The 132,289-nt window shown below is 41.6% G+C and overlaps 12 protein-coding genes across 18 annotated transcripts in view; 6 read left to right on the forward strand and 6 right to left on the reverse strand.

Moving 5' to 3' along the window:
- The first annotated feature begins 8,995 nt into the window (after positions 1 to 8,995).
- arl13a (ADP-ribosylation factor-like 13A) lies at positions 8,996 to 14,125 on the forward strand. The gene is made up of 10 exons (XM_015948113.3): positions 8,996 to 9,151; positions 10,117 to 10,224; positions 10,424 to 10,494; positions 10,573 to 10,825; positions 10,937 to 11,042; positions 12,447 to 12,652; positions 12,737 to 12,845; positions 13,112 to 13,373; positions 13,453 to 13,569; positions 13,662 to 14,125. The coding sequence occupies exons 1-10, from the start codon at positions 9,132 to 9,134 to the stop codon at positions 13,721 to 13,723; spliced, it is 1,314 nt and encodes a 437-aa protein (XP_015803599.3). The 5' UTR covers positions 8,996 to 9,131; the 3' UTR covers positions 13,724 to 14,125.
- A 2,695-nt stretch (positions 14,126 to 16,820) lies between these two features.
- Positions 16,821 to 17,832, forward strand: ndufa1 (NADH:ubiquinone oxidoreductase subunit A1). The gene is made up of 3 exons (XM_015948101.3): positions 16,821 to 17,046; positions 17,136 to 17,225; positions 17,683 to 17,832. Exons 1-3 carry the CDS (start codon positions 16,945 to 16,947, stop codon positions 17,701 to 17,703), a joined length of 213 nt encoding a protein of 70 aa, XP_015803587.1. The 5' UTR covers positions 16,821 to 16,944; the 3' UTR covers positions 17,704 to 17,832.
- A 2,689-nt stretch (positions 17,833 to 20,521) lies between these two features.
- On the reverse strand, positions 20,522 to 23,168 carry nkap (NFKB activating protein). Its single transcript, XM_015948088.3, has 8 exons — positions 22,648 to 23,168; positions 22,200 to 22,280; positions 22,029 to 22,093; positions 21,854 to 21,949; positions 21,715 to 21,757; positions 21,437 to 21,634; positions 21,170 to 21,319; positions 20,522 to 21,009 (listed from the first exon to the last, which is right to left on the reverse strand). Exons 1-8 carry the CDS (start codon positions 23,052 to 23,054, stop codon positions 20,835 to 20,837), a joined length of 1,215 nt encoding a protein of 404 aa, XP_015803574.1. The 5' UTR covers positions 23,055 to 23,168; the 3' UTR covers positions 20,522 to 20,834.
- A 778-nt stretch (positions 23,169 to 23,946) lies between these two features.
- zbtb33 (zinc finger and BTB domain containing 33) lies at positions 23,947 to 28,112 on the forward strand. The gene is made up of 2 exons (XM_015948079.3): positions 23,947 to 24,066; positions 25,722 to 28,112. Exon 2 carries the CDS (start codon positions 25,724 to 25,726, stop codon positions 27,542 to 27,544), a length of 1,821 nt encoding a protein of 606 aa, XP_015803565.1. The 5' UTR covers positions 23,947 to 24,066; positions 25,722 to 25,723; the 3' UTR covers positions 27,545 to 28,112.
- A 2,118-nt stretch (positions 28,113 to 30,230) lies between these two features.
- Positions 30,231 to 43,115, reverse strand: tmem255a (transmembrane protein 255A). Of its 4 annotated transcripts, none has more exons than XM_015948047.3 (10): positions 42,285 to 43,115; positions 40,733 to 40,875; positions 40,250 to 40,312; positions 36,810 to 36,899; positions 35,479 to 35,544; positions 35,255 to 35,340; positions 35,030 to 35,101; positions 34,544 to 34,706; positions 32,922 to 33,068; positions 30,231 to 31,664 (listed from the first exon to the last, which is right to left on the reverse strand). In XM_015948047.3, exons 1-10 carry the CDS (start codon positions 42,340 to 42,342, stop codon positions 31,521 to 31,523), a joined length of 1,032 nt encoding a protein of 343 aa, XP_015803533.1. In that variant the 5' UTR covers positions 42,343 to 43,115; the 3' UTR covers positions 30,231 to 31,520. The 4 variants fall into 4 exon arrangements, with proteins under 4 accessions (XP_015803533.1, XP_070406945.1, XP_015803556.1 ...); XM_070550844.1 differs by having other exon boundaries at positions 34,544 to 34,711; positions 35,029 to 35,101; XM_015948070.3 differs by lacking the exon at positions 35,030 to 35,101.
- A 4,361-nt stretch (positions 43,116 to 47,476) lies between these two features.
- atp1b4 (ATPase Na+/K+ transporting subunit beta 4) lies at positions 47,477 to 52,692 on the forward strand. The gene is made up of 9 exons (XM_015948028.3): positions 47,477 to 47,653; positions 47,825 to 47,881; positions 48,420 to 48,636; positions 50,012 to 50,140; positions 50,246 to 50,350; positions 50,677 to 50,876; positions 51,633 to 51,689; positions 51,793 to 51,885; positions 51,969 to 52,692. Exons 2-9 carry the CDS (start codon positions 47,828 to 47,830, stop codon positions 52,128 to 52,130), a joined length of 1,017 nt encoding a protein of 338 aa, XP_015803514.1. The 5' UTR covers positions 47,477 to 47,653; positions 47,825 to 47,827; the 3' UTR covers positions 52,131 to 52,692.
- Positions 52,693 to 55,897: 3,205 nt separating this feature from the next.
- lamp2 (lysosomal-associated membrane protein 2) lies at positions 55,898 to 66,913 on the reverse strand. 3 transcript variants are annotated; one of them, XM_015947983.3, is made up of 9 exons: positions 66,664 to 66,913; positions 64,264 to 64,376; positions 62,488 to 62,698; positions 62,252 to 62,413; positions 61,868 to 62,172; positions 61,664 to 61,783; positions 60,308 to 60,362; positions 60,051 to 60,218; positions 55,898 to 56,676 (listed from the first exon to the last, which is right to left on the reverse strand). In XM_015947983.3, the coding sequence occupies exons 1-9, from the start codon at positions 66,707 to 66,709 to the stop codon at positions 56,534 to 56,536; spliced, it is 1,323 nt and encodes a 440-aa protein (XP_015803469.3). In that variant the 5' UTR covers positions 66,710 to 66,913; the 3' UTR covers positions 55,898 to 56,533. The 3 variants fall into 3 exon arrangements, with proteins under 3 accessions (XP_015803469.3, XP_015803462.3, XP_015803478.3); XM_015947976.3 differs by lacking the exon at positions 55,898 to 56,676 and adding an exon at positions 56,963 to 57,406; XM_015947992.3 differs by lacking the exon at positions 55,898 to 56,676 and adding an exon at positions 59,420 to 59,878.
- Positions 66,914 to 67,549: 636 nt separating this feature from the next.
- On the reverse strand, positions 67,550 to 105,518 carry cul4b (cullin 4B). Its single transcript, XM_015947964.3, has 20 exons — positions 104,870 to 105,518; positions 103,318 to 103,433; positions 103,131 to 103,234; positions 102,980 to 103,049; positions 100,637 to 100,710; positions 100,398 to 100,560; positions 100,110 to 100,199; positions 97,015 to 97,097; positions 96,878 to 96,945; positions 96,653 to 96,771; positions 95,765 to 95,957; positions 95,575 to 95,679; positions 95,379 to 95,489; positions 95,188 to 95,273; positions 74,963 to 75,070; positions 74,682 to 74,795; positions 74,493 to 74,598; positions 74,212 to 74,384; positions 73,975 to 74,127; positions 67,550 to 68,097 (listed from the first exon to the last, which is right to left on the reverse strand). Exons 1-20 carry the CDS (start codon positions 105,321 to 105,323, stop codon positions 68,002 to 68,004), a joined length of 2,586 nt encoding a protein of 861 aa, XP_015803450.3. The 5' UTR covers positions 105,324 to 105,518; the 3' UTR covers positions 67,550 to 68,001.
- LOC129162887 (interaptin-like) lies at positions 85,651 to 88,944 on the reverse strand. The gene has a single exon (XM_054739175.2). It carries the CDS (start codon positions 88,710 to 88,712, stop codon positions 85,860 to 85,862), a length of 2,853 nt encoding a protein of 950 aa, XP_054595150.2. The 5' UTR covers positions 88,713 to 88,944; the 3' UTR covers positions 85,651 to 85,859.
- An 851-nt stretch (positions 105,519 to 106,369) lies between the features above and the next one.
- mcts1 (MCTS1 re-initiation and release factor) lies at positions 106,370 to 110,330 on the forward strand. Its single transcript, XM_015948015.3, has 6 exons — positions 106,370 to 106,557; positions 108,172 to 108,324; positions 108,418 to 108,515; positions 108,593 to 108,726; positions 109,919 to 109,986; positions 110,081 to 110,330. The coding sequence occupies exons 1-6, from the start codon at positions 106,547 to 106,549 to the stop codon at positions 110,160 to 110,162; spliced, it is 546 nt and encodes a 181-aa protein (XP_015803501.1). The 5' UTR covers positions 106,370 to 106,546; the 3' UTR covers positions 110,163 to 110,330.
- Positions 110,331 to 112,423: 2,093 nt separating this feature from the next.
- c1galt1c1 (C1GALT1-specific chaperone 1) lies at positions 112,424 to 116,408 on the reverse strand. The gene is made up of 2 exons (XM_015948003.3): positions 116,279 to 116,408; positions 112,424 to 114,140 (listed from the first exon to the last, which is right to left on the reverse strand). Exon 2 carries the CDS (start codon positions 114,123 to 114,125, stop codon positions 113,172 to 113,174), a length of 954 nt encoding a protein of 317 aa, XP_015803489.3. The 5' UTR covers positions 114,126 to 114,140; positions 116,279 to 116,408; the 3' UTR covers positions 112,424 to 113,171.
- A 14,959-nt stretch (positions 116,409 to 131,367) lies between these two features.
- The window catches only part of urp1 (urotensin-related peptide 1), a 1,936-nt gene continuing 1,014 nt past the window's right edge, over positions 131,368 to 132,289 (forward strand). For both annotated transcript variants that reach the window (XM_054739184.2, XM_054739183.2), the window contains exons 1-3: positions 131,368 to 131,683; positions 131,762 to 131,890; positions 131,987 to 132,027. In XM_054739184.2, the coding sequence (XP_054595159.1) occupies positions 131,581 to 131,683; positions 131,762 to 131,890; positions 131,987 to 132,027 (273 nt within the window). In that variant the 5' untranslated portion in view covers positions 131,368 to 131,580. The remainder of the gene's footprint in view (positions 131,684 to 131,761; positions 131,891 to 131,986; positions 132,028 to 132,289) is intronic.

Below are 132,289 nucleotides of genomic sequence, written 5' to 3' on the forward strand. Positions count from 1 at the left end.
ACACTGCCCTGAAAGATGCTACTAAATGTTAATTTACTGTAGAAGATTTGCCTCTTTAGTTCACTAGTTATTTATATTCTGCCCATTTTTCTAAATACAACATCATGTAAAATATAGACTTATTGTTATAGACGTTAGACATATAAACGTGAACTGAAGTCCTATGAAATTTAGCATTAGGAATTGGGACCCATCCTTCACAGTTCAAGTATAGTCTATGGATATGGTGCCATCTAGTGGTTGGTGTATTCTATTGTAATAAATACTATACATCATACTATGTATAATACTATTATGTGTAGGGGTGAATATTGTTGCTTTTAAGCTTAATATATTACCTATACTTATGACCAATAAGCTGTGATATTCTATATAAATATAGAATATCAACCTGCTTGGTCTTAGGATGTTTAATCATAAGATTCTAGGATTCTTTGCTTTTTCAGGGATCAAACACACTTTGTCTCAATTCAGACGGAGTCAGGTTTATAAAAGAGAAGAAATTTATTTTCTGAACAAATAAAAAAATAAAAATGACTGATTTAAGTTCATTTTATGTTTCGTTTTATCTACTAATCTCTGATTCCTACTGTGGTACATTCACATATAGGTTTAATTATTAACAATACTGATTTACATTCTAATGTTTCTTCTTTATATTATTACTTCTTTGAAAGATATATTCATATATATACATTTTTGCATTATTTTGCTTACATCTGATTCCTTTATGACATATCTATCATGACCTCCATTATTTTAATTTTACCAGTTATGGGCTACAGATTATTTTGCCCTTCTCTTTTGATAACATTTTTGCTCAGAAGCGTTAATTTTCCCTTACATATATTATAGGGTTTTGTTAATTTTCTTCTTTTTGCAACACTTTTCCAGTACACATAGTTTACTGCATCCATTTCTTTCACCTGGACTCTGTTCACATTATCTGCTTTCTGTCAGGGTGCGCTGGTGAGTGGAGCGGAGGTGAGGATCCAAATGCAGGGGAGAAAGCAGGCAGGCAGACAAACTGGACAACTGAAAGGGTTTTAATGATTCACGCACGCAGGACATGGAAACAGTGAAGCAACAAGAGACAAAGGACTGGAGGGGTTTAAATACAGGAGGGCTGGGAGCTTGGGTGATTGGGAAACAAGAGGCAGGTGGGAGCAATCAACAGGGACACAGGCTGAACCAAATGGAGAGACAGGACAGGGTGTGACAGTACCCCCCCCCCCTCAAAGGGCGGCTTCCAGAAGCCCACAGGAACACAGAACAGGGCCGGAGGAGGGGGACCCGGATGGAGGGCCGAGAAGAACAGAGGGCCCGATGATCAGGAGGCAGGGACCAGCAGAGTCTGGGGGCCTGCACCCAGGGCAGAGGAGGCAATGACGACGACGGGCTCTTGGGGGCCTGCGCCTGGGGCAGAGGAGGAGGCGACAACGGGCTCTTGGGGGCCTGCGCCTGGGGCAGAGGAGGAGGCGACGACGGGCTCTTGGGGGCCTGCGCCTGGGGCAGAGGAGGAGGCGACGACGGGCTCCTGGGGGCCGGCGTCTATGGCAGAGGAGCTCTGTAGACTGGGCCGGGGACAGAGTCTCTGCAGGCTGGGCCGGGGACAGAGTCTCTGCAGGCTGGGCCGGGGACAAAGTCCCTTGGACGGGCTGGACCGGAGACTCGTAGAAGAGCTGGACCGGATACGGTATGACCTCCAGAACCACCGTTGGCACTGGAGACGGTGGAGACGTCGGACTAGAGGGAGCGCCGACCTCTGGACAGGATAGAGCGTCGACCTCTGGACAGGATAGAGCGTCGACCTCTGGACAGGAGAGAGCGTCGACCTCTGGACAGGAGAGAGCGTCGACCTCTGGACAGGAGAGAGCGTCGACCTCTGGACTGGAGAGAGCATCCTCAGACGAGGCAACTTCAGACAAGCCGACTTCGGAGGAGGAGGTGACGTTATCGGACGAGCCGACTTCAGAGGCGACGTCGTCAGACGAGGCGACGTCGTCAGACGAGCCGACTTCAGACGAGCCGACTTCAGAGGCGACGTCGTCAGACGAGCCGACTTCAAACGAGCCGACTTGGGAGGCGACGTCGTCAGACGAGCCGACTTCAGACGAGCCGACTTGGGAGGCGACGTCGTCAGACGAGCCGACTTCAGACGAGCCGACTTGGGAGGCGACGTCGTCAGACGAGCCGACTTCAGACGAGCCGACTTGGGAGGCGACGTCGTCAGACGAGCCGACTTCAGACGAGCCGACTTGGGAGCCGACGTCAGACGAGCCGACTTGGGAGGCCGACTTGGGAGCCGACGTCGTCAGACGAGCCGACCCGGGAGGCGACGCCGTCAGACGAGCCGACTTGGGAGGCGACGTCGTCAGACGAGCAGACTCGGGAGGCGACGTCGTCAGACGAGCAGACTCGGGAGGCGACGTCGTCAGACGAGCAGACTCGGGAGGCGACGCCGTCAGACGAGCAGACTCGGGAGGCGACGCCGTCAGACGAGCAGACTCGGGAGGCGACGCCGTCAGACGAGCAGACTCGGGAGGCGACGTCGTCAGACGAGCAGACTCGGGAGGCGACGTCGTCAGACGAGCAGACTCGGGAGGCGACGTCGTCAGACGAGCCAACTTCAGGATTGGAGGCGACGTCGTCAGACGAGCCAACTTCAGGATTGGAGGCGACATCATCAGACGAGCCAACTTCAGGATTGGAGGCGACATCATCTGGACAGGCACGGGCGTCGACTTCTGGACAGGCACGGGCGTCGACTTCTGGACAGGAACGGGCGTCGACTTCTGGACAGGAACGGGCGTCGACTTCTGGACAGGAACGGGCGTCGACTTCTGGAAAGGAACGGGCGTCGACTTCAGGACAGGAACGAGCGTCAACTTCAGGACAGGAACGAGCGTCGACTTCAGGACAGGAACGAGCGTCGACTTCAGGACAGGAACGAGCGTCGACTTCAGGACAGGAACGAGCGTCGACTTCCATCGACTTCAGGTCCGGGGGCGTCGGCTTCGGGTCCGGAGGCGTTGACTTCTGGTCCGGAACCAGAACCATCTGCTTCGGGGTCAGAACCGTCTGCTTCTGGGCCGGAACCGTCTGCTTCGACGCCCGAACCTTCGGCTTCTGGGCCGGAACCGGAACCGTCTGCTTCGGGGCCCGAACCTTCTGCTTTTGGGCCGGGACCGCCTGCTTCCGGACCGGTATCATCAGTTTCTGGGCTGGAGGCAGAGCTGCTGCAGGAGGAGCTGCCTGGCCAGGCTGGACCAGATGCAGTGCGACCTCCGGGACCACCGCTGGAACTGGATGCGGAGCGTCCACCGGGGCCACTGCTGGAGCTGGTTGCGACAGAGCAGGTGGTGCTGAGAACTGTGAAAGCAGGGAGGACAGACCGTCCAGCTGACGCTCCTTAAGGCTGAGGGTCCAATGGAGCTGGGCCAGCTTAGCCCGGAGATCGGCGAGCTCCGCTGGGTGAACACCGGGCTCGCTCGTCTGGTCCTGAGATGAGGAGGATAGAGCGTCCAGGCGGGATTCCTGGAAGCTGATGAGCTGGCGGAACCGGCCAAGCTCCGCCTGGAGACTGACGAGCTCAGTCAGCTGGGCTGCGGCCAATGCTCCTCCCTCAGCAGATGACGGAGGCGCCGATTGGGTCGGAGGTCTGGCCGGGGGCTTGTCCAAACTGCTGCGCAGAGCAGGGGCAGCAGCGGGCACACAACTCCATCCCGGTACACAGGACTGCGGGGCAGCCCGGCGTCTCTCCCCACGCCGTGGACCAACGCCGGGGGAGCACACAGCCAGACGGGTGCCCACGTAACTGGAGTGATCCGAACGCGTCTCGCGATCCGGTCTCTCGTCAGGCGCTGGGAGGGTGGAGAGGAAGGCCGAGGGTGCACGCTGACGCCGTCGTCCGCGGCGAGGCGGAGCTGGAGCTGGAGCTGGAGAAGCCGGGTGGTGGCTTGGAGCGAGCCACTGGAGCAGGTACTCCCTCGGGAGAATCTCCCCGCTGGGTCCTTCAACTGGGGGTTGCTTCATTCTGTCAGGGTGCGCTGGTGAGTGGAGCGGAGGTGAGGATCCAAATGCAGGGGAGAAAGCAGGCAGGCAGACAAACTGGACAACTGAAAGGGTTTTAATGATTCACGCACGCAGGACATGGAAACAATGAAGCAACAAGAGACAAAGGACTGGAGGGGTTTAAATACAGGAGGGCTGGGAGCTTGGGTGATTGGGAAACAAGAGGCAGGTGGGAGCAATCAACAGGGACACAGGCTGAACCAAATGGAGAGACAGGACAGGGTGTGACACTTTCACATATCACAAACAGGTACATATAGTGCTAGGTTTCTTTTTGTTTGTTGTTTTACATCAGATTCAATCTATGTGTGTCTACATTCAAGTGCCCTCTGTGTGTGCTCTGCTACTCTCCTGAGTTTCGCCAGTGGTCCTCGCTCCCTGGGAGGACCTCTCTGCTTCATCGCCTGACTCTGCTTCCTGCTGCTTGTGGTTCCGGTTCGTTTGGGTCTGAACGTTCTTTGGTTCCTGCCATGGCTGCTGGAGTTTTGTAGTTCACCTGGGATTGGGTCTGGTCCCTGCTCGTCTGCTTACTGCCTAAAGATTATGCTATGTGGAATTATTATTGCCTGTTTGGAATTATTACTTTGAGTTTGGGAGTACCATTGACTATTCTCCGGTGTGGGGGTTTGCTTTTCCCCGCCTGATGCCTCTGCCTGGGAACTAACCTTTCCTTTCTCGACTGAGTCCTTAGGGCCTCTGGACTTATTCAACGGCTCATGGTTTCTGCCAGGACCCCGTGTCCTTGAAAAGGGGGGTTATGTAGCCTCCGGAAATGGTCTGTTTTTCAATCTACAGGTCACCCCTTCAGTATCGGGTCATTTGGAGGCATAAGTCTTAACTGGTGCTTTAATCTGCAAGAAGATACTGTTGCCTCGCCAAGGTCTTTCCAAGCTCACTCTTATCTAAGACTGGTTTTTATTCACAGCACATGAGGATGAACTTTCAAAATTAAATCATATAATGAACAAGACGAGTAAATAATCATATGGTTGAATGAACAATAATGATTGAAGGATAATAACAATGTTTTAATTAATCTGTGCTTAAATGACTGTGGATGAATATTATGATGTTATGATCAGTAATTTTTGATTTATCAAGTGAATCACTATCTCTGACAGCTCACACACTCAGACACGTAACGATGACAAGGTTAAGTTAATATCCTGACACATTGCTTTCTGTTCCACCAATCAGAACTCCTGTATCTGACGCGAGGTGTGTTTCTGAGGTTTGTTGGTAAAAACCCTTCTACATGTCAAATTCTAATTTGTTAGAAAATCAAAATATGCCGTTCACAGAAACAGAGCTCACTTCATGGTGAGTCAGTTCCAGTTCCAGTTCTAGTTCTAGTTCTAGTTCTTGTGAGTTCTTGAGAAAGTTCTGGACCGGCCATCCAGTGCAAACCTCTTTAACCCAGAGCATCTTTTGACAAGCTGTCAAAAGCCTGTTGCAAGCTACAGCTGACCGCAAATGGTTCCTTCAGAACAAAGCTGAACCAACTTTAACTACTTAAGAGTTATTCCTAAGACACAAATAACAACTGTTGTGACCTGAAGACAACTCGAGACCGGGAAAGTCGGCACTGCAGTTACTTCTACGGACTTCGGTACCTCTGGGGTCCTCGGACCTCAACATTCCGGATCTGCCACGGGGGTCTTTGATCAGGGTACATAGACTCGACAGATTGCGTCTCATGTATTTTTGATAAGAACCAACTTTGTTAGTTTAAGGCAGACCAAATTCACTCCCACTCAGAACTAAGTTTCTCCAGATACGAAGGTTCTGATAACCTCACATTCATACATCATCACACCTCACATTCCATCCACTTAAATTCATTCATCACATAAGGTGTCCGAGTTGTCATGTTTTAATTGTTAAAAAATAAATTTCTTGCTCAAAGTGTCTTACAATCCCTGAATAAACAAAGAATTCTAAATCTTCTGGTTAAACATTCAAGACCAATCAGACTGGATTTCCATATTTATATGGAAATTCACATCACACTGGTCAAAGTGTAGGGTAGTATATTAAGCTTTAAAAGCACCCAAATACATACAATAATTACCCCGTTACATATTTGTGGAGGTTACATATGCAATACAGTGTATTGAGATACTTCTTTATTAATACAGCATTAAGCTACTGCTCATTAAGATGCATAAAGTTGTGTGAGAATGTTTTCTTTTTCTTATAGGATTTAATGACTGTTGCAGAATTTGAGTGAATTCTTTGCAGTGTTTTTGTTAGGTTGATGTCGAGTTTTGGGAAGGCTGTTTAAAGAGTACAACACAATTAAGATAAGTTTATTTATGCAATGTCAATTTAAAACAAAATTAATTTCAATGATTTATAGAAAAAGTAATCAAGTTCAATTCCAATTAATGCAATTCAGTTAAAAAACAACTAATTCTAATCCTTTCAGATTCAAAGCCAATTATAGACAGTCAAAGTTAACCAAATTCATTCATATACTAGGGAAGACTATAATTCAGTCCCTTGTTCAGGAAAGCGAGTCAACAGCGAACTGGAAAAACATCCTTTCAGCAGGAAGGAACCTCCAGCATAACCAATATCAGGATGGACGGCCATCTGCATTGACTGGCTGTAGGTTGAGAGGACCGGAAAGACACAGATACAGAAGCATCAAGCCAAGAATACCAGCTATGGGAAACAAAAACAGAATAAAGCATGTGCACATCTGTTTTTACAGTCATTAGTGTGTTGAAATGTCAAAATAAGTAAAGGGGACATATTATTACTTTTTTTTATTCAGTTATAATAATTCTATGGTCGATACAAAACATGTTTATGAAGTTCTTGCACAAAATTCCTCTCACATAAGGCATCCTCTGACTGGCTGCTATAAGCTGAGAAGCTCTGATATTCAGCAAGACATTTAGGAGCTCTCATCAAAGGTGCAAAATGTAAGAATAAAGTAAGACTGAAATCTTTAGGTCAAATTTGGTTACTGAAGTCCATTTTTATAAACAAAACATCACTCTCTCACTCCCGTTCCATGAGTTTCACGGTGCCAGAAAATACTAAATAACAAGCAAAGACGAGATAGGCTAGGTAGGCTAGAAAAGTCCATAGTAATCCCATGCGATCTGTTTTCAATTGGGCTCTGGTTCCAAATGTAGGCTGCACAAAAAATGAGCATAGTTGCAAATTTTGTGTTGACTCACAACCCTGTTACGCTCTCCAGCGCCCAGTGAGGCATCTACTGTACATTATCATGTCTGTTTCCAGCATTAGAAGAATTTTTCATCTCGCTGTTAGCTTGTTGTTGTAGTCCTGAACGATACATTCAAGAAAGGAAAATGCCACGATTGACTCATTATTCACTTCACACATACATTTGCCAGTAATATTGAGTTTTTGGTCATTGAAAAACAAAGTAGAGATATTTTTAGAGGAGACTAATTGCTTCTAATTTTGTATTAGCATTGTTAGCTCAATGCTAGCCTTTAGCCTTCTTTACCCAATACCTGCATTCTTAGGGGTACAAGTAAGCTGTTTTTACAGGACCATAGCGTTTGCAAAACGGGATTTGCCACAGCTCCAGGGGAGGATTTTGGCATTTATAGTAGCAAAGCTGAAGCTAGAATAAACTGCCATCAGGCACCTCTCAAATCAAGACGAGATAAAGGGAGGTCGCTGGGCGGCCCCCCGCATGTGACGTACAGGGTCGCGCATTCAGCGTCAGACGGAAGACACGTCAAACTGATGAAATTTCTTTTTCAGGACCTTTAGCTTTGATGTGACCTGCTTTTTGTCCTGCTTGACGCCCCGCTCAGCCAGTGTTTTCACCACTCTGTCGAACAGCTGGCTGTCTCTCACCATCCCCGTAAAAAGGCGACTAATCTGTTCGTCCGCTCGCATGGCCAAAAGCTCCATGGTCTCCGCGTCCGTCCAGTTTCCCATGTTGTAGGTGGTTGAAAGATACTAGTGAGAGAGGCCATGTTTATCTGTGTTTATATCCCTTCCGGCCAGCACTCGGCGCGCAGTATACGTCACTAACGCAACCACCCTCTTTTGCAAAGGGATTAGCTGGGCTGACACGCATTTAGCCGCCAGAGGCGAGGGGCTCATGCGGTAATATTACTATGAGGCTAAGCGCATCAGAATCGAGTTTTATCACCTATCCCCTTTGCTCCTTGCCGCATTTACGAGACCCACAAATTCAGATTTTTCACTCTAATGACGCGATGGTCTGTCTTATAAAAGAGGCAGAAATAATAACATCTGGATCACTCCTGTTACTGGCTTTGGCTCTTCAAAGTATTCTGGAGCTTTTTGCCCATTGGTGTTGAATTACAAATGCTGGTGCTGCAGCGTAAATTTGGTGCAGACTTGGCAACCCTGTGGATTCACAGATTGTAAACAGTAACTGCGTCCCTCTTTAGCTTTTTTGAAAGGAGAAAAACTGACAACCCCCTGGCCGGCTGAGAAAGAAATCTGTTTCAATGTAACCTTTCTTCTGACATGATTGAGACATTAGACTGTTTAGTGATTATTTCATTGTAAAATTTTGTAAAATTTACACCTTTAATAATGATCTATATGGCTGTGTTGATCTCTTTGAGCTGTTGTGTATGATGTTGACCCCAAGTAGATAAGAAAAAAATCAACGTAATCTAATTTAATTACATTGTATTTGAGAAGGTAAATAGGTCAGATAGATGGATATCTACATAAAATCCCTTCACACTCATTAGATACATTGTAGTGCGACACTACGCGACTTGTGTCATGCCATCTGCTCTAAATCCTCATGTCACTTTCTGACTTCACCAAGAAAAGCAGATCATAGTTCGTCACACATCACTCCACCAGACACATTTAGCTCTCCAGGAAAGATTTACGAGAAGGCCCGTGCCACCCAATGGAGCAGTCGACTCAGAGAAGCCTAGGATTGGTCAACATGCCGGCACAGTATTTCCCAGGTTGCACCTCCCACATGAGGTGACCAACGGCTTAGTGTGAGCCTGATTAGTAGTTTCAGCAGGTGGGGACAAGATGTTAGTAGGGATGAGCACCCAAACAAATGAATGGACATAAACATACTTCTGTGAGTATTTTTCAGCATATTGTTGAATATTCATATTTACTTTGTAATTTAATAGCTTTGGCTGAGGTTGGTGCCACTAGGTACAAAACCTTTGGATTCACTGACTCATTGTATTCCACCACCTGTGTGTTTTGCTTGTTGACATGTTGTCCTGCATTGTTTTGTTAAAAAAGTACTAGAATAATATTTCAATGACAACTGAGTAGTTGGTGATATGTTTACATTAAAAACACGTTTTAATAGTTCTTCATAAGTTTCTTACCCTAAATAGCTTAAACACTTTCACACAATTGTGTGCCTAATAAAAAAAAAAATATAATGCGCTCTATTGAAATGTTTTGTTGCTAACATTTAAGGTGTGCATTTATTAAGCAAGGACCACATTAGAATATTTAATATATAAATATATATATATTATTATATATATGTTATATTAAATATTTAAGTTGAAAAAAACATTTTTTAATTAGAGACTATAGTTTTTCAAGACAGAATTCCCTCAAAATTACAAGTACTATGTACAAAAACAAAGTACAAATACAAAATATTAGAGTTAAACAATTGATTTGGACTTTATTGCTCTATATATTTGCTGTTTATATTAACCTTGTTTACATTTGAGGATTCCTTTGTTGTCCTTAACAAATATGGGTCAGCTTGTTGACATTTTGAAAATGGGCCATTCTAACTGGCTTCAGGAGATTACAGTGCCTAACAGATGTACTGGGCAAAACACTCTTAGATCTGCCAGTGTTTAATTTAGACCACGACCTGGCTGTCTCAGGCAAACCTTCTGCTCAGCCCAGACACACTCCCCATTGTTCTCATCTGTCCCTAAAGCCCACAGGAAACAGGCCCAAAGTATCTTTACATTGAACACGGTCGTAAATCTGGATTTCTCAACCTGCAGACCTTTAACATGTGTAACTGTATAACTCATGTTGAGTTTTACCATCTGGCTGCAGGTACCGTTCCCAGAGAAGATGGTGGCCACTGTGCTCACCTCAAGCAAGCATGTTCAACCTGATGAGCAACTGCTGCAGTTGGGTCTCCAAAATACAAGAGCCAATCAGGTACAGAACACACGTTTCATGAGAAAAATAAAGAATTACATTTGACATCTTCCATTTTCCAATTACAATCTACCTACTTAAACTTTGGTAAGAGCAGCAACAGTAAAATATGCTCAACATTTCCCCAGGCATTGTTCACTGTTGACTACAAACAACGCTGTTATTTAAAAATATATCTTAATATATAACTCGTCTGCAGGAAAGTGACCATTCTTGTGGTTGGACTTGACAAAGCAGGAAAAACCTCCTCCATCAGAGGGATGTTGAGAGGTAATAAGTCATTTCAGCAAGAATTTACATTTTTAGAGCAGATAAACAACAACTAACACACCTGTTTCTCTGCATAAGTCACCAACAGTGTAGACACTGGGCCCACCCACAGCTGCATCAGAAATGAGCTGAGGGTTGAGAACTACCTGGTCACACTGCTGGATGCTGGAGGATCCCCAGAGTCGAGGGGAACCTGGAGGGAGCTCTACGCAGAAGCTCATGGTATAATCTTTGTGGTGGACTCCTGTGACAGGCAGAGGATGAAGGAGGCCAGGGAGGTTCTGGCAGACCTGCTGAAGCAGCCGAGGGTGGCAGGAAAACCCATACTAGTGTAATCATACTCTGCTTTTAACCTGGATTTTACATGTAATCCAACACTGTGTTCTGTGGTAGTTGAAGGGTCAAAACAGATTAAGAACAAAGTTGTATTATTTGGTTTCAGGTTGGCAAACAAACAGGATAAGATGAACGCATTGGTGGGGAGTGAAATGATAGAGATTCTGTCTTTAGAGAAGCTGGTTAATCAGAGCCGCTCTCTGTGCCATATTGTGAGTATACTGTAAAACAAAACAATAAATAAATTAAAGGGGACATGCATAATTCACCATTTGTATCCTATTGCCTTTATAAACACTTCAAATTGAAGTAAAAACCTGTTAATCCAATTTCTGCCAGTGTTTGGTTTTAGTAGTTATATGCCTAAAACAAGCTGTTTAAAAAAGTCCCCTTTTGTGATGTCACAAACAGGGAAGGTAGAATAGAAACTCCTTTTACATTCAAGAGAAAGCTGCTGCTGGAGGAGCAACCACTCTACTCTGAGCCCCTCCAAGATTCTTAGCTCATAGCAGCCTGGGCGGAGGATGGGTGGGCGTGGCCAGTTTCAGATTGTTTTCTATCATCTATCTATCTATCTATCTATCTATCTATCTATCTATCTATCTATCTATCTATCTATCTATCTATCATCTATCTATCTATCTATCTATCTATCTATCTATCTATCTATCTATCTATCTATCTATCTATCTATCTATCATATCATCTATCTATCTATCTATCTATCTATCTATCTATCTATCTATCTATCTATCTATCTATCTATCTATCTATCATCTATCTATCTATCTATCTATCATATCATCTATCTATCTATCTATCTATCTATCTATCTATCTATCTATCTATCTATCTATCTATCTATCTATCTATCTATCTATCTATCTATCTATCTATCTACATAAAGGGAAATTGCAGTTTAGGCTTGCATTTTGCACCCCCTGAAATCTGTTTTAATTCAATGTCATAAAAATGAAACAGAAAATCTCCTCCTCGCTGTGCATTCATGTTTTAACACCTTAATCTTACAGCTGAAATGTCTCCTTGGCCTTTATTAGTTTCTACAGGAGCGGTTTATCACTAAATCAAACAAATCAGCTGTGTTCATGATCTAAAACATGCAGGAATCACTTCTCTGAGCAATTCAGAAAACTCCCGATGCTGACTCTTGTTTGACTCCTATTGTGATAGGATGTTCTTTTATTTTTTATTTTTTGGTAGCTTCATCAGATAAATGTTTTCTTTGTTTTTTTTCTGAAGCCCCACCATGATGAACACGTTACAGTAAATGCTAACCAGCTATACAGTAGCTTGTCTGTTCTGAGGTATAAACATGGATTTCCGTAAACCGTAACTTTGAGAGACTTCAAGCCAGAGAGGCTGAAGATGAAAACGGGGTATTCTGCTCACAGGGGCGGAGAGGGCTGAGAGTTTTCATTGAGACTTTAAAGGATCGTTTTAGCACATATTGGCTCAAGAAAATTATTTTTAAAACATGAAAAAGTTGCATAGTATGGCTTTGAGAAAATGGTAACAGTATGTCCCCTTTAAAGTAATGGGGTAAATACATGCATATGGCCAGCAAACATAGTGACCTTTTTTGCTTCTTTTCTTAGGAACCATGTTCAGCCTTAATGGACCTGCGACGCTGGTCAGACAGAAAGACTTTGCGAGGCCTTCGCTGGTTACTGCGTGCTGTTTGTCTGGATTACCCAGAGCTCTGTGCTCGGGTGGCCCAGGACAGCAGGAGGCCTCTGGAGTCGAGAAAACGGGAAAAGAAAGGAAAATCTGGGAAAATACATAGAAAAACAAAAGTTGAACGGTAATCAAAGCTTTGAGAGGAGTCAAGGCTCAAAGTTACATTATCTGTGTTTAATATTTTTGGCAAATCTTGTCTTGATTTCAGAACACGATCCAGCAAGTCAGATCTGCGTCAGGTCCATCGGCCCAGAGAGAACGAGAAAAGGGCCAGCGGTGAAGGAAAACTGCAGCCCATTAGGAACATCCTGCAAAGGGTTAGAAAATAGCATTTTATGTTATGTTTCCAATAATACTTTGACTTTTCACTCATAAATTAATAAAATTCTTGCTTTTTAGACTTATTTAGACACTTGTTTGAATTTTGCCTTGTCATTTTTATTTTGTTACTTGGGATTGAATGTGCCAATTTAAACTTCCAGCTACACAAATGTGTAAAATTTACAGCGTTGGTTTGAATGAATGCAGTCTTTTCTTTACACAAAGTCGGCTGTGAGACAGACTGAATGTGTTATTTCCCCAGGAGAACACACTGGAAAAGAAGCTAAGGACAAAGAAGAAGAAGAAACCAGTTAAGCTCAACAGTGACGAACAAGATGAAGAGTCTCAGGAACAGGAAGAAGATGGTGAAAACAATGAAGGTGAACAGGACAACTCTCACAGAGACAAAGCCAGCAGTGCTCTGATCCCTCCGAAAAAAGGCAAACAGAAATGCAAAACAAAGGTGAAAGAAGAGTCACTGGGCGCTGCTGAATCACTGGAAAACAATGAGGCGCGTCTGAAAGGTTGGCATTTTCTATCATTCAGCCTCAGTTTTGTATTATTTTGGCTTTAAAAACAGCTAATATCTGACTTTATTTCTAGCTAAAGGAGAAAGACGGAAAAAAAAGAAAGTTGTGAAAGTTAAAAGAAAAAACAAAATCAACACAGAGGGAACACCTGGAGCCTACTCTCGGCCTGTGGATCTGTCTTCCACCTTTGGTGAGCCCAATAGACTTTTTTCTTCCTACCAGTTAGGACAACAATAACAAAACCACAACTTTGATTTAAACATATCATTTTTCTATTTATAGACCTCTACCAAAAGGCAATTCTGGCTCTGAAGGAGCGTCAGGACCAGGGACAGAGACAGTGAACCCTGAAGAAGTATTGTCTGTTAAAGAAACAGCTGTTTTACATTTTTAAAAGTCACACCAACTTACTACCTTATTCCTGAGCCTTTGAGGACAAACCGCAGTGTGCTGTGAAGGAAGGGTTTGATCACATTCTAACAATAACACAACAATGTTAAATATAAACATGGCCAAAATATTGACATTTTGTAGACATTTCTGAAGTTTGAAATTATTATTTTTTAAATTGTATACTTTATTACGATTCTCTGAGAACTGTTCAGTTGTGAGCTGCACTCTCGGAAAAGAATGCCATTTTGACTTTTGACAAAACTTTAGAAAAATTTGATCTGTGATTTGATAAGTGTAAATAATAAACAGGATTTGTGATTTGGTGGGTGTAAATAATAAACATTTTGTCAATACCCTTGCATGGTCTTTCTTTTGTGTGTTTTTTCCCCTGTATTCTCATTACATCAGCTGCAGCGGCTGGACTCAGGAAGTAGATGATCTCAAACGTTAAAGTTTAAGTTAAAATCCCACTAGTTGTCACACTGGTGTGTGACATTTGTTTTCCAGAATTGACCCATCCTCTGCGAGAGCGGTGAGCAGCAGACACAGCCATGCTAGAGAACCATTTGGTGGTTTAACCCCCCAATCAAACATTTGGAGGCATGTCAGAATATGTGGTGCTCTAGAACTGGTTTGGGAATCTGATAATAAATGTGCCGCGACCACTTTGCCAGGAGATTTTTCAGCTTTGTGGCCTCTTTCACTTTTACTCAGCCAGGGGGTATACTCTGGACCTTGGTTTTTACCCTGGGTTTTAATATTGACAGTATTTGTTCCGAGGATGTTTATATTTCAGATAATCAATGCATTTTCTTCAACTTGTCATTTTCTGCATTCTCATCTCCTGCTCACCGTTTCTCATCTGTCTGAGTGTTCCTTCTCTGTGGCCATCTCCAAGTTTCGGTCCTCCCTCATCCATGGTGTCCCACAAGGTTATGTGCTGGGGCCTCTACTGTTCTTCCTCTATCTGCGTTCTCTTCAGCACAACCTAAGCTCTTTTAAAGGAACTGGCTAGGAACATTCTACAGCTGAATGAAGAAAAGACTGAGATCCTCATCTGTGCCCCAGGCAAGCTGGTTCTCAAAGTCAGAAGCCCTTTTTTAAGGCACATCATGTCGGCAAATCAGCAAAATACTGCTGCCACAGTGTATCTTATGAACGCGCCGTGGCGGAATGCTGTTGGTGGAATTTTGTGGCTTTCGTGCTTGGTAGTAATATTATCAAACTGCCAAGCTTGCCAACCATTTTACACAATGCAACAGAGAGAGGTTTCATGATCACGTGGGGAGTTAGTGCTAAGCTCCGGCCAGCAACAACTATATTGAAAATGAAAGTAAACACGGGCAGTAGATTTTGCTGTTGTAAACAGAACCAGTTGAGATGATATACTGGAGTGATGCAGAGCTCCGTTAGAGCTGGAGGTCAAATCACCAGAGGCTGCACAGGGACTGTGGAGGACACACACCTTTATGAGTGGCTTGTCAAAAAACCTTATTGAGTGCGGCCTTGATTGCAATGAAAAGCAAGTTATGTCCAAGTTAAACGAACATCCATGGCAGTGCAGGGACCGCCTCCCATACCCCTTTATACTGTCATTGCATAATCTTTTATGAAAAGGACACAATTGTGCAACGATACTATCCCCGTCTGACCACTTATAAAATGACCTAAGGCTCCCAGATGATGCTGCGTTGTTTGTGGCAAATTGGCGCCATTTTTTTTCTAAAGAGGCTAGAGACTCTCTTGGTCAGCTTGCTTCCCACACCAAACCCTCTGTCAGGAATCTTGTTGTGACCTCTGACCCAGCTCTCACCCTAGATTCTCATGTCAGTTTTCTTGTTCGCCCGTCCTTCTTCCATCTCAGGAATGTTGCCAAGCTGAATCCAATTCTGTCCCGCCCTGAACTTATGATTGTTATCCGCACTTTATCTCCTCACGCTTAGACCACTGCAACTTGTCTGAGCAAAACCTCCCTTAAAGTGAGGGTCAAGGCAGGGGTGGAGACGCATTTCATCCACACTTACAGCATTCTGGAGGATTTCCTGTAAAACGTGATCATTAGATGAAAAGGGGAGGAGGGCATTTTTTTCAAGAAGGCCAGCGGCTCCAAGCTCTAATGTGTCATATCAGCAGGTGAGTGGCTGAGCCAGGTGGAGGTGTGGCTGCTTCACCTGGAGACCAGTGCAGTGCAGCCACGTAGTAATTAGCTGACGTCACGTTTTTCATCTTAGCCTATAGCCACAGCTGGTTCTAAATAAATGTAGAGCAGAGTTTTAACCTGAAGATGGGAGATAGAATTACGGTTTTGGGCTGAAATATTAAATTTAAAGTAAAATGCAATTAACTGCCAAACTAATGATTACACATGTGTACAGCACAATTAGACGCTCATCTATACAGGTTATCAGCAAAAAAAAAAAAAAAAAAAAAGTTAATTTAGGTGTTACTTGCTCTTTAACCGTCTACAGATGGTTCAGAATGTCTGTGCTCGGCACTGAAAAAACATTTTTAAACTGTTATTTCTGATCATAATCGGCCACTCTGAGTTTTTCTTACAGGCTGAACATGAAAATAGTCTCCTACACCTACCTCTTGCATTAGCTTCTGATAGAAAATAGATGGTGAAACTCTTGATTTTGAAAAACCTGACAGATCTACCTCACGCACATTCATGGACTCACGCATCTTCACTCATGACGAAGATGGCTGTTGTTAGTTTAGCATCCAGGAAACAGCAGAGAACATCTTGGCTGGTAATAGCTAACCATTAGCCTTAGCAACCCCACCACACAGCTGAACTTCTCCAGTCTTGAGTTATTTTGTGGAGATAAAACATCAATGTTGCATAACAGAGTCAGTGGTTGAGTTGTGCTGCTGTTATCCAATCCGAGGCGAGATGTCCAAATATCTGGAAACAGGACTATAACTCCTGCCATGTTAAGCTGTCCTCTGATGTGGCTTTCAGCTAGTTCCTGAAACAGGTGAATCTGAGCTTTAGTTTGAGTGCTTTTATTATGAAAAGCTTAAACAGGAAGCTTTTCTGCGCGTACCGGAAGTAGGGTCATGAGGACGGGTGACATTTTGCTAAGTCCTTTAGCAAAATAAACGCCTGCCGGGGGTTTTCGGGCTCCTTAGTTGTTCTTTTAGCGCGTTTCAGTAACAAGTAGTCAACATGTGGTATGAAATTCTCCCCGGCCTGAGCCTTATGGCCGTGTGTTTGATGATTCCCGGGTTCGCCACCAATTACATTCACAAGTTCACCCATGGAGGAAAGGTGAGCGCCACACTGCCTCGCTCTAGGAAGCCTAACGTGTTTGTTTCTGTTTAAAACTGTATTATAAAACATGCCTGTGTCCTCTATAGGAGAAAAGAGTCGCTCGGGTACCATGGCAGTGGTATTTGATGGAAAGGGACAAGAGGGTATCAGGAACGGGTCGCTACTTCGACTCCAAGGTGAATCTCCGGTTTCTTGTTAGTTAAATAGAATAAAAACATGAAGCTTTGGCGATTAAAACATTAACGTTATTTCCTCTGTCACCTCCCCTGCTATGCATGATCATTGTTTTTTCATTTTCAATCAATTTAAATGATTTTCAAGTTATCCCTAAACCACACACACACACACACACACACACACACGGTCCCACATATTATAACTAAAGACCAACACATTCACATTCACTATCCACGTGTTATAGACAGGAGAATAAAGGCTTTACAATCACTGGAGGAGATAACATGGATCTATGAAAATACTAAACACTTCATGTATAAAAAAGCTAAAAAATAATCCTAACATTTATTTATTTTTACTGTATTTTACATGATTTTATGATTTTCATAAACAGCCGTTCCATTTGCAGCCGTCTTCTAAACAAAAACTGAATCTACCTACTTATCTTCTCACCAGGGACTGGAGAACATCAAATGATGATGAGGATCACAACAACCCTGAAGATCACAAAGTTTATGCTTGTAAATTTAAATAGATATATACCATTGCTTTGTTAGCTTTTGTTTTTTCCCTCCAAGTCTGATTAATTAAACTTTTCCATACACATGAAAAGTGTTTTTATTGAGTAGTAGAAGCAACAAATCCGGGAGGGTTTTTAAAGAAATGCTTGACTTTTATTTCCCACCGTGTATGTTAGATGAAAGTTTTTATATTTTTTTTGTGAAGATTAGCTTATTTAATTTTCTTGCTGGATATTTTAAAAGCACTTGTCATCCATTGGCCAACATGCAGCTGGTTTAAGAAGCATTATTCTACTTCTGTAGCGTACCAAATGGCCAAGTATTTCCCCCAAAATTACCAGAAGTTAACTTTAAACTTACAGCCCAAACTTCTTCATACAGGCCAATCTGACACCATGGCACCTGTGAACGTCACGAGTCCTCAAGGCTGCAGGACTTCTTATCTATCCTCTTTGAATAAAGCTAACCTTCCCTGGCTCATACATCAGCTTACTAATTCGTCTTCTATAATCAGATTTTATTGAATGAACAATTTGTTTGAATCCAAAGTGTTTTAATAATGTGTTCAATACTTTACAATAATGAATGATGGGTTAAAATGAGTATTTTTCCTATAATGATTCCTTTCATACCTTAAATTACACTAACCCACTGTGCAAAGACCTAGTTTGGACGTCCTACAGACGTGGTTTGGACTGACGGACTCAATATAGACATGATCTGCACATCCATGCAACATTGACTGTTTGCAGGGAATACATTCAGTTTAAATACCAAAGTCTTTGTCCACAGTGGACCAAATGCACCTGTTTTTACTCTTGTAGTTTTGCTCATTTGTGGAAGTCAGACAGAAGGTCTCAGTTGTCTGGTTTCTGTAACAGTTCATCAAAAACGATGATGGAGGATTAGGGTTTACTGGTGAGGTCACACCAGTGAAGTTGTTCCACACTGAACTCGTTGAACATCAACAGAACTTGCTTTGTGTGCTGAAGCAGTCATGTTGGAATAGAAAAGGGCCTTCTCTAAGGCAGGGTTCATACATCTATACTAAAATCTAATTTAGGCATTTTAAAGCTTTCAAGATGTCCCAGCACCAGTGACGATATGCATGTTTAAACAGCACGTGATTGCTCAGAACAATTAAGCTTTTTTGCCTAAATAAAATTTATTGTGCTACAAATGATTTGTTTTAAGGACTTAATTAAAAAGTTGGAAGAGCCAGGTTAATTGTACAATATGTAAGAATTTTAGGGTGACGTAATGTCAAAACAGTCTGACTCAGTGTTGTTGGAAAGAAGGTCACATTGAAACAGCTGGGGGGTTGTAAGTTTTTCTCCTTAAAAAAAAGCTAAAGAGGGATGTTTTCAGTTCACCGTTTACACTTTGTAAGCCTGCAAAGTTTACAGAGGCTGCACCGGAAAAACTGCAGCATTCTGTAAACAGGAGTGACCCAAAAGTTTTTTCTCGTACCCCTAAGAAGCCATGACATCTTTTGGTTTTTACTTTTATTGGGTGAAGCAGGCTAGAGGCTAATGTTGAGCTAACAGTGCTAACAGTAAATTAGAAGAGGATATTTTATATAGCGCCCCTTAAGATAAAAATCACCTGGTGCTTCACAAAAACAATAAAATTTAGTATAAAAAATGTATTAAAAATATGTTTAAAAGGAGAAAACAAAAAATGTAAGGATAGGTAGAGAGAAATTAATAGAAAAGAGGGGAATCAATGGATCCTGGGAAAGGCAGTATAAGAACAGAAAAAGGAGAGGGTTAGAAGCAAATAGTGGACTTTAAAATTATCTCAAGCTATTTTTTCAACTACCAACAACTCAATATTACAGTTAAATGTTGTTATCAGCAGTGGTGCGGTGGTTAGAGCCTTGCAGCAAGAAGGTCCTGGGTTCGCTTCCCGGCCTGGGATCTTTCTGAATGGAGTTTGCATGTTCTCTCCGGGTACTCCGGCTTCCTCCCACAGTCCAAAAACATGACTGTTAGGTTGATTGGTCTGTCTAAATTGTCCTTAGGTGTGAGTGTGTGTGTGTGATTGTTTGTCCTGTGTGTCTCTGCCCTGCGATGGACTGGCACTCTGTCCAGGGTGTACCCCGCCTGATTGCCCGTTGACCGCTGGAGATAGGCACCAGTCCCCCCGTGACCTTACATGGACAAGCGGGTTCAGACAATGGATGGATGGATGGATGTACTTATCAGCTTACTAATTCGTCTTCTAGAATCTTTTGGCCCCGAGCTGAAAAAGGCAGCCATAAAACTCACAGGAGTGAGAGTCACACACTCTGTTTAGAAAATGAGCTACAGAAACCAAATTTGACCACAGGATCATTCTTACATACCTTTAAAGTGTCGCCATAACGTTGAAACCAGCATTGACCAGAACATTTTGGGACGGTGAAGCGTTGGAGTTAAGGAGTCAGGCCCAAACCCTAAGAAGGGCACCAAACCATGAACCCTCCACCAAACCAACTATACCTAACAAAAGGGAAACTTTACAAACCGCCTTGTAGCAAAGGTGGAAACTAAAACATCCTGATGCTTGATATCACTTAGCTCTTTCATGATGTCCATTTTGGGCAACAAATGATTGAAAACAGAGTGCTGTGGCTCGGGGCTTCAAAGCAATTAAAAACACAATTTTAAAGATTTTTCCTAACTTATAGTTTGAGCTTTTCTATAAAATTAAAATATTATAAAGTTCATTTTGTTAGATCTTTGAACAAACTAGGAAGTTAATAAAAATGTTAATAGGCAGAAATGGTGACATTTCCAAATTATTATGATCTTTTATTTTTTTCCTTGTGGTTTTACAGAAAATATGAACTTAAGGTAATGGATGCTTCCTGATTCCAGTCAGAAATGTGAAGAGGAAAAACATATGTGGACAATTAATTAGCTCTGCTGTATTAGGGAATATTTACAAGGAATAAAGAATAAACAGGGAGGAAAATCCATGAACATTTTAGACATTATTTTACAATCAACAAATTAAATTGTATACATCAGGAAGGTTTAATGCCTCTTAAAACTAAAACACCAGCCGGGAAGTCACTAGACAAGAAAAGAGCCTTTGAACCTTTCACTTTTCTTCTTTGCCTTTGGTTTTTCTGTACACCATCTCTCTGAAGCTTGACAAGATCTTGCTTTCCCTCTTTCTCCTTTCTTCCTGGTTGAACGATGCCAGAGCTCTCTTTTCATCCGCGCTGTAGATCTGGTTTTCCTTTCTCAGACGCACAGCCTCCATACGGCGATGTCTGCCGGGCGACAACAAACCAGCTATCAAAATTATACCCGAAAATAGACTTTACACACGCTAACGATAAAAACCTGCTTTTTTAAAGGACAGCTGTAAGGACAAGATTTTAAACTGAAAAGAGATTAGTCTAAGTTTACAGAATGGCAAACAATTCATACCTGCTGCCGCTCATTACATAACCAGATTTCTCAAAATCGGCAATCTCATCGCTGGTGAGGCCAATTTCTCCTCTTCTCGGGATACGTTTGCCTGCTTTCACGTACTCTGCCATGGCGGCGCCTTCACCCGGCAGCAAGGCATGACCAAAACTAAAGGAAAATAAGAAGACTTCCATTAAAAATGCAAAACACTTGCAGGCCTCTTGTTTTTTTTTAAATAAACAAGAGTTGCCAGGTTTTTATTTTGAAAATCCCTCAGAAACTCACTCCAGTGGTCTCTCATCCTGAGACGTGTGAGTGAGCGGAGCTTCAGGACCAACGATTTGTTCATCCATGCAGGTTTTCTCCACCCACATCAAGCCAGAAGGATCGTCCTCCTCCTTTTCTTCGTCAGACTCTTCGCTGCTCGAGTCACTAGACTCTTTCCGATTTTTCTTCATCTTCTTCTTCTTAGACCTCTTAGACCTTTATGAGAAATGTTTTGTTTAGCCTCCCCCCACAAAGACAACCTACATGTGTGGTAAAACTAGCCATTAGTTGCTTACTTTTTGCCTTTCTTCTTCTTTTTCTTCTTTTTTACTTCTTCTTCTGTTAGGTAAAAAAATAATCCAGATTACAAAATAAGAAACAAACAGAATACTAATGAGATTTCTTCCAATACGTGCAATTATTCATAGCTGTTACCATCTGAATCCGATTCCAGCTCACTGTCCTCCGAGTGCTTCTTGGTCTTTCTTTTCTTGGACTTCTTTTTCTTCTTCTTTTTCTTTTTCTTTTCCTCTGATGAGCACCAAAATGATTTCAAATGCAGACAGACCTGTTTTTACACCACTGACGATTTCCACATGTTGAGGTTTACCTTCAGAACTTGACTCAGAACTGCTGTTTTTGCCATCTTCTTCAACTGGTGTGAATTCATCAGAGCTAAGGGGGAGAAGCAAGATTACATTTTTTTAAAGGAAGAAAAAATAAATGCCGACCCCGAAACAAACCTGAAATGGCTTCCTGTGATGGGGAATTCTGGACTTACTCTGGTTCTTTTACTCTTGGCGAGTATCCCCAAACTTCAGGACAGCCAAGTTCACCGATCCTCTCCCTCTCCTGCAGACGCCTGGAGCACAAAGGAAGACAGGTCGGTCTGCTGCTGGTCCAAAACATTTACAGCTTCTATCTATTTATGCAGTTCTGCATTTGAAATATATGAAGCATTGTTAAAACCAAACAAAAAACTACAATGTTGTCTAAAGAAGGAAATGGTTTAAAATAACTAAAAACAGACAGCTTTCATGTTTTTCGGCTAAAAATTTAGGAATCTGAACTTGACATTTATTGTAAACAAATTGTAAGTCGCTTTGGATAAGAGCGTCTGCCAGATAAATAAACATAAACATTTATCACATCTTACTTTCATTTTTTTTAAAAGGATCTCGGGTACATCTGACTGAGATCATTTAAGTGTTGAACTTTAATAATGCTACCTGGCTATAAAAGCCTCTTGTCTCTGCCTTTGGACATCATCTCTCTGCTGCTGGTAATAATAATCATCCTTAAAACTGCCATGTTTTCCAGAGGTTTCCCGCTCCCAGTGGTTCTGGTTGTTGCTGTGGATGTGACGCTCCCGGGACCTGGAGCGGCTTCGACGGGGACTTCCAATGCGAATTCGTCTGATGTTTTTGGCCTCTCTGAAGCGACGCTCCCGTTCCTCGCGCTCCCTCTCTCGGTTGCGTCGTTTCGGGAGTTTGGGCCCAAAGCTATACGGGGACAGGCTCCGTTCACGGCTGTCTCCGCTCCGGTTTCGGCTACGAGAACGCGCCCGGAGTCTCCGGGCTCGAGGACTACGGGGTTCTCCGCCACCGTCGGAGCTTGACCCATCCGACAGAGGCATCCTCACTTACTAATTAAAACGTAGTAAAACAGACCTCGCTTTGCTGCTTTCAGTACGCCAGCAATAACAGGAAGTGCTTTTGGGTCCGTCCCTGAAAAAAGCACCACTATCCTCACAAACAAAGCAAAGAATTGTTCCGCTATTTCGTAGCTCAAACGGAGCTCAAATTACAGCTTCACAGCATAATACCCATAACACAAACACATTTATGATCATAAAATTTTATTTCAAAACACAAAATTATTTCAATTGAACAGGTTGTTTTTAGTTGTTTATTTGCCCAATCAAGTTGTTAGTATGTTTTATTTTAAAAGGATCACTACTGAGTGATTTTAAGGACGTTTCTACTCACAGTCTAGTTGTATCCATCCACGTACTGTGCTTTATTCTAAGCTAAAGCAAAAGGAGTACAGTTGGGCCAGGAGAACGACTGGGCTGGGTAAAAATGTGTTTTCCCTACTTATCTAACTCTGGGAAATATGTCACAGACAACATTTCAGTTTTGGGTGGAATCTTCATTTAAAACACTTACTGAACTTTGATATTGTGAAAGCTTTCAGAAATACTGTTTTACCAAGAATCAAAATACATCAGTTATTATTATATAATTTTTTACACTCTATTTTGTCACAAAGAGACTGTCCTCTAAAGCTATATTTATTTCTCACAAACTGCAAATATTATTGTGTATGTTAAATCGTTGCTTCAAACGATTAAATAAGTAGATTTTATGTTTAAATTCGAAATGTTTCTTTACGCGGGTAAAATTGGGTAGTACCCATAGACTGTACATATACAGTATGTATATGTACATACTGTGTTTGTACACAGTATGTACATATACATACTCTTTCTACACTCACGGGTAGTACTAAACGTAATGTGGTACTTCCGGTGGTGCAGCAAGGAAATTCCGGTGTTGTGCCGAAAAAAAATAACACCCTCAGAAATTAACTTGCTGGTAGACGCGCATTTATTGGGCTTAGTGGTGGCTCACATTTCACGATTACAGGTAAATCATATATATAGTATCTGTTGTTTATATATTATATACGTTTTAGTCAGAGAGCCTTTCAATAACACGGTTCTTGTGTTTGATGCAGACATGCTAATATGATGCTAACGGCAGGCCGCGCTTCCTCATTAGAACGAGAAACCAGCATCACCTTTGTTAGCAGGCTAACAACAGCGGCTGTATTCCATGTTAGTGATGAATTATTAAGGAATAATATATTTATTTCTAGTTGCTTAGCCCTTCGGTAATGGTCTGAAAGCTTCAGTTTAAACTTCTAAACTCACGTTAATGACATTAAGTTACAAAACCTCACCCAAAGTAACATTTAACAACTGTTAGCCGTGTCAAAGAGATTGTGCTTGTAGGCTGACAAACACAGTGTCAAGCAGATTCATTTTTAACATAACATCGACTTTTTAATTTTTGTTAACTAAATAATTTGACTGACAAAATGGTGTCTTTCTTAATAGTTTATTTGTAGGTTATAAGCTAGTAAATTCCTTTGGTAATATAATGCTTTAAACTGAGCTGTAATCAGAGGCGTTTTGAAGTAAAATTAGGAAAATGTTAAATATTTGACAAATCTTCATATTGTTATTAAACGTTTAATTGCCACGTTTGTGTTTTAGTTTTAGATTTCAAACTATTCTTTCTGGGAGGATTCATCATTTAGCATCATGTTTCAGACTATATGATTTTAATGTATTTTTAAATCACTATACTTGTTTTTATATGTGTTTCAAAACTTTGTAGCATCTGTTCAGAGAGATGATCGTTCATTCATTAAGTCACTTATTTTCCACATTATTCTTGAATTGTTGTTTATTGCGATGTTGTTTGAGAAATAATTATTCTGTCATAAAGCCTAGTTCATGTTTGGAAATATTTCAAAAGCATCAGTTTTCTTCATTTGTGTCTTCATTGATCATATCAGCATTTATATTGTTGTTTGGTCTCCATTAGAAACACAGAAGCATCTGGACTAGAAATAGATTCAAAAATGCTAAATTTTACAAAGAATCAGAAAAGTGTCAGGTTAACCTTACATTTATAACCTTTGCAGATAGCAGTGGTAGAAGACGTACTTGATAAAAGTAGAGATAAATGGTTAAACATTACTTAATTAAATGTGTACGTATCCAAGAAATGTATGACTTAAGTGTTAAAGTATGAATTTTCAAAAGTACTTGAAAGTAAAATGTAGCAGTATATAACTAACATTTAAACATGCGCAATGTATTTAGACGTGTGCTGTACAGTAATATTACCTTTGGGACTGCAGTCTGGCGTGGACAAGGGCGCGCACTTCCGGTCGCCATTGGACCGGGGGCAGGGTGGGGGTCGGACAAAACACAAATGAAAGTACTTTTACTTTTTAGTAAATGTAATGGAGTAGAAAGTACAGATAATCGCTTTAAAATGTAGTGGAGTAAAAGTGTGCCTCAAGAAAATTAAATAAAGCACAGAGATACAGAAAAGTTTGATTTAAGTTTAGTAAGTACTTGTACTTTGTTACATTGCATCACTAGCAGATAGGAGAGTTGTTTTTGATCTGCTGCTGTGGAACCGACAGCTAAGATAAGCATGATTTTGTAAAACTGCCATAACTGTCTGTAAGTCTCATTGATTCTGATTCATTTGTCTTTCTGTAGCAATGCCGAGTTTAAAACTGATATCTGCGACCGACACCCAGTACTCAGCGGGTATACTGAAGTCCCTGAATAATCAGCGAGCTCATGGGTTGTTTTGTGATGTCACCATCATCATCCAGGACAAGAAATTCAGAGCTCATAAAACAATCCTGTCTGCTTCTAGCACATACTTTCACCAACTCTTCACCGTTGCCGGACAGGTGATCGAGCTGAACTTTATCAGGCCGGAAATCTTTGAGCAGATTCTCAACTACATTTACAGCTCCAAGGTTGTCCGCATTCGTTCAGACATGCTTGAGGAGCTCATAAATGCTGGACAGATTCTGGGAGTCAAGTTCATTGCAAACTTGGGTTTGCCATTGTCACAGGTCAAAGGCCTTCCTGGTGTGTCTAAAGAGACGGAACACAAAAGCGACACAACCCCAGAGAGCATGCCGATCATCACGGAATCCTTCTCCATTTCTGCAGAAGAATTTAACCAGACAAACAAACCTGCGGGAGTTGAGGAGGACTCAGACAATGACGTCGTGTTTGTCTCATGCACAGATGCTCAAATTAGAGCAGCCGGTGAAAGGTCTGCAGTCATCGATTTGGACAAAGACGATTCAGATAGCTCCGGATCAAAGCAAAATTTGGAGTCAAATAATAATAAAGGCACTTGTGAACATGTAGTAAAAGCCACGCCCCCTCAGAAAACACACGCTGCTAAGCCTCCCTTTACCCTGAACAGCCCCCTCCGCAGTCCTGACAGCAGCTCCAGCCTTCCTATGTCCCCTGCCAGAGTTCCTCCAGAAAGCATTTCCTCAGCTCCAACGAAATCCAACGACCTCCCCTCTGAGAGCAACAACGTGATGGGAGTCCAGAAGAAGCACATTGCCACTTCGATCCAGCAAGGGGATTTTAAGATAAAGCTTTTAGATGTTTCTGAAATTGCAGCCCTTCGATCTAACACGGGCGTGCCACACACAGAAGCTAAAAAGACCGTGACCCTCAATACTCCTACGGAAATGGATTCGATTTCATCAGACTGCAAAGTTTATGCCAACATTGGAGAAAATACTTTTGATATTGTCTCGGCCAAAGAAGATCCTGGAGAGGGAGGCTCTAAAGCCGGTAAAGGAAAGAGAGCCTTAATGGCAACGCCCTTGAAAGCCTTTGATAAAAAACCTTTGTCACAAAGTCATGGCCCTAACAGGAAGAGGTCCAAAACAGAGATCGATGATCACTACGAGGTTGTCATGGACGGGAAGACTTTCTATGTTTGCGCTGTGTGTAAGCGCCCCTACGTGTGTGTCACTAGTCTTCGTCGCCACTTTAACACACACTCGTGGGAAAAGAAGTACCCCTGCCGCTTCTGTGACAAGGTCTTTGCTATGGCTGAATACAGAACTAAACATGAGGTCCACCACACAGGAGAGAGGAGGTACCAGTGCTTGCTGTGCAATGAAATGTTTCAGAACTACCAGATAATCTCCAGTCACTGCAAGCAAGTCCACAACCAGGATCCCAGCGGGAGGAAGGACAAAGATGACGCTAACAACAGCTTATACCGTCTGCTGCCATTTAAAATGGGGCAGGTGAAGAACTCATGGGTTACCGATGAGGTTCCCGTCATATCTGAGGTTGGCAGCATGCATCATGTAAACGCGTCTGGAGACGATGTCCACTCTTTTAACCAAAGAGGGATGCTGAACTGGGACGAGATCTTCACCGAGCCCGAGGCTCCCATGGTGCCAGATGCCAGCCCCCAGCCAGGGTCCACGGTGAGCTCGCCTCCTCAGGGAGCCTCAGAGTTTGAGTATATCACACCAGAGACCTACTGAGGGACAATCACCGCTCCTCATTACACGTGCCTTTTGGCTTTCAGTTTCCTTATGAATCCTCAGTTTCATCCCAGCGATCCAAATCCACTTCAATCTATAAAAACCCAATGCTTCTTCCAAGAGTACAATCTTTTAAAGTAGAGGATTTTGTTTTTAATCAAGTTTTTATTCAAACTTTATTATTATGAAGTTGCAGTTTGTGAATCTGGAACTAAAAAGTTCTACTCTTATTGTAAAATAATGACTTTCTAGCAGTGCACTTAAAAATGCAAACACACTTGTTGCGTCAGCATCTAAAGGGTTAATGCATGGTTGGGTTTGCTTTTGATTAGTGAAAATAGTATTAAACTTTTGTAGCAATAGAGACTTAGTCATTATGCATTCAAGACTCTAGTCGGGTTTATGTGTTGGTAGCAAAACTACACAGACTTCACTGGAGCCAGTTGCCCAGCGCAGCATGATATAATCTGAAATCAGGATGTAATCATGTTTAAAATGGTTGTTTATTTATTGTTTGTGAGTTCATTCCCAACTCTATGTAGAATAAATTGAACACAGATAACATGAACAGGTGAAGTTTCTTTAAGATGTTCGTCTCACCGAGCTAACACTTATGACCTTTTTGGGTCCTTTGTGCTCACATTCAGGAATAGCTCAGATTATGTGATAAAGAATCACAGCAGCACCATGAAATGTGACTTTTGAACCAGATGATGGTTTAGCTCATGTACAGTGGGGCAAAAAAGTATTTAGTCAGCCACCGGTTGTGCAAGTTCTCCCACTTAAAATGGTGACAGAGGTCAGTAATTTACATCATAGGTACACTTCAACTGTGAGAGACACAATGTGAAAAAAAATCCATGAATTCACATGGCAGGATTTTTAAAGAATCTATTTGTAAATCAGGGTGGAAAATAAGTATTTGGTCACTTCAAACAAGGAAAATCTCTGGCTCTCACAGACCTGTAACGTCTTCTCTAAGAAGCTTTTCTGTCCTCCACTCATTACTTGTATTAATGGCACCTGTTTGAACTCATTATCTGTATAAAAGACACCTGTCCACAGCCTCAAACAGTCAGATTCCAAACTCCACTATGGCCAAGACCAAAGAGCTTTTGAAGGACACCAGGAAAAGAATTGTAGACCTGCACCAGACTGGGAAGAGTGAATCTACAATAGGCAAGCAGCTTGGTGTGAAAAAATCAACTGTGGGAGCAATTATCAGAAAATGGAAGACATACAAGACCACTGATAATCTCCCTCGATCTGGGGCTCCACGCAAGATCTCATCCCGTGGGGTCAAAATGATCATGAGAACGGTGAGCAAGAATCCCAGAACCACACTGGGGGACCTGGTGAATGACCTGCAGAGAGCTGGGACCACAGTAACAAAGGTCACCATCAGTAACACACTACAACGGCAGGAAATCAAATCCTGCAGTACCAGACGTGTTCCGCTGCTGAAGCCAGTGCATGTCCAGGCCCGTCTGAAGTTTGCAAGAGAGCACATGGATGATACAGCAGAGGATTGGGAGAATGTCATGTGGTCAGATGAAACCAAAGTAGAACTTTTTGGTATAAACTCAACTCGTCGTGTTTGGAGGAAGAAGAATACTGAGTTGCATCCCAAGAACACCATACCTACTGTGAAGCATGGGGGTGGGAACATCATGCTTTGGGGCTGTTTTTCTGCTAAGGGGACAGGACGACTGATCCGTGTTAAGGACAGAATGAATGGGGCCATGTATCGTGAGATTCTGAGCCAAAACCTCCTTCCATCAGTGAGAGCTTTGAAGATGAAACGTGGCTGGGTCTTCCAACACGACAATGATCCCAAACACACCGCCCGGGCAACAAAGGAGTGGCTCCGTAAGAAGCATTTGAAAGTCCTGGAGTGGCCTAGCCAGTCTCCAGACCTCAACCCCATAGAAAATCTGTGGAGGGAGTTGAAAGTCCGTGTTGCTCGGCGACAGCCCCAAAACATCACTGCTCTCGAGAAGATCTGCATGGAGGAATGGGCCAAAATACCAGCTACTGTGTGTGCAACCTGGTAAAGACCTATAGTAATCGTGTGACCTCTGTTATTGCCAACAAAGGTTATGTTACAAAGTATTGAGTTGAATTTTTGTTATTGACCAAATACTTATTTTCCACCCTTATTTACAAATAAATTATTTAAAAATCCTGCCATGTGAATTCATGGATTTTTTTCACATTCTGTCTCTCACAGTTGAAGTGTACCTATGATGTAAATTACTGACCTCTGTCATCATTTTAAGTGGGAGAACTTGCATAATCGGTGGCTGACTAAATACTTTTTTGCCCCACTGTAACTTCAGAAGGTTTTTGAGCAGGAAGAAGCAAACAGACCAGTTAGTAAATGGAAACAAGGTTACCCGTTTTTGTAAAATATTTTTTTTTCCTTTGTGTTGATTAAATACAAACCAACTAGATGTAAGCTGAACATGTAGTGTATAAATGTGAATATTATTAACTCAGGATAATTAGTCCATAAACATAGTGTTTAGGTTGGAAACGGGCTGAGGATGGTTTTGGTTACGGGATTATTTTTTACACCATGTTGGAATCTAGAGATTGAATAGTGTAAACCAATATAACACTTTCACTGAGTTTGTGTCAAATTACCAAATTAAATTTTGTTTTTTTCAATAAATTGATAAACCAACACGTGACACTCATTTATTTGGTGTGTTTCAGCATTAAACCAAATCAAAGTCCATTTATTTTTCATAAATGCCAGCAAATAAATTATCGTAGCATTTGAACACATCTCCTACCATTACATAAACACTTATTTTATTTACTCATGAAGGCAATAAAACTTCCATTTGCATGAATTCAGTGGGACTAAAGCACCGAAGGCTCTTCTAGCCTTGAACATGTCCATCCTTTTTGGTCCAGTTAACTTTATCTGGGTGTGTACTTTCCGTTTTCTCAAAGGTTCCCCTAAACACTCTGACTTACCAGTCCTTATTGAAAAAGTCTGAACACACTAAATGTAAGGCAGAGCCCTCTGATTTACTGCACGGAACACAAACCAGGCAGCTGTGCGTCATGACTCATTTAAAAGGTTAGCTTAACTCTTTTCCACCTGAAACCATAATATTTGGTTCAAAGTCGCGGGACCATCAGACGGGGTGGTTTCATTCCCTAAACACAATCACGGTAAAACCAGAGAACTGGTTCTGGGCTAACATCCCAGAAAACAGGCTTCAACAACACGATGACGGAGGTGCTGAAATGAAAAGGTGCTTGTTCCTGTCAGAGATGACACATTTCAGCTCTTAGAAGCAATACTGACAACATGGGTGTTGCCGTGGAAACAGTTTAAAACTCTTCAGGAACTTCTGTAGGTACAAAAGTTTGTTTCTCCTGACCAGCTATGCCCACCTTAGAATAAACGAATATTAATGATCTAGTTTTGTTTTCCACTTGGGCCTAACTATAACATACTGCTGCACAGATGCGGAGAGCTACAAGTACAGCTAGTGTCCCTTTAATCATGTTCTGCAGCACTAATCTGCTAAAGAAATGACTGGTTAGGCAAAGCTTTAACTTTATATAAGTTGTTCTGCGTATTCAGAGAGGAAATTCTGTTCCACTTGTAGCTTGAAACGTTTCCCGGTTCCATGAAATGTAACGAATGAGCTGCAGGAGAGTTTCCGTACAGAGTTAAGTCTAAGTGAATGAGTGATGCATTAAGGCAGATTCATGTGTAAACAATCCTGATGCTGAGCAGGTTGTCTCTCCACAGGTGTATGTGAGTGGTGCCCAGGAAGCCCTCGCTCCCTGAATCGGACTGCTTTAGCCACACTCCTCTTCCTCAGTTACTTTTCTTCAGCATCCCTCTGTATGGTTGTGAAGAAAAGCCCACAGAGGCTGAGGGAACCTCTCCCTCAGTGACATCCAGCACCTGATAACGTCCCAGGTGTTGTCCTCGTCTCTCTTAGCCGTCTTATGGGCTGTATGGTGGGGGTTTTTCATCCGGGTGGTCATGAGGAGGAGAGTAGCGAGGGGGAATCATGGTGGGCCATAAGTGGCTGGCTCCAGACTGGGAGTCATCCGAGAGACCCGAAGAATCTGGGAACATGTAAGAGCCCTGCAGGAAAAAAACCACAGGATGCAAAATGTTTAAAGCATTTAGCTTTCATGTAAACCAGTCGTAAAATAATGAATTCATATTTATAAGGGAATCCATTTGGTGGCCTAAGAATTTAGTCTTTGTTTTTTGCAGATGATGTGGTCCTGTTGGCTTCATCAGAACGTGATCTCTGGCTCTCATTGGAGCAGTTTGTAGCCGAGTGTGAAGCAGCTGGGATGAGAATCAGCTCCTCTAAATCTGAGACCATGGTCTTGATTCGGAAAAGGGTAGAAGGCCTTCTCCGGGTCAGGGATGAGGTCCTGCCCCAAGTGGAGGAGTTTAAGTATCTCTGGGTCTTGTTCACGAGTGAGGGTAAGCTGGAGCGTGTGATCGACAGGCGGACTGGTGCTGCGTCTGCAGTGATGCGGCCGCTGAATTGATTTGTCGTGGTGAAGAGAGAGCTGAGCCAGAAGGAAAAGCTCTGGATTTACCGGTCGATGTACATTACTACCCTCACCTATGGTCATGAGCTTTGGGTAGTGACCGAAAGAACGAGATCGTGGATACAAGCGGCCAAAATGAGTTTTCTCTGTAGGGATAGGGTGAGAAGCTCGGTCATCCGGGAGGAGCTCAGAGTAGACCCGCTGTCCCTATACATCTAGAAGAGCCAGAGGTGGCACTGGCATCTGGTTAGGATGCCTCCTGGCTGCCTCCCTGGAGAGGTTTTCCAGGCACATCCAATGGGGATAAAAGGTCCTAAAGGAAGACCCAGGACACTATGTCTCACAGCTAGCCAGAGAACACCTTGGGATTCCCCTGGGGGAGCTGGTCTGAGTGGCTGGGCAGAGGAAAGTCTGTGCCTCCCTGCTTAGGCTACTGCCACTGCGAACCGACCCTGTATAAGTGGATGAAAATGGATGGATGTTTATAATAACTTTTCTATGAAACTGTTTATTTTGGATTATATGGTTCATGGATGTGGACGACTGACATTAAGACAATCGCCTCCCTGGTGAGGTTTTTTCTGGCACATCCAACCGGGAGGAGCCCCAAAGGGAGACCCAGGACACACTGGAGGAACTATGTTGCTCGTCTGGCCAGAACATCTGGCCAGGGAAAACTTTGGGATTCCCCTTGAGGAGTGGGCCCAAATGACTAGGGAGAGAGGGAAGTGTGGGCCTCGCTGCTGTCTCCGCGACCTGAGCCCATATAGATTGGCAAAATTGGTTGGACAGTTTATTATACTGTCTGAGTTATTTCTGAGTGTTTTTGTACCTGCAGGTCATATGCAGTGTAAGGTGGCAGGCAGGGGGCAGCATTGTGGTAGGAGTTGAGCGAAGTGGTGGGTGGAGGAAGCATCGAGTGGACTGGAGCAGCCATGGCCTCTGGTTCAGATGTGTTCTCTGATGCAGGAGAGGGCGTCTGCAGAACAAACACATTCTTAGGCACCCGGGTGTGGAGAAATTACACAAAGCAAAATCACATTTCAATTAATTGTCTCTTTGGATAATTTTCCACAATACAAATCATTTACATTCAAAGCAATGCTGATTCCTGTAGGTACATGTGTACAAAGTCCGTTTTGTAGGGTTTTAGTCACGTCCGATTAACCGATTAAACCAAATGTGCTAATGATCAGCATTTCTCAGCAGGTTGTAAAAACTTACAAATTCAACAGAAACAAGTGTGTAGGATGTGGGGAGCAGCTGGTCTGTGATGCCAAGGAGAGGTAGAAGATGGCTTTTAGGAGCAATAAGTTACAAGCACAACTACAACAGCAAGATCTCTCTCAGAGCTGCGTTTCAAGATGTGCTTTCTTTTTGGAAGCAGCACAAAGAGACAGACTCTAGTTGGACAAGGACACTCGTGGTCTGGCAATAAGGGGTCTTTAAGGAAGAAATGTGGCCAAAAAGCCAAACACCAAATGTGCAAACAAGTCCAAGTGACTCAATTTAGGATGAAAACAAAAACTAAGGTGCACAAAAATTACAGCAGGTGCTCTTAAGTCACTTGATTCCAATTTAAATTCTTTGGCTGAAGCAGAAGACAATTTGGTTACAGCACACTAAACTGCATGGACAAAGTTCCTTGCAAGTTTGTGGCAGAATTCCTGCAAATGTAGTTTGGGGAATATTGTCAGGGTCATCCTCAGTGCTGAAAAACTCAAGCAAAAAGCTTTTCCATCAGGAAGTAACGTCAGGGAGGCATCTGATCTGTCCCAAATGTATTCTGCAGCAAGACAACGATCCAAAACATCTCATCGTTGTCAATAAAATCCATCTTCAGCATAATAAACGAGAGAAGTTGTGAAGGAAATGGTAAAGCCAACAAAACTGGGCTGCATGGTGGCGCAGTGGTTATCACTGTTGCCTCGCAGCACGAAGGTTGCAGGTTCGAAACTCGGCTTGGCTGCGGCCTTTCTGCGTGGAGTTGCGTGTTCTCCCCATGCATGTGTGGGTTTCCTCCGCGTACTCCGGTTTCCCCCACATATCACAACATGCCCTATAGGTTATGAATTGTAAGTCGCTTTGGATAAAAGCGTCTGCCAAATAAATAAACATAAACATAAAACATTCTGATACCAACATCATCCGGTCTGTTTGGGATAAAACAAAGTAAAGGATCCGAGCCAGAAACATCTGCAGATCAGTGATTAGTTCAACAACAACTGACCTGCTGGAGAAGCACTACCACAAAATACTGTGTTGATTTGTTGTAGTTTTTATAATTAAAAGTAAGAATTTATATGTGTACACGCATTCTTACTTTACAAAATTTTGCACAACACTAAGTCTGGATTATGGAAATTAGGGATTTAAAATTTACTTCATACAGAAGTACCATGTCACTTAGTGGGGGACTACTTTCTACTGGTAGTGATTCTTAAGTGGACGTACCATGTCCTTGAAGCCTCCAAGGACAGCAGCAGTAATGATGCCCAGAAAGAGGGCCACGACGTTGAGGATGGTAGCGGACCACAGCAGGTGGTAAAGGTGCACCACGTCCTGGCAGCTTTTCACATCTGTGTATTCATGGTAGCCTCCCATCACCTCAGCTCGGCTAGGCCAGTGGGGGGGACAGAGAGGGAAAAAGCCTACAGTCAAGCCACAAAGGTCACTGAGACAGATTACCTAAACTGTCCACATTAACAGGAAACAGACACAAACAAAAGGTTCAGATGTATGGCTTTAGTAGCCTAAAGACCATAGTTTATGACATGGATGATCAGCAACAAACAGAACATGCAAAAAGATGGCCCCCTACAACACTCATCTATGATGGCTTACAAGAAAAAAAAACAACAACAAGAAGAAAACTACATCTACATCAGGAAGGATGAGCTCATCAATAATGGCTTTTATCGGTCTAAAAAGAGGACCTACTTCCAAATCATGGATGATTTCCTAAACTTTTTCAAAACATCTTTATTCTGAAGTCCCATAAGAGGATGTTCTCTGAAACAAAAGTCAAAAACAAAAGAAACATTCTTGTTCTGACGCAATCAAATGCAAATAAATCCACTAAACAAAACTCCAACAATGAAAGCAGAACACTGCAAACCGAGTGGCCGCCGGTCCGGAGCTGCCGGCACAGCTCGGCGTACTCACTTCCCGCAGTTGAAGAGTTCGCAGCAGTAGCAGGTGCTGCTCTTCACATGCAGGTTACAGGAGGAGCGCGACGTCTGACACACCACCTGAAGGTCACAAATTTATTTCACACGCAATCTTTTCACTGGCCCCCCATAGTGCTGATTTCTAATTCAAACGCCTGGCTGATGGAGAGAGGGCTGATGATGGATTTAGATCATGGAAGCAACGTCTGGGTGTCTTACGTCTAGGTCAGATGCACTTTCACTGGAGTGATAGTCGCAGCGACCAGCGTACACGGGCCTGAGGTCCTGCGGCAGAACAAATGACATGAATAAAAACAAACACGGAACAAGCTGTCCTAAACACAGCCATCCGATGCTTATCTAAGCCCCATGAATTAAAAACCTCATGATTGAATCAGTCACTTTGAGGTCATTTGATTAAACTGTTGACTGAAGATAAAAGCAAATGAATAGATGAATACACAATAGCTCCTTGTGCTGCCTAATTGTTTTTATTTAAACTACATTTTATATAATAAACTAACAGGGCAAACTTGGTTACTTATACAACAGCTGATGGTTTAGTTTAGTTTAAGGGCTTGTGGGAAAACAGAGTTAGTCCTGCATGTTTACTTTTATGGTTGCGAAGTTCAAAATATGAGAGCAGCAGGGTTCATGGCTGAACTTCTATTTTTCTTTCTGTTGTGGAAAAACCACAAGTGGAGATGAAACCTCTGACTTTGTTTTATAGCTGCTTAAACACGAGACTATGTCTAAACACCAAGCTGTTGATATTATTATTATTTGTTAGAAATTTAAGTGTCACTCACCAGAAGTTATTGTCCAGGTGCTTACATATAGTAACTATTTACTGTTATTATTCATGTGTTTATTTTTAAACTAGCACTAGTATGTGTGAGTAGAAAATGATGTTGAACACGCTTATATTAAAACTTATTTTCTCAAACTCAGTCAGTTGTGACAACTAAGGCCAACGTAGTTCCTGAGAATACGAATTTGATTTTTCTTCCAAGTAACATTTTTATGTTATTTTTAACTGACTGTGACAGATCCTTAAAAATTTAAAATAAATATCTGAAATAAATCAGAAACGATAAAAAATAGATTTTCTGTGAACCACACCTTTAAGTTTCATATGAAAGGTTATAAATAATTCAGACATTTCAACTGAACACATCTCTGGAGTTTAGTGTGTGATAACGGTTTGTGGAGATCGTTCACTTTTAATTGGTACTGATGAGAAATTAAAACCCGCTAATGGTGAGCTCTCTCAGCCATAACCTCTCTCAGCATAATTCTTTTATCTGTGCATTAGGACTTTAAAAAAACATGCTTCTATTTTGCATTAGGGAAAACAAATTTCCTTCTACTGTGAAATGTACTTGCTCCGTCTGCGGAGGGTGCAGCAGCCTAATGTAGATGAAAATACAGCCCATTTAATGCAGAATGGCCATACTAGGTTTCTGTTTGGTTTTCGCTCATTAATTTTGATAAATCTTATTATAGTGTCTAGAATTAGCTAAGTAAGAGGAGGTTTTGGTGATACTTACAATGTGCCTTGCAGCAAAAACCCCATCAACAATAGCGCAGCAGAAGGCCGCCACCACGCCAAAGCTGATAAAGACAATAGATGCCACTAGCTGTGGAAGACAATAGAAGTTCATTGGTGAAGATGACTCTTAATAAAAATATTTAGTTTCTATTGGAAACTAAACAAGAGCTATGAAGCTGTGAGCTACCACAGGGAAAAAGTGGTGGATCCCTTTTAATATTAAAACTTAATTTTGAAGCTCTTATTTACTTGATACTTCAGTACATCTGCGGTGCCTTGTAAGTTGATCTCTGTGGGAATACATGCTCAGGCTCTCCTGTTTCAGGAGATAGAGGTTAGTCGGAGGAGTTGGGAGCAGAAAACAGCAGGATTTGGAGTTCTATTCATAATCATTTTGGGGCAACAAAGTGCCCGCCCCGTAACCGGAGGCTTGCAGGTTCGAGCCCTGCTCAGTCCATCACGGTTGATGTGACCTTGGGTAAACACCTGCTGGAGAGACCAGTGGTGCCTGTGTATGGCAGCCTTGCCTCTGCCGGTGTGCCCCAGGGCAGCTGTTGCTGCAATGTGGCTCATCACCATCTGTGTGTAAATGGGTTAGAGGTCGACCGATATTGGGTTTTCTATTGCCAATATGTAGTCAGCCGTGGTCAGCCAATGGCAGATGTGTACTGCAGATTTCTATGGGCCGATATCCAGACATTTTCCTTATTTTCATGCTAAAATGTCACTATGTAACATCAGTTCATGCACAACATTTTTGAAATGGAATCAGTTTTTGAACTTCGAATTCAAAGAGCAAGTCACCTCCAAATCAACCTTTTTCTACTGATAAACTATATAAGCGAGAGTCTAATTGTTTTGTCGACACGTGTAGTCAATAATTTTGCACTTTAGTGAATCTTAAGCCCTTTCAGACAGAGGTTCTTTTTGCTCCGGACCTGAAGGTGTTTCTAATGACCTTTTTACATGTTTCGACCATCGTCTGCGGTCTTCTTCAGAAGTGTCACAGGTGTTTGTGTGACGCGTCTTTATCAGCTGTTTTTCTGGTGGGCGGTTGGTCAGTCCAGCCAGTGGAGGTGGTCGCGCCCACCTCCACTGGCTGGTCTTTGGAGAAGGGAATCCCAGGTGCGAGACAGCTGATAGGTCCCCTCGATCTGACAGATCCGGGTTGGTCGCGCCCACCAGAAAAACAGCTGATAAAGACGCGTCACACAAACACCTGCAACATTTCTGAAGAAGACCGCAGACGACGGTCGAAACGTGTAAAAAGGTAATTAGAAACACCTTCATGTGCGAAGCAAAAAAAACCTCGTTTAATATTTAACAAGAGGACATAATGAACATTGTAAAGGATTTTGTGTACTGTGAAACACTTTGGAGACTTCTGACCCAGAAAGGTGCTATACAGGTGTAGGTCATGTATCATTTGTCATTATTATTCACGACATTAATTTCTAACAGCTCTCTCATTGGCTGAAAGCAACGTGACTCTACCACTGACTCTGCTTTGCAACATTGATGTTTTACCTCCTCAAATAACACAAGTCTGGAGTTCTGCACCGCCCCCTTTGTTATGATGGTTGGCAAAAAGACAGTTTACACATGTTAAAACTCCAGTGAAACTAGTTAAAACAAGTCAGTTTGTAGCCTTTTATCGCTTTTATTTGATTGATTTAGCAGAAAATGGTAATAGCTTGCTGCGCGGTTGGCTGCACTTAACAGACAGGGATGTAAACTCATCTCGTATATATTTTTTCAAATAACTGATGGAGACTGAGGATGGGGATGAACAACAGTGATCAATGAAAGGAAGAGCAATCCTCAAAGTACCATCGAATTTGCAGCGAACATATTTTTATCAGTTAAGATTAACGTTCATATATTATATCAGGAAGACTGGGACAGGGATAAATGTCATGTGTTTATACTACTTACTGATAATCCTAATGGATGGGTGGATATTTCACCATGGAGGACATGTGGTACAGTGAAACGTGAGATAACTATTTACAATAATATTGCTCCAAAGTAGGATTACGTGTGTAAAATTAAGTTATTTATTTAGTATGAGTGTCGCTGTTAAGAGATATCTTGTCTCATCCCGGTGTGAGAGCAGCAGCTGAAACCGGTGACACCACCAGTAACAAAAACTAGTGAGGATCCGAACTTTTTATATCATCTTCGGTGTAAAATGTGAAATGCTGTTTTTGACATAATGTTATAAATCCAGCGGGGTGCATTCTGGCAAAGTCGGCAACTTGTTTACATCGGTGAGCAGCAGCAGGGAAAACGTAAGCTAACGTTCGTAAGCTAGTTATTACATAACTTTTGTAAATACTGCTCTCTATGAGCCCCACCTAGGTGCGCTAGTTGTTCAGATATCTGAACTGGGCTTGAACTAGTTGAAGGAATGCTAAAGATTGCAAAAAACAATGATGACAACAACAAAAACTATTCAGGCACTACTTTTTCCTTTGTTTAGTACTCGTCTCACTCACTGTTTACATGCTTTTGCCAGACAATGTGGTGGAACCATGCTATTAGGTGACGTAGTTGCAAAAGGTCAATAGTGGAGTTGCTAAAGCTAATGGTTAGCTTCTTCTACCTGAGAAGTGCTCTGCTGTTTCCTGGACGCTAACAGTTGTGAGCCAAAACGGGTGAATCCATGAATGCTAATTCAGCAAAAGAATTGATTGACTTTTCAAACCCGAGCGTTTCCCTGTCTATTTTCGATCATCTCCAGGAAATAGGGGTAGAAGACTTATTTCACATTCAGCCTGAATATTATACTCAGAATGGCTGATGGTATTTCAAAACTAAAAAGTAAAAAACTGTTTCTCAGTGAACTTGCGCTTTAAAAAGCTCAAGAACTCAAATGAAAAAATAAAATCTGTAAATCCAACAGCGATAATGGTTCTTTTTCCATTCAGACAGCTATTTCCTCCCATCTCCGAGGTGAAGATATAAATAACCAAACTGTAAATGCTGTCACCGCGTTTTATGTGCTGTGTTATAACGTTTCACAACAGTGTAATGTAATGCAGCATAGCGCAGTCTGCAGTCTCACACACAGACTGGGAGCCATGCTGTGTTATGGGCAGAGGAAACGTGTTGTGGCATCGACTCATTCTTCAGCTCTGACAGAGCCAACCCCGGCACCTCCCACCTTCTCTGCTCATCTCCAGTTTCCTTCCCCCCACATTTTAGCGCAGACATCCGTCCTCCTCCTCTTTCACCCTACTTCTATTTCTGGCTGCGTGTCCCCACCCCTAGGAAGTCCAGGATACATGCAACCAATGAATCTCTCCAGGCTAGTTGGGACTTGCAGCCTGCTCCAGATCTTTGTTGTCGCATGCTAAAAAAAAACCAGGGACTTGCATGTTTAAAATCAGGGTTCTTTAGTAAGCAGACAAACACAACTAATGTAAATCCTCTTACCATCTGCCTCTTGTTTTCTATCAAATGAGCGCCAATAATTCCCAGGAAAGATCCAAAGCCCAGCTGGAAATGAAAGGAAAAAAAGCTGTTAAAGCAGTTAATTTATTCTGTTTTTATCTGGAAGACTTTTGACAAACAAATGATCCCAAAACATTGGCTCAACTTCACAATTCACTCATCTTTGTGGGCGTGAATGTTTTTGCCTTTATCTACCTGAAGCACTGGGAGTCACTGGTATTGAGTGATTTTCTAGCACTTGAAGTCAAACTGAAAGCTAAAAGTGGACAAACAAAATTTATGAGACAGCTTCTTGTGACAGGGATGCTGACTATTATGTGAGGAAATCGCACACTTCAGGGACCTTATTAATGAGGTTCAGCTGAATGCAGGAGTTCTAAGAAGTGACAGGAACATGTTGACCTCACAGCTGAGAGAAGCCTGCTGTGGTGCGTCTGCTACTCACAGGTGTGACTTAGCACTCACAATGAGTCCGGGGTAGTAGCCTCCCACGGTGATGTTCTGTGTCCTGGTGGTCGCTGCCAGGCCAAAGATGAGAATGAGAACAGAAACAATGAGCAGCATCACCGTCACGATGATGGATTTCCTTTTTCTCCTCTTAAAGGAACCTACAAGTGGAAAAAATAAGTAACCAGAACAACCAGTATCACCCTGAGAGATCAGCACACTGATTTCATTAACATGGCCGAGGCTCTATCAGCACTGTTGTACTGGGAAGTCATTAGGGGACTTGAGAGCAGCGTTACTCTGTCACAATGGCCATCAGTGGCTAATTGTGTTGAAGGGTCTCAGAGGAAGTTGTAAAAACAATCTGCTTCAAAGATGCACAGAGATATCTGTGTGTTTTCACCGGGAAGCTCCAACAAAACCACACAAAGCAAGTGAATCACATCCAATTTAACAACGATCCAAGATATGTTTTCTGTTTTAAACAGTATGTTTAATGTAGATTATTTTACAAATAAAGAAGAAAACTAGTTAAGAGCAGTAATTTGATGTGTGTCTCTCTTTTGTTTTGTTTCAGTAGCACTTCCATCTGTCTCTGCTCATAAAGCACATGAGATCAAATCTTGTTTTTCTCCTGTTGACTTCATCATAATTTATCTATGAATGAGCCGATCAGCAAGGTCCCTTCTGGGATTCAGCATTTCGTCACTGTGTTGAATCTAATGCTGAATATTAAAGCCAAGATCTGGAGATTAATGAGAAAACACACTTTGCACTTTTTGTAAACAGGGATCCAGCGTCACCATGACGACAAATGAAGGGCAAAGCCTGTGAGACTACTGATCCAGAAATACAAGATGGGGGTTATTTGAGTAGAAAAACAACTGTGCAACAAAAATGTAGTCTGAATGTTTTCTTGGCTGCTTCAAAAACAACACTTGTGGCTGTTTTTGCTGCAGAAATTTAAGTGAGTGCCTATAGGTTCTAACAATCTTCTCACTCCTACATCTGTGTTATCGAAATAGTAAATCATACAATTATTGTTCTTTGTTTTTAAAAATTATTACATGGCTAATCAAGTGGCAACTTTTCCTATTTATTCAGACATGAATAAATAATCAATCAACATTTTATTGCTGGGAATTGTCTTAACAGCATTTTCAGTGCGGGCTGAATCGTTTGATGGATTTTATTCCTAGTAGCTTGCCAAACATCCTGGTTAAATCTGTGCAGCAGCAGCCAAGCATCCAGCCTGCTGTGGCTGCTCAGCGCTGCCGCACCTGCAGTGACGCGGTGCGGTCTGGGCCTGAAAGGAAAGCACCGTTTGGTGAAGCAACGAGTGTTATGTATGATTTTGGAAGAAGGAAAGGAGAGGACGCGTGTGTTTTACTCACATGTATGAAAAGATCACTACTAGCATTGATGTTTACAAATAAGTGCTAAAAAGTACAACCATTGACAGATCGTGCATTAAAACACACCATTCTGTTTTTGATTTAATCAACAAAACCTGCTGAAGATCACACCAGTGACCTTGCACGCGCGCGCGCGCACACACACACACACATACCCATGCTTGTTTCAGAGAGAGTACCGTTGGACTGGAAGCTGTGGGAAGGAAGTGGCATGCTTCCAGGGCGATATTCTTCCGATCCTCTTGGAAATAAAACAAAAGCACAAACACAACAATCACGACTCTGTGGTGAAGCGCGAGACAGATCTGAGAGCGAACGGGTCACAATCGTGATCCACCGCCGATGATGTGTTCACTTGCTGCGGCATTCTCCGCCCGGCTGATAGGCCCGAGCCCGTCTCTATCGGTTACATCCCCGTGGCTGCAGAGGTGTCTCGCGGTCTCTGTCTTCACGGCGTGTAGGTTTCGGACGGCAGGTTACTGGTGCTGCTGCTGCTGGTCTCATGTGCGCATGTCACACTCCAAACGAGTCCGACCGACAGGCTGTACCAGTCAGTAGGTTACCTACCTCTGTCTGTGGAAGGTTAGATTTTCACCTGTACTGGATTGACTGCTTCCTCCGCTATTCTTAACAGCGTTAATTAAGCAAGAAGTGACAACTACAGGATGGAAAATAAAATAACGATCAAACAAGCACCAAAAACGATTTCAACAGTAATTGGTCAAAACTAATAACTTAGCTAGGCGACAACTGATTTTTGATTGAACTCACAACACTCAGTAAGAAATGTGTTTATATCATTTCGTGAGAAACATGGAGAACATTTAATTCGGATTTGAAGGTACTTGCCACTAAACATGTGGGAGTCGATTGAGCTGCCAGTAGAGAGACCGTAGCCCAGTGAACTAGACCAAATTCTTGCTTTTGCAAAGTTATTTTTATATAAATAATATATTTATTTAGTCTGGCTTGCCAGGCTAGACAGACTGGGGACCAGTGACTAGATAAAGAAAGAAAAAAAGAAGAGCCACGGACATGTGCAGCCGTGGCTAGCTAGCGCCACCGTCCGGTGTTGTCCGGTGTTGTGGCAGCCAGTCACTTTTTGGCACAATGGTGTTTTGCCAAAAAGCGACTGGCTGGCTGCCAAAAGATGATCAGCCACCGCGGGATCGCGCACGGTTAGGGTAATTGCATTTCTAGACGAAATTCCCCAAGATTTATCCTTAAAGCTCGGCATATCTAGCAAGATGGACATTGAGAAAGCAGAGATAACCTCGTCCGGTACTTAAACATGTTTATCGCGGATTTTATTTTTTTTTTTCCATTTCGGAAGTTGTTTTAAGTGTTGCTATTTGTCTTAAACGTTCACAATGAGCATATATTGATCCTTTTTGTAATATTTGCGATTGAAAGATGGTTTGTGGTAAGAACTGGCTTTCTTTATGTTAAAGCCTTGATACTAAAAATAAATAAACAGTGTAAAATGGTGCCCTGTATTGAATGTAAAGTCAAACGTTGTATAACTGGAAATAAACAATTCTCCAGCGATTTGCTCCCCCCCCCCCCCCCCCCCCCCCCCTCCTTTCTTTAGTCCACTTGACATGGAGCCACAGAGTTTGGGGCACATTTTTACTTGAAAAATAGTATTTATACTTATCTAGCTTTGGCTTTACAATGACACTGTGTAGGTTACTATCTATACATTTGCTCTATTTAAAGGTAACAAGATAAAAGCTCTTCAGCACATAAAATTAAGATTGTCACTTGCCAAATAGTGACTAAACCCTCCTGTTTACCTATAAGAAACGCCTCAAAATATCTTTAAATTCTTTATTGATGATTTAATTGTAGACAACTAAAATGGCATTTTACTTGCCAAAAAGTGATTGAATCGCTCAGTTTTTCGACCAAATAAGGGTTTTATGTATTATCTGTTGATGTTATTGTACTCATACTGTCTACTGTATCATCATAAACACACCAAAAATGGCAAAAAAAAGATCAATTCACTTGCCAATTATTGATTACAGTGTCCTGGTCACCTGTAAAGGGTTAAATTGACCTACATATTACTTTATTTATTATCTCTTGACGTTATTAGTCCCATCACAGGATGCTGGGTCTCTTCCACATTCATAAACACCCCAAAATGGCAAAAAATGATCATTTCCTTTGCCAAAAATTGATTACAGTGTCCTGGTCACCTGTAAAGGGTTAAATTGACCTAAATATTACTTTATTTATTATCTCTTGATGTTATTAGTCCCATCACAGGATGCTGGGTATCTTCCACATTTATAAACACCCCAAAAATGGCAAACAATTATCATTTCCCTTGCCAATTATTGATTACAGTGTCCTGGTCACATGTAAAGGGTTAAATTACCTAAATATTACCTTATTTATTATCGCTTGATGTTATTAGTCCCATCACAGGATGCTGGGTCTCTTCCACATTCATAAACATCCCAAAAATGGCAAAAAATGATCATTTCCTTTACCAAAAAATTGATTACAGTGTCCTGGTCACCTGTAAAGGGCTACATTGACCTATCACCATGCCTGAGGGCGTTTTGTGCAGCTGAAAAGACGGGACTTCTGTAGCCCACATCGGTCGGTACCAGGACAGGGAGGTCCGCGCTGGGCTCCGGAGACCCGTGACTGGATTTAAAAGATTAAATGCGGATTTCTGGAGCTCAGATCACCATCAGAACCAGGTCAGAACCGACCACCAGAAGAGGCGCGTGGCTCAGCGGGCCAGTGGAGCTGGTTTCTGCGTCGGAACCAGATCAGAACTGTTGCGGTTTTCCAGGAAAGGATCATGTGCAGCTTTTAAAAATACCAGCTTTACTGGCTCACTGGTGTCTGGGTCAGATCCAGCTCACAGAAGCCCGCATGAGCTCCAGAACCGGATCACAGGCGTCTCTCTCCCTATATGCGCTAAATTACGTTACGTGAACGGATATTAACGAGTATGAGACAGCTGACACTCATTAGTATTAATAAATTAACTGACCGATACAATTTTTAATTGTCTGGTACATGATAGTAATCTGTACAACATTGTGATGTTAGCACACGAGTTTAAGCTAGCATTGTTAACTCACCTGCTTATCTGATACGGTACAAAAGGATGAGGACTGGAATTTCACGCGAGAAGATGAAAAAACTCATGCAGACCTTTGAAGAACAGGTAAAAATGCTTCATATATCCTTAACAGTAGCTGACTGCAAAAAATAGTAAATCACAGTTTACATTCATCCAACAGGACATGAAGGAACAGCAGCTGTGGCTGAGCTGCTACTTCACCTGAAGGAGGACTTGGACATCTGTAACACTTATAAGATGATTTGTTAATCTTTTTCTTTAATTTGTGACATTTATTTGGAAATGACAAATTACTTATAATAAAAAAAATCTTGTGGATGAAATCTGTGCATTTTCCGTTCCCCCTACTTACACGTAAAGTTGTGGTGGTTATTTGACCTTTTAGTTTTTTACGTATGATTTTACTGAACACGAATCCATTTTCAGGAGAAGTTGGAGCTGTAAATGAAGAGGTTCCTGCTGGAGTTTCCGTTGAGTCTCCTTCCTTGAGGACCAGATAGTAATGTTCCACAGATACCGGCCAGATTCACTGGTGACTTTATTTGGACTGACGCATGATCTTCATGTGAACAACCCTGAAAAGCTCATTTTATCCATGTTGTCGTTTTAAACCTGAATGCTGGAAGAAAGCAGCTTCAACCTGAGCTGTAGGCTCTCAGAAATGAGCTGGATTAAAATATTTTCTTACAATCATGTTCTCATTTGTTTTAATTGCATTGATAAACAATGGCAATTTCAATGGAAAATAGCCTTTTTCTTCAGTATATGTTTTGTTAATTATAGGTTTAGTTTGACTAAAACCCTCTGCCCAGTAACATGAAACTTTGCGTTCTCCGGTTCTTATGCGAATGTGACATTAATATTCACTTTGGACAAACAATATATTTAATTTATTTTCTACATGTAAGTTACATTTGAGTGACAAGGTTTTAATTGTACATTTATGGAGATGTCTATGATTTTTGTCTTGTATGAATGAATGAATGAATGAATGATTTTTTTAATGACCAGACAGTCATTTGGAAAAGGTTTTATTGAAAAGATTGGTGCAAGTTAAAATAACTCAATTTAAACATTTTACAATAACATTTTTAAATAACCTTTTAAAAACACTTCATATAAGCGGAAAAATGATGGCTTAAGTTATGTCAACTTAGTAGAACTAATACATTAAATTGATTCACACATGTTATAATAACTTGATATATTTAATTAGAGTTAACTCAAACAAATTCATTTTCTAAACGTTAACAGCGTAAATGAGCTTAAATGATGCAAGGCAATCAGTTTCCTCAATTCATTTGAGTTTAAGTTACTCAGCAGGTTTTACAGTGTATTAGCCTCTGTCACATTTCCATGTACCAACATAGAAAGCAGCTTTTCATTATCATATGTTGGATTTCTTAAATTAATTCATGAGAAATTCATGTTAAAATCAACTATGCATACTTTGATTTACTAGAATGCATGTCCAAGTGTAAAGGAGTAAAAACCTTTATGTCTTTTTATGTCTATTAATGCTCCTAAAAAATCTTATGGAAAGACATGACAAATGTGCATTTAATCCACTTTAAGAGATAATTTTATACCTAAATGTAAATATTGCTAATAAATACAGTGCTTCATTCGGATGTCCTGAAAAATCCTTATTAGATTTACTATATTCAAACACGTGCACACGTTTTTGCCGCGCACATCTCAAACAAGTGATTTTTTCCATGACGTCATTCCCCTTTTCATGTAAAAGGAACAGAAGAAAAAAAATCCCCAGAAGTCCCCCCCTCCCCACTTTTACAGGGGGTAACAGAGCATCATACGTGACTAGAGTGCAGATAAGGATCAGGGATGAAGACTTGAACTTCAGCAGAAGGGAGCTGAAGGAAAACAGTTGCTGCACGCAAATGCAAACAGGAAACTTGGAAAGTGTGCTTACATGTGCAAAGAAAACATCCGCAGACTAGTTTTATCTATTCGTGATCCACTATTAACTGGTGATGAAAAAAAAAGCTATATGAATGAAGTTAATAACTCCCATGTATTTCTGCAATTGAGTCTTGTTTTAGGATGAGCTGTAAATATTATTCAGGCTTTATTTCTGAGTTGGTCCAGTAGCAGACAATGGCTGATGGCGTGCGTGGACAGAATGCAGTGCTGTGATTCAGGCCGCTGCCAAATCCACTCCGGGACCCAAAAAAAGTGCTCTGCATCCCACCCCCGAGCTTCCTCTGTCTAGCGTTCATTCACCATGAAGTGCGTTTAGCTGAAGGAGGCTCTCCGTACCCAGTGTACCCCCCTGCATGCCTGCAAACCTTCTAATGAAACCCCCACAAACTTTTTGACAAATATCTCACTTCAAGGGATCAAGAGCTTTCTCCAACAAACTGATCAGCGTTTTTACTGAGAAGAAAACTTCAGGTTGGTCTCTTTTTTCACCGAAACTCTAATTTATCTGAGTGATTTATCGTTTGCATTGCTATTATGAAATTCATGCAGATGTTGCTTTTGTTTTAATTTACTGAATAAAATTACCATACTTTACCTTACACATAGAAGGCTTATTAAAAAATTACTTTTATTTTTGTAAAGAACATGGAGCCAGCTTTCACGGATGGAGGAGCTGACGAGAAAGCCCTAAAAAATCTTGTAAGTGTTGAAATTGAATTAATTAAATCATGTGTGTCTTCTTCTTTATCAAAAAAAATGTAACTTGAGTTCAATTCAAGAAATGTCTCAGGGTTGTAAATAAAGAACACCATTCTGTTGGCTGATGAGCTTTGTGAAGGCTCTTTGAAGTGTTCTCTGGGCTCTCTGGGATCTGTGTGTCCTGGACAGTGGACACTGAGAGTCAGTGAGCAACATCTGGATGTCAGATCGACCCTCCAGCTTGTCTGCAGCTGCTGCTCCAAGCAGGAGGGTCCACTCAGGGGAGGTCAGATCTCCCAACGAGGGCCACAAGGTCACCGTTGAGTTTATAATTTGCAGAAACGGGGGACAGGCCCATCAGTGTGATGTTCATTAACATGCAGAGCACTGTCTCGCAGTTTATTTTATCTGTCATACTCGGCTCAGGAAGCATGCCATTTTTTTCTCGCCCTGATTTGAAATTGAAATAGGTTGGCTGCAGAACAACTCAGCAGTTTAGAATATGTGCGGTGAGCGTTTTTTCTCTTCTCTCCAACAGCCGACCAAAGTGATACTCAAACATGGGCAGGAGCTGGAGGAAGAGCAGGATCAGCTGGCCGAGCATCAGCCTCTCGAGCAGGAAGACCTGAACTTTGAGAGATGGAAGCGCAGGCCGCTCCCCAAGAGGACCCTCCACCAGAAAATAGATGACTTGAAGAAATACCTGTGGAATGCGGAGACCAACGAATTCATGGGGCGCTCTGGCAAGAGCTGGAGTGAGTTGATGATGGAACAGAGGTTCTGTACTATTGGAGTGTTGAGGGAGACATTTGGATTGACCCAAATGAGAATAATTTTTGTGCGAGAGTACATAAACGTCAGATGTCTTTGAGCACATTACGGCTGACTCGTTTTAGGCAAGCTTAAGAGACTGCATGAGGGTTTTTAAAAGATTCACTCATAGATCGTTTGGGGATGAAAGTGCTCTCAGCAGTCGCTGTACTGTGAGTGTGTGTGTGTGTGTGTGTGTGTCCCCTCATCTCCGATGTTTACATAGGTGCATGGGCAATTCAGAGAGTCCCGACAAAAACAGACTGCCTGGGGACATGTCCTCAGCAGGAGAACAGTGTTCCAGGCCTCGCATTGGCCAGGAATCACATTCCTCCACATCTTACCATGCTCTCCACTGCCTTGTTCCCAAAGCCTTGGTGACCTCATTGCTGAACTCAACATGTTTATGGCCGTTCAGTTGCAGTAAAACACGTAGACGTTTTACATAGAACTGGCTGCCAAACCAGAGCTTTGATGCAGATTGGACCAGTTTGTTGAGTCAGTGATGACGGAGCAACCCTTTGGTATTCCACAGTCGTTGCCATGTGATGCAGTTGTGCCCCCTCACTCAGCACGGCTCCACACAATAGCCAACATGATCCTGAGTGTAGAAGCTAAATGGATTTGTGAAAAGTGTGTGTTTCACACATTAATTGGAATGCTGCACCCCCCAGACCAGCCCTACGAGCTGATTTCAGCTGCATAACCAGTGTTTGCACACTTGTGGAGAAGTGGGGCCCATGTGTCTGCAGAAGAAAGCCCCTGAGCTGAAGTCTGTTCTGCATGTCCTGTGTGGCGAGCGTATAAGAAGGGACACAATAGCAGAGTGGGGTGATTGGGGCTCCTTGGAGCTGGCTGGGCCTCTATGGCTGCTAAAGACCTTCACTACGATGGCAACCGGAGGTTCACTGTGTTCCTGAGTGAATGGACAGCTGAGAGAATTCTCACTGAGCTCAAACAGAAAGGCCTTTGTGGCTCTGGGGACGCAAGGCTGGCTGCAGCTAGTCCCCTGTGAAATTGCCTGCACAGCAAAAGCCGTTGGACACATTCAGTTTGATTGGTTACAAAGTTGGCTGTTAACTGAAAATTGTAGAACAATGCCGGCTCTCAGCATTTCTTTGTCACACTGCTCTTCTATTAGCTCACTATAGTTGAGTTTTCCACAACTCTTTTGAGGTTATCTGTAGGTCTAGACATGACTGGACGGTAGTTTGCGATGGGTAAACCAAGGCTCATCATGGACAGTATTTGTTTTAATTAAGAGATGAATCATCTATAGGCTGTGGTACATGAACTTAATAACCTTCCCTCTCTTCCCAGGTCTCATCCTGCTATTCTACACTGCACTTTATGTGTTTCTAGCAGCCATGTTTGGGGGTTGTTTGTTTTGCCTCATGTGGTCCATTAGTCCCTATCATCCCACCTATAATGATAGAGTGATGCCACCAGGTAAATATAACCCCAAACTCTAATTGTACCTTCCCCACTCATTGTTTCCCTTTGCTTCTGCTTTTGTCTCTGCACAGCTGACTGTCTCTTGGTCTCTACTGGCAGGTATGACAATGGCCCCACACCTGGAAGGCCATGATATTGCTTTCAATGCATCTGACCGTAAATCCTGGAAGAAGTATGCCAGGTCTATGGATGAGTATCTACGACGTGAGTCATTCCTGGTGTGATTAAGAAGGGGCTCTAAGGGTTGTTGAGTTTGCTGGAAAAGAAGAAGACAAGCAACGTGTTAACCCTTAACTTCTTTACCTTTGTCTCATTTTCCATTTATTCCCTGCAGTGCATGCTGGGAAGGGAAGCCTCTTTGTGGGCAGAGAGTAGCCATTCAGTGCAGTTTTTTATTCTTCACACCCCGCTTTTGTCAAGCTTCTTTAACCAGAGGCCTGAGTCTGGCAGGGTTTGGCTGCTGCAAAGGTTTATTTATGCCCCCACCCACGCTCATTCCCTCTCCCTCCATCTCTGCTCTCTACTTTCAGCATATAATGACGGTGCCCAGGATAGGAAGAATATTCGGTGCACACATGACGCGTACTTCATGCAAGATGACCTGGAGGAGAGTGCAGAGCGGAAAGCATGCCAGTTTAAGCGTTCCTGGTTGGGGGACTGTTCAGGGATGCATGACCCCCACTACGGCTATTCTCAGGGAAGGCCATGCATCCTGCTTCGAATGAATCGGGTAAGAAAACTCATTTGTCACTTCTATAAAAAACAAACTTGGCTGTGCAGTGGTTAGCACTGTTGTCTTGCAGCAAAAAGGTTCTGCATTCAAATCCCAGCTTGGAGTCTTTCAGTATGGAGGTGCACGTGCTCCCTGCGCACATGCAGGGTCTCTTCAGGTGTTCCTGCATCCTGCTACAGCCCAAAAGTCTAACTTAAGTTGATTGGCCTCTCTAATGTGTCCTTAGGGGGGTGTGTGTGTGTGTGTGTGTGTGTGTGTGTGTGTGTGTGTGTACACGTGTGTGCATGGTTCTTTGTCCTGTGTGTCTCTTGCCCTGAGATGCACTTGCAACCTATCCAGCACACTCACAACCCTTCCTTCCAGGAAAAGGGGGTATAAATAATGGATAGAAGAAAGAACCTCTCACTGCTTTGAACTGGTTTCAATGTTAATGGTTTTAATGTTTCACCAGTGACACCTTGTGGTCATTAAAGGAACAACAGGTTGGTTGTACAAGCCGTTCTTGTCTTGTCCAAACTTTTGACTGCTTTTGTGCAAAAATGGAACATTGGACAAGAAATGTAAATTTGTTATACCTCTGTAAATATTATTTATAAACTGTGTTTTTACAGTTTACAGAAAAGTAATTAAAGGCACCATAAAAAGAGGACTGTTTAATAGAAAAAATACCATAATTGTTTTTTTTTTTAAAAATCTGAATAAAATAACTATTTTGATTTTTGTTTCCTAACTTTTCCCGCTTCTTTCTCATAGATCCTTGGTTACTTGCCTGGCCAGGGAAAACCAATTAATGTAACCTGTAGCGTTAAGGTAAAACAAACACTTTTTTTAATTCTACACAGGGCAACAACTGAAAGTAACTGAATATTTGACACAAGTTAAACTAAATAACTTTTTTTAAAATCTCTTTCAGAAAGGACCGCCAGAGGCCTTAGGAGAAATTCAGTTTTTCCCCAAAAGCATTTTTGACATGAAGTATTATCCTTACTATGGGAAGCTCAGACACGTGAGTGATGCTTTATGATTTGCTACTGTGGTAAAAAATGATTAAAACACTTTTCAGGTCTTTGTTTTCTGTCTGGATCTCAGGTGAACTACTCCTCTCCAGTGGTGGCGGTGCGTTTTGCGGGAGTGCAGTACGACACTCACATCCACGTGCAATGCAAACTGAACGGCAAAGGAATCATCAATGATTCACCCACAGATCGCTACCTGGGCAGCGTGACCTTCTCTTTGGAGGTTGGGGCGTGAAGGGTGGGCACTCCTATTATGAGATAAGAAAATATGTATAAGAAGAGTTATTTTAAACCTTATTTTTCTGGAACTGTTACTTCCCTCTCCTCATCTTTCTCCTAAATATCCGTGTTTTCTGCTGTGAGACAAAATCCTCGAGTAGATTTTTTCTGGGTGTTGTTTCATCTTGAACTTTGACCAGCTGTTGGCGTCAAAACAAACAGTGCTGAGCACAAGACAAATAGTGGATATTACAATTCTGTTCCTGATATACAGTATATATATATATTTTAATGATTAGCAAGATTAATCAAACTAAATTATGTTTCACCCACTAGTTAGAAATTCTGGCTATGCAATTCCAATTAAAACAAATAGGAAATTTGAGGTGTCACCAGGTTAGATTTTAGTTTTGCTTGGACATTTTTGTGTGACAAAGTACTAATTTGTTTTGAATGATATTTTCAAACATGTATGTTGTAAGATTTCAACGAAGTATCATGTAAACACTGAAAATAAGACTTGTGCTGTACTTATACAGTAAAAAAATGCAATAATAAATGAAAATACGTGATTACCATATCTTTGTTGAATGGAGCTGTCATAAAATGTCATTTTTGTAAAAACATTAAAATCTGAAAATAAAATGCTACACAAAAATGATCAATAAAACATGATACTAAATAAAGTTTGAGAAATCAATTTTAGAAACAATCATTTGGTATAAAAATCGTGTTTCCACTAAACGAGTTCTGGGAAATACAATGGTTCGATACTTTTAGCAGCTGTATCCCCAAATAAATTCAGCCCTTTCGGGAGTAAAGTGTCACCATTTAGCAACTGCTTTGGCAGTGAGTGATGTCATTGATCGGCGTCAAAAGGCATCCGCAAACATTAATAACATTAAAGATGTGCTTCACTCATTTATTCAATACATTTGCAGTGGTCTGAGGAAACAAAGCTCCAGTGCACCTGTTTCAGCTAAAATAATTCAGCCAGAGGAGAAAGTTGATTCAGACGGCAGGATTAGGAGTTTCCTGATATTTGGACATCTCGCTTCAGATTGGATAACATCAACGCAACACAGCTGACTCTTTTACAACATTGATGTTATCTCCACAAATAACACAAGCCTGAAGGAGTGCTGCTGTGTGGTGGAGTTGCTAATGCTAACGGTTAGCTTTTACAAGTGGAGACGTTCTCTGCGGTTTGCTGGACAACTGTTTAATATCGGTCTTTTCCCTTTACTCCTCTCTCAAACCATCTTCTCTGTCAAGAATGTGTCCTCCAACTGTAAGTAGACTGCAGAGTCTTGACCTTATAATACAGCTTAATGACTTCAACAACTTCTCAGAAGGTAGTGAGGGGTGTTCATAGGTAGTTTCTGCTCATTGAGAAACAACAGACAGCTACATTTTATAAACTTGACTCTCTCATATTCCAGAACTGACAAAGTTCCTCAGATGAGAAGCAAAACATCTTCAAGAAACCAAAGAAGTCCAGTTGCTTTTACCGTAAATCCTCTAATATTAGCCTGTATTTAATTAACTGCCGGGTATCATATTTTGGCCGGTGTCGGAGTCGGCGGAGGTGAATAATGGCCGGTTTTTTATTGTGGCCGGGTGGAATGTGGTAACAAGCAAGTACGGGGGGCGGTTGTGTCATCCGTCTCACTTTTGATTTGCCAGTGATAGACCGCGAGGGTAACTTTAACCGTGCGGAGACGAAAATTTGATATCAAGTTCAAAGAGAACGTGCTGATTATGCTGCAGAACACTCTGGGGAGCAATAGGGGTTGAACTAGTCACTAGTCGACTTCACCGCTCTATAGTGACTTTTTATGCCTGTCATCGACTAGTCGCTGTCACGTGATAATGACCGGCAAGATGCAGTTCATGGAAAAGACAGCAGCCTGCTGTCAGCAGGTGACAAGCTCCTGCGCGTCGGGAGGCAACGCGCTGTGCCAGAGCGTCGGTACCGACACCCGCCGTAAAACGGACATTTAACCAAATTGTGACGTTTACCGTCTTACAATTTAACCTTCCCCTCACCCCCATCCTAACCTTAACCAGCTTGCACATGCAAAGCTCTGATTGTTGACGCGCTCCATACATCTGCGTCCTGAGCACGGCCACAGTAACATTATCAAATCAGATGTTGCCACCTCAAAAACTAATTTAACACGTGATCGTTCATGTCGGCTCATTTCCTTTTATGTTTTCTGTCTTTTTTTTTTTGCCTGATGCGTTTCGCTGCTGTGGATCGGGAAGCATCACCTGTTTTGTCCTCGGTGACGCACCTAACTGATGTGGCCGGCGAGCACTCCGCCGTTTTTGCAGTCGGTAGATCTTTTAGAACTGCAGTTCAAAGGTAACTCATAAGGTGAATATATATGAAGCCAGGTAGCAGTTTTTCTTTAGGATTGAGAGGAGATGCAGGAAGATAATAAACAGGCAGGACAGAAAAATAGTCAAATAAAAACAAGTTAAGTTTTTGTACCTGGTGGTTGCAACAGACACCATTGAAGGTAATCAGATGTGAGGAACAGAAAATGAAATAATTATTTTAATGTTTAGAGCAGCAGGAACTCTGAGAGGCTGCAGGCGCATCAGTGAGTTTGCGGACGCTGCGCAGGGGGAGGGGGGAGAGGGCTGAAGCAGAAACTACCGTTGTTAAAATAAATGTGTTTAACTTTGAAAATGTGGGCGCAATATTAATCGTCAAAAACTCCAGCGAACCATTAGTTCATTTTGCTCAAATAGAAATTGAGGCATGCCTCTAATTCTGGCCCTCCTTCCAATAAAGGCCGGGAGCTTGATGAGCTTGAGTCAAATACAGACCCGGGCCTGTACTAGAGGATTTACGGTATCTAAAGCACTTTGGAAACTGTCAAGTTAATAAAGTCAAATACATCTAAACACTTTATTTAGGTGATGTTGCCAAATGCTCAAATCTAAATTAAATTAATTCTGAACGTAATATTCACTTATTATGCAGCTCTTTCCCCATTTTCATAGATAAAACATGTTCTTTTAAAGTGTACAATCGGTAATAACTGAGTCATGCCTGAGTGGGTAACAGGCTGTTAACCCTCCCACAGTCCTAATGGGTGTGACCCCGTGAGGAAAGTTGACCATTGAGCAGGGTTGATGGTTTATCCCTTGGGTTCATGTGGCAGGGGTGAGGAGTGAGCACCACCTCACCCCTGCCACATGGACCCAAGGGATAAACCATCAGTCCTGCTCAATGGTCAACTTTTCTCGCAGGAGTCATTCATAGACAGCGGGAGGGTTTAAAACAAACTGATCAAAGCTCAGTTTATCACAGCAGATCATCACTCAGTTCACAAACTTTCCAGAAACTAGTCACCTCTTAGAATAAAAACACAGAAAATGTCCCAGAGAAGAACGACAAAGATACAAAACAAGACCAAAACTTTATTTCATTTGCTCCCCATTTGTGTTAGTCAATCTCATCATGTCACATTCTTCTTCAGATGTAGACAAGCTGAATCAGGTAGGTGCACAACAGAAAGGCACAGAACTGTCCAGGAGTGATCAAACACACAACCAGGGAACACACAAGTGAAGGGATGTGATCTGACAAGTATGACTCATCTTCATGTTTGAACTGCTCGTTCTGTTAGTGTCACACGTGGGCTAGATGAGCATTTTTATACGTCGTTATTAAAAGCAGATTAATGTAAAAAGTTTGATCCCAGTTGTGTACAGTGCAAGTCATGTGGCAGCTGTTGTAAGAACAGCGCCATGATTACTTTATCAATATTCACAATTCAAGAAAATAACTTCATTCTGTTTAGTGACACAAACCTTCACGAATTCCCAAGAAAAAACAAAATGGTCCCATCGCTGGTAAAGTGTATTATTGTCCCTTTATCGAGATACAATTAGGTGATTATTATTTGTGCAATTAGTGGTTTCATGTCGATGTTAATTAACAAACATTAAAGAATGAAAAACTGAAAGGAGCTGTATTAGCTTGCTTGTACATTCGCGTCATCAATAATCAGGGTCATTCATTCCATACAAGAGATTTACACGTATAGCAATGTACAGCACAGGAAGTGAGAGCAAAAAGCCTCTCTGGGTTGGAGGAAGAGGAGGAGGACTAATTTACAGCCATTAATCTAGTTTTTCAAAACATGCAATTTATAATAAAACGATTCGGTTATCGATTGCAGATTTTTCAGCACTTGATTGAGTCACTGGCGTCAGCAAAACAAGAGAAGACCGACAGAGTTGATTCAAAGTGTGTTTGAGAATCAAGCTGGAGGTTATTGCAGGGTGACGCTGCCGGGGGGGGGGGGGGCGATCAGGGAAGCTTTGGATGCACTGACGAGCAGGGCAGATGTCTATTCAAGAGCTGAGAGGGTTGAAAAGGGAATGGGAAGTTGGGCTGGACTAGACCGACTGGTAGCCGGTACGACTCTTCCTCCGACCAATCAGGTAAGAGATAAGCACGAGGATGATTAGAAAGCTGAGGGCCACGCCCACAGCAATGGGCACCAAAAAGCTCAAATCAGAGTCCAGGAAGCACTCCTCAGCTGACACAAAGGAAAGACAGACAGACAGCAGGTTAGCGTGTTAGCATGAAGGTTAGAATCAAAGGTTTAGAAACAGCTGAGAGCAGCAGGAACAGATCAGATCCTACATGAGTCAATCTGTTGATTAGAGAAAAACAATAACAGAAAGTGACACCATTACAATTTCAGCTATTCAAAGGAATTATGGGAAAATGTTTGACTAATGTTTGTCAGTTCACCGTAAAGCTAATCAGCAGAGTGTAAAAACTGGAAACATCAGCAGTTCTGCTCATTGTGGTCTTCTGAGCTCACTAGAATAAAATCATTTAATTTGGACTAAAGTCTGAGAGTTTATCAACCTAAAGGAGCTGTTTAAATTATTGACTTTTTTTGTGCAGGCAGTCTTCTCTATCATGGCAGGATTTGAACCACTGCAAACATCTGGACTAGAAGGTGTTCCAGTTTTTATGCAAAGCTGACCTCCCACCTCCCAAACACAGTTTAACACCAAAACACCACGTCTCTCAACAGTTAGTAAAAAGCAGCGAGGTCAAAAGGCAGCGAATATCCCTTGTGAAGGTGAAATGGTCTGAGAGAGGACGATAGAATCAGAAGGACTGGTAGCCGGAGGCCATGTTTCTCCTCCTCCCGATGAAATAGGCCACCAGAACAATAAGTATGAGAATAACCAGGGCAACTCCGACAGCTATGGGAACAACGAAGCTTTCCGCGTCCGGCATGCAGTCCACCGCTAGACGGGAGTGAAGAGAGCACAGCGTGAATGTCTGACTGACTTTTCTTTGTTTTAATGGATAAAATGTTAAATCAATACCTGAAAGAAAACAACGTATTAAATCATGAACAACAACATGGAGCCACTCTTTACATTTTTATTTCCCTTGAAAATTCTAAAAAGCTCCAATGACACAAATCCAAATGATTCAAACAGCATGAGGGAAAGCAGATGTTATCGGACGTTGTCTGAACACAATACACATGAAGAGATGATTCTGCAGCACCCAGTCCCTTTGTTTAAACACACGTGCAATTATCCCCAAGGGAGACGGGGGCGGCCTCCACGGTGAGCCGAACACACACCCAACGCACACAACCTGATTCTGAGTGACCGTGAGCCACACATTTAGGAAAAAGTGCTGTTTTTGGTGCTGCAAAACCATCTTTATTAATAAGACAATGTTTACAAAAGCTGAAATACACCACAGCAACACTCACAAGCAAAAACATAAAATAAAAATCACACCTTGCATTTGATTAGAAGCTATGATTTAAACACGTATAATAATCCGTGAAAGCAAATGTCATCAGCAAATTAAAAATGCCAACAGTGCAAACAATATACAGCCCTCCGCCTGAGCCAACCCACAGCTACAACCGCGTCACGCAGACTTCCTGTGACTGATCTGTCCCCAATCTCCTCCAGTTCCCTGATTTTAACAATCCTGAAACCTTTCCAACGAGCAACTGGCCCCACAATAAGTAAAGCCTTTTAATGAGATTATGTCCCACACACTCAAAGCTGATGGGTTTTACTGGTGCTTCTGGGTAATCTGGTAGAAGGAGCACAGTCCAGATTAATTAAAGACACAACTTTAGGATTTTTAGACAGCTGATAGCATAAACAAAACATACAAACAGAATAAAAACTGTTGTTTTACACAGAGCCAGGCTACTGTAGCCGTTTCCAGTATTTCTAATGAGCAGCAGCTCTCTGAATCAACAACAACCTTTCTCATACTAAATCGTTTTAGGATTTTAGAATGAACGTGGAACCAGATCTGCAGGAACTTTAACGTCCCCTGATCCGGGTGCGTACACAGGAAAGAGAACCCCTCAAGCGAAGCATGAACTTAGTGCATTTCTATGTAAATATCTTGGTTTTAGAATCGCCAAGGCTGAAAGTGAATACACCATCGTATCGTCCCTTTTTCTAACCCTAATGCCAACACGTATTCTGTCAAAACAAAATGCAAAAAAAGAAAAAAAAAAGAAAAAAAAAAAGAATGAAACCTTTAGTTTTGTTGAGATTTCTGAGTGGAGTGTGTGCAAATAAAAAAATGACTAGCGGGTGTGAAATCCATACCTTCACACGTGAAATGTTAATGAGCCACAAACATGGGTTTAAACTGGAGTTTGAGATGAAATGTCTGCAGAGTAACACACGTTCACACAGTAAGGACTGAAAACCTGACATTTCTCCTGATCTACAGGAACAAACAGGCACAAAATGTATTTTTTTTTCCTTTTAACATCTCTCTAAACCAGGTGAGCCCAACCCCGGCCTTGGAGAGCAGCTATCCAGGATGTTTTAGTCGTTTCCCTGCTCCAACACCTGATTGAAATACCTGTTCAGAAGCCTGTCAAGCTCTGCAAAAGCCTGTTAATGACCACCGATTCTAATCAGGTGTGTTGGAGCAGGGAAACACCCAAAACATGCCGAGTAGGGACTCTCCAGGACCAGTGTTGGACCCACCTCTCTAGAGGGCAATCATTGGTGTTAGAAAATGGCTACTGTTCTCATTTTCACTCAGATACATTTTGATGAGAGGGGAAAAAGAAACGCCAAATCATAAATGTGCTTAAAAGATATGTGACAAAAACCAGCAAACAAAAAAAAGGGGGAATGTCTGCTGAGCAAGTGCAGGATGTCAAAGCTGTGGATCTGATTTCGTATTAAACGTTCAGGTCTTCTTCCACCTGAACACCACACGTATTGCACAGATTAATCTTTCATGTGACAAATTAAAATGGAATTTATTGAAACGATTTGAGGATCTTGCACTTGCCTGTTAAAATAAAACACAAGAACAAAGGAGGACTGGAGACATGGGGAGGAGATAAAAACAAAAACTTCAGAGAATTGACAAGTTTGGTCCTCAATTCTGTTGATGACAAATGGAGTTTTTCACCCAATTTTTTATTATTTTGAATTGTTTACAACATCATTAGATAATTTCCAGAATTAATCCATCTGAGACTTTTATTTTCTTTTTTTAATACGCCAATTAAACAGCTACATAAAAACCCGAGGACCAGGCTTGGAGAATCCTGTGACAAAACTGAATTTAAAGGGTCTGATATCCAGCATAGGTCTTTCTTCGACCAATCACGTAAGCGATCACTACAATGATAATCAAGCCAGCCAGAGCGGCGCCAACAATGATTGGGATTAAGATGCTGGGGTCATCCAATGAACATTCATGGGCTGCAGATAAAGAGACAGTGAGTCAAACTGGTGGAACAGAGACCATTTGAGTCAAAACAGCTGCTGAGACACAAAAACAATGCCAATCTGCCTGATTCTCCCTGCTTGTCAATCATTTTAAAATGCTGCTGTTCCTAACTAAACTATCACAACATGAGCGGAGTCCACCCACCTGTGCTGAAGACACCCTTCTTCACTCCAAAGGGCTGCACGTGCAGGTTGAAGGTGAAGAGGCTAAGCTGGTCGCTGATGGTGAAGTTCTGCTCCTTGTTGCACATGTAGGAGCTGCCGATGCTCGCCTCCCACAGGGTCAGGTTGGTGCTGCTCGCGTTAAACACGCCTTAAAGAGACAGACGGGGATTAAAACTCACTTCCTGCCTTTCTCTTCCTCTCATTTGTGCACGAGCAGACACGAAGCTCGGCTCTTACCAGAACTCGTTTTCACGTTGATGCTCAGATCGTGCAGGAGGAATTTCTTGGTGTCCTGTAAAACGGGACATTACTCACATACTCAGTGATGGTTTTACTATTATAAATGTCTCTTCTCTTTTCTGGGTGACACATGATACTGTCAGTTCATATTTTGGAGCTTCCCGTCCAACTTAGGGAAGTTGTATATTTTAGAAACTGGGCTGCAAAGATTTTATTAGCAATGGGCAGAAACAGCAAAGCAACACAAATAATCCATGTTTGCTGAACTTGATAAAAGTCTAAATGAAGGTCTGGAGTAGGGCTGAATGATATTCTGGTCAAAAATTATGATTATAAAGGACACGGATGCGTGATCGTCAAAGCTGCATTTTAATTTTTTTTGCAGAGCTCCTGACTGATCCAGGATCTGTTGTGTTAATCATCTCACACCTCTGGGTTTTCCCAGGTTTTAAAGGAGTTACAGCAGTAGCTACTAGCTAGCCTAGTGAACTAGACCAAATTCTTGCTTTGCAAAGTTTGTTAAATAATACATTTATTTAGTCTGGCTTGCCAGGCTAAGCTGTAGCAGCAAGCACTGGCAGTTGGTGGGGGCGCGGTACAGTGAGAATTTGGTTGCTTTTCTCTTGGTGGTGCTGCTACATCCGATATTATTTAAGGTAGTGTTCATCTGTCGCTGTTGCTCATCTTCTGTCTCTCACTGACACACGGAGTCTGATTCACCCACTTCCTTCCAGGCTGATGTTATTTGTGGAGATAAAACAGATGAAAGATGTCCAAATATCAAAAAATTGGACTCTAAATCCTGTTGTCTGAAGCTACTTTCCCCTTTGGCTGTATTCTCTGTACTGAAACAGGCGCACCAGAGCTTTATTTCCCCAGAGAACAAAGTAAAAAGCATTAATTCCTACTAAACCACTGCAAGTGTATTAACAACACACGTGAAGGAACTCTTTAAGCTTTCATTAACTTCCTGGGACCCAAACTTGTATTTGGTGTGACTTAAAAGAAAAAACCTATCTAGCTATTACAGGCTAATCGACTGTAATTAACGGAAACAAAATTACAAAAATTAAAATACAATAAAATTAAATAAAAATGTTGCTGAATATCCTAAAAAAAGACAGCAAAAATGTTTTAAATTAAAGTCAATAATGTTTGTTTTAAATAATAATAATGTTTTAAACTAAAGTCATTTTGTGAGTCAACGTCTCACAAAATATTTTGTCTACAAACAATAACAAAAAGCTCTACGTAGAAGAGAATAAAACTTTAAAGAGCAAGGAGCCAATATCACAGGGCCCTAGGATGTTAAAGCTAAAAACAAAAGAAATCGCCTGAGCTGCAGATACTTACATTGTTGAAAGTGAACGTGATATTCATCTGATCACTCCCCAACACAAGCTCACTGATGTTGGTGCCACAAGATCCAGAGACCTCAGCACCGACGGGTTCAAAGTTCATCTCCTGGTATTTCTGCGACAGATGGCATAGATAATAATAGTGCATTAGTGAAATGATCTCTTCATGGTTAAAATAATTTGTGGTTTATGAGCAAACCTCCTTAATTTTGAGACTGATCCGCAGGCCGAAGTTGGCCAACAGACAGACGGTTTCATTCGATTTAAGGGTGTAGTTCCCAGTAAATGGAGTGGGGAGGGTGGGTGTGGGGGTGGTGGTCACGGGAGCAGGAGTTGTGGTGTTGGTCACGGGAGCAGGAGTTGTGGTGTTGGTCACGGGAGCAGGAGTTGTGGTGTTGGTCACGGGAGCAGGAGTTGTGGTGTTGGTCACGGGAGCAGGAGTTGTGGTGTTGGTGACAGAAGGGGTGGGAGTAGGGGTGGGTGCATCAGCAGGACAACTGGTATCTGAAAGGAGAGCAAAATTAAAATCAAAATCAATAAATATTTTGCTCAGAAGGAAATGTGCGGTGGCGTCGCTACACACAGTTTTCACTCCTGTTGCCGTTGGTGATGAAAGCCTGTAAAAGAACTTTCCACAGCGTCATGTTGACCTGGGGTGCTGTGATCTGGTATTCACTGTTGCAGGAGTAGGAGGTGTTCAAAGGAACTGGATTAAAGTTGGTCTTTGGCGACACGGTTACAGTGTCTGCATGGAAGATAACAAATGCATCAGTGAAATGTGGTAAATCTCTCTGATATCATGGAAAGACCAGAAACTACCATTTGACAAAGCATTTTTGAAGAATGTGGAGTCACTGAGATTGTAGGTAAATGTAACCGTGTCGACGTGGTAACTCTTCATATCTGAGGTGAAGCTGACACTCCAGGAGTTTCCGGCTCCAAAATCGAGCGTCAATGTCGGACTTTTCTCATCACAAGTGCTGCTGTTTGATGTGGCATTAGCAGGAAGTTCAATCACAACCGTTTGATTCTGAAAAAGATATAAAACATTCTTGAAATCTGCTGAATTATAAAAGTTTAGGGGTGTAACAGTACGCTAAAATCGTATTTGGTTCGGTTCACTGTTTTAAAGAGCTTGGTTCAATTCATTTTTGGTATATTATTATTATTATATTTATTTATTTAATCTGAAGCGGCTCCTATAGTGAGCAGAACCAGGTGTCATCACAAGCTGCTGATCTAGCATGATGTTTTTAATTATTTCACAGGTTATTTGCACAGCTATGAATGTCACGCTCATACAGGCAAGTGTTGTTTGACTGTTGATGCTCCGTGTTTTCATTTCTGCGGCGAGCCTTAAAAACTCTTGTCGTGATTTGGCGCTATATAAATAAATTGAATTGAACTCACCTCACACCGCCCAGAGATTCTTCTTTAAAACTATTAAATAACGAGCTTCCTCTGCGCCGTATTTGTCGTAGTAGCATGAAAACTTTACATCAGTTGTCCCAAGGGGAAAGTTCAGCAGACGTGTTTGTTTAATTTAGCCGATGCGTACGTGCAGTGTGAGGGAGGGGCGGGGCAGGGCGACGCGACGCGACGCTCCGTTCAGCGTCTCTACAGGCTCCACAGTAGCAGCGACAGTCAGCTGGTTTGATCCGCTCTGAAAGGCATTGATCAGAATTTGCAGATCACATTTTTTTAAACGGAGATTGAGCGCGTGTAGCCATCATGCGTCACTCAATACAGCATCCGTGCGGAAACTCGCATGGGAACTTTTATCTGCTGCACTTAAATCACGCAAATAAAAATGAATTATTTAACAGAAAAAAGAAACCGAAACAGTACGCAAGTGGACCAAACCGAACAGGCCGAACCGAAACAATTCAACACCCCCCCTGTGAACCGTTACACCCCTTGAAAAGTTAATATAAAAATAGATTTAATGTGTGAGTTACAAATCCTGCATGAGTAAAAGCATCATTAAAATGAATCATTCTTATTTATTCTGTAGCTTTAAGGCAAAGTTTTAGTTAGTCTTTATTTAACCACAGAATCTACAAGACTTTTTAAAAGTTTCAGCTATCTAATAAATTTGATCAACATTAGCCAAATTCCAGCTGACACCGAGCTGCACAGACGTTATGTGACAACAGCAAAAATGTTCAAACAGGGAACTAGAGTTTACAAAAAAAATGTGAATAAATACACGATTAATCATCTATTAATGGTAAAAAGCATCAGATTATCTACATGAAGTGAAATTGGCTCTGTGGTGCCATCCATCACATTTTTCACAACTTTTAGATTTTTGTTTGATTAAACAAAAAAAAAATTGCTCTAATTAATTCATATTGCCAAAATTGTTTGTACACATAACAATTAAAGAATGAGTCAGGAAAAAAAAACCTCTAAAAGAAATGCTGAATAGCGAGAACTTTGGTCACAACTCTCCTCATTTCCCCTTTTCATGTGGAAACTTGCTTCCTCAACATGAACGTGACAATCTAATATTTAGGCTGCTTGATAGAACAGCTGTCCAACGCTGATCTAAGCAGTTTAACAGGACTTGAAAGTGTGTTGCCAGACACCCACCTTATTCCCAGCTACCTCATAGGAGACGGAGAAGTTGAGCATTAGATTGGCATACAGACATAACTTCCCCTCCTTTGTGACATTAACTTCAACGCCATGGGACAAGTGAATCACTGGAAATAAAGAAAAGACACAATTAATATTTCTCAGATTCAGATAATTATAATATCAGAAATTTAATGTTTCCTTTAAAGGTGTTGAACACTCGTTTAATCAACACATTTGCAGTGACCTCTGGTAGGAATGAATGCCTTGCAAGTGTTACTTGGGGGACAAAAAGCCCAGAACCTCCTGAATCAAGTCTGGACAAGTCCTCTGTAGCAGACAGCAGGATTTAGTCTTATTTCCTGATATTTGGATATCTTGCATCGGATTGGATAACAGCAACATGACTCTACCACTGACACAGATGTTTTATCTCCACAAATAACACAAGCCTGGAGGAGCTTCTGTGGTTGAATTGCTAATGCTAATGGTTAGCTTCTGCTAGCCGAGACATTCAATGCTGTTTCCAGGGCACTAACAACAGCCTTCCCCGTCGCGATCCAAGATGGGTGAGTCCATGCGACCGCTTGACGTAGATCTGTCAAGCTTTCCAAATCTTAGTGTTTCAACGTCAATTTTTTTAATCAGAAGCTAAGGCAGGAGATAGGTGTAGGAGACTATTTTCACATTCGGCCTGCATGAAAAACTTAAGAGTCATCAATTATAGTCAAAAATAATTATTTAAAGTGTTCCACACCTTTACATATGTCATAGAAATGGACAATCCTTGAGTTATTTCTAGCATTCGGAACACCCACTTCACCATCTGAAGCTTTTAGCTGCGACTAGACAGAAGGGTTCAAACAGGCCAACAGTCAACGGACTTACATTTATGAGCACTTATGCAGCAAGCAGCAAGTAAAAACCACTGTTAACACAAGCTGGTATAATTCTGATCAATGCATGAGATAGGCCAGTGGGCCAGTAACCAGGCAGCTTGAGTCAGGGTCTCTAAACAGGAAACAGAAGGCCAATCTAAAAAAATACAAAATAAAACACTCACAATGTCAAATTTGAATGAATTATAATCTTCTAAATTTCAAAAATCACATCTAGCGGATAAACTGTTGGAATATAATTTCAGCAGCAGAACCTGCAGCGAGGTTTGTTGACTTTTCACTGACAGTAAAACAGAACACAATTTAACAGGCCAGGACAAAGTTCATTTAGATCACTGATAAGTAGCAGCATGCTTTGTCATCATCTCAGCGGCCTGAGCAGAGCAGTCAACACACGTATGAACTTTAAAATTACTTAAAATTATTTTACAGGAGACATAATGAGGCTGAATGCTGATTTCTGTGTACAAAAGTCCAATTCGTGGGTGCTCGTAGTACAAAGAATATAAATATACTGAAGGTTGAGATTAGATAAAACAAAAACAGCATTCTAACAGACTAGATATGGACTTTTAAAAGCATCTTAAACATAGATCAAAGTTCATTCCCCTAAAATAAAATTCCAATTTCACAGAATTAAACGTCATAATGGAATGAAATAATTACAAAATTAAATAATGTAAAAGTATTAGCAGTTTGCTAACAGTTAATAAAATTAATCAAGTTCTAAAAGTTTACATTTATTTACATGTTTAGCTTTAAGCCATAAACACAGTGACGTTTAACTGTCGTTGTTCCATACTTAAGTACTAATAAAGTGTTTTAATCTACCGCAGCTGGTTTTAATGATAATGCCTTGACTTGACTAACATTAGCACGTGACAGTAGAGCAAGTGACGCTAACCCAGCTAGCTTAGCGCTAAACCATTTCACAGTTCGACAGCGCAATGAGCAAATTGTTTAAAGTTTTATATTTATTTCCTAGTTGTGTTCGCAGCCGCTTTCATTTAGAGCGGACCCAGCTTTGAATTTAAATATATTTACGTGTAATTCGATCTTAACTGTCAAGAGACTGGTGAAGCAGCTAAAGCTGAACTTATCAAATCTCGTTAGCATCATTAGTTATCTTGTTACAATCTAGTCGTTTTAAGAGATAGACTGAGAAGTTTAGTTTATGATAACACGAAAGCAGGCGGAAGTGTGGTCGAAGCAAATGCGTTGAATGGCTCTGAATAGTTTTGACGCAGATCACAATTAGCTACGAAGCTACTTCAAAACATCACGACCGCGGCTCTTCTGTGATGGAAAAAATATTAGCGGACCCATTTGAAAACCGAAATAAAAAACATTACAGATAGAAAATGTATAATGAATGACAAACTCAGCGTTTTTATTTTTGCTACGGTGGCTTTCTCAAAGTTAGCATTTAGCCGATGCCCAAAGATATCAGGCCCAGAGTTTACCAGAAGTTTAAGTGCTGGACTGTTGAAAACATCTACGCCGCTGGCATACGTACCGACTCCAAAGGAGAAGAGGAGAACAAACGCAACAAATCGGGACATGATCGCTGTTGGTTTTGGACTCTCAGCCTCCAGAGATAAAATGAAACCAGTCAATGGACGCAGAGTCAGCGGCGCTGGGTTGGCTGTACCAGGAAATGAAAGTCATATGACAAAGAGCAATGTGTCAAACCCCAGAGGTGTGAGCCTCAGCAAAGCGTCTCTTTATACGTTAATGATTTATACAGCATGCCCTGGCTCACAAAGTCGGTGTTTACCAGCTTTAGATAGAAAGATTTACAACCCCCCCTTATGAAAATACAGTGGTATGTGATCAGTGATCAAAAATGAAAACCCAACTGAAACAATTCTTTTAATTTTAAGCAATAACTCTTACAAACTCATACAGAGATGTCTAGTCAAGTTATTTTTCTTCATGTTGAATGATAGTCCCACTCCAGGCCCCACATGAATAAAAACAAACCAAAAATATCTGTGTAGTATGACAGTGGACTCTTTTTTTATAGAGCTGTGCTTCAAAATACCTAAATGTTGACAAAACCTACCAAGCAGTTGACTGACAGGTCGGTCATTTAAAACATGACATTTTGAATCTATAAAAAACAAGGTGAAAAAAAAACAAAAACCAAGAATGTTGAACTCATTTACTTGAGCCACTGAAAGAGCGTGGCAGCTGGAACATAACCTAAAACAAATGGTGTGCTCCCTTTTGGCACAAACTCAGATTTCAATATAATTTGTGTTCATGATCACAGTTTTATCATGAGGCAACATGCCCCTTAAAACTGAAACCAAACTGCAGATCACACACTAAACACCTAATTCCCAAACTTTAAAGATTAGCCCAACAGTTGCACGTTCAACAATGAAGGAAGAAACAAGCATTTGTTTAATATTTTGGATCTGTTTTTTTCCTCTCACACATGTGATACATTTAGAGCATTGATAGGTGAGTCAGCGTTAGCTTGGAAATCAGATGTACAAGGGGAAAAAAGATAACAGAGTATACTGAGTCAAACTATGAACAAAGGACCTAAGTCAGAAAATAAATACTTTTCCTCTCCATTATAAAAGAGAGCAAACTGAATTGTGTGTCTTCTTTGTCCCAACTCTCTCAGAGGCACTGAGAAATATGGATAATATTCTTTTCAATGGGCATGCAGTCCACAGGATCACAAGACCCCTGACGAAAACCCTGCGGAGCAGTAGCCACTCACTCGTCGGTCGTTTAGTTGAAGATGACAATGGTTAACATCCACAGGAGCAAAAGATAGAGACCGATCACTCAGAAACCTTTTCATCTAACTGAACCAACTGCATTGCTTTTCCTTTTCTTAGGCTACATAGTTGTACTGGTTGGAGTTCTCCTTGTCGCGTTCCATATAGTCTCTGTCAATAAGAGACTCTATCCTCTTCTTTAGATCAGCAGGCTGGAAGAAAACAGGCACAAGTTAACAGATGACACAAACACAAGTGTGTCTGAACATTTATTAACTTGGATGTGATCTCAGGATATGGAGAGAACTGTGTCTTAAAGCCGCTGCCTTGAGAGATTTTCCCTTTCAAAAATGATGTACGAATTTTCAGAAATCCATGAAAGTGATCATCTTATCATGTACTGTGATATAATATAGGCAATACATTTTTTTTTTTGCTAAGCTCACCCCCTGTCTCATAGAGCTCCATGCAATATGAACGGAGTGCCAGTCAGCCCTAACCGACTACCGCTTAAGTACATAGAGTGGTGTGAAAAACTATTTGCCCCCTTCTTATCTTATTCTTTTGCATGTTTGTCACACAAAATGTTTCTGATCATCAAACACATTTAACCATTAGTCAAGGATAACACAAGTAAACACAAAATGCAGTTTTGAAATGATGGTTTTTATTATTTATGGAGAGAACAAAATCCAAACCTACATTGCCCTGTGTGAAAAAGTAATTGCCCCTGAACCTAATAACTAGTTGGGCCTCCCTTAGCAGCAATAACTGCAATCAAGCGTTTGCGATAACTTGCTACGAGTCTTTTTCAGCGCTCTGGAGGAATTTTGGCCCACCCATCTTTGCAGAATTGTTGTAATTCCGCTTTATTTGAGGGTTTTCTAGCATGAACCGCCTTTTTAAGGTCATGCCATAGCATCTCAATAGGATTCAGGTCAGGACTTTGACTAGGCCACTCCAAAGTCTTCATTTTGTTGTTCTTCAGCCATTCAGAGGTGGATTTGCTGGTGTGTTTTGGGTCATTGTCCTGCTGCAGCATCCAAGATCGCTTCAGCTTTAGTTGACGAACAGATGGCCGGACATTCTCCTTCAGGATGTTTTGGTAGACAGTAGAATTCATGGTTCCATTTATCAGAGCAAGCCTTCCAGTTCCTGAAGCAGCAAAACCCCAGACCATCACACTACCACCACCATATTTTACTGTTGGTATGATGTTCTTTGTCTGAAATGCTGTGTTACTTCTACGCCAGATGTAACGGGACATTTGCCTTCCAAAAAGTTCAACTTTTGTCTCATCAGTCCACAAGTTATTTTCCCAAAAGTCTTGGCAATCACTGAGATGTTTCTTAGCAAAATTGAGACGAGCCCTAATGTTCTTTTTGCTTAACAGTGGTTTGCGTCTTGGAAATCTGCCATGCAGGCCATTTTTGCCCAGTCTCTTTCTTATGGTGGAGTCGTGAACACTGACCTTAACTGAGGCAAGTGAGGCCTGCAGTTATTTAGAAGTTGTCCTGGGGTCTTTTGTGACCTCTCGGATGAGTTGTCTCTGCGCTCTTGGGGTAATTTTGGTCGGCCGCCCACTCCTGGGAAGGTTCACCACTGTTCCATGTTGTTGCCATTCGTTGATGATGGCTCTCACTGTGGTTCGCTGGAGTCCCAAAGCTTTAGAAATGGCTTTATAACCTTTACCAGACTGATAGATCTCAATAACTTATGTTTCATTTGTTCTTGAATTTCTTTGGATCTTGCCATGATGTCTAGCTTTTGAGGTGCTTTTGGTCTACTTCTCTGTGTCAGGCAGCTCATATTTAAGTGATTTCTTGATTCATACAGGTGTGGCAGTTATCAGGCTTGGGGGTGGCTACAGAAATTGAACTCAAGTGTGAAACACTACAGTTGGGTTATTTTTTAACAAGGGGGGCAATTACTTTTTCACACAGGGCAATGTAGGTTTGGATTTTGTTCTCTCCCTAAATAATAAAAAACCATCATTTCAAAACTAAATTTTGTGCTTATGTGTGTTATCTCTGACTAATGGTTAAATGTGTTTGATGATCAGAAACATTTTGTGTGACAAACATGCAAAAGAATAAGAAATCAGGAAGGGGGCAAATAGTTTTTCACACCACTGTACATCAGTCGCAGAGCGTGCTGGAGTCTTTATGGATTTACCTTGGTTGAAGAACACTTGGCGACCTTTAATGGACAAGCAAGTCATTAAAATATATTATTACACACATAATTTGAGCATAATAATTTTAAACAAATGTGTTTCAGCTCTGTTAGGCTAGAGGAGCGCATTTAACTCATTAACTGCATTGAGGACTAAAGTCATCATTTTAAATCCAACCGTTCACTATTTGCATTGTTTTACTGTGTGGGCGTCGGAACGAGCCCCCGCACTGTGAGAACAAACAGCCCAGCTCTAAAGCTGATCTTCATCCGCGTACGTCACACGTCACGTGATCAGGAAACAGAAAATCCATGTGTTTGGAGATTGTTTTGGGCTGTTGCTGTAAAAAAAGTGAGGTGCGAACCAGAAAAGCTTCTGCCAATCACAATTTGACAACAGATTATAAAAGAACGGATAACGCTCGAAGCGTGCGGATTCTTCCTGATGTAAAAGGTGAGTCTACTCTTTGTTTTGCAAGTTTTGACGTCAACATTATCCTAGCGTGCAATGTTCTGTGACTCTTAAAAAAAACTGTGAAAACGCTGGCTGCGAAGGGCATTGCTGTCCAGGAAACAGCTGGAAGTGAATGAGTTAAAAATGAGAGGCATTGCTTTGGCAGTAAATATGGAAATGAAAACTAAGTCGTGATGTGATACGCTTGTCAGCCACTAGACGGTGCCATCAGATAAAAGAAATAATACAGACAGCTACTTTAACAGAGTTTTCCCCCTTTCAGGAATTATGTATGATCTTAAAAAAAATCCATGAAAGTGACAGCCTTACCCTGTACTGTGATATAATGTAAAAAATAGGCCATTTTACTTTTGCTAAGCCCGCCCCTTTTCCGTAGAGTTCCATGCAATTTTAGTTGAGGGCCGCTCAGCTTTAGCCAATGGCGTTAGACATCTTCTGACGTACAGATGTCAGTCACAGAGTGCGCACAAGGTTTGTGGAAGTACCTAGACTAATGCATAGATTTATGATACATTTGTTCCACCTCAAGACGGTGCCCTCCGAGAAAACACTATGGATTTCTGCTGTAATGAAATGAACCAACACCAGAAACACAAAAGCGGTTTCTCAATAGTACGTTCTTGTGTACTTTACAAGTGTATTCTTGACAAGTACAGAGGAAAGACCGTATACTGAGTATGAGAGGACAATGACAACATTTTGAACGGAACCATACTCTGTTGCGTGATGGTAACAAGAGCTCAGGGTTTCTCCCAGCGCTTTATAAGCCTGGCAGCCCGCCAGGCTGAGCATCATGCCCCGCTCCCTCCCAGACCATGTCCGCTGACAGGACAACACTAACGGCGCAACAAAACTAGAGCCCTCCATCAGCTGATACTGGTGAGAAACAGCAGCGGAACGTGTGCAACCACCCCACCTCCGCTCTCACAGAGGAGCGCTGCGGGATGGAGCACCCCCCCCCCCCCCCCCCCCCGTTGTCATGGAGGAGCACTGCGGGATGGAGCGTGCGACCCCGCCCCCCGAAGGCCGAAGCAGCCAGGCTTAACTCATTTTCTGGGGGAAACCCTGAGCGCTGGTAGATGTAATTCAATTCCAATCAAATTCACTCTATCCAGAGAGTGCAATTTATCTGGACATGATTTTTGTGTTTTTTTTAAACAACAAGCCTAAATGAAATAGGAGTAACAAGGCTATTTTTATAAATGTAACACATAACCGTGTAAAAATGTAAGGAGTTGAAGTAAAGAGTTGGCTAATAAATAATTACTTCAGTGAAGTTTACCAAATGTTCTACGTAAGTAAGGTAACAAAGTGTTTCTTTACTTGGCACCTCTGTGTAAAGCAGCAGATAAACATGTTGTTAGCCCAAAACAGTTCTGTAGTACTGGCTGAAAAAATATAAAAGCAGAGGACCAAGATAACATCATACTGTCTGAAACACATTTATAAGAAAGATTCCCAGCAAATAATGCTACGAGAAAAAGATAAATTAATTTGATCAATTTAGCATGCTCCATCAGTGCCCCATTGTTATTTAAGCTTTATTCTTTATTATTATGGCCCTTTCTGGATGTAATTATATACAGATTTATTATCACTTTCTTATTAATGTGGAAAATTATTAATATGGAAGTGAAAACTTCTACAGTTGAGATTTGTCATTATTGCAAACCAGAAACAAGAGAGAAAAAAAAAACCCAATGAGCTGATCACAGATTACGCGGATCCTGTTAAATATGATAACAAGACCATTTTTGGGTGCTTCTCTATTAGTTTTAAATTATTACAATATTATTTCAAACTCATGTTGGTGTGCCTCATTAGCAAATAATGCGTACAGACAAACCGTGAAAGAACTCCAGACAGCCTTGAAAGTGTGTTCACTTTAAGAGATTACAAGAATGTCTGGATCACTGATGCCAAACCATAATAAAATAGGCACTTATGCTGTAACCAATCTAATAAACTCAGTTTATGTGATATGGTAAACTGCCTGTATTTATACAGCGTCTTCTAGAGTTCTACAAAAACCCCAAGGTGTTCAACCCATGCACACACACGTTCACACATATGTGATGATAACCTACAATGTAACCACAGCTGGCCTAGGCATACTGAAAGAAGAAATAAACATCAACATTTTTAGATTAGGAGAAAATCTGATGTTCTGCTGATTCAGTTGGGTTAAAAGTTCCCGTTGCCTATGTTGCTGTTTATGTGGAGGCGGAGCTGAGCCCGAATCTCAGGATAGAAACAAACCTGCTGCTAATAAGTAGCCTGACAAGACATCCTATTTATGTGAATCTGGCCATGACCCACTGGTGGGATCTCAGCGGTAGGGCGTAATGTACAGTTATTGCTATCGATGAACAATGAACAACGTGACATACTCACCGCTACGGATGTTAATAACAGGGCAGTCCACCATACACCGATGAAGATGCAAAAACATCTTTTCTCTAAATAAAGGACCTAAGCACCTCTATCTGCTCTTAACTCAAAGAAAAGCCCTGGTCTAAATAGCTCAAAATTGATACCAAAGCTGTTTCAAACGAGTCGCCACCATCTTAGTTTCGCTCAGTCGCATTAACATCCCACCCATCAAAACTGATAGAGCGCTGTGATTGGCCAGGCACAATCCTGGTCAGACGTTCCAATAGAGCGTGGCTGGACACAGCAGAGCAAAATCATTTTGCTTCTGCTACTGTCAAGACTAGATTAATAGACTAGCTTATTAAAGTTGATAATAGATTAATGCACATACACAAGTTACATCTTTTTAACATATTATTATTTTATAATAATCATTGTAATTTATATTAAAGGCCAGGATAAATGGATAAATTCTCATAACTAAATTACCAACTAAGAAAAAAAAAAACTAAATTACCAACTTCAGTGCTGGGAATACAGATTATATTCTGGCAAATATAATTTTAGTGTTGATTAAAATTGACGACTTAGAGAAAAGTTGAGCTAAAGAACATCCAAGAGGAGTCAGTTGGTAAAACAACCAAGGTGATTCAAACAAGCTCATTTGGAGAAGCTAATCCAAAAGCTGCTAAATGACACCCACAGGACAATGTTCATAATATTTTCCGATTTATCATTATAAACCAGATAAAACTAAAAGTTTAAGGTTAAATAAGAAAACTGCGTCTGTATCTCCGTCCAAAAATTATTACACATCATCAGATTTTGATCAGAGAAAGGAGGAAATGTTTTTGTTTAATGTAAGTTTCCCTGAAAACCCAACACAGTTCTTCCAATAACTTAAAATGTAATGCTTCTATTGTGGCAGAATTCTGTTGCCTTGGCGATAACGGATTATGCAAGTTAGCATCCTTGGCTAACCTTCTCTGTAGTTCTTTCTCTCTCATATATTTTTCCACTTCCTTCTGCTGGATGTCTGGAAGTCTAAAAGAGTAACACTCATTACCTTGACAGGGAACTTGAGCTGGTTGTACACCTCAGACATTAAAAGATTATGGCTCAGACTTTTCCTCATCTTCATTATCCGAACAATGGCTGCGTCGATCTGGTACTGGCGATCCTGAAAGACCCTCTCCGTGGTGCTGGCTTGCTCCTCCACCTGGAGTGGAACACAATTTAAAGTCCTCTCTCAGATTAACACCACAAAGATATCATAAATCCTGCTGTGGGGCGGCGTTTTTACCGTCTCTTTCATCTGAATCTGGTTTATTTTGATCCTGAACAGCTTGTGTTTAAAGTCATCGTTGCAAGAAAACTTGTCCCCATCCTCCACATCTTTACTTTTTGGGATTTTGGTGAGGACTCGTGCTTTTCCACATGCAAGCGACTGCAGCGTCCGGCGCAGCTCGCCGTCTTCTGTAAAGCAAGAAACAGCTTTCTAGACAAGCGTTGCTAAATTAAACAGTAATGTTGTCTTACTGAAACCAAATGAGCTGCTGATCAGACTTTAACAGAATAACAAACCGATTCCTGTGGCTAGTTTGATCTCCTCCAGAGTGAACTCCTCTCCTTCGTTAAACATAAGCAGCACAAGGGTTTGAAAAAGGGACACCTGTAGCTCCTTCTTGCCCTATTTAAAAATATCCCAGTTATTATCACGCACTAACGAGAGAACTACACAAACCAAAACCTTCTAAGAAAACCATAACAAACCTCTTTGAATTCAGCTTTTAGGACACAGTGACCCAACGTTGATTGCCACTGTAGCTTCCTGCCACTATGCTTGCCCAGGTAAAAAGTCTTGAATATCTCCTGCAGTCGCACCATCTGGATAAAGATAAGAAAAGGGTAATAAAGAAATCCTCAGTATATTTATAGCATACACACACACACACACACACACACACACACACACACACACACACACACACACACACACACACACACACACACACACAATGTTTTAAAGACATCAATATTTGCTCTTCACTAACCTCGGGCGGCAGGTGGACCTCCATCGGGACATACGTTGGCCAGTAACCCATAGTGAGGATGTTCACGGTCAGCTCGATGTTGCCAGGAATGTTTTGGCACTGCATGTGCTATAGAAAAACACAAACATGTCTTATCCACCTGCACTCCTCTGTACACAATTAAGCTGTTGGTGAGCATTCATCATAGTTTTTGCTTCGTTAGCACGCCTGTGTGTGATTTATTTAGCTTCAGATCATTTACTGATAAACGGATACCAACAGCTGCTGGGTCATCAAGCTAACAGAACACACGTAGGGTTGCAGGTGAGCCTGGAGGTGGGGCTTATATTCAGATAAACAGTTACACAGATACTGATTGAGGTAAAAATGCATCATTATAGCTAAATTATATTATTTGTTTTAAAGTGATAATTCTCAGTGAAAAACTAACAGTTTGTTAGAATTTGTGCAGATTGTTTTGCAAGACATCAGCAGAATTCATTTATTTCTTCTAATATCTGATTAACTAGAAAGTATTTTGTCATTTTGATGTGTTGTGGTGCTAAAGTTAAAAATAAACATCATCTTGTTCATCAAACAGCTTAACGTTTGTAGAAATCCAGTTCACACACTACTGATAAGCCAACACTAAAGCATGTTATTGACATGTTAAAGCAACTTTGACCTCAATAGAGGCATAGCTGCTTATGCAACATTATTTATTAATCCTATGAAATCCTTCTGTTTTTTTGTTACAGGATTGTTTACATTAGATTGTATATTACCAGCAGCAACTACTAACTGTTAGCTTATCAGTCCTGTCACATATAACAGGAAGCCATTTATTACAGATAATTTTTTTAAATAACTTTTATACACACAAAATAATCAACATATTGGGCAAAATATCCCCTTAAACTACAATTAAAGCTGAATGTGGGGGAACAAAGTGTTGTGCTATTAGCATAACATACCGCTTTGCCCAGAAAGGAATGGCCCCGAAGCAAAAAAGGTAAAAATTCTAATTGTCAGAGTTGTTGAACAAGTTTTCTGCCCGTGTAGTTTTGCTGTTTCACTATATTCATATTTGTGCAAATTTAGCATGTTGGATGGATCAATGGCTTCCTATCCTCTCTTGTTTCTGTGGTTAATTTCACTAGAAGAGACTTTTAGCTCAGGCAGTAATGGAAAGTGTGCAGCTGAGAAGAGCTGTTACATCAAAACAGAGAACAGCTTTATGGATTCTAATCAACAGCAAACTCTAGGTGGACATGGTTGGGTCTACAGCTCATTACAGAGTACAGGACAACTATCAGCCACACAGACAGTCTGATTGATCATCTGAAACGTGCTTTCTGACCTCCAACCACGGCATAGAGAAGATGGCCTCAAGTGTTTTTTTAAAAAAAATCTTTTTTCACCAAAAAGGCTCCAAAGTACTAATCCACCAAGAGTGTAGTCTGGGTTGATGCATAAAAAGATCATGTCATGGTCCATTTGTTTGAACATGTTTTCTTTTTGTGTGTTTTAGGTGTGTCTGGAATTCAGCAGAGTGGTTGGTAAGAGCCTGAGAAAAGAGTCCTATGAGGCCCTTGACCACCTATGGCCCAGGCTTATGGAAATCTTTAAGGCAAAGAGGGGTCTTACAGGGCAGGTGTTGGCTGACCTGATGCGACAAACAAAGGTTAGTAGATTTTTAATTCATTAATTATATCTAAAAATGCTGTTGCCTGTTTGAGATTGAAAGATACCTTGTCAGATTAAAATGTAACAGGAATGTCAGGTATGCTGCTTGTAGATGCTTTCTTTACCTCTGAGTAGCATATGTGTAATAGACTTGAATTGGCTATTTTCTAAGAGTAATTGCTAAACATTACTTGACCAGGTTTTGCCTGTTGATTTGTAAAATATTCGTATAGATGTAAAAATAATGTCAAACACTGGTTATGATTTAACAGGTGGGTTGCAGTACATATACACTAAAACCCCTAAAAACATCTTTAAAAAGATCCTAAATTTTTGGTGGTCCAACCTAGAAAAACCCTGATAAGTGGTTGGACTTTTTTTTATGTGCAAAGAACATAGTTCTTAGAATGAGATATGGACCCTGTTCTAAATTAGTGAAATTCTTTCTCATTCCACCAGGCTTCGGATGTGATAGAGGTTAGATCCCTGGTCCTCAGGGGGCTTCCAGTCATTCTCGGTGATGATCCATCTGCCTTCTTCAAGGCCTGCTTTGTAAGGAACTTACTTTTTTACCTATCGTCACGCCATTCCCGCGTTACACGTTTAATATTTTATCCTCATTCCCCCCTATGTCCCTTCTGCTCTCTCTGCCTTGCTGTCTAGCTCCCATTCTCGCTCTCTACAATTTTGGGTTAGAATTACTTTTTTCTGTTATTGTCATTAATTAACTCTTTAGGTGCTACAGTTGCTTAAGAAAATATTATTCATTCAAAATAATATTCATTAAATACGTTTTCATATCATTATATGTAACAGGTTGAATGTGGTTAGTTAAAGGCATACTGTAAATTTGAAAAATCATTATTACTCAAAGTTTGAAATCGGAGGAAATTTACATTTCTAATTGGTATTTAGTGAGGCTATCGGTTTGCAGTCAAACAGTCAGTTAATTCGAGGGAATTGAAAATTAGCCATTTTTCCATGAGAAATTGGTCTTATCCACCAATCTATTTTATTAAGTACTTGAAAACCCAGTTATAATGTGAAAGCCAAATGAAATGGAATATTTTTTGGACAATTGTGTCATAACAGGTATCCGCTTTTTTCTTTTATTTTATATTTTTTTTAAACAAAATTAGAGAAATGAAAGTCTGGAAGAAGAAATGTGATTTAGTAGTTCAAACAGCAATGCTTATGTTCATTTATATTTGAGGAAACTACCTCAAGTTTGGTGAGTATTCATAACGATGTTCTCAATAAAAATTAAAACATTGAAGTGATTGGCTGTCAGTTATAAAATAAATGGAATAGACCAAAAAATCGATATTGACAGGTAAGGTTGTCTGAAGATCTGTGATCAGCCAGAAAACTGCAATCGGTGCATCCCTACCTGTCACCATTAGCTTTGTTTTGACCACCCCTGTTAGCCCTATCATGTACCTTCCTTCCCACCCTGGATGTGGTGAAACAAAGTATTGGGCATAATATGTGCTTCTTGGTGACTGTCGAGGCGAGTTGGACTCTGCGCCCAAAAAAGCACTTCACTTTGTTGTTTCTTGGACAACTGAATTGGGATTATTTCTCTTTAGACTCTGAGTCGCCTATTATTTTTAAGACCCACTCCAATGAAAATCTTTTTTTCCTGTTTCTAACATATTTTTTTTGCATTTTTATTTTTTTCTATATTACATATGTCAAGAAAATTAAGTTCAAAATTGCATTTGAGTATTTCTGCATTCAAATTGCAGGGAATCTGTAGCAGACCAAAAAAGTAAGTAAACTTTAAGTAGACTGAACTTATTGGGGTTTACATTGTACCTGAGAAGTTGAGTTAACTAAAAGGATGGTGGGGCATTGGTTAAACTAATTATCTTAAGTTAATGTAACTTTTGTTATTAGTATATTCAACTTAAATCTTTAATTTAATCCCATTAAGGCCTTAAGTACATTGAACATACTCAGCTGCATCAATTCAACTAATTCTTCATTACTTAAAAAATTTAAGGCAACGGGTTACCTTGGTTTTTTTAAGTAGACTGAACTTATCGGGGTTTACAGTGTGGCAATAACTATAAATGACATTATTATAGAAAGAGTGTACGAAAATACATTTCTGGGTGTAATCCTTGACCACAAATTATGTTGGAAACCTCGCATAAAATATGTTAAAGGAAAGGTAGCACAGAGTATTGGAGTGTTGCGGAAGGTAAGACATTTTGTGATTCAAAAAGGCGTTGTATACACTGTACTGCACACTGATAGTACCATACCTAACTTATTGTGTTGAAGTGTGGAGAAACATCTATAAAACCACCCTATATGCACTTTGTACGTTAAAAAAACGAGCCATAAGGTTGGTCAGTCATGTGGGATATAATGAACACACAAATAGCTTGTTTATAAAATTACAAACTTTAAAGTTAAAAGATTTGATTGAATTTAGGACTGCATTATTTATGTACAAAGTAAATAAAAAAAAAATGCTGCCTGAAAATATTAAAAAACTGTTTGCAGAAAGACAAGGTAGATATAAGTTGAGAAGCTAATTAAATTTGAAGCAGCATTATGCTCGAACAAAATTGAAAAGTATGTGTATTTCAATTAGTGTGGTTATTTTATGGAATAGTCTTGAGGAAAGAATCAAAAAAGTTTAAACATGCTGCAATTTAAGAAATTATATAAAGAATTCATTTTTTCCAGATATAGAGGATCACTAATTTGTATAATGTACTGTAGTGATAATATGTATTAACGTTATTGTAATTGATGTTGATACTTTTGAGTTGTTGGGGTCTAGGGGTCCACCCTAGATTTGTTTCAGGGATGCAGAATTTCATCTATCAGCTAATAAATGATTTATGACTCTGAACAGGTGTCGTCAAAAACATGATGTTCTAAAAAACATAGAATCTATGTTTAGAATATAAATTCACCTTTAATTTACCCCAAACCCAAGTCATCAGGACGAGGGCTGAAAAACCATCCAACCATAGAAGAAGCCTGCTTTGTCTTTAACATACATTGCATGTATTGGGTCATGAAGGCTGTCAGGCTGATCAGGAGGGAGGCGCAGATGTACAGATGGTATGTTGTCTGTGTTCTATAACAGGACTTGGAAACCCTAAACGGTGCATGAAACCAGTGGCGGTTTCACCATTAGGCATACGTCGGCGGCCGCCTAGGGCCCCCTTGTGTTGGGGGGCCCCCTAGCCCTGACCGCCGACACCCCTCTGTTAATGCCACAATATTCTTATTACCAACCTGTCAACGCCGACGGGATTGGACATGCGCATTTCTCATTACCATAATTCCTGAACCGTTCCAAGATATCATTAAAGGGACTTTAGGGAGTTTTGAATTTTTATGCTCGCGATTGCCCCCTCTGGCCAAAAGCGTAACAACAGCTTCAATAGGAGGCTCGTGCACGAGGCGCGCATGCTGTACGTGTACACTCCTTAACGAAAATAACAGCTGAGACGAAGCTCTGTGAAGCTGACCCCCGTCAGCTTCACAGAGCTCTGAGAGCTGACAGTCCCGCGCGTGTGTGTGTGTGTGTGTGTGTGTGTGTGTATGTGTGTGTGGGTGGGTGGCCCGGAGGACAGAGGACAGGAGAACACGCATGCTCAGATAATTCCATTCCCTTACTTGAAAACTGTTCCAAAATGAAAGTTGAAGCCACATCTTTTTTATGTTTGAATTCAATGCCGTTCGGCGAGTCTCAAATAAAAATTTGGGCATCTTACTGTAAAAAATATATATAATTATTGTAAAAACGAAATTCTGAAACAACTATGTTCACATCAAGAATCAAACCCGGGTCTTCTGCACAAAAGCCCGACACTTTACTAGGCGAGCGAAATCGCCAATGGCATCTTTTTCATCTGTAACATTTATATCCTTGATGACAGCTGAAACAACGTTCAAAGAACGGTTCGGAGGGCTATGCCTGAGTGTGAACGCGCATGAAGCAGCCTGCGCGACCCGAGCAGCTCTCTTTTTCTGCGATTTTACAGAAAAATAGGCAATCACAATAAACATGCCAGGGCTCATTCTACAGGACCAGGGCATTGCAGGAGAATGTATTAAGAAGAAATTTATTATTTCTATACATGTTTTGGCTGTCAAACTTCCATAATGCCCCTTTAAATTTCAAAATGTGTTGAAAAGATTAAAAATGGGGCTTTTCGTGAATATACAATGCATTACGGTGGCCAACGGCATTCCCTGCCTTGAGCACAACGAATCACAACACAGATTCAGAGACGTGCGGAGTTTTTCATCCAAAATGCTCCGTTTTATAACTATTCAATGGCTGATCAGATTCAACAAATTCCAACGGTTCCTAAAAGTACATAAAAGCAGCTTTCCAATGATCTATAGCATGAAGCAATCAGAGTTATGGAAAATATCGCTACAAGGGGAAATCCTGCTGTACAGCCTGATTGAAAAGGAGCACAGCTCAGTGGTGAAAGTGGATAACGGAAAGGGGACGCTAATTAGCATAAAAAGCCAGCATGAAATTATGGAAATGCCTCAAAGAAACACAACACGATCTATTAGGTGTCCCAGAAGGCTTATATCTGAAGACAGTGACCACGAAGGACAGATCTCCTGTGAACCAGGGTATGAATGTTTGCTCAGTCTTTATTTTTTATTTTTTTTATTTGAACAACCCTCAACTATTTGCTAATTGTAAGATTCAGCTTCATTCTAGCATTATTTATATTTTTACAATAAATAATTATTTTTGCTAAAACAAAAGTTTTTGGTATAGCAGTGTACGGTGTGCAAGAGAAGCATCCCATGGCAGTGTGAGGTGTGCAGGACTCTGCCTGCAGCTGGAGAGAAACTGCTTCAAGGTCTACCACATCAAATAAAAACGTCTGAAAGTTTACAAAAATAAATGGTCTTAAAACTGCTAAAAAAAAGATACCAAGGTTCAAACTTTTTTAAGAATACAGTAGATGCATTACAGTTCAAAGTTTAAAGTGTTCATTCCAAATTGTTTGCCCAGTAATTTTGAAGTTCCTGTTCAGTAATAAATGTAAAAAATTCTAATCATTTTTTGCTTTTTTCACCTTTAAGCTGATTTTTTAAAGGCTTCAATACAAATAAATTCTAAATACAAACCATACACTGAAAGCTGAGGTTGTTCTGAAAAAAGGAGAAGAGTTACACACACTTTGCACTTTTTATTACAATTTTAAAGCCATAAGATTAAAAAAATACCAGGCGGCCCTTTTATAATTATGGTCATAAGAGGGTTATTAAGACACTGATGCACAAACAGGAAGTGATTGGTAGTCATTCCACTCCAATCCAGTTGGTGGCGGTAATGCACCAAATTGTTGTTTGCCAAGTCCCATAAGATCACAAATAATAAGAAGAAGAGAGGCGGGAGCGTTCGTAACAAACTCAAAGCGATAGTCAAAACATTAAGCATGAAACTGAGATATCCTAGTGGCTCCAATAAGAGAAAGAAGCAGCATGCTTCATGAAAGATTTTATTTTCACTTCTGAAAGTGACTTCGTTTTTCGATGTAAACATCAAAAGGAAGCAGAAAGGAAAGACAATGGAAAATGTTTAAAGGGAGGAAAACACAGACCAAAATGGAAAATAGAAAAAAAAAAACAAAGGCAAAAGTACAGGAGCACTGACAGGAAAAAGAAAGCAGAGCAAATATTGAAAGCGCTCAAAGGGAGGGAAATACAGGAAAAAAGAGGAGGACTAATAAAAAGGGAAAATAACTCATGTCAGAAAAATAACTCATGTCAGAAGAGCGGAGAGTTTCGCAAATCCAGTTAAAGGTAAGATTGTCGAAAATTTTGTGTAAGGGGCCCCATGTCTGTGTTCGCCTTGAACCCCCAAATTGCTAAATCCGCCACTGCATGAAACAACCGTCATCTGGTGCCAGAAAAACAGAACAATCTCTAAGTACTCATTAAAATGCATTTAAGACCCTCTACCTGTGCCAGGGTGGTGATTACGCACATTTACTAAGAAATCACAATGTAACTATAGAAACATTACTTGGTATGTATAGGAAACTTTTTACTGATTGGCTTAATGAACTGGGGCCTCATTTATCAAGCTTGCTTACACACAAAACGGGGTTGGAAAACTGCGTGAGCAACTTTCCACGCAAACTTTAGGATTTATGACAGAAAACATAGCGGAAAAATGTGCGCAACTTTAAGCTGACCAAGGACCTGGCTTATGCACATAATGGACATGGGCAGCACCTGCAGTGCTACTGCTGAGAAGATACAATTATGAAATCCAGCAGCATAATCTCTTTTACCACTTCGTTTTCACACAGACAAGACCCCCCCCCCGCACACACACACACATGCACACACACACAGCCTGAAGCGCAGAATACGGAATGCAGAAAATCAGCAGGGGGGCAGATTGAGACAGAATGTCATGCGTCTGTGACAGTGCGTGTCCTGTCACTGTGACCCGATTGATCATGCGCCCTGGCTAGTTGAACAGGGGAGATCTCTGTTTGGCTGACTGGTTGGCGAGTGTGACTTTCACTTGGGAGTCTGGGGATCGAATCCTGATTGGACCATTTTTTTTTATATCCGCCACAGATCTCTCTGAAGAATTCACAACATTGACGGCTTCAGCAACACTGTGCCACTCTGTGGATTTTCTTTTATTTGTTATGCAAAAGCACTTCCTTTCATTTCTCCACCTCACCCACAAGTACCTCAATTTCTGCTTCTGTGAAATTGCGCTTCCTTGATCTGCCTTGATCTACGGTCGCCATCGTCATTGGCGGAACGCTGCAACAGGCGGCTTATGTATATGCATGAGATCCACAAGGCACTTTGCATTGACTATTTATGGCAGTAAGTGGGCGTGGTGAGGGCAGGATGTGACTAAAATGCAGCTGAGAAACATTCTCGTTAGTCTCTGATTTATGAAGCGGAGATTGCGTGCAGCTGTGCGTACTCCATGTTTGATAGATCACAAACCTACTTGGGGTAAGTACTTTTTTTTTGCTGAGCTTAAGTACGGTTTTAGTAAGGATTCTACGCAATGTTTGACAAATGAGACCCCTGACCTGTATTGGAATGTTTACTGTGTGAAGTGCCTTGAGACGACTCTTGTCGTGATTTGGTGCTTTATAAATAAACTTGAATTGAACTGAATTGCTGATGGGAAAATCAGCCACAGCTGAGACTCTCCGACACACCCACCTGCAACAAGCTCAGTGGAGAAAAACATGAGGAGTCCATGTAGAGAAATACAGATCCATGACAGAACCGTGACAATGATCTTTAAAACCTATTAAATTAACTGGATTGATGTGAGATGTTTGATAGGAAGTATATTTTCATCGTGTTTAAACCCTCTGGAGGCAGGAGTTGCAGATTTGCAACGTTTAAGCCTACGTACCTGGTTACTCCACATACGTGTTTCGTGAGCATTTTTAACTCAGAAGTACCCCTGAAGGACTTAGTTGTTAGTCCTTTTATCAAAACATTTTGAGCCTGAGAGGGTTAAATGTCCTAGCGGGGAATTGCTTTGGAACACTCCCCAGGAGACGGAGAAGTCTGAGGGCAAATTGTCTCCGTCCGTGCGAGCGTGCCTCTCCCTCGTGGCGATGACGGAGAAGTTTAAATTAGGCTTAACGTGTCAGGATTTTAGGATTTGGGGTTGGGGGTGAACTGGAGCACCCAGAGAAAACCCCCACGCAGCACACGGAGACACAGAAATGATTGGATCGGTTGAGATGTCAGTTGTGCTGCGTTTTTTTTTGTGGTAATTTTTTCGTTTGTATTTTAGTACATGGTGGTGGAAGAAGCTACATCCTAGACACATAGTGTAAAAATTCTCTAATGTAGTGGCATTTTAAATCAAGAGCCAACCCATCTAAGGTATTGACTCTTATGGGCCATTCCCATCTGTACCTGGTCGGCCCTGCTTGGATAGCTCCAGTCGGCCCCACTTATTTTGAGGGTTAAATGTCCTAGCGGGGAATTGCTTTGCAACACTCCCCAGGAGACGGAGAAGTCTGAGGGCAAATTGTCTCCGTCCGTGCGAGCATCCCTCTCCCTCGTGGCGATAACGGAGAAGTATAAATTAGGCTTAACGTGTCAGGATTTTAGGATTTGGGGTTGGGGGTGAAATGGAGCACCCAGAGAAAACCCCCACGCAGCACACGGAGACACAGAAATGATTTGATCGGTTGAGATGTCACCTGTGCTGCGTTTTCTTGTTTTTTTTTTTCCGTTTGTATTTTAGTACCTGGTGGTGGAAGAAGCTACATCCTAGACACATAGTGTAAAACCTCTCTAATGTAGTGGCATTTTAAATCAAGAGCCAACCCATCTAAGGTATTGACTCTTATGGGCCATTCCCATCTGTACCTGGTCGGCCCTGCTCGGATAGCTCCAGTCGGCCCCACTTATTTTGAGCCTGAGAGGGTTAAATGTCCTAGCGGGGAATTGCTTTGCAACACTCCCCAGGAGACGGAGAAGTCTGAGGGCAAATTGTCTCCGTCCGTGCGAGCGTGCCTCTCCCTCGTGGCGATGACGGAGAAGTAAAAATTAGGCTTAACGTGTCAGGATTTTAGGATTTGGGGTTGGGGGTGAACTGGAGCACCCAGAGAAAACCCCCACGCAGCACACGGAGACACAGATATGATTTGATCGGTTGAGATGTCACCTGTGCTGCGTTTTTTTTCTTCGTTTGTATTTTAGTACCTGTTGGTGGAAGAAGCTACATCCTAGACACATAGTGTAAAACCTCTCTAATGTAGTGGCATTTTAAATCAAGAGCCAACCCACCTAAGGTATTGACTCTTAGTCTACGGAAACTAGAAGCTCTGATAAGCGTAATTGTTAGAGCTAAAATCTTTAACCCATTCCCATTTCCTCCTGCAGAAGCTCTTGAAGAACTACAGGTTAATTTTCTGCTCTTCTAAACTTTGAGCCTTTGTTTAACCTCTCGTGTTACTGTGTGTTACTACTTACTAACTTTAGATTGGCTGCTCGTATTATTTCCTCTGCCTGCAATCCTGTTCCTGCAGGTTTGCAGCATCTACTCTCTCACCCATTCAGTTTCTTCTCTCTGAAAATTTTACGTTTTCCTGATTCAAATTCTCTGTTTCCTAGTTTTAAAAAATCTAAACCCATGCCAAGCTCCCTACTTCACTTTTATATGGTTTTCTGATCTTCATTGGTGTTCTGGAAGAAGACGTCTCTAGTAGAAGTCGGATTAGTCCCAGCGGGATCCTAGGCCAGATGTAGAAGGCGTTGGCTCTTCAGCCTCCCATTCTTCTTCAGCGCTCCCATGGGCAGGCCCGGGGTTCTCTGGAAGCTCGTCGTTATCATCATGAAGACTGGGAACAGTTGGGTTCCCGTCACTGGGTACCTGGGTAGTCACTGTTTTTTCTAAATTCAGTTCCCCCAGATCTTCAGACACAGCTGTGGGACTGTCTGACTCGTCCTCCACAGGTGGCTGCTCGTCTTCGACGTTTAAAGATGCTTTCTGCATTTCTTCCCTTAGTTCAATCGTTTGTGTTTCATCATTATGAGGACATACTGCGTAGCCAGGGCCCCTGTATCGGGTACCAAGTAACAAGTGCCCTCTAACCCATTGCTGGGTACCAAGGTACTGGGTACCTAACAGGTATCCAGTTCCCAAGACATGGTCAGCCAGAGTTTGCGCCTCCTGATGAATCTGGGCTGAATCTTTTTCGTTCTCTTGAGAGTCCATCTTCTGTTCTTCTAAACTCTGATTCCCAGCTTCTAAATACTGGAACTCATCTAGGAAGCATTCATACTTTTCTTTATGCTCCTCTTCTGAATTTGTCGTTGTTTCTTCCAAACTCAGTCCCCTGAGATCATCATCATCATCATGAGGACTGTGAAGAGTTGGGTTCCCGTCACTGGGTACCTGGGTAGTCACAGTTTTTTCTAAATTCAGTTCCCCCAGATCTTCAGACACAGCTGTGGGACTGTCTGACTCATCCTCCACAGGTGGCTGCTCGTCTTCGACACTTAAAGATGCTGCTTCCAGCTCCTGCCCAATCTGATCTAAATGCCTCTCTTCCTCTTGAAGAAGCTGGAAACATTGTCCAATATGTCTGTAAATTTCGTCCATTCTCGCTTCAAAAGAATTAATTTCCTCTTGAGTCAAAAGTTCAACCCCTTCTTCCAGAGCTTGTTTCTCCTTTAAAAGGTGAGTTTCTGCTTCCCTTTTTTCCATAAACTCTAGTTTCTCTTCCTCCAGGTTTTGTGGGAGCGTTACTAAACAGTCTCTCTCTTCCTGAAGAACCCGTTGAATGTCTTGAATGACCTGCTCTGAGTTTATGTTTCTCTCTTCAGAGTCCGTCATCTGTTTGATGAGAGTTTGTTGCCTAATTTGGAATATTTCCAGCTCTTTTGCCTGTATTTCCTTATTCCCCTCTTCCGATCTGAACTTTGTTAACTGGAAATTTGTCTTTTCTTCCTCCAGAGTTTCTCTCTGAAGTCTCAGACCCTCCAGCCCTTCTTCTAAAGCAGTTTCCTTCTCTTTTAAGATCTTACCTGCTGCAGCAATTTCTTCCCTAAAGTCCGTCACTTGTGTTTCCAGACTTTGTTTTCCCAAATGCAAATTTTCTAATTCTTCCTGGAGTAATTTGTAAATCCTCCCTTGTTCCTTCTCTGATTCTGACTTAGTTATCAGGAAACGTTGTTTCTCTTCCTCCAGGTTTTGTCGGAGCGTTACTAAACAGTCTCTCTCTTCCTGAAGAACCCGTCGAATGTCTTGAATGATCTGCTCTGAATTTACGTCTCTCTGTTCAGACTCCATCATCCGTTTGTCTAGACTCTGTTGCCCAACTCGTAATTTTTTCAGCTCTTGTTGGAGGTAAGCCTGTATTCCCTTATTCTCCTCTTCCGATCTGAACTTTGTTAACTGGAAATTTGTCTTTTCTTCCCCCAGAGTTTCTCTCTGAAGTCTCAGACCCTCCAGCCCTTCTTCTAGAGCAGTTTCCTTCTCTTTTAAGATCTTACCTGCTGCAGCAATTTCTTCCCTAAAGTCCATCACTTGTGTTTCCAGACTTTGTTTTCCCAAATGCAAATTGTCTAATTCTTCCTCAAGGATTTTGTAAATCCTCCCTTGTTCCTTCTCTGATTCTGACTTGGTCATCAGGAAATGTTGTTTTTCTTCCTCCAGACTTCTCTTCTCAAGACTCAGAAATTCCAGCTTCTCCTTCAAATCCTGTAAACTTTCGTTGAAATCTTTCTGGAACCCTTCTGCTGTTTTCATTACCTCCAATTTGTCGTCCTGCAGATTTTCTCTCAGAAGTTGAACTTCTAGTTTGTCTTTGAGCAGAATCTGTCTGATCTGCTCCGATTCAGTCTGAAACTCAACGATCTGGTTCTGTAGAGTAATTTTCCCAGCGTTTAAACGCTCCTTCTCATCGTGGAGAGTCTGCTTTTCTGCAGTTAACTCCCTTTCTGTTTGTTCCTTAGATTCGATAAACTCTAATTTCTGTCTTTCCAGATCTCTTTTCAAGTTATTAATTTCTTCTCTTGATCTCTCTTTGCTTACCTGTAAAGCTTTCCATAAATCTCCGACTTTCTCTTGTGTCTTGTTCAAGTTTTTGGCCATCTCACAATTTGCAATTTGAGTTTCTTTAATCTTATTCCACTCATCTTGAATTTCTTGTCTTTGTTTCTGCAGTTCCCTGTTTTCCAGCTCAATCTTTACTCTGTGTTCGTCGAGTAACTGAGTTGAAACAAAATGATCTCTTCCTTTCTGAGAGTTCGTCTTTAGTTCATCAACATGATTTGTTAGTTTCTTTTGTTGATCCTCAAAGTGGCATTCTCTTTTCTCCAGATACTGCATTTTTGTTTCCAATTTCTGTCTTTCCTCTTGGAGACTTTCCCTGATGCGAGCTATGTTTTTCTCAAACGCATCCACCCTTTGTTCAAAGTCGCGTTCCTGGTTACCAAAAACTAGTTTTTTGACTTCCAGATCTCGTAATTCTCTTTGTAAAAGCTCATTCCTTTGGTCTAATTCAGCTTTATAAATGTCTGAAAATACCTCCATGTTTCCCTCGTGTGGTCCACCAGTAGCCATTGTAGGTCTGTTCAGGTCTAAAACCAGGCTGCAAATGAAGCTGTGCCTGCTTTATGTTTGCCCTTTATATAGGACTGCACTCTCCTTTATGACATCATCAAAGGAAGCTGATGCTGGCAGATTCCGTTCTCCTGACCATTATTATCATTATTTTTGTTTTCCCCCCCAGAACTGCGCTGCTCTGGGCGGCTGCATGTTGGAGTAGCTCTGTTGACTATATGTAAGTTTAGCCTTTTCTTGGACATTTTTTCTTCTAGTTTCTCAAGAAAAACTGTATTTTTTGGACACTTTACTTTTCTGTTTCTGGTGCTGTGAAACTTGGAGGATTTTTACTGCTATTTTTTAGCTTTTTTCACTTTTTGAACATTTGTTATGATACGTAACCATGGCAACAAGCTGGTTTAACATCGGGAGCAGCTGATTAACATTGGAAAGGCTGAAATAATACCTCAACTGAAGCCACAAATCCCAAATGAGCTAAAACGTAAAAAGCGTGGATGCAGAGCGGGAGCAAAACTGAGACAGTGAAAGAGGAAATTCAAACCATCTCTTCCATTGATCATAATGGGCAATGTGAGATCACTGGCCAACAAGATGGAGGAACTCCAAGCCCTTTCAAGGACTCAGCCAGAGTTTCGGCAGTTTCGGAACCACTGGAGGAGATAATGCAAAGGAGGATTCTCCAGAGAATCAAGAAAATTATGGACAACCCTGAGCATTCTCTTCACAAGACTGTCCGGCAACGGAAGAGTGTCTTCAGTCAGAGGCTTCTTCAGTTTCGCTGCAACACTGACCGCTACTGGAGATCCTTCCTGCCAACAGCCATTGTAATATACAATAACTCTTTGATGACTTGATTATTATTATTATTATTCTGAGCTACTACAGCAATCAATTTCCCTCTGGGATAAATAAATAATTTTTTTAATTGAATTGAATCTTTTTTTCTTTGTTGTTATAGTTCTGATTACAATTAAATATGCCCCCTGGTGACCTGTTGATGTTGTGGTGTTGTGGTCCTTATGCCTGATGCTTTGTACCATCAACAGAACATTTATCGTATGGATGTTTGTGCATATTTAATACATCTGATTCCTAGTTGTGTTGTAGAAGATCCTCCAGGTCTGGGTCAGTTAGACACTGGGACATTTACAAAATAACACTGATTATTATTTAAAAATATATACAATATTTTAGTCATATTCTTTGTTTTTGGTTGTCAGCTGAAAAACTCAATTATTTAAAGTATTTTGGCCATAAAATGTTTGAACCATTGCTTTTGTTCTTTTGTGATGAAGTGGAGGAAACTAAGCTGCTTTTTTCTTTATACAAAATGGACCACACACACATTAATTAATGCTGCATTTAGTTTTATTCATTTTAATTAAACAGATTTTCCATAATGTGTTTCATTATTTAAAAATAAGGGGCGTGCGGAAGGCGGTAAAAGAGGCGAAGCAGCGCTCTAGGAGCCTGTGGCGGGGACTGAGGACAATAACGGATTATAAATCACCAACAACCGGTATGATGAACGCGGACGCAACTCTGGCAGACGAGCTGAACACTTTCTATGCTCGCTTCGAGGCTGCAGCTAAGGACTCCAACAACGCTAGCGCTAGCGGCGCTAACGGCTGCAGACAGGAAGATACTGCCAGCACCGGAAACATGCTTGTCATCTCCGAGCATGACGTGAGGAGAGCCTTCAAGGGAGTGAACACCAGGAAAGCAGCAGGACCAGACGGCATCCCAGGTCGTATCCTCAGAGACTGCGCATACCAGCTAGCTCCTGTGTTCACTGAGATATTCAACATCTCTTTATCTCAGTCAGTGATCCCCACATGCTTCAAGGAGTCCATCATTGTTCCTGTCCCGAAGAAACCCCACACTGCTTCTCTCAATGACTATCGCCCCGTAGCCCTCACCTCAGTAGTGATGAAGTGCTTGGAACGCCTGGTCAGAGACTTCATCATTTCTTCCCTACCAGACACACTGGACCCACTACAGTTCGCTTACCGTCCAAATCGTTCTACAGACGATGCCATCTGTCATCTCCTCCACACATCACTCACTCACTTGGACACTAGAAGGGGGAATTATGTTAAAATGCTCTTCATCGACTACAGCTCTGCATTTAATACCATAAAGGTTGGTTTATGCTTGACGCGTCCGCGAAGTCCGCACGGCTCCGCGTGGAAAAGTTGCGTCATTTTGAGTCATTTTAACAACCACGCCCCTCCACCGCGTCTCCGTACGGCCCAAGATTTCCGCAACGCACACCTCGGAAAATTTCTAACCACGCGGACGGTCGGACGCGGAAAAACATGGCGGACCGGCACGGCAGAGGTTCGTAAATACAGACATTTGTATGATTCAGCTCTCAGAGATCACCGTGATCAACATGTTGTTAATAATTCTTGGAGAGAAATAGCTCGCACTGTCGGAAAAGACGAGAACGCTGTTAAAAATGCTGAAATACCATGTTGTAAACAGTGATTTCTACTTCTACTATGGTGTAGTGTTGGATGCATGCTGTAGATCTCCATGCTGCCCCGTTCAGTTTGGGAGAATATTGGCTCACCGCAGAGACGAGCCGCACAAACCATAAACGCTGCGAGTTGTGAAGCGCGTTCCAGCCGCGAGCCGCATCACCGCGCGGAAAGTAAATGCGTCAAGCATAAACCAAGCTTTATTCCCTCCACACTCATCACCAAACTGGAGCACCTGGGACTGAGCTCATCTATGTGCCAGTGAATCTCCAACTTCTTAACTGGCAGACCACAGGCAGTAAGGATGGGCGGACATGTCTCAGCCCCCACCACTCTCAGCACTGGAGCCCCCCAGGGGTGTGTTCTAAGCCCCCTGCTGTACTCTTTGTACACATACGACTGTGTGGCCAGTACCAGCTCCACCACCATCATTAAGTTTGCTGACGATACCGTCGTGGTGGGCCTGATCGCTGACAACAACGAGGCGGCCTACTTAAAGGAGGTCAGGAATCTGGAGACATGGTACAAGAGGAACAACCTCCTTATAAACGTCAGCAAAACGAAGGAGTTGATAGTGGACTTCAGTACAAAGCAGGAGAGGAACTACCAGATCCCCGTCATCAACGAGTGCCCAGTGGAGAGAGTGAGCAGCTTCAATTACCTCGGTGTTCACATCACGCAGGACCTGTCATGGTCCTGTCACATCAACAGACTGTTCTCTCTGTTGAGGTCAGGAAAGTGATTCCGCTCCCTGAAGACCAACACAGAGAGGCTGAGGAGGAGTTTCTTCCCGCAGGTGGTACGATCTTTAAACCACACCACCACATAGTAAGTGTACACACATATGGTTCTCACACACACTGAACAGTCTGGACTTTGCTTAAGCACAGTTGCACTACAAAGTCACTAAAATGTGTTTTGCACAACTCTGGACATTACATATATATTTTTTTTTTCATTTCCATTTTTAATACCTGTTCAGCCGCTGTTTTGTATAGATATTTTTATTTCTTTATACATTCTTATACATTTACATACTGTGTATTTTGTTGTACAGTTACTTTATTCTCAACTTCAACTTATATATATATATTATCTTATTCCTTCCCAGCTAAATTTACCTTTTATTCTAATTTGTATTGTATTGTGTATTTTGTTGTAAAGCTTTTCTATTATTAAACTTTAATTCAGATATATTTTACCTTACTCTTTCCCAGTTAAATTTACCCTTCATTTTAATTCGGGGTGAACAGTTTTTTTTATTTTCAACTCTTAGGTCATGAGCAGTTGTGTAAGGCATTTCACTGCATTTCGTACTGTGTATGAATGTGTATGTGACAAATAAAATTTGAATTTGAATTTGAACACACACACACACATCACCTAACACACACACACATCACCTTCCCCCATCAGTCTCACAAATCTTCTAGGACCTGACAGTATTTCTGGGTAGGCCCTCATAACATGTGACAAGAACCTGGCTAACGTCCTCATTTCCATCGCTCCCTTGTTTAAATCCACAAACATGATTCCCCTTCCCAAGAAAGCTCTCGATCTGACTGAATGTCTACAGGCCAGTTGAGCTCACATTCAACAAGAGTTCCAAAGAGTCTGCTGGACCTCATTCAGACACTCTGGAGCCCCTTAAGTACAGGTCCTTCTAAAAAATCTGCATATTGTGACAAAGTTCATTATTTTCTGTAATGTACTGATAAACATTAGACTTTCATATATATTAGATTCATTACACACAACTGAAGTAGTTCAAGCCTTTATTGTTTCTAATACTGGTGATTTTGGCATACAGCTCATGAAAACCCAAAATTCCTATCTCAAAAAATTAGCATATCATTAACCTAATCATCTGAATCAACTAATTAACTCTAAACACCTGCAAAAGATTCCTGAGGCTTTTAAAAACTCCCAGCCTGGTTCATTACTCAAAACCGCAATCATGGGTAAGACTGCCGACCTGACTGCTGCCCAGAAGGCCATCATTGACACCCTCAAGCAAGAGGGTAAGACACAGAAAGAAATTCCTGAATGAATAGGCTGTTCCCAGAGGGCTGTATCAAGGCACCTCAGTGGGAAGTCTGTGGCAAGGAAAACATGTGGCAGAAAACGCAGCACAACGAGAAGAGGTGACCGGACCCCGAGGAAGATTGTGGAGAGGGACCGATTCCAGACCCTGGGGGACCTGCGGAAGCAGTGGACTGAGTCTGGAGTAGAAACATCCTGAGCCACTGTGTACATGCGTGTGCAGGAAATGGGCTACAGGTGCCGCGTTTCCCAGGTCAAGCCACTTTTTTATCCAGAAACAGCGGCAGAAGTACCTGACCTGGGCTACAGAAAAGCAGCACTGGACTGTTGCTCAGTGGTCCAAAGTACTTTTTTCAGATGAAATCAAATGTTGCATGTCATTCGGAAATCAAGGTGCCAGAGTCTGGAGGAAGACCGGGCAGAGGGAAATGGCAAAATGCCTGAAGTCCAGTGTCAAGTATCCACAGTCAGTGATGGTCTGGGGTGCCATGTCAGCTGCTGGTGTTGGTCCACTGTGTTTTATCAAGGGCAGGGTCAATGCAGCTAGCTATCAGGAGATTTTGGAGCACTTCATGCATCCATCTGCTGAAAAGCTTTATGGAGATGAAGATTTCATTTTTCAGCACGACCTGGCACCTGCTCACAGTGCCAAAACCACTGGTAAATGGTTCAATGACCATGGTATTACTGTGCTCAACTGGCCTGCCAACTCTCCTGACCTGAACCCCATAGAGAATGAATCTGTGGGATATTGTGAAGAGGAAGTTGAGAGACGCAAGACCCAACACTCTGGATGAGCTTAAGGCTATCGAAGCATCCTGGGCCTCCATAACACCTCAGCAGTGCCACAGGCTGATTGCCTCCATGCCACGCCGCATTGAAGCAGTCATTTCTGCAAAAGGATTCCCGACCAAGTATTGAGTGCATAACTGAACATAATTATTTGAAGGCTGACTTTTTTTGTATTAAAAACACTTTTCTTTTATTGGTCGGATGAAATATGCAATTTTTTGAGATAGGAATTTTGGGTTTTTATGAGCTGTATGCCAAAATCATCAATATTAGAAACAATAAAAGGCTTGAACTACTTCAGTTGTGTGTAATATATCTAATATATATGAAAGTCGTATGTTTATCAGTACATTACAGAAAATAATGAACTTTATCACAATATGCTAATTTTTTGAGAAGGACCTATATGCCTACTGGTCCAACAGACCTCCCTGAGATGTTACTGGCACTGCACTTCCTCAGCCCCATCCTCACACCCCGTTCACCCATGGTTGTGTCAGCTCGTACAAGGATGACATCACACAACACAGCAGGGATAGGACACATCACTGATGGAGACAAAACGGCCCACAAGAGGGAGGTGAGGACCAATCTGGTCTAAAAACAAAAAGATGATAGTGGGCATGAAGAGGGAGAGACATCACCAGCCACCGTTCTTAACATGGAGAAAGTGAACAGCTTTAAATATTTGAGAGTTCACATCAACAAGGACCTCTCCTGGTCACTCATCATCACAGAGCTGGTCAAGCGGATCAGCAGCAGCTGTACTTTGGGAGGACGCTAAAAGGTGTTGAGAAGCTTCTACATCACTGATTTTGATCAGCTGCACCACAGTGGGGATGACTGGCATTACACTGTTAAGAGACCCCAATGCCAGCTTTTGGTTTTTGATTGTTTGGGTTTATAGATTTTGCTGTTTGGCTTTCACCCAGGCAGCACATAGAAACGCGTTTCCTTGTTACACATTTGAACAATCGTCTTAAAACTATTGCTCAGTATTTTCAGCTTTCAGATCACTTGTGTTGCAAACAAAACCGTATGACATCCAATAACGTCTGTTTTTAGTTGAAATTGTTGATGAAAGCATGAAAAACCCCAAACAGAAATGAGGAGTTTAAAAGCAGAGCTACAGCTGCTCTGCTTTGTCGTCGTACCTGCTTGAACTGCACCATTATGTCTTTAGAAAGCTCCATGTCCTTGAACATTCCCTCCAGTTTACTGGTGAACGCTGCTCCACATTCTGAGAAAACATTTTACAAAGGTCAGACATCGATGTGCACCTATTGTCCATGTTATGATTGTGTCACTTCTGAGCACTTGTCTATGTTTATTCCATTCAACCCACCATGTTTCAGCTTTGACAACATTGATTTTTCAGCATCCACCGAGGCACTTTTTCCAACCAGCAGCCTCTTGGCCAGATCCTTTTTGTAAAACGCCTCAAAGACATCCTTTCCTGTGAGTGATTACAACACATGGTTACAAGAGAAAAAAATCAAAGCGGAAGAACAAAGAAGCAACAACATGTTAGAAAAGGATACCATAGATAAATCTAAAGATAATCATGATCTTATCCAGCATCTTCTCAAGTTCCTCGTCTGTTGCCTCTTTGTTTCCTGCCCTCAGCTTTGAATCCACATGTTTTGCTGTAAAAGAAAAGTAAAGCAGGTCATCAAGAACATGAATAAAGTCTTATTTGGTGGTAGTAATAACTGAATTGTTGATATTCACCAATAAGTTCTGCTGGTTTATTTGGCCTTTTGTTGATGAACGTCTCAAAAGCTTCCTTCATGGCATTGACAAACTTCTCATTTTTTAAGAAACACACATCGATGATGTGATCCACCTTGTCTTTGAAGTCCAGCAGCTCTTGCACCATTGTTTTGTCTTTTTCCGGGTTGATTACGATTGTGCTTCCAAATGCCTAAAAAACACACACAAAAATGGCAGGAAATTTTTGTTTTAAAAACAGGAATTAACAAAACCACTCCAGAAGCTCAGCCTAACCCACAGTTCAAACCGGGTGCGTCTGCACCGTGCCGCTAGCAATAGGATTGGGTTTTATTTTTGATGCAACATACTTCTGGGACACATCCCACTCTAAACAAGGCTAAACAAGTAAAAAAAAAAAAAAAAAAACACACACACAGACACATAAAATACACGTTGTGTTAATTTCAAAATAAAAGACTATTGCAGAGTTCCTCAACCACGTAATTGTTACGTCTTTACTGGTGACCAAACGAGTCATTAGCTTCCTGCATCTTTTAAGCAAGTTTTTTTGTATGGGTGAGGCTTTTATCCTGGCAGTGGAGAATCACAACATCATTTATGACATCACACATCCGTTTAACAAGGACAACACCAAAAAGGAGAAGGCATGGACCAAAAAAAATAAAAATAAAATAAAATAATTATGGGAGCGGACAGTGAGCAAAGTTATTTTAAAGCAACATCATTTCTCCTGTGATCGTGTGAGTCCAGCTACACAGACGGGGTCAGATTTTCTCCAGGTATGAAGTCACGTGCCGTGGAGCTCATAACTAAGCTGTGCTCCCGCCGTAACATGCTGCACACACACGCAGTGTGAACTGTGCTTAACAGTAAATCCTCTCACACCTTTATGTATTCAATCCACTGCTGCAGGAGCACCTGAACGCCACCTCGCACTCGACTGAAGAGTTGATAGAGAAGAGACAGATCCTGAATTCTGTTCTCGTCCAGCAGGTGAGTCAGCCCTGCGAAGTTCCATCAGCACACAATCAGAACCGTCTCCCCGCTACAAACATCCACTACATCATACTCAGGCCACATGTTTATATAGAACAAGCTGTACAGGAGCACCTTTCTGTAGAACAGCAGTGAGATGTTCACCGAGCAGCTGCTTCTCCACTGTAGCAATGAGCGCTTTCCTGGAAGGAAATGAAATCTCAGGTTTCACACGAATCGCCACCTCAGAACAAAAGAAGACCCAAACTCACTGTGTGCTCTGGTCCAGATATGTGATTACTCTGTCAGCCTCCTCTTCCAAGCGTTTGTTGACATGATGGAGATATTCTGGCATCTAGAAAATGGCCAGATTTACACCACAAAGTCATGGATTTCTGGTCTTTGTAAATAAACATTTTATGATAAGCTACTTGCACAAATAGGATAAAAATTAAATACATCTTAGCCTCCTTATACCCAAATTGGTGTGATTTTATTTTTTCTTAGCAAATTCAGATTAGCTGGACCTCATAAGCATGAAAAAAATAATTTGTTCAAAATTAGGAAAAACATTTTTGGGAAACATCCTAAAATGAATAACTACAATAGAACAAATGTAAAGGTTACAATTCAAAGTGAAGTCTCTCTAAATGATAAAAGCTGGTCAAGGTGGAAGAGAATAAAATATTATAGTACAAGAAGTCCTTGTATGAGGCCACAGCATCTCAGGTTATCCCTGAGTTATCGTAATATGTGTTACTATTGTTAGAAACAAATGTCAGGAAAAAAAAATGAGAAAATAGAAAAAGGCCTAATAAACTCTTCATCAACTGGGTAGATCAAATACACACCTTTAAAAACACATTTATTGTTCTAAATTACTTAAGCACTCTTACTTCAGTATTCTAAAACTAGTATAAATAGAATTATTTTACCGCTAATCAGTAACAACTTTTGCTTTTGTGTTTGTGGAAGATGGTGTCTTCGGGCATCTGTTTTTGCTCCTTTCAGCGGAAGCTTACAGCTGTGCTTTGTCATAAAGTAGTCCCAAGTCTAAAATGGCACCTATGATTCCTTTAAGTTACTAATTATTTTCACTTGCAGTCAGTCTGATTATTCACGTCACCAAGCAGAATTAGAATCACTGCTGAGTAATGTTTAGGGGTGGGCATCGTTTGATTTTGAACGATTCCGATTCTGATTCCAATTCCTCGTTTCAATTCCGATTCTTTCAAGACATGACTTGCTTTATATGAGACAGCTAACCACAGGTCCTACTTGATGAAATAATCTTAACTCTAACATGAATTTTGATTCTATGAACAATAACATCACCTTTATTTAGACAAAAACATGTTTTGGAGGAAAAAAGATTAAGACTTGCAGCACAGCCAGTGTGTTTGTTTCTGACCACAACCAAAGTCTGGAAGAAGCCTCTGGGATGAGAGGCTAAATGTCTCCAACATGTCCAGAAACGTCCAGCTGTTTTCAGCTAAAACTCTCAGGAGATGTCCAGGATGTCCAGGATGACTGAGAACTACACCTCCATGCTGCAGCAGCATTCAGTCAGAACAGAAAGTGAAACCTAAATGTGGCTGCTGTCAGCAACAATCTAACAGATCTTAAACATTAAAACTCAACAGAAATAGTTCAAAAAGGAAATTAAAATGTTCACAACTTTTGTGTGTGATTTATTATTATTATTATAATTATTTATTGTGGCAGAAGCTGGTGTGGTCCACCACAGAGAAGCTGCTCTAGCATGATGACTATTCTACAGGTTATTGTTCAGTCTTCTGATGCTCACGCTCACGCTGACACACACACACACACACACACACACACACACACACACACACACACACACACACACACACACACACACACACACACACACACACACACACACGAGTGTTGGTGAGCGGCTGCATCTGACTGCTGACGCTCCGTGTGTGCTTTTATTTCTGCAGCGAGACAAACTCACCTCACACCGTCCAGAGTTTGTTCTTTAAAGAAGAAAATATCATTTCTATAGCGCCTCTCAAGATAAAAATCACGAGGTGCTTCAAAAAAACAAAAAATGTAAAAATATAAAAAAGCATTTAGAAAACTGTTAAAAATATATTTAAAATGAGCAAAAATAGGCAATTGTGATTAAAAAAATGTTAAGAAAGAGAGAGAGTGAATAGGAAAGAGGGAAATTAGTGGATCCTGAGCAAGGTGGAATAGGTGGGGAGAGCAGAATAAAGAGAGAGTGGTGAAGGTCACACAAAAGCCACTTGGAACAAGTGAGATTTCAGCTGCTTTTTAAAGGAGTCCACTGAGTCCACTGATCTCAGGCTCAGGGGGAGAGAGTTCCAGAGTCTGGGGACCACAGCAGCAAATGATCTGTCACCTTTGGTCTTTAGCCTGGTGCTGCACAACCAGTAGGCTTTGGTCACTGGACCTCAGGGACCTGCTGGGGGTGTAGGGACTAAGAAGATCACCAATGTAAGATGGTGCTTGTCCATGTAAGGCCCTATAGACCAGAACCAGGATCTTGAAATGAACCCTGAAGTTGACTTTAAAGCTTCTATTAAATCTACCGTGTTGACGTATTCAACATGTTTCCTTTACGTCGCATTTTGGGCTGCAGGAATTAAAGTTTACATTATGGAGTAAAAGTTCGTCAGACGCGTTTGTTTATATTTGGCCACTGCGCGCCGAGTGGGGGGAGGGGGGACTCGGTGCTGCACACAGACAGCTGGTGTGATCAGCTCTGGAAAGCATTGATCACAATTTGCAGATAGCGTTTATTTTTCACTGAGATTGGCCGCAAATTCCTCTTCCGGTCGGCATTCTAGGAATCGGAAAAACTAACAGAAGGAGCTGGTTCCAATCGATGCTCGATGCCCAACCCTAGTAATGTTAATGACATTTAACACTCAAGGCTAGCTGGTACCACTGACATTAGTTTATGCTAAGCTAAAGCTAAAAGAGTACTGTTGGATCTGGTGAATGACTGGGCGGTTTACAATTGTTTTTTCCCTACCTATCCAACAATGGGGAATATGGCAACACACATTTTTACTTTGGGTGGAATATCCCTTTAACTAGACAGAGTGCATGCACTTTAGCAACTGTTTATGACCTAAAACTTTTCCAGTTATTCCTGTTTCACCTTTTTAAGGAGTTAAAATAAGCTTCAGAAAAAGTCTACTTTGTGCCGAACATCTTCGGTTTGTTTAATTTAATAAACTGATAATCAAATAAAGCAGAAAAAAACAGATGTAGCTTAAACATATATTTAGTTTTTTAATAGAGAAGAATCCCACTTTCCCTGAAAATAAACACAATAAAGGAGTAGCACTTAGGTCATATAAATCACCTCTCTTTCCTGCATCAGTCTCTGTCCCTCTGCAGCATACAAGCGATTCGTTTCCTCCAAGAAGCGCAGTTCAAAGGAGTCCTGATAAATCTGTGGTGGACAGAAAGAACATAGGTTCCATTAAAACCATTTGTCAACAGGAAGCTGACAGCTCATCACCCCCCTGAGCAGATTATTAACAGCTGTGTTCATGTTCTTTGTGCAGAACAAAACATATACATGATCAGTCCCTTCAGTAATAGAAACAGCACATTTTTACTTTATTACTTGTAAATAATAAACCTGTACCTGAAGGTCAGAGAGCATGCTCAGCAGGCTCCTCAGGAGGCTGCGGTCTATGGCCTCTCCATTTCGCTCCCTCTCGATCAGCAGCAGGATCCCATCTATGGTTTTGCTCTGGACCTTCAGATCGCTGATGATGTAGAACCTGAACAGCTCCAGGCCCATGTCCCTGCAGACCACGGGAACCAGTGAAAAACCACTTCAACAGACACCAGCCGAACATAAGAGCACAAGTGAACACTCACCAGATTGATGGCAGCATTGAATTTTGTAAAACGTAGGTGCGATCCAAAAACAAAAATATACTCCTAATCATAATCTGTGAAATAAAAACACTCTGTTAGGAACAAGCATTATGAAACTATTTTATGAATATTTTTTAATTTCATTAAGAATCGTTTCACTGATTTTATATACAGTACAGATGCAGAATGACTTGTGCTCTAAACACTCAAACGTTTAGGGTCACTTTGAACGTTTTTACATTTTCATTTCACAAAGAACTAAAATTATGATCATTTTTAAACGGGTCCCCCTTTTAGCAGAGAGGCCTGCTGTCAGCCCAATGCACAGATCCCTGACTTGGCTAATAATCCAGAGTAATCATCCAGAGTAATCATTTTAAATAAAACCAATCAAGCCAATTGTTCTCTTGCAATTGTGTTACACAACAGGATGACCTGGAGGTGCCTTGGCGGTGGCAACATAAGAGATTTGTAAAGAATGGAAGGGATTTTGAGGAAAGCAGACTGTGATGTCATCCATACCCTGTGGACAGCGACAGATTAGGACCCATCCTTGGGGCAGCAGCAGCTCAGGTGGTAGAGCGGGTTGCCTCATGATCGAAGGGTTATGGGTTCGATTCCAGCTCCTACCAGGGGTATTCTGCTGTTGTGTCATTGGGCAAGACACTTCACCCAACTTGCCTGTGTTGGTGGTGGTCAGAGGGGCCGACGGCGCCAAATGGCAGCCTTGCCTCCGTCAGAACGCCCTAAGGCGGCTGTGGCTACATAGTAGCTTACCATCACTGGCAGTGCGTGAATGTAAGAGTTCACGCAAGCGTCTTTGAGTGTCCTAAGAAAGCGCTATATAGGTTCGATTATTATTGTAATTTGTTTTAAAACTGGATAAAGACATAAAACAGACTCCCAGAATGTGCCAGCAACATTTAAAAAAACAACAATAAGCCAGAATTCTGCCTGTAATGGGAGTGGCCAGCACAGTCTCTAAATCTGATCCCTGTTGAGCTGATGTGGGGGCAAATTAGTATGAAGGGAAATTCCCATCAAGTCAATCCACTCTGTGAGAGTTGCTCCAGGAAGCATGGGATGAAATGTCGTCAGAATATCTTACAAAACGGACAGCTAGCATATCTGGGGTCTGCCAGGATCGAACAGCCAAGAAACATGTATATATATAAAGCTATATATATATATATATATATATACACATACATATATATATATATATATATATATATATATATATATATACACATACATATATATATATATATATATATATATATATATATATATATATATAGCTTTATATATATATATATAGCTTTATATATATATATATAATCTTAATTTCAAACTCTAACCATGTATTAGAGATGTTTCCTATTTAGACTAGTTTAACTAAAGTTTCCATAAAAAAAAATCCAAGTGATCACTAACTTTTATGTTTACTTTAAATCCAGGAAGAATTGCTTCAGCTTCTTTGATTTCTGTTTAAATGTTTGTTTTGGATGAAAATGTATGCAATCAAAATGTTCAACCACTTAAAAAACAACACAAACAAAAGAAAAAACACCTGGGTCTGTGTTAGATTATTTTTTTTGCCCTGTAAGAAGGTCCATCTTTTCCTAGTGTTCCAGCTACATTCCTATCCTTCAAAAATCCCTAGAAGTTCTTACTGCAACTCTAAACAGACACCATGATTTGGATCAAATAAAACCAACATCTTGAAGAACGAAATAAGCAGGTTGTAAAAGATTTTCAGTCGTTTTATTACCAACAAAAGCAGCAGCATCAGGTGAGGAGCTCCAACCGGAGCATCGTCTTGGCTCAATCTGACATTTAAATGGTGCAGCAGGGTCAGACTGTCACAGCCAGCTGTTACTGTGATGTCCAAATGCCCCAAAGGGGAAAATCTGGAGCTAACAAATCACGACCTGAGCTGTGCCGTGTGCAGCGGTGCAAACAAGTGCCAATTCAAGTTGTTGACTGAACACACACACACACACACACACACACACACACGCACACGCACGCACACACACACACACACACACACACACACACACACACACACACACACGCCAATACTGATGAGTTTTTCGTCCTAGCCAAGAAGAAATTTGAGCGTTTGTTTTGACAGATTAGAGATCCACAGAAAAACAAATGCATGCTGCTGCACCTTCAGCCAACAAAACTGTAGAATGTTTGCTGAGATTTAATTATCATCTTTAATCCTTGATCAGCTGGTGTCATAATGATTCCCAACTATGAAGTCAGTGCGACGGTTATTTACACAGGAAACCCCAACTTACAGCATGCTGTTATTAAGGTGATAGCACTTACCATTTGTCTGCAGTGATCTTGCCAGCACTTGTCAATTTTCTTTAGGAAAAGCACGCTATCCAGGGCATCCGTAAGAACAGGGTTAAGGGAAAAGTGCACTTTAAGTCAGGGAGCCTGGATTGTTTAGTAACAAACTCAGTGTAAAGGATATTCTCTGAACTGATTGATCTGTGCCTTGATGTGGTCCTCACACACGGCCCTCAGCTGTTTGTAAAGTTTGGCGGATATCTTGTGGGAGCAGAGGTTTTCCACGGCCTGAGAAGACAGACGGGAAAAAGGGTTTCAACTACATCTAGAGCGCCAATTCCTGTCCGGCATAAGCAGGGTAGGTGTGCTACCTGGTAGAGCTCCTCTAGATTGTACTTGATTGATGTGCTGTTCTGTATCGCCTCCACCGCCTCTTTTAGCTTTTGCCAGGTCTCCTGTGTGTAGTTTTCGGGCAATTTGGGCTTTTCTGTCAGGAAAACAAAAGTATGTTGAGTGGACATGCCTGTTTCACATGACATTAAATGATGGTGCCACTAAGCTACTTGGCTGTAATAGCAGAGTAACAACTAGAAAGTCCTCCTGATGTTGAGTTTTATTTGATTATCTAAAATGTTAAGCCCTCAATTTTAATATTTTTTTAAACTTTATTTGCTATTTCACTCTTGGTAGTTTATTTGTCTTACTTGGGACAATTGTATGTTCTTTATTTCACAAAATAATATGCGACAGCTTCAAATTTAAGGCAGATATTTGGCACAGATTTTTAGACATTATTTCTTTAACCCAGTGACGGCCCCCTTGCCTTTGTCCACGACAAGCCAGAACCCCCCAGCTCCAACTCCATCCCACATTAAAAGTGATTAATTACAAACACTCATTTAAATGAAATAGATCACAGTTGTATGTTTTTTGTACTTATTCTGTTTGTTTTAAACTGTAGGATGTGTAATTTGGATTTTATACATTTAATGTTGACAATATTTTAGCAGCCTCAACTTCAGCACAGAAAGACTTGGGAAGACGTCCTGCAGTCTCTCAGACCCTAGGTTGTGAATCAATGCTTTAATGAATAAATATAAAAATAATAATAATGCAGCCAAATTTGTCATGTTCTAATAGGGATAGACCGATGCATTGGTCCGTTGATATTTTGGACCAATATTTATCATTTTTTATGCATCGCATCGGCAGACATACCTCCTTAGTAAAGCCGATTAAAAGTCAGGCACATTCCGGGCAGCCTGGTGCTGCTGCAGAACTTAATTTAAGTTCATATTTATGTTCCTGAATAACATCTGCATAATAAAGGATGTGAAAATTTTGTTTAAACTAAAATGTATTTTTATTCTCCGGTTTTAAATCAGTTAATTGCTTTGTTTGATTCACTTAAGTTAGACGTCTGATTTTAACACTGAGCATCAGAACTGTTGAGTCTCAACTGATGTTATTGACATTTTGAATAAGGTAGAAAACCTCTATGTATCACCAGAAAATCAGCCCAACCAATCTGCAGCAAAAATTGGCTGACAATAACCTCCATATATCAACATCGGTATTGGTACTGGCAATAGAAAAATCCCAATATCGGTAGACCACTACTTTCTCCTAGTAGTTATTTTTGATTTAAGGGACTCTTATCACAGATGTTAATAGAAACAGAACATCTGCCTGATAGTTTTATAGTTAACTAACAACCAATTAAAAAGTAATTTTGGAATGCTAGGCAACATTTGTTTACATAATCTTAATAAAAATATCTAAAGATAATAAACTATATTAGTGACCAATAAAAAGGTTTAAAAACTTGGTAGTCTAAATGAAACGTGCTGTCCAGTGTAAGCATTGGCTTTAGAGCTGGATTTTGTTGCCTGTTCTTTTGTGGACCATCAGTCTGTCTGATACCTCTGAAGTTTTTGATGACTAATTTCTTGGCAGCACCGGGTTTACTGCTGGAGAAGGTGGCGGATCCTGCGGTTTTGGTCAGTCCGTTAGCGTGGTGCCCCACGCCGCCAGCCAGGAACATGGCTTTGCTTTTGTTGTTGGAGCACGAAGCAGCGGCGGCGGCGGCAGCCTCCTCAGCCATTTTCACATCCAGTCCAATGAAATCCACTGAATCCTCAAACCTCAACTTCTTCTGAATGTGCAGCGAAGTGGGGGAGCAAGAGGAGGAGGAGGAATTCAGGGTCTTGGGAGGCGAAGATGAGATTGTGTCACTAGTGTCTTCCCTCTCGGAGCCGTTAATTTTCCTCTTCTTCGTCGATGTGATGTTACCGCTGTCGTTTTTGACATCCGCAGGTTTAGCCTCCTGGGTTGGCGGTGGTGGGGGATTAGGGGAAGATAAACCTGTTGGAAACATGAAAAACGGGAATACTGATTCTTCACAGCCTGTCTTCTGATCCGAAACTTCCAGACTTGTCGGCGGAGGGCGAACGTTCGTCCGGGAGCTTTTGTCTGCCTCTAGCAGGTTTCACTCAGTGTCGCTAACCCAAATAAACAAGACAAATAATAACAAAGTACTCGGTGCTACTCGGGTCTAGCCTCGTCGCTTTCTTGTTATTGCTGGCAGAAGAATAAAGATGGTCGGCTATTGCTTCCTCTTTTTTTTACCTCCCTCTCGTCTAAACCTGTCGTAAAGTCGTGTAGTGAGAGCGGTTAGGAAGAGCCACCGGTAATTATAACTATTTATAGAAAATTGATTAGCACAAGAACGAGTTCACTTGGAAATAAGAGACGTTAGTAACGGCTAGAAACATTTCGCTCCCAAAAGCTAGTCGGTGACCCCACCGGAAGTACTTTGTACAAAAGTACTTTTTACACAAGCGTGCTTTTTCATTCCACTGTGGTGCAGTACTTAATTTGTACACAAGATGGCGACACATCAACGTGGATGACTTTGGATGTGTAATGTGCCAGAAAAATAGTTTAAAAAGGCCCAACTCTACCAAAGTTTGCTTTGTTTTTAGTTAAAATTAGCAAATTAAAACATTTTGGGATATTCATTTAACAAAAAGAACCGAGAAAAATAGGCGGAAGCATTTTTGTCTATCCTGCACAGACAGTTCAAAACACTTTGCACATTCTCCATGCTCCAAAGTTGAAAACTTTTATATATTTATTTTTTGGGTGGTGGTGGGTGTGGGTGGGGGGTGGGGGGATTTGGTAAAGATGTAATGGGAAACTATTTAAATATGCATATTGTTTTAGGATAAAATTGATAATTAAAATACAACTACATTTCAGTTATGCTCTGTATTTTACTTATCCCAGCATAATTAACCGATATTATGATTTGACTGGTGTGTGTGTTGCCTGAAAGTCCCACCACCTCTGTTTTTTATTATAAACCATCGACATACAGTTATAAACCGTCGAGCCACCCGTTACCATGGTGCTCCGTCGTAATTACTGTCGTAAAAAGCCGTAAACTGTATATGCCCCACACTGCAAAACAAGTGTGGAACTGCTTCGGCAAACTTGATTAATGAATTGTGTTTAGTAATTATCGTATCTGTTGTTCCCAACTTTTATTCGAGACGCTTTTGACAAACGAGAGAAAGACGACAACCACAACGAGCGAAGATGTTCAAAAAGTACGTTTCTCTACGTCACTGTTAGCTAGTAGCTGATGCTAAGTTGGGTTTAAGCGTTCCGTTCAGTCCTTAAAAACAAGCAGACGCGAGCGCGCTGTTTGGGTGTGCCAGCGACATTTAAGTCAGTTAGGATAGATTAAATCACTTACACAGATGCTTCAGGTAGATTTTGTAATTGAAAGAAAAGTGGTTTGAAGTAACCTAGCTGTTAATGTGTATACTGCTAATATGATCATAACGTTTGATTCGTCAAAGTTGGCCCAATTTCAGCAGGACCGAGCGCAATTTGTGGCAGCGGCAGCGCTTGTGGCACTTGCAGTGGCAGCTCTGATACTTCCGGGTGGTGCCACGGCTTTTAGTGGCACCCGCGGCTTTTAGTGGCACTAGCCACGCCCCCTACCACTGCTGCCATTACACTTCCGGGTGGTGCCACGACTTTTAGGAGTAAGGTCTAGCTGCGGACATTGCCCAGGAAAAACGTTTTTCCTGGGCAATGTCCGCAGCTAGGTATTATTGGATTATTGACTTTTAGTGGCACTAGCCACGACCCCCTACCACTGCTGCTCTTGACTTTTAGTGGCACTAGCCACGCCCCCTACCACGGCTTTTAGTGGCACTAGCCACGCCCCCTACCACTGCTGCCATTACACTTCCGACTTTTAGTGGCACTAGCCACTAAAAGTGTACTGCAATACCATTTTAAGCCGGCAGATGGCGGTATCTGTCCCGATTGCAATGACACTATTGAGAAAACTAACAGTTTATCTCTTTTTATTCCACAATCCACATTGGTAGCAGTTGTCATAAATTATTTCAGAAATTGAGAACTGCTCTGGCGCTCTCCATATGGCTCTGGTGCTCCCCTGCTTTTCCTGACTCTGTACCGGAGGCCGGTGACCCACCGCCGGTCTTCCACCCGGAAGTGTCTGTGGATCTTCCACTAGATCTGTCACGGATTCGTCTGGGGGAGCAACAAAAATGATGGAAAAAATAAATGCATTAACGCTTCTGATTGCATTACACTGTATATGCATGAAGTGACTGGGAAACGCATTTGTAAACCGCTTGAAATATTTCAAATATTTTCGGTGACAGCCTTGTTTGTTTTGATTTTGTTAATAAAGTAAAAAATAAAAACGTTGGCATGATGAGGCCGATGATGCAATAAGTGCTGCAATTACTGAGGTCACTACTACAGCCGCAGGTACCGTGGCAGCAGTGGTAGGAGGCGTGGCTAGTGCCACTAAAAGTCGTGGTAGGGGGCGTGGCTAGTGCCACTAAAAGTCGGAAGTGTAATGGCAGCAGTGGTAGGGGGCGTGGCTAGTGCCACTAACAGGCAAGAGCAGCAGTGGTAGGGGCGTGGCTAGTGCCACTAAAAGTCGTGGCACCACCCGGAAGTGTAATGGCAGCAGTGGTAGGGGGCGTGGCTAGTGCCACTAAAAGCCGCGGGTGCCACTAAAAGCCGTGGCACCACCCGGAAGTATCAGAGCTGCCACTGCAAGTGCCACTCGTGCTGCCGCTGCCACAAATCGCTCCTGCTGTCTCTCCCCAATTTTGGGAAATAATGTACAAAAATTCCCAGATCCTCGCTGCACTGTTTTTATTATATTTCAGATTTGATGAGAAGGAAAACGTGTCCAACTGTATCCAGCTGAAAACATCAGTGATCAAAGGCATCAAAAATCAGCTGTTGGAACAGTTTCCTGACATCGAGCCATGGCTTAACCAGATAATGCCCAAAAAGGACCCTGTCAAAATTGTGAGATGGTATGATTGTTTCATTTCTGTGTCTGGTGTCTTGTTCACATCTTTATACAGTAGATGGATGGTTTTAGTTTATATCCTCTGTATTCTTTCCAGTCATGAACACATAGAAATCCTGACAGTGAATGGAGAACTGCTTTTCTTCAGACAGAGAGAAGGACCTTTCTACCCGACCCTTAGACTGCTACATAAATGTAAGATGTATTGATGCTGGCTTATTGATATTAGTTGATGTTTGTCATATTTCAACATTTTTGTTCTCTGATTACAGATCCTTTCATCCTCCCACACCAGCAAGTTGACAAAGGAGCCATTAAATTTGTCTTGAGTGGAGCAAACATCATGTGCCCAGGGTTGACTTCACCAGGTGCCAAACTCTATCCTGCTGGTCCTGATACAGTAGTTGTATCCTTTAATGCTCAATGCCACATTAGTGTTTTAATACAAAATAAGTATACCATAGGGATGCACCGAAAATTCAGCCACCGAAAATCACTGAAACAACACAGCCAAAACAGGCCGTTAGGGGAATCCCGTTTTTGTTTCTTCTTGCTCCGACCTCATGAGGCAGTTTGCTCTTTGCTCCATAAAAATAGTTCATACTGATTTCCAAAGTAAAGTTTTGCCCTCTAGTAATATTTTATTACGATCACTTTAGCATTCTTATCAATTATGTGATGCACTTTACTTTAGTTTCACATCGACCGCATCTGGCCGACTTTTTTTTTTCTTCTTTTACATTCCCGCTATGTCTGCCAAAATTAGCGGTGTTTCTATCCTCCTGCCTACACCCACCAGGTCCTGAACAGGGTGAAATAAGCTTTGGATTATGTGTGTGAAGTGTGTTTACTCTCATGAAGCACACAGACTCTCTGTTGCTTCTGTGCAGCTGCAGTGTCACTTTCTCACTGGACGAGTATACATGCTAAATGGCCTGTATTTGTGTAGCGCCTTCTTAGGATTCCTTCTGTGAGCTGCACTTGTCTCCTCTCCTCAGTCGAGAGCCTCCTGGTGGGGGGGCGGCTTTCAAACTGAAAATCCTAAAATTTCAATAGCAAAACACCCAAAAGTGTTCAGATTGAAGTTGCACATCTCCACAATCTTTTGGTGTAAGCTAATAACTTTTGATGGATTATATTTGCAGCTGTGGCTCGGTTAACCCGGCATTAATGCAATACTGCGACTTTATTGCATAAGGGGTTAATTTTACAGTCCTCAGCAGGCCTTTCAGTTCTAAACCTGTACATTTATAACGTATTATTGTATAATGTACATGAGTGGGGTCAACTGAAGTGTTTTATTTTCAGTTTGAATTTATATTGTGCATTATGTCAGTGCAAATTAAATATTTTCATGGTTTTGTAATTGATTTGTAACTTTTAGTGAGGTTAGTACACGTCTTAGCCATAAATGCTATGGTTCTAATTATTGACATAACTTATTTCAGTGTTTCGGTTTCGGCCTTGGTTTCCTCATATTCGGCTTTGGCCAAGAATATTCATTTTGGTGCATCCCTACTATACTGTGGTTACTTTATTTTCCAAGAAGTCATTGTAAATCTGTTTTCTATGTGTTTATCTTTAACAAGTATGTTAAGGCCATAATGGCAGAGGGGAAACAACATGCACTTTGTGTTGGTGTGATGAAGATGTCTGCGGATAACATGTAGGAATCTAAATCAGTTTTATTGAAACAATTCTGTCACAATCTTTCTTTTTTCTTTTATTATATGATATTAATCTGTTTGTGTTTTTCACAGAGAAAAAGTCAACAAGGGAATCGGGATTGAGAATGTTCACTATCTGAATGATGGGTTGTGGCACATGAAGACATATAAATGATGACGTTGATGTTTACATCATCCAATCCAAATCACCTGTCATGATACTCTGAGCTTTCAACACTGAGGCATGAACTGTTGTGTTCACACCTGCGGACCTAGATGTGTAACCTTCTGGAGGCGATAAATGAACCACCAGGATTAAATAAAATTGGGCTTTAAATTAGAAGCACTCTTGGTGTTCTGTTTCAGTAGTCTACAATTGCCTGATTGGTGGTGGTTGGTGACTTAAGTGATACAAAACTGGATCAACATTTTAATTCAGGAAGTGAACATATTGACATGGTGACTGAGGGGAGTGCCGGAATGGAACAGCTGTCAGACCTGTTACTCCGCTCCACACTCAAGTGTAAAACATCTCCCTGCAGGCTTTAATGTTGAACAGGTTGGATTGGAATATTCAAAACCTATTTACATAGTTGCATCTAAATGTGAAGTTGAGTAGAAACGAAACCTTAATATTTGTTACATTCTTCTCCATCCCAGGTAGATAGAAACATAGAAAACTGGACTTCTAACTTTGCCCGAAGATGTTTTTATCTAATGAAAACCCTTTTATTAGTAAAAAAAATATGGTGTGCCGAGTTTTAAACTGTTGAGATCTTTGTTGATGCAGGAATGAGGTGCGATTAGTAAACAGACCTGCATTAATTAGATGTTCACTAGTTAGAACACTAGAAACTCCAGATGTTTCAGTTTGAATGGGTGGAGTTCAAGTAGCATTTGTTTGCATGACGGGTGAGGTGTTTTTGCTTTTGACCTGCAACTTCTTAAGGCTGATTCATACTGACACTGCTCCAGCATGTCGGATCTGTTGGATCGCCATGATGCGACGTCGTATGGGCGATCGGTTGGAGTCGAGCTCTATTTTCTAAACATCCGACGGCCGCTTTGTATACTGGACATCTGTTATTGGTCAGCCAAACAACCCAACGTCATTTCCGGCACGACGTAGCTTAACCCTTTCCAGAAAGACGTTCTGGAATGTGTGTGGACAATTCAATACGGGTTTTAACCGGAATTGTGTTTTCAGACACACCACTTTTGTACCGGAACTTGTTCTTTCAGCTGCCAGTGCCTTCACACAGCAGGGAAAAGCGGTGCTCTGGTATCACAGTAGCTGTGGTCATAGCAGTCAACTGCTATACTCATAGCACAGTGGCTAGTTATAGTACAGCCATATTAGCATAATATGATGGGGAACAAGTTCAAAATACACCAGAGACATTTATTAAACATAAAATATGAACAAAGACTGATGAATACAAGTTGGGGCACATTTGAGGTGATCAGGAAGATTCCATCTGCGTGCAGCACAGTAGAAAAGCAGTTTCACCCGGTTAGGTTCTGACCTGAGGTTCTACCAGCTGATCCTGATGTTCTGAGTGAAGCAGCTCAGCTCTCTGCTGGGGGTGCCATTGAGCGATTTATAAACTAGTAGAAGCACTTTGAATTTGATTCTGGTAACCCGTGCAGAGATTCAAGTACATTCATAGTTGAATGTGCCGACACCAAAATCACACAAAAATTATCAATGGAAATCAAATTTATCAACCATGGTGGTCTGGATTTGGAGAAACTACAGATGGATCCAACTTTGATGTAATGTCCTTAAATCAAGTCAAAATGAGGCTCAGTAGCGCGTGTGGCCTCCATCTGCCTATATGTCCTCCCTACAATACCTGGGTATGCTCCTGGTGAGGTGGTGGATGGTCTCCTGAGGGATCTTCTCCCAGACCTGAACTAAAGCATTCACTGACTCCTAGGGAGTCTGTGGTGCAACACTGTGTTGGTGGATGAAGGCACGATGTCCTAGATGTGCTCAGTTGGATTCAGGTCTGGAAAACAGACAAGCCAGTCCATAGCATCAATGACTTTGTCTTGCATGAGAAGGAACCCAGGGCCAACCGCACCAGCATATGGTCTCACAAGGTGTCTGAGGATCTCATCATTACCCAATGGCAGTCAGGCTACTTCTGGTGAGCACATAGGGGGCTATACGGCCACCAACAAATGCCACCCCATACCATTCTGACCCACTGCCAAACCGGTCATGCTGGAGGATGTTGCCGGTAGCAGAACATTATTACGTTTGTCAGATTCAAGTTATTTCTGTGACCACTGTTTTTTTTTTTCATTCCCTGAAGGGTACCAAAAGTTTTGTCCACGTCTGTACATTGTGTCAATGTTCAATTTGTTTTTTCAGCAGTGTATAACTTATGGATTATAAAGTTTATAATAGAATAGAAGCACACAAATAAGTAGAGAAAGAAACCTTTATTCACTAACATTTGAACACAATTAACTGTCAGATAAAAATTCACAAGTATAACAACCTTCTTTGTGTTTTAATTCAAATAGTGTCTCATTTGGAGAGGAAAACAAACCAATCTACAAAGCCATAACTTACATCATCCACTGTTGAAACATATACCTGAACAACTAAAGATAGAATTTGTAAAACTTCTTAAGAGGATGCATCGTCTCAAATTGTTTTCGTTTAAATAAGTAGGTGCACAGCCAGTTCTTCATGAGCGTAGAAAAGCAAACAAGACTTAAAAAAGCAGCACAGCTGGAGCTTCCCTGTGTCATCAGACGCCTGGTTCCAGTCCAATCTTTAAATCGGAGACTCGAGTTATTAATGTGGTGAAACGGGCCACATTTTTAAAACATTAACACAATTCTTGTAGCTTTAGGACCACAAAAACACATTTAGAATATTAAAAAAACCTCCGTCACCAAACCTGAATCAATACGGGTCTCATGTCACAAGAGTAGCCCGTTTCCTAGCTCTGTCTGGACACCAAACTACAGTTTACCCATCAGCAGCACAAACAATCAGGTGCTGGTTATGTCAAGTGCAAAAGGTACAAATATACATCCAAGCATTATTTCTGCTCAAATCCAGTTTTACGAACAACATTAGGAAAAAAAAAATTACCCCCAAAGTAAAGTTTGCCATCATAGAAGCAAAAAATTTAAATGCCACACCTGGCTTGAATTAACACAGCTAGTCATTGTCTGAACCTTCAGGGGGGTAAAATGTTAATAAGTCATGGAAGTCGTGCCCGTAAGGTCGAAGTCTGTAAACTCCAAACATCATGACCTGCATTTGATTTGGGGACATCCCATTAAACGTGACAGCCAAGTCGGAGCAGCAGCCCTCAACGACATCTGTGGGATTGTCCCTCATGCTGTCCTGTATCAAGCTGTCCACACTCTTAGTATTGAACAGGCCCTTTCCATTGGTGTCTTCTCCGTTCTCAGCAAACACGCCTGTATATTTAAGACATACGGCCAGCTGCTTGTCTTCACTCAGCTTCCACAAAGCACGTCCCTTTTCCGGACATTTCTCCTCATCCTGGAACACCTGCACCAGCCTTTTCAGAGCTTCATAGCTTAGAACAATTCCACCATCGTACTCCACATATTCAAGCTCCCCAGACTTCACAGCCCTGCCCAGGTAGAACGGTTCCTCTGGATCCTTTGTAAGCACAAGATACTTCAGATTCTCAATGATGGCAAATGTAGTCGGCTGTGCCAAAAAGAACCAGCGTAGGTCCCCTGCATTCTTGTAAGCGTGAGTCAGAGCTTTACGCAGCCTGCTCCAGTCATCCTTTTCATTCAGGTCAATCGCTTCGAGTGCCTTTGAGGCCTCTGAAGTGTAAAAAACAGGCTTGTCACAGTGTTTACTCCAGGTGTCCAGAGTAGTAGCCCAGTAAACCAGGTTTTTGGGCTGAACCATGATAATGCAATAGACCTGAATGCGATTGTTCAACTCCAGCAGCTGACCGTCAGAGAAATGCTTAAGCTCGTCTTTACTTGCAGCCTTGACGTGATGATGGTGGTGGTCGTCTGTGTTTGACTCTGTAACGGAGCTGAAACTACTCAGGAGGGACACCACCAAGCAGAAGAGGCCTCCCAAAACCACCCCCTTGATGAAAGAGCCGCCCTCGGACAACATGGTGGCATAGAGATGCTGAACAAGAGAGAAAATAAATAATTGTAGGAAAAGCATTTCAATTATGTCATTTTCTTATTTTGGTGGTTAAAATATTTTTCGAAAAATAATAATAATCAAATGTGTCTTATTAAAGTCATTTGGAGCAGGATTTTTATTAATAGTGATAAATAATGGCGTGTTCAAAGCAGAAAACATTTTACTGTCTATAAAGGAACTTTTACCCCAAAAGCAATAAAGATCGACTAGTAAAAATAAATCAGATGATTTCTTTTTGGCTGTGCTTAAAGCTTTACAGGGCATGACTTTTGCAACCGCCTCTTTTAGTATGAATAATAAAACCAATCCCTGACCAGAGAGAATTAGGGTGAAAAAATACCAAATTTTTGGTTAAAAACACAATCGGTCTATCTTGAGGCACTTTCACTCAGATCTATTCAGGAGTGGTCACATAATGCACTTTTAAAAAGAAGAAGTTAGCATGTGACTTGATACTTTTCTGATCTAGCCATCCAACCATCCATCCATTTTCATCCGCTTATCCGGAGTCGGGTCGCGGGGGCAGTAGCCTAAGGCGAGAGGCCCAGACTTCCCTCTCCCCAGCCACTTGGGCCAGCTCCTCCGGGGGAATCCCAAGGTGTTTACATGGAGATTCGATCAGATTTTAGTTGAAGTGATCAAATGAAGCTATGGTGGTTAAACAAACAATACCAGTCTCAGATGTTTTAATAATCCCCTCGCATGAAAAAAAATTTAAGCGATAAATTATGTTAATATTCGATTACCGACTTCCCAATGTCAAATGCAACTTCTACGTTTTCACAAGGCTTCTCCGTCAGCTCCAACAGGGAGAGACGCACGCACGGAGACCCTCATACTTCGTCTCCTGGGGAGTGTTGCAAAGCAATTCCCCGCCAGGACAACAGAGGGCGTAGCGCTGTTCTGTGATATCCTGTCATGTATCCGGTCCCAGATAGTGTGTTTATATTGTTTTTTTGCAAATAAGAGACTTTTTAACACGGACAAATTTGTCTCTCATTCTTCTCCACCCCTTCATGGGCATGGAGGTGGAGAGACAAATTTGTCTGCGTTACCAAAAAAAAAAAAAAAAAAAAAAAAAAAAAACCAGATACATGACAGGATATCACAGAACAGCGCTACGCCCTCTGTTGTCCTGGCGGGGAATTGCTTTACAACACTCCCCAGGAGACAGAGAAGTCGTTGTCATCTTCCTCCGCTTATCCGGGTCCGGGTCGCGGGGGCAGCATCCCAACTAGGGAGCTCCAGACCGTCCTCTCCCCGGCCTTCTCCACCAGCTCCTCCGGCAGGACCCCAAGGCGTTCCCGGACCAGATTGGAGATGTAACCTCTCCAATGTGTCCTGGGTCGACCCGGGGGCCTCCTGCCGGCAGGACATGCCCGAAACACCTCCCCGGGGAGGCGTCCAGGAGGCTTCCTGACCAGATGCCCAAACCACCTCAACTGGCTCCTTTCGATCCGGAGGAGCAGCGGTTCTACTCCGAGTCCCTCCCGAATGTCCGAGCTCCTCACCCTATCTCTAAGGCTGAGTCCGGCCACCCTACGGAGGAAACTCATTTCGGCCGCTTGTATCCGCGATCTCGTTCTTTCGGTCATTACCCAAAGCTCATGACCATAGGTGAGGATTGGGACGTAGATCGACCGGTAAATCGAGAGCCTGGCTTTCTGGCTCAGCTCCCCCTTCACCACAACAAATCGGCTCAGCGTCCGCATCACTGCAGACGCCGAACCAATCCGCCTGTCGATCTCCCGATCCCTCCTACCCTCACTCGTGAACAAGACCCCGAGATACATTAAACTCCTCCACTTGAGGTAGGACCTCTCCCCCGACCCGGAGTTGGCAAGCCACCCTTTTCCGGTCGAGAGACGGAGAAGTATGAGAGCAAATTGTCTCCGTCCGTGCCTGTCTCTCCCTGTAGGAGCTGACGAAGCATGACTCAGGCTTTAGACGAGCAGCTCTGAACCACAAACAGGTATTTTAAAAGCACCAGTCGACTCGAGGGTTTCACTCGAACCACCGTAAAAACCAAAGCTAATTGTTAGCTTATTTTCTCTCCGTGAATAGTTCTGGAGTCAAGTTAGATATCTATTTAACCACAACATATAAAGATTATTTACGGTGTCAGGCTGGATTTATATCTCCGTGACAGCTGCTGCTCTCCCTGGATTGTCTTTCAGCTCACACTTTTTCCTGGTTTGTTTCCAACATACGTCAGTGCTGTCTTCTTCCTCATCTTTTTCCCAGGCAAGCTAAACGCAGTTATGGCGCATACTGCCCCCTGGAGGTTTTATTTTAAAGCACACGATGGACATTTTGTGCCCATCGTTTTTGTCTCTTTGGGGTGATTTTAAGGGACCTCTGTTCATTTTTTCACCCCTTTAAATTCATTGTATGTTTTTTATATCCAAATATCAAATACAATATAAAAAATATCATTATTTGTGTTTTCAGTAAAATAACCAAAATACATTCTTTTGTAGCTTCCTGAAGAGCCTGTTAAGAGAAATAACTTTTTCACTCCATTGAGACTGATGAGCCATGGCTAATCCAACAACCAGGATTTAAATGTACTATCATACTAAAATAGCCCCAGTTAAAAGTTTAAGTCATTCAAGCAATATTATTTTATGAACCTTTACAATTTTACATTACATGGTTAATAGCTTTAAAATCAATATGCTGGTGAAGGTTCTCAGTCATCCAGGTCATGGTAATCCAAAGGGTTCAAATGAAGGCATCTGGACTTCTTTGGTTTCTTGAAGATGTTTCGAGGAAACCAACCCACACAGACCAGTATTTGCATTTGGACTCACATCACCCACTGGAGCATGAACTTTACACCATCGGACTGAGAACATTCCCAAAGACTGAAGGAAAACAAAAGGAAGAAAAACACATCAAGAAAGCTCTTCAAAACTGCAGATACCCAAACTGGGCCTTTGTGAAATCTACAAAGAAGTCTGGAAAAGCATCCAAAGCAGGAACTAGTAAAGAAAAGAACAACAGGCGCAAAGGCACCATCATCCCAAACGTGGCAGGAGTCTCAGAGAAACTTAGAAGAATCTTCTCCAAACACAACATCCCAGTAAACTTTAAACCCAACAACACCCTCAGTCAGAAACTGGTCCATCCATAAGACAAAAAACCCAAACAGAAGCTCAGTGGCGTTGTTTACGCCAATGTTAGTCCAATGTTGTGAGGACTGACCAGGGGTCTCATTTATCAAACATTGCGTAGAATCCTTACTACAACTGTACTTAAAGAGCAAGTCACCCCCAAATCAACTTTTTTTTTCTGATAAACTACATCAATGTGTAGTTTATCAGATGTGTGTCTAATCGTGCTGCAGGCACGTGTAGTTAATAGTTTTGCACTTTTGTGCATTTTAGTTAAAATTTTAATTTTCTGCCTAAAACTGTCAGTGTTGTGCCGTTGTCAGGTAAAAACTCTGCACTGCATTTGAATTTGAATCTGCCACTGCTATTGGCTAAGAGGTATGCTATGATGTAAACTGGTATATTATGATGTCACAATGCCGTTGTGAGCCTGTGTGTGTGTGTGTGTGTATTTGTTAGTGGCTCCGCCCTCTCGGTCTGCTAGGCAACGGCATTTGTTTCATTTGTCAAACATGAAGAGGGAGTGAAGTAAGTTTCTTGTAGGGGTGACTTGCTCTTTAAGCTCAGCAAAAAAAAAAGTACTTACGCCAAGTAGGTTTGTGATCTATCAAACATGGAGTACACACAGCTGCACGCAATCTCCGCTTCATAAAATGGAGACTAACGAGAATGTTTCTCAGTTGCATTTTAGTCACGTCGTGCCCTCACCACGCCCACTTACTGCCATAAATAGTCAATGCAAAGTGCTTTGTGGATCTCATGCATACAGTATACATAAGCCAGTTGTTGCAGAGCTCCGCCAATGACATGGCGACCGTAGATCAAGGCAGATCAAGGAAGTGCAATTTCACAGAAGCAGAAATTGAGGTACTTGGGGGTGAGGTGGAGAAATGAAAGGAAGTGCTCTTGCAAAACAAATAAGAGAAAATCCACGGAGTGGCACAGCATTGCTGAAGCCGTCAATGTTGTGAATTTGAGATCTGTAGCGGATATAAAAAAAAATGGTCCAATCGGGATTCGATTCCCAGACTCCCAGGTGAAAGTCATGCGCTCTAACCAGTCAGCCAAACGGAGATCTCCCCTGTTCAAGTAGCCAGGGCACATGATCAATCGAGTCACAGTGACAGGGCACATTGTCACAGACGCATGACATTCTGTCTCAATCTGACCCCTGCTAATATTCTGCATTCCGTATTCTGTGCTTCAGGCTGTGTGAGTGTGCACGTGTGTGCGTGTGGGTGATCTTGTTTTGTGTGAAAACGAAGCAGTACAAGTGATAATGCTGCAGGATTTCATGATTTTGCCCTTCTCAGCAGCAGCACTGCAGGTACTCTCCATGTCCAAAATGTGGGTAAGCAAGGTCCTTAGTCAACTTAAAGTTGCAGAACTTTTTTCCGCTAAGTTCTTTCATAAATCCCAAAGTATGCGTGGAAAGTTGCTTACGCAGTTTTCCAACCCCGTTTTGTGCGTAAGCAAGCTTGATAAATGAGGCCCCTGATCTTTACATTGGGGAAACTAAACAACAATTACACAAGTGCATAGCACAACACAAGAGAGCCACCTCTTCAGGTCAAGACTCTGCAGTCCACCAACCATACCATACCATACCATACCATACCAAGTTCATTTATATGGCACATTGAAAAACAGCATGAGAGCTGACCAAAGCACCTCACAACATAAAAACAGAAACATACAATTGCCAATATAACAGACAGAATAGAGCAAACAGATTAAAACCGATAAAGGCAAATAAAACCAGCAAAAAGGAAAGATAAAAATCACAATCTAAAAGCCTTATTATAGAGGTGAGTCTTCAGGTGTGACTTGAAAACACCAACGGATGTTTATGTTTATTTATTTTGCAGATGCTTTTATCCAAAGCGACTTACAATTTATAACCTATAGGGCATGTTGTGACCTGTGGGGGAAACCGGAGTACCCGGAGGAAACCCACGCATGCATGGGGAGAACACGCAACTCCACGCAGAAAGGCTGCAGCCGAGTTTCGAACCTGCAACCTTCGTGCTGCCAGGCAACAGTGCTAACCACTGCGCCACCATCAAGCCCCCACAATGTGGCTCAAAAATTGGGCCCAACCCGGAAGTACCAAAAATTGCAGTTCCACCCTCATCCACTGCGGGCTGGTGTCAGAAGCGAGTAAATCCTCATTGACTCCCATGTTAAAAATACCAATTTCACAGCAGGAATAAACATGTTTACAGCCTGGTACCAAAACATGTTTTTTGTTTAAATTATCTAGTTTACACTCATGACAACTCTGAGGGGTGTGAATTTTTTTCTCACTCTTCTGTTGAAGTGTATTAAAAGCCTAAAATTCTGTATAATTAATGAGCATCCGAACCACGTGACCACAGAGCTAGCTCCGTGGAAAGGCCTCAGTAGAGCTTCGTTCTGGCTTGGAAACTGCTCCGGCATTTTGAGTCTCTGTGTTTGTGTATTCTTGTTTGGATATTTTTGTGCAATTGTTGGACAAAATGAATTGCTGTGGCATTAATTGCACTAATAGAGCGTCCAAGGAGTCTCCACTTCATTTTTTTGGGTAAGTAAAATTATATTTATGTAATTTAGGTCACTGCCGAGCTGAGATAAGATTTTAACATGTACTGTTTAACCATGAAATTTAAATGTAACAGGGTAAAACCCAGTGCATTTAACACAATGCTGCACTTTAGAAAATGGGTTGAAATATAACATGTTGGTGGAGCTGGGTTCCGACTATCGGCTTGTGGAGCTCTCGGGAGACCGATGTTTTCCACCCGTTCTCCCCTCCCCGCAGCTCGGCGCATCTCTGTCTGATCTCGGCGCATCTCTGTCTGATCGCGGCTTCTGACTGCTGCGCGGGCTGACGGCTTGTGGAGCTCTGGGATGGAAACCTTTCCACCAGGTTCTCCCCAGCGGCATTTCTGCGCATCTCAGATCGCAGCAGCGCTTGTCTGCTGTGCGGCTGCCGGCTTGTGGAGCTCTCGGAGACCTCTGTGTTCCACCCGGTTTTGCCCAGCGGTCAGCCCGGCGTATCTCTGACTCAGAAGCTCTGGTGTTGTGCACAGTTAACTCCGGTTGTAGCTAGGTTGCTACCTCTGTTAGCTTAGCTCCCACCTCCGCATTAGCTTAGGGTTAGCTTCAAGTTAGCTTGTAGCTGGTTCAGCCGGGTGTCGTCAGTTGATCCCAGCCTTACAGCCCCACCCTCAGCTCCACCTCTCTTCCCTTTTGTGGAATTGTCTGGGCTTGACAGAACCTGTGACACGGTCAAAATGGCGGTGGTGGCCATCTCCCATTTTAGCACAAAAACTTATTTTTTGAGTCTATAGAAACCCATTGTCCAGTATATGTATGTCGATGGCCACCATGCAGCCGGATGCAGCGGATATTGAGTGGCAGTGCATTCCAGAGTATGGGAGCTACATACATGAATGCTTGCTCCCCCCTTGACTTGTAGCACATTTTCAGGGTGCAGAGCCGTAGTTGGTCAGCTGAACGTAGCAAACTCAGTGGCACATAGGGCATCAGTAAGTCTGATAGGTAGGTCGGTGCCAGACTATTCAAAGCTTTATAAGCAAACAGCAGGATCTTAAATGTCACTCTAAACACTACTGGTAGCCAATGAAGGTGCGCCAAAACCAGGGTCATATGGCTACGTCAGTCAGTGCCTGTCAAAAATTGTGCTGCAGCATTTTACACAGTCTGCAGACAATTTAGGGCTGAAGCTGAAGTCCCGACTAATAGTGCGTTTGCATAGTCCAGTCGTGAGTTGATGAATGCATGTACTACAGTTTCTAAATGCGCCCTTTTCAGAATTGGCTTTAGGTGAGCCGAGCACTGAAGTTGAAAGAAACACGCTCTTACAACAGCATTGATCTGAGGGACTATTGTAAATCCAGCATCCAGTTTCACACCAAGGCTTGAGACATATCCTTTTAGTTCCAGACCTAGAATGGCTGGGGTCTCGGAGGAACTCAGCAGATTCTTAGGGTCAAAAGGAATGGCCTCAGTCTTTTTCTCATTAAGTCGAAGGAAATTGGCTGCCAACCACCCCTTTACATCGGAGAGACAGTCCTCAAGTAATGAAACCTTATTTTGTCCATTTATTTCCAAATATACATATCTGGCAGTCATTGGCGTAGATATGGTAGCCTACCTACTGAAAATCTGTCCCAAAGGAAGAAGATAGATGGAGAACAGAAGGGGCCCCAGGACACAACCCTGTGACACCCCCCAGGTCAAGGGAAGGCAGGGAGAGGCACAGTCCCCAATCCATCCTACACCTGAAGGACAAGGGACACACCTTTGAAGATGACAAAGTACACATTCTGGACAGAGAAGATAGCTGATTTGAGAGAGGAGTAAAAGAAGCTGTCTGTGTCAAATGTGAAAAACCCACTTTAAATAGGGGTGGGGGGCTTAGATTTCATGTTTCCAGTACCTATAATGCAGCGTTGAACCTCATTCCTAAAGCCTGAGTCATGCTTCTGCATCTGCGTCACTGCGGAGACACGCAACGCCATTATCCGTCCTTGCGAGTCTGCTGGAGAGTCCTCGCAAGGATTGACGGAGTCAAGCTCTCTTTTCTAAACATCCGTTAGTCGAGACGGAGAATGAAAGCTTGTGATTGGTCAGGGCACCACTGTCGTCTACCCCGCTGCCATTGCACCCTCAAAAACATAAAGAGAGCCAAGGATAACTAGCGGCAGACACAGAGAAGCTTGAAGAATACCTCGCGAAAAAACTCTAAAAATGTCAACGTTTAATTCCCCCGTGACTGGAGGAGTGGAAAGATATGCAGCAAGCATTTTATTTGTAGACGGAAATGACAACGTGGGTTTAGAGGTGGCGAGCGCATGAAGAGGTGGAGGAGAATGAGAGATAAATTTGTCTGTGTTAAAAAGTCTCTTATTTACAAAAAAAAAACATAATATAAACACACTATCTTGGACAGGATGCATGACAGGATACCACAGAATAGCGCTACGCCCTCTGTTGTCCTGGTGAGGAATTGCTTTGCAACACACTCCCCAGGAGACGGAGAAGTATGAGGGCAAAATGTCTCCATCCGTGCGTGTCTCTCCCTTTTGGAGCTGACAGATATGGCTTTAGCAGTTTCAGTCTAGGCCACACCTTCCTGCATCTAATTAACACAACGACTCCCTCTCAATAGAGGCCAATGACTCATCAGGGGTAGAGAGGCGAAGTACCCAGAGTAGTTTTGGTTCGATAAACAACAATAGACAGCTACAGTTTATAAGCTTGACTCTCCCATATTCCAGTTAGAATTGACAAAGCTCCTTGGATGAGAAGTGAAACGTCTTCAAGAAACCAACGAAGTCCAGTTGCCTTCATTTGAACCCTTTGGATTTAAAATCAATGGTTATTTACAAGTGTAAAATCATCAGCAGCAGCAACATGCAGCTGTTGCGGCATACAGGGGTCATGTCTGGCAAGATTTTCTAGCTAGTTCTACCAAACAGTCTGATAGAAAACTGACAATATGAAGATCTATAAGACTATTTTTTATACTGTGAAATCGTACCACTCTTAGCTGAACTTAGACGAGCCATTAGCATATCAGTTCTGAAGCATGTAACTTCTAATGATTTTCAAGGAAATCGAGAAAATAAATTAAATTGAGCTGTCCAGTGAAACATTCTTCTAACGTATCTAAATATACTTTTTTAACATTCTTTCATTAAATTGGAAAATTTTACCTTTAATCTGAAAAACAGTTTCAGAGGCTTGTAAAAACTAACAAACAAACAAATAAAAATCACTCAAAAACAGAAACTGACATTGCTCTTGAATCTGGATCATTTAATCTGATTTGATTAAATTTGATTGATCTGCAGCCAAATTAGAAAAATAAATCACACTAACTTTAAAAATTCCAATACTGGAGCAGCTAACTTGAATGCATTTACTGCTCACATTATATACTATATAATATATACACTGCTCACAAAAATTAAAGGAACATTGTGAAGAAACACATTAGATACATCAGATCCCAATATGAAGTTGGATATCCATACAAATAACGACAGGAACGAAAGGATGCCAAGTCTTTTAATGGAAATAAAAGTTATCAGCCGACAGAGGACTCAATTGTGTAGACACCCTAAAATCAGAGTGAAATGAAGATGTGGCAGGCTAGTCCATTATTTCAAAAACTTAATTTCTGCAACTCAAATTGCTTTTCAGTATCTTGTGTGGCCCCCACGAGCTTGTGTGCATGCTTGTCAACGTCGGGGCATGCTCCTGATGAGACAACGGATGGTGTCTTGTGGCATTTCCTCCCATATCTGTGTGAGAGCATCCCTGAGCTCTTGTACAGTCTGAGGAGCAACCTGGTGCCGCCTAATGGACCGAAACATCATGTCCCACAGATGTTCTATTTGGTTTAAGTCAGGGGATCGTGAAGGCTGTTGAATTGTTTCATTTCCTTCATCCTGCAGGTACTGCCTAAATACTCTTGCCACATGAGAGCGGGCATTGTCGTGCATTAGGAGAAAACCAGGACCTACTGCATCAGCGTAGGGTCTGACAAAGGGTTCAAGGATTTCATCTCGATACCTTATGGCAGTCAGAGCACCATTTCTAGGCAGTAGAGGTCTGTGCGTCCCTCCATGGATATGCCACCCCAGACCATCACTGACCCACCACCAAACCTGTCATGAATGACGTCGCAGGCAGCATAACATTCTCCTTGTCTTCTCCAGACTCTTTCACGTCTATCACAGGTGCTCAGGGTGAACCTACTCTCGTCTGTAAAAAGTACAGGGCGTCAGTGGCAGACTTGCCAATTCTGGTGTTCTTGAGCAAATGCCAGTCGAGCTCTACGGTGCTGGGCAGTGAGCACAGGGCCCACTACAGGACGTCGGGCCCTCAGGCCATCTTCATGATGTCTGTTCCTGATTGTTTGGGTAGAGACATTCACACCAGTGGCCCTCTGGAGGTCATTCTGTAGGGCACGAGCAGTGCTCAGCCTGTTCCGCCTTGCACAAAGGAGCAGGTATCGGTCCTGCTGATGGGTTGTGGACCTTCTTCGGCCCTGTCCAGCTCTCCGAGAATAACCGCCAGTCTCCTGAAATCTCCTCCATGTTCTGGAGATTGTGCTGGGAGACACATTAAACCTTCTTGCTGCAGCATATGTGGATATGCCATCCTGGAGAAGTTGGACAACCTGTACAACTTCTGCAGGGTTAAGGAATCGCCTCATACTGCCAGTAGAGAGCCAAAACTAGCACGAGTGGAAAACCAGCTGACAAAGATCAAGAGGGAGAAACTTGAAATGACCTCTACCTGTTAAACCAGTCATGTTTTGAGGGTTTTGTAATTGTTGCCACTTTAGTGCACCTGTCGTTAAGTCCATGAACACCAATACAGCTGAAAGTGATTAACAATGCCCTCAGCTGCTTAATCAACCAGGAAATTATCAGACAGATTTAATTGATTTCATGCCAGGCCCAATTAAAAAAGTGTTCCTTTAATTCTTGTGAGCAGTGTATATATATATATATATATATATATATATATATATATATATATATATATATATATATATATATATATATATATATATATATATATATATATATATATATATATATATGTTTTGTTTTTGCTTTTAACATTTAAAATCAAAGTCCTGAAATATGTTCTTGCTTCTTTTCATCAGATCCATCAAATGCTGTTTTTCAGCAGCAGTTACAGACATGGATTCAATCAATCAAGTGATACCTTGTACGCTCCTCTAAAGAACATTAGTGAGCCTTCAGTTTGACAAAGAGGCCTGCAGTTCAAAACCCCCAGTGGAGACGAAAACTCCAAAACTTAGCTTACTTCATTTTTTCCCACTGTTCACCATTGATACATATTGAGAAGATAATCTGTAAATCCTCTAAAAGACAAAGCCGCTCAGTTAAATGAACAATAACCCTAAATAAGTATGTCATGCCAAGATTAGACTGGTTATTTTAATAGATGCATGAAAATAAACATAAGTTAGCAGAATGCAATCATCTAGTTATTGGGATCTGATTTCTTACTGCTTTTGTGTTTAACTTCTGACAGTTTAATGATTTACCAGAGGCAGGATGTGCCCTCCCCTTACATTAAACTTTGTAACAAACAGGTGTTCACAAACTCACAGGGCAGGTTCAGCTGGTCTGTTTTAGAGAGGCACACTTGTAAGAAAAGGTTACGAACACTGCCTCAAAAAGCATGAAGTTAGAATGACATCCTGTGGTCAAATGTGGGTACTGCAGTTCATGTATCAAAACAAACACTTTCGTTCTGAACAACTGTTGCGGATCAGAGCCAGAAGATTCTAGATGACAAGCAAGAATGAGTTGTACACAATGAGTTCATTAGTAGCTAAATACATTTCACTGTAACCCTGGTTTCACAATGAAAGCATCAGCGGCGCGGAACGGCACTGCTTCAAATATAATTCGTTATGGTCTAAGAACTGTTTCAAACCAGCAGAGATTAGACATTTTCCAGGCGCATCCCAGAAGCGACACGGATTGGGTTCTATTTTAGCTGTGAGCCGCTTCTGGGGCACGTCGATTTCCGCAGTTAACATAGGGCTAGACAGGAAATCACAAATGGTTTGGGGGTGTCAAAGCTTGATGTCAGTGTGGCACTGGCCCACCCTAGACCCCCCCAAAAAAGATGCCCCTGTAAAAATCACAATTTATGTTTATTGCAAAGATTATTGTTGATCCAACAAAAAGAGACAATAGGTTCCTTTTATTTATATCATTCAACAAACAAGGACAATTTAACAGGTGAATTTGGAAGAGTCTTAAGATATCAAATTCTTCAACTTTTGTAATATAATCTTGGTGCACATAAATGTGCACTAGAGACCAAAGTCCTAATCAAATTATATAATATTTCATAAATCCCAATTTTTTTAAACATAAATCACACCCTTAGCTTCATTCCTCATAAAAATTAAATTAATACAATTAAATATGCGTGTGTCTCTGAGATCTAACCCCTTTATTTCCAGGTTTATCATTAAAACCTGGACTGTAAAAAAACAAGAAAAAAAAGCCTTGGAGTGTCACTTTTGTGCATGTAAATATTGTTTGTTTACTTTTTATTTTTTGTGTAGTGTCAGATTTTCTGAATAAAGTCACACCTTTCTCTTTGATGCACAAAAACGTGCTCAAACCAAACTTCATATGTAAGCATTACTAAAATATTAAGTGTTTATGTGCCTGTTTCAACCAGGTGTTTGTTTTAAAATGAAGGACAAGGGCATAACACAAAAAGGCATGTGCAGGATGGTGAAATTCAAACAATGTTTAGTACAAAATGATTTAAAATTCACAATGCTCCATTCTTACTAAAAGGTACCTTAACCCTCCCACTGTCTTTATGGATGACCCTGCGGGGAAAGTTGACCATTGAGCAGGATTGATGGTTTATCCCTTGAGGTCCATGTGACAGGGGTGAGGTGGTGCTCACTCCTCACCCCTGCCACATGAACCCAAGGGATAAACCATCAATCCTGCTCAATGGTCAACTTTCCTCGTGGGATCACACCCATTAGGACAGTGGGAGGGTTAAGTAAACAGTGTATTGGCTTAGGTTTCACATTTAAAACAAGCAACTAGCTAACCTCAAACTAAAACACAAGGTCCACTGACGCCAATCAAATGTATGAGGCAGGAGGGAGCTAGCATCTATCTAGTCAGAGTGTTGCACTGATGAGTTGTTGGGTGATTCTAAATGTCCTATGTCTGTGACTCCACGTTCGCATGTTGTACAAACTACTGCTGTTGTTGTTGGTGAACGTTGGTTGGTTAATACCCCTGCTGGTGAAGCTGATGTTTTCTATGAGCATCATGGTGTGTCCACACGTGTTGTGCTTCCGTCTCAAACCCTATGGGTGACAGTTCCACGTAGTGCTGTGGTTCACGTAGGTAAGGTCTCTCTATATTACTTGGATCCTGGTGAGCATAAGTCTGTTGTGGAGTTTTCTCCTTTTTATGATAACATCTCCTTTGCTCTTTCTCCAGCTATGGTGGATCGTGTTACATTCAATGATCCGACCATGGTGCGGTGAACAGGGTGCTGCGTGAGTTGTCGGCAGATCCTGGTCTCAGGTTTCAACCAGTGTCTTACTCCTGGTTCTCCGCTGATTCTGTCGTGTTATTCACTGCATGTCTAAACCTTTGTTTGTCTTTGGGGTTGTCATGGCTCCTGTTACGTCACTTCTCAGCATGGTTGACCTCTCTAGGGGACTCGGTCCGCAACGTCGGTGGCCGCCTATCTCGAGCTCTCGTACCGGTTGTTTGTGAAGCACCGGCTGCCCAGGTGCCTCCACCTGCGCCGGCCGGTCCTGTATCTCCGCCTGCACCTACTGCGCCTTCGGTTAGGCCTTCAACTTCAAAAGGGGGGTGATCTCATTTGTCCAGATTCGTCAGTCCAATAGTTCCCTGTTTCAGGTTACACAAGTTTGTTTGTGTTTGTGTGTGTGCGTGGTTGTACTTCCTGTCTATACATGACGTGCAGACTTGGGGTGACTTGAGATGGTCATGCTGTGGGTTCCTGGAGTCCTATAATGGTTAAGTCTTAACAGTTAAAGGGAGTATTCCACATACTGTTGTGTTTATCCAAATTCCATTTTTAATTTTTATCTACTAATCTATAATTCCTTATGGGGTACATTCACATGTAGGTTTGATTACTAACTTCACTGATTTACATTTTTAGTGTTTCTTCTTTTTCTTTTTATTACTAGTAATTATATTAATTCTTGTAAAGATATATTCACAGATATCCATTTGTGCATTATTTCATTACAGCTGATTTCTTTTCGTCATTTCTATTATGATCTATTTTATTTTGATTTCTACCAGTTATGGGCTACAGATAATTTTGCCCTTCTGTTTTGATGACATTTTTGCTCCAATGCGTTGATTTTCCTTACATATATTATAGGGTTATGTTGATTTTTGTTCTTTTTGCAACACTTTTCCAGTACACGTAGTTTGCTGCATTCATTTCTTTCACCTGAACTCTGTTCATATAATTAGTTTCATATAGCACATATAGGTACATATAGTGCTAGGTTTACTTTAATTTTTTTTGTTTTACATCAGATGCAATCTATGTGTGTCTACATTCAAGTGCCCTGCATGTGTGCTCTTCTCCTCTCCTGGGTTTCGTCAGTGGTCGACACCTCCTGGGAGGACCTCTCTACACCATTGCCTGGTTCGGCTGCCTGCTGCCTGAAGGTCCGGTTCGCTTGGGTCTGGATGTCCTGTGGTTCCTGCTGTGGTTGCTGGAGTTCTACGGTTCGCCTGGGGCCTGGTCCGGTCCCTGCTCATCTGCTTCCTTCCTGAGGATTGTGATAAGTGGAGTTACTCTTTTTAAGTTTGGGAGCTCAGAGCCTGCAGCTCTGACATAGATAATGAAATGTCAACAATAACATTCTCTCCTCAAGGTCCCTCCCAGAGCACCCTTTTATCTAAGACTCCTTGCTTCACAGAAGAAAGAAGATTTAAAATTACATATGAACTTCTAAAACTTATAAGCTAGATAAACATTGTTTATTGCTACTTATGATAATTAATATAATGAAATGCTTTCATTAATCTGTGCTCAATGATGGAAGTTAAAATGAATATTATGTTGTGATTACATTGATTGATATATGTTTCAGCATGTTTACTTGACAAGGTCATTTGCCCTCACCCAAGAACAAAGTAAGGTAAAGTTAAACCCATGACACATAAATAGCCTTTACTCCAGATAAGAGCCTCCGGTATCAAAGAAGGCGTGTTTCTAAGATTCTTGGTAATATTCCTCAAACTTGTCAACCTCTGGTTGGCTACACAATCATAACATGAAAACATTAAAACCAGATTACTCGGGTTTTCCCTCAGTTCTAGAGAAAAGCTTCAGACCGGCCAGCTGAAGCACGACCTCTTTAATCCATCAAAACCTTTTTGCACCTGCAAAGCTGATAAAGCAAACAGTTCCTGTAGAACAAGCTGATATTGTTTAGACTCCTTAAGAGTCCACCAGAGATGCGCAGTTCCATCCGTCTGTCGTGACCCGAGACATCTCTGGACTGAAGGGTCGGTGCCACCGTATTCAACAGCCCTCCGGTGCCAGAGGTCATCCAACCTCTCTGACCTTCGGATCCACCACGAGGGTCTCCGAAAACGGGTGAAGTAGACATGACAGATTGCGTCTGATGTGTTTTTGATAATAATCAACTTCATAGCTTCACGCAAACCAAATTCTTTTACATCCAGAACTCAGCTCTCCTAGATTCAATTCAATTCAATTCAGTTCATTTCAAAAATACTTTATTAATCCCAGAGGGAAATTGATTGCTGTAGTAGCTCAGAATAATAATAATAACCAAGTCATCAAAGAGTTTTTGTATATTACAACGGCTGTTGGCAGGAAGGATCTCCAGTAGCGGTCAGTGTTGCAGCCAAACTGAAGAAGCCTCTGACTGAAGACACTCTTCCGTTGTCGGACAGTCTTGTGAAGAGAATGCTCAGGGTTGTCCATCATTTTCTTGATTCTCTGGAGAACCCTCCTTTGCATTATCTCCTCCAGTGGTTCCACAGTCGTCCCCACAACAGAACCAGCCTTTTTTTATTAGGCTGTTGAGCCTTTTCAGGTCCCTGCTTCTGATGCTGCTACCCCAACAGACGATGGCTGAAGAGATTACACTCTCAACAACAGACTTGTAGAAGATGTGCAGCATCTTGCTACAGATATTGAAGGACCTAAGCGTCCTCAAGAAGTGCAGTCTGCTGTGTCCCTTCTTGTAAACGGCTTCACTGTTCTTTCTCCAGTCCAGTCTGTTGTCCAGGTGAACTCCAAGGTATTTGTATTCCTCAACCACCTCCACTTCTTCTCCCATGATGGAAACAGTGTTTGATTCCACCCTGTTTCTTCTGAAGTCTAAAATCATCTCCTTTGTTTTGTTCACGTTCAAGGTCAGATGATTGTTTCCACACCATGCCACAAAGCGCTCCACCAGCTCTCTGTACTCAGCTTCCTGTCCATCTCTGATACACCCGACAACTGCAGAGTCATCTGAGTATTTCTGTAGATGACAGGTCTCTGATTTGTACTGGAAGTCTGAGGTGTACAGGGTGAAAAGGAATGGTGAGAGTACAGTCCCCTGTGGTGCTCCAATGTTACTGATTTTACCTAATTCAGTCATGATGAGTCACTTCTGGTGCAAAAAATAGGTGTTAATTGCAGATTTATATACTTGAAACTAGAGGCCGATCGATATGGTATTTTTTTAAGGCCGATGCCAATTTTTAAAGAATTTTGTTGCCAATGGTCGATATCTAAAACCGATTATTAAGGCCAATATACTGTATATATGCACATTTTAGCAGCATATTGATTGTGAAGTCAATAAATCTCTTAATATTTATTGAACTTCAAATATGAAACAAACTCAAAACATTAACAATGTGCAAACTGTTTCAGAACAATAGTAAATAGAACCAAGTATCATCACAAGCTGCTGATCTAGCATGATGCAAACCACATACAGCTGTCTGTTTATGGCTACGTCTATTTTCTAGTAAAACAAATCTTGTCCTGATTTCAGTTCATAGAAATAAAATGTTGTTTCTTATTTCCTGCATTTTGTTTTTGTAAATTATAAACGGTAAAATTAACCAATATTTTAGTGGAATAAATATTTTAGTGGAATATTAGAAATAAGAAGAAAAAAACAATGACAGAGCTGATACTAAATACAAAAAAAAAAAGAAGCTGTTTAGAATGCAAACACAATAAATTAAAGGATGTTTTTGGACGTAAACAAGCCACTTTCTTTGTTTTGTTAAGTGCAAAAACAAGATCAATCCCAACTATTGCCGGTGAACGGAAGGCATGCTCACCAACATAACGTCAGTCATTCAACAGGGTATGATGTAGAAACCTGTGGCGACACACTTCCAGCCGCTCTGCGTGTTGGTCTCAGACATGAGCAATCACACGTTTGAACAGAAAACCATCAAAGCTGCTCCGATAACTGCTGCACAGCAAACATTTGTTTGGCTGCTCTGTACAAGCGCTGATAGGCTTCGGATGAATTGACAAGGTCCCCTAAATTGTGTTCAGTGACGCCTGATCCATCGTGCCAAAACCATTAAGAAGGACACTGGGTGTGATGATAATATTATTGATCAGATTGTGATGGATGGCCTTAGAGGAGATATAAGTGAAGTTCTCGGTCCAGCTGAGGGACAGTCTTAACCTGAAGGTCTGGGCATAGCGACATCATGCTTTCTGTAGCTCTGTTTTACCTCTTAGCTGTCTTTTGTTCTGCAACATGGACACAAGCTCTGCCTTTATACCCTGAAGCCAACATGGAGCCACAAGCAGGTAGAGTAAATTGTCTCTTCAGTAGCACAGTTGCTTCAAATCAGGATAAGTAAAAATGAATTTGCTTTATTGCAACAGATTTCATTCATAAGTTGGTGTCAGAAGTGGAAGATGGACCCAACACTGCTGAGGGGGAACACAGAGAGGTGAATAATCTGTATCCTCTACTGATGCAGCAGAACGACGGGAGAGTGTCCTGGAACAGAGGTAACAACGACATACATCGTTGACGCCATAAAGTCTAATTAGTCAGAGAATATATTAAGAATAGGTTCAATAACAATGTCATACAATTAATTTCAGGCGTAAAAGACTCACCACCACAGGAAAAGTTTGCAACAATGGTAAGCCACGTCACATATGTTTGTTTAAGGATTAGTTTTTAAAAATAACGTTTTCAGTGTTACCATGGAAAAAAAAAACAATGAATAAACCAAGAAATGCAAAAGTTAAAAAAAGAACAAAACATTTTACAAGTCAAAAGTAGGTCAAACATGTACTCGCACAAAAGTCCAGGTTAAATAAAGAAGCAAAAGAACAACAGTAGCAGTGCCTTCTGATGTACGAACTTAAAAACACAACAAAACCATCTGAACATGTCTTCTC

Source organism: Nothobranchius furzeri, chromosome 1 (assembly GCF_043380555.1).
Source record: "Nothobranchius furzeri strain GRZ-AD chromosome 1, NfurGRZ-RIMD1, whole genome shotgun sequence".
Lineage (NCBI taxonomy): Eukaryota > Metazoa > Chordata > Actinopteri > Cyprinodontiformes > Nothobranchiidae > Nothobranchius > Nothobranchius furzeri.

Bases quoted from the DNA above. Each gene is read 5' to 3' on its own strand.
- arl13a (XM_015948113.3), top strand. From the start codon at position 9,132: ATGGACATAAACATACTTCT. The intron at 11,043-12,446 runs GTGAGTATACTG...TTCTTTTCTTAG, and splicing joins GCCGCTCTCTGTGCCATATT to GAACCATGTTCAGCCTTAAT. The intron at 13,374-13,452 runs GTTGGCATTTTC...CTTTATTTCTAG, and splicing joins CAATGAGGCGCGTCTGAAAG to CTAAAGGAGAAAGACGGAAA.
- ndufa1 (XM_015948101.3), top strand. From the start codon at position 16,945: ATGTGGTATGAAATTCTCCCCGGCCTGAGCCTTATGGCCGTGTGTTTG. The intron at 17,047-17,135 runs GTGAGCGCCACA...TGTCCTCTATAG, and splicing joins AGTTCACCCATGGAGGAAAG to GAGAAAAGAGTCGCTCGGGT. The intron at 17,226-17,682 runs GTGAATCTCCGG...TCTTCTCACCAG, and splicing joins GTCGCTACTTCGACTCCAAG to GGACTGGAGAACATCAAATG.
- nkap (XM_015948088.3), bottom strand. From the start codon at position 23,054: ATGCCTCTGTCGGATGGGTCAAGCTCCGACGGTGGCGGAGAACCCCGT. The intron at 21,758-21,853 runs GTAACAGCTATG...TTTACCTAACAG, and splicing joins GCTGGAATCGGATTCAGATG to AAGAAGAAGTAAAAAAGAAG. The intron at 21,635-21,714 runs GTAAGCAACTAA...TTTCTCATAAAG, and splicing joins AAGAAGAAGAAAGGCAAAAA to GTCTAAGAGGTCTAAGAAGA.
- zbtb33 (XM_015948079.3), top strand. From the start codon at position 25,724: ATGCCGAGTTTAAAACTGATATCTGCGACCGACACCCAGTACTCAGCG.
- tmem255a (XM_070550844.1), bottom strand. From the start codon at position 42,342: ATGCCACTTCCTTCCCACAGCTTCCAGTCCAACGGTACTCTCTCTGAA. The intron at 35,341-35,478 runs GTAAGACACCCA...TGTGACCTTCAG, and splicing joins AAAGTGCATCTGACCTAGAC to GTGGTGTGTCAGACGTCGCG. The intron at 35,102-35,254 runs GTGAGTACGCCG...CTTTTGTTTCAG, and splicing joins GAACTCTTCAACTGCGGGAA to AGAACATCCTCTTATGGGAC.
- atp1b4 (XM_015948028.3), top strand. From the start codon at position 47,828: ATGGAGCCAGCTTTCACGGATGGAGGAGCTGACGAGAAAGCCCTAAAA. The intron at 48,637-50,011 runs GTGAGTTGATGA...CTCTCTTCCCAG, and splicing joins GCGCTCTGGCAAGAGCTGGA to GTCTCATCCTGCTATTCTAC. The intron at 51,690-51,792 runs GTAAAACAAACA...AATCTCTTTCAG, and splicing joins ATGTAACCTGTAGCGTTAAG to AAAGGACCGCCAGAGGCCTT.
- lamp2 (XM_015947983.3), bottom strand. From the start codon at position 66,709: ATGTCCCGATTTGTTGCGTTTGTTCTCCTCTTCTCCTTTGGAGTCG. The intron at 64,377-66,663 runs GTACGTATGCCA...CTTTATTTCCAG, and splicing joins CCTCTTCTCCTTTGGAGTCG to TGATTCACTTGTCCCATGGC. The intron at 60,219-60,307 runs GTAAGAGCCGAG...TGTCTCTTTAAG, and splicing joins CAACGTGAAAACGAGTTCTG to GCGTGTTTAACGCGAGCAGC.
- LOC129162887 (XM_054739175.2), bottom strand. From the start codon at position 88,712: ATGGCTACTGGTGGACCACACGAGGGAAACATGGAGGTATTTTCAGAC.
- cul4b (XM_015947964.3), bottom strand. From the start codon at position 105,323: ATGTTTCCAACAGGTTTATCTTCCCCTAATCCCCCACCACCGCCAACC. The intron at 103,050-103,130 runs ATATCCTTTACA...CCCTGTTCTTAC, and splicing joins CAGATCAATCAGTTCAGAGA to GGATGCCCTGGATAGCGTGC. The intron at 100,711-102,979 runs GTAAGTGCTATC...TTTATTTCACAG, and splicing joins AAGATCACTGCAGACAAATG to ATTATGATTAGGAGTATATT.
- mcts1 (XM_015948015.3), top strand. The intron at 108,516-108,592 runs GTAAGATGTATT...CTCTGATTACAG, and splicing joins CCTTAGACTGCTACATAAAT to ATCCTTTCATCCTCCCACAC. The intron at 109,987-110,080 runs GTAGGAATCTAA...TGTTTTTCACAG, and splicing joins AAGATGTCTGCGGATAACAT to AGAAAAAGTCAACAAGGGAA.
- c1galt1c1 (XM_015948003.3), bottom strand. From the start codon at position 114,125: ATGTTGTCCGAGGGCGGCTCTTTCATCAAGGGGGTGGTTTTGGGAGGC.